The sequence below is a fragment of the Ctenopharyngodon idella genome, chromosome 14 (assembly GCF_019924925.1).
Source record: "Ctenopharyngodon idella isolate HZGC_01 chromosome 14, HZGC01, whole genome shotgun sequence".
Classification (NCBI taxonomy): domain Eukaryota; kingdom Metazoa; phylum Chordata; class Actinopteri; order Cypriniformes; family Xenocyprididae; genus Ctenopharyngodon; species Ctenopharyngodon idella.
The window spans coordinates 9250201-9378897 of NC_067233.1; the positions used below are offsets into that span (position 1 = coordinate 9250201).

The 128697-nt window shown below is 37.7% G+C and overlaps 3 protein-coding genes across 10 annotated transcripts; 2 read left to right on the forward strand and 1 right to left on the reverse strand.

The window, feature by feature from the left end:
• Positions 1–10914: 10914 nt before the first annotated feature.
• atp11c (ATPase phospholipid transporting 11C) lies at positions 10915–77928 on the forward strand. 5 transcript variants are annotated; one of them, XM_051918559.1, is made up of 31 exons: positions 10915–11469; positions 43436–43555; positions 47580–47669; positions 56038–56118; positions 56746–56853; positions 58209–58337; positions 58647–58735; positions 59525–59575; positions 59933–59997; positions 60087–60168; positions 60919–61069; positions 61356–61553; positions 61927–62088; positions 62885–63072; positions 63164–63235; positions 63416–63489; positions 64503–64606; positions 64807–64988; positions 65085–65351; positions 65938–66115; positions 66218–66320; positions 66826–66971; positions 67070–67129; positions 67518–67645; positions 67729–67864; positions 68329–68394; positions 68495–68598; positions 69255–69411; positions 71736–71826; positions 74721–74752; positions 75406–77928. In XM_051918559.1, exons 1-29 carry the CDS (start codon positions 11443–11445, stop codon positions 71823–71825), a joined length of 3408 nt encoding a protein of 1135 aa, XP_051774519.1. In that variant the 5' UTR covers positions 10915–11442; the 3' UTR covers position 71826; positions 74721–74752; positions 75406–77928. The 5 variants fall into 5 exon arrangements, 4 of the variants coding, with proteins under 4 accessions (XP_051774519.1, XP_051774518.1, XP_051774520.1 ...); XR_007933411.1 differs by lacking the exon at positions 71736–71826 and adding an exon at positions 69903–69947 and having other exon boundaries at positions 10916–11469; XM_051918558.1 differs by lacking the exon at positions 71736–71826 and adding an exon at positions 73115–73223 and having other exon boundaries at positions 10916–11469.
• A 2010-nt stretch (positions 77929–79938) lies between these two features.
• mcf2a (MCF.2 cell line derived transforming sequence a) lies at positions 79939–111910 on the forward strand. 4 transcript variants are annotated; one of them, XM_051860274.1, is made up of 30 exons: positions 79940–80519; positions 87481–87549; positions 87701–87815; positions 88241–88331; positions 91793–91912; positions 91995–92111; positions 92192–92341; positions 94614–94735; positions 94848–94962; positions 95098–95217; positions 95292–95483; positions 96479–96670; positions 96972–97143; positions 98337–98419; positions 99186–99268; positions 99348–99414; positions 99518–99633; positions 102579–102648; positions 102759–102851; positions 102941–103033; positions 104691–104816; positions 104904–105125; positions 105324–105416; positions 105642–105720; positions 105808–105871; positions 107501–107601; positions 108023–108135; positions 108234–108346; positions 109951–110070; positions 110174–111910. In XM_051860274.1, the coding sequence occupies exons 1-30, from the start codon at positions 80426–80428 to the stop codon at positions 110187–110189; spliced, it is 3321 nt and encodes a 1106-aa protein (XP_051716234.1). In that variant the 5' UTR covers positions 79940–80425; the 3' UTR covers positions 110190–111910. The 4 variants fall into 4 exon arrangements, with proteins under 4 accessions (XP_051716235.1, XP_051716234.1, XP_051716232.1 ...); XM_051860272.1 differs by having other exon boundaries at positions 79946–80519; positions 109967–110070; XM_051860275.1 differs by lacking the exons at positions 109951–110070; positions 110174–111910 and adding an exon at positions 108573–109190 and having other exon boundaries at positions 79939–80519.
• A 1777-nt stretch (positions 111911–113687) lies between these two features.
• On the reverse strand, positions 113688–118878 carry f9a (coagulation factor IXa). The gene is made up of 8 exons (XM_051860277.1): positions 118732–118878; positions 118382–118557; positions 118290–118314; positions 116908–117021; positions 116687–116821; positions 115992–116296; positions 115718–115844; positions 113688–114512 (listed from the first exon to the last, which is right to left on the reverse strand). The coding sequence occupies exons 1-8, from the start codon at positions 118784–118786 to the stop codon at positions 113932–113934; spliced, it is 1518 nt and encodes a 505-aa protein (XP_051716237.1). The 5' UTR covers positions 118787–118878; the 3' UTR covers positions 113688–113931.
• Between the last annotated feature and the right edge of the window lie 9819 nt (positions 118879–128697).

The following is a 128697-nucleotide window of genomic DNA, read 5'->3' on the forward strand; positions in this document are numbered from 1 at the left end:
AATTTAGACACATTATTTTTAATCCTGTGTTGTGGCGAGGACAGTCTAGATAATCTCAAACTTTGTTTGAGTTTTAGCACTTTTCTAAACAATTTCAGGTGATTGCCACAAATCACACTGAATGAAGAAATGGGTTATCATTTTAGAAGTTGACCCACTTCTTTGCCCCCCCTTCCCACCCCCCAGATGAGGCACCAACTAAATCTCCATGGCACACTGCAGAAAAATGGCATCAATTAATCAGCATTCATGAACCGTTTACTTGAGCCCCCCTTTGTTTGAAGCAGGGTTTAATCCAGACAGAGGCCTGGCTGTTTGGATCCCTGCAGACAGCAGCAGTCGGACCATTGTACGCTCACATCCACTGGCACTGCACAAATTTTCATTCCCTCACACTCTCATTTACTCATTTGTCATCGACGACAGCGCTCTCAGCGTTCTAGCAATGACAGCTATATTCTTTTTCGCGCCGATGTAAAGGTGAACTTAAAGCGAGCTAAAATCATCCAATGTAATTAGATTACATTTATGTGACCGATTACACTCAGACACAAGTATCCGTCTCATTTTCCAGTCGGAAGTCGTTGGTGCTGGTTTGCGGGGGCCAGAAAAGGCAGGAAGTTCTCTCTCGACGTATTTCTCTCCCTCCCTCTTACCGAATGCCAGCTTCACCAATTCACTCCGCCGCATGTGTGAAGACATCTGTCCATATTCCAAATCTCCCATTTTGGTGCAAATGATCCTCCTTGAAGGAAGCAATTTTTACAATGTGGCAATTCTCAGATTTCCATCAAGGCTCAGTGCCTTTGCCTTTCGCCTCACCGAAGAAGCAAGTTTAATTGGAAGACTGCATTTAAAGTCATTCCACAATTATACAATTATACTGAAGATGCATGTCTGCATGTTGCTCAGTTTGCACCAATTTACTGCACTTTCTGCACAGTTAAGACTAGCGCTCCTTTCAGTGGATGCAAATTCCCCTCATTTGGCTCCAAATGAAGCATAATTGCTCATATTCAAGCAAACACCTTGCTATGAGAGGTTCTTCCTAGTTCGTTCATATTAAATCTGAGGAGAATGAAAAAAAATCCCAAAATCCATTTGCGCACACGTGCCAGCTGGATCATTCTGTTTGGAGGAATGATGAGGAAATGGATGATGCAATTGAGCACATTGAACATTAAACATCCTGCTAGCACTTTTGATTCAGCAACCGCCGTCTCCAAACTTCCCTGTATGTTCCTAAATGCCAATTAAAGAAGTAAAAACTGAATTTATCCATCAAGTTGGTTTCATTTAGATTTTACTTAAAACATTCCAAAAAAGTGAATCAAAAGCGATTGTATTTTGCCATCACGGATGACACGGTGTCCCAATTAGTCCAAACGCAGACGTTCTGTTTCCCCTTTAGTCGTGAAACGCAATGGAATTATATCACCCAGACGTTCCATCATCAAAGTATACTCTAGCCTTTCCTCTCTTTTGTTTCGAATGCCGCAAGTTAGAGAGGGTCTCGTTATTCAAAAGACCCAAAGTGTCTGAAGTGGCAGCGCAAGCACACCGCCGACAATGGCTTACAAGAGTCTGTTTTAATTCATACCCTCTTTTTAAAAAAGGGGGACAGCACAACAAACCGTTGACCCACTGATATACAATTAAGAGTGATGCGGCAGTTAATGCTACAAGCAACTCTGTTTAACAGTCTGTCTTTGACCCACTGCCACTGAATAAATATAATGCAAAGAGCGAGAGACCGAACGAGAGAATGGGAGCCAGGGAGATTTTAAGCCACAGATAAGTAGTTAAAGACCTTTATAGAGTATAACACCATTATCCTTGCTGAATAAAAATAGGATTTAGTGTTTTTTCCACTTAATTTGAATCAAAAGAATCCCCACCTTACATATTGCACTGGTAATGTAATGGAGAGAGAATCACAAAAAGGCTTTGTGGTTCTGACACCTCCTATAGTGGGCCTGTGTTGTCCCGCGAGCAAAAGGGAGAGCAGGCTTTTTCTTCTTCGCCTTGCTATCTGCTAACACATTCTAATTGATGCCGCTGCATTCCTGCACTGGGCGCATTCAATGAATAACGAGTGACGGACTCAATGCCCATGAATTAGTCCCTTCTAAGAGAAGCAGTAAAACAGCCCCCCTGCCCCCCGGCCCTAGATCTCCCCCTTCTAGCCACCGAGCTCCCCTCAATCCCGGGCCAAAGCCTGCTCCAGCTTCACCGCCCATTAAAGTGCCACTATTGTGCACCGACGCAACCCACAAAAGCTGTCCATCTCTCCGAGGCCTCTAAAGCCCGGACTCACACAGACTGGAGTGACAATCTCTGCGACTCCCCCCGGCCTCCTTCCCACCCTCACTCTTCCCAATAAACCCCCTAATCCCACCCCTTGCACCAACGCGCGCACACACACACACGTGTGCGAGCAAGTTGCGCTCTCTCTCCCTCGGTTGCCTCTGCCGCGCACAAAGCATCAATCTGTCTTCGGTGTTGGCACCCTCGGCCCTTTGTCCAATCTGCAGGTGTCTATGAAAGCAGCTACGGTTGCCCTAGCCCCACGGCTCACCACGCCTCGTCCTAGGACAGGAACTGCTGACAAAGACCCAGTGTGGGAATGAGGGATGCGTACAAGGAGAGAAAGTGAGGGGACTTCCCTAAAATTGATGTCTTGCAACTTTTAGGAAGTCCTGTAAACAGAGAGCAACTTGTTAGTGTGACTAGAGCTCAGTGTCACTATGAGAAGAAGTAGTGATGGAATGCCAGATATAAATGCCATTTTTTCTTAAATACTCAAAAGACTGGAAAATCTGTATAAATTTTACTTCTTTATACCAACAAGTTTATTAAAATATATACATTATTTAATGACTTAACTAACAGATGCTACTGTTTCTTAATAATTTGTTAGTAATCTCTTTTTAATATATTCCCTATTCTCTAAAAAAATTCTCATCTCTCTCTCTCTCTCTCTTTATATATATATATATATATATATATATATATATATATACACTGTATATACTGAATATATATATATATATATATATATTATATATAAACAAATCAACAACAACAAAACGGTGACGAATAATGGTAATAAATGACACCATTATCAGCTGTCATTAACGAATAAATAAAGTGTGCATGTCTTTAGACAATTAACCTATATTAAGATTACAATAAAAACAGGTTTTTAAGTACAAAAACACATTAAATGCCTTTATAAATGATTGAATTACACAGCCTACAAAAAATTACTCACCATATTTCTTGTGCTATTTTGTAGCCCTAAATATTTATCTTTTTTTGTCACAGACAACTAGTGTGTAAAAGCCTCAAGGATGTGAAGTGTCTCCAGAATGAAGTCTGAACCTACAATCATAGAATTTGCATAATCAGCTGAACCGCCACTTACTGCATTAGTACGCCATCGTGTGGGTTTATTGCATATAGCAGATTCATTTTCTAAGCACGAGCTGCTTTTCTTAACGTCACCAGAAAAAACTTTTGAAAAATATTTTCATGCCACGATTATAGTTAACTAAAACCATAAAAAAATTAAACAAAATAATCGTTAACTTAAATAAAATAAACTTATTTTTTTAAGATGCCAAGGTAACATTTCTTATTTTCATTTAGTTTAACTTGATGTACTAAAAATAGTAAAAAATAAAGCTGAAAAAGGAATAAAATCTATATATTAAAAAAAATAAAATAAATAATAATAATAATAATAATAATAATAAACTTGACAAAACATCAAAATACTAAAACTTTAAAATTAAAACTAATTCAAAATATTAATAAAAACTATAATAGTATCTCAATTAGAAATAGCACTCATGGTAAATGAATGATGTATTGTTTATATATTGGCTGGCTTGACAAAGCTTAAATTTACTTTTGTAAATATGTATTTATAAGCTTTTTTTCTAATTTAAAGTTGCATAATAACATTTCTGTTCAGTCAAATGCTCTCTACAATGAAAATGTCCTCTTCCCTTCTTCAGCGGTTGGCAACTGTACAGTATGCCATAGCCCACTAGGGGGCCTCAGTAAACTTCCATGGAACTACCTTGCAACGTAACGTGCATCATATTCATATTCAGGAGAAAACTTAGGAGTTTTACATGAACTGAACTTTTTTTTTTTTTTTTTTTTTTTTTAACAGTGTGCTGCCCAAAAAAAAATAAAAATCAAATTTTAATTAGTCCCTTCAGCTGATATAAAAGCGTAACTGGCTAATTAGTTTGTAAATTAATTTTTGTTATAATTTCATGTGATTTCAGAGGAAATATCACAGTTTGTGCTTGGGAAGCCTTTAAATAGTGACTCTGACAATATAGGACTGAGTTACAAAGGCTGAGAATCACTTCCCTAATATCATTTCATTTGCACTGATGATGAAGTAGAAAATCACGTTAATGAAATAATAATTCTGGACAATCACCCTATTAAAGATCACAATTAAAACAGGTTTTTATGCATTAAATGCTCCAATGTTTATGACGTAGCCAAAGCCAGTGGCTAAGTTCTGAGTGGCTGTTAGGCAGTTTTATGTATTTTATGTATGTTTTTGAGTATTATGAGTGGTTACTAGGTGATCCCTAGGGTGCACTGAATGGTTAGTGGTTAGTTAGCTATGTAGCTAGCTATACAGACAGATAGATAGATAGGTAGATAGATAGCTCACACATTGCCCTATTTTGAGTAAAAATAGATAGATTAAAAAAACTGCTTTGTAAAGATTGTAGAAGTAAACATACGATAATCCAAAAGTATTTATCCGAATGAGCACACTTGGACTAAAAGCCCAGAGGGATGTAAATATAATCAAACACAGAAAGGCATCAGCAGTTAACAGGTTAATGTGACATTTTCTGTCTCGGGGGCAACTTACTATCTGTGGTCAAATCTACAAGATAACGGAGGCGGAGGTGGGTAAAATGGTTGGTGGTTGTGGTAAGCAGGGCGGAGCTGAGAGCGAGTCTCACGGAGGAGCTCGTAAAGAAAAAGGAGGAGTGACGAGAGTGAAGGACGAGAGAGGACCAGGCATGGACTATTTATGTTGGTGTTTTATTATTTTTATGCGGCTGTCTTCCGTGAGGGGCTGTCCCTTTACTTTCGTTTTGTTGTTTGTTCATTTTATGATTAAATTTTATGTTTAACGTTCACCGGTTCCCACCTCCTTCTTCCTTGTACTTTAAACATTGCTACAGTGGTTTTGACAAGGCTTAGGCCTATCCCAGACTAAAATGCATGTTTGAGATGTTTTAACTGAATGAAACTTGTACTGTCATATCTTAAAATATGTCAGTGCCATTGTTTTGTCTCAAGATGCACACCAGTAATGTTTTTTAAGGCACACTTATAAAAGTTACTTAGATGTCCTAATTAAACTAAGGCCTAATTCTGACTTAATCTAAGCCCTGACTGTAAAACCAGGCCTATATGAACTCAAAATTACAGTTTTTTACTTTCACTAATGGAAACTTTTTAATTTTGTATTGAGTTAGTTTAGAAAAATCATCTGCTGAAGTCTATTGCTGATATAGATATTCTTACATGTGTCTAACTGCGGTTGCAGATGCTCAGTCAGCTTGCTCTCAAATGTTCACTGTTCCAATATGGCACACGGCTTACGGCCCATAGAAACAGCTACTAATGAGGCATCTATATATATGTTTCTATACTCTGTAATTTCATAGCTGGATCACCAATCACAGAGCTGAAAGTGTAGAAAAATTCTATTAGGAAGAAGAGGCGTATTTCATTTAACCCTTCACATTCCAGCACAAACTGAACAGGCAGATTCGAAGGGTTTATTTCCTCAAAAAGGTTTAGATGTTTATTGTCAAATTATGAATTCCTAAAATAACAAATATTCAAATATTATTTTTTACAATAGTGTAGGCCCTCTCTTTGTGTTATAAATTACTAAAGAAATTATTGCAAACAAAAAAACAGCCATCATGGCATCCTCAAAAAGCAAATAAGACCTTAGTTAAAGTTTGATTAATATGGACATATCCTACATATAATAAAGAATTGACCATATGCACAGCTACTTCCTGGTTTTCGTTAAAAGTGCAGTGTGTAAATTTTAGCGGTATCTAGCGGTGAGGTTGCGAACTGCAACCAACGACAGCTCACCCCTCCCTTGCATGATTTGAGAATCTACATGCCGTCTGGCCGACACAAGTCAAAGATGTCGTCTGAGACAGTAGAGAGTACGTTAAACAGTCAAGCAATGAAGTTTCTTCTTCTAACAAAGAACGGTTTCTGCTTCTAATAAACCAGACGACTACTACTACTACTACTTCTTCTTCATGCGTATTCAACGTAGTGACGATGCAAGCTGCCTCTAAAAACACGAACGATTTAGAAGAAGAACAACATAGTGACGAAACGTGCTCTGTATAGTGTTTGTCCGTTTAGGGCTGCTGTAGAAAAATGCCGGCGCAAAATGACAACTTGATATGGATGGGGGACCCACGGTCTATGTAGATATAAATGGCTCATTCTAAGGTAATAAAAACATAACGGTTCATTATGTAAGGTCTTTATACACGACTGAAAACATAGTTATATATATTATATTGCATTTCTCTCAATAGATCCTCCCAAATTTTACACATTGCACCTTAAGCCAGCTTGGGCATTTCTGGTGAGCTGTTAGCTGTCATTCTGTAGGCTACTCGCTGTACATCGACACAAAACATCAATGGTTGACTTTTTAATGTTGTATTTATATTTTAATGCAGTTATCACACTTGCCTAATTTGCCAATAAACCAGTTTTATTGATTGCAATAAAGACAAAGCTAACAGAAACGTTTGAATAAGAAACGCCGTGTCTGTAATTAGACACGCACGCGCAACATTTCTCCAGCACTTCAAATGTTATTTTTAATGTGATGACCAAAAACATTATTTGTTCATTGTCCCCATTAGTAAAACTGAACGTTTCAAGGTGTAAGAAATCCAACATTCGATAGAAAATTTTTTTATTTAAAGATAAAAAAAAAGTAATTAATGATCACTATAATGAATATTAAATATTATAAAATCACTAGGTTTAAAAATACATTTTGTCAAGGTAACGTATGAAGTACTCACAAAATCTCATGAAAAACAATAACTTGTGAATGAATACACAGAAAGCGAGCACTGCGCTCTCCCTTTATAATCACAGAAGCTGTCAGTCAGTGCAAACTCACATTTTATTCAATGAATTTTGAAAACTTGGTGGGGCAGCATAATATTGTAGTGTTGGTCACATTTGATTCGATTTATGATTCCCCCCTCTCCCCCTTTTTTAAAATACTGAACTAATTAGGATTGTTTATTGCACCAAAAGTAATTTGAGAGGAACTTTAATTGTACAGTTCAAGTCACATTATGTTTGTTTACATATAGACCACAAGAAATTAATAAATTAAGAACTATAAATTAAGAAGCTAAGGAAGTATACTTTAAAATTGTAATATTTACCCATCCTTAGAACTTCTAGATATAGATTTAATATTGATCACAATAGTTTTACTTTCTGTGATTCTTAAATTGAAACAACAGTACATTTGTTTTTTGACTGTTTAGAGAGTTTTGGTCTGACATATACGAGTGGCTTAAAATTACAATTAATTTGATTTCTTAATTTTCTACAAATGACATAACTTTTGGTATAATAACGGAAGATGTACACATTCAATTTCAACTGAACAATATTTTGAGTTTGGGATAATTTTATATTCATAACTGTAAGTGCCTTAAAACAAAGCCATTGTTTTCTGTTTTTCTGAAAGAATTTTGGATTTATTCTAAATCTTGAGAAGCGATCAGATAAGGTGTGCAAATACCTCGGAAAACTGCTTAGAAAAAGGATGTGGATGAGGACATGAATGCATTTTACAAGTTGAAATCTAATTATGGTAATTCTAGCATGGTGTGAACACCTGAAGTGCTGAGCGTGTCTGTGAGGGAGAACTGTGATGCGGCACGCCAGAAAATTACAACCGCACAATGTTTCTAATTCGCGTATTTAACTAATTTAGTGTTGATATATTTTTACAATATTTCGTGCTATCACAAAAAACGAGTATCCTGGGGATGATGGAGGGGCACAAGAAGAATCTGGGCCCCCTAGACCCGGCCCTGATTTACAGTGTGCTGATGCTTTTTTCACACAAAAGTGTGAAAACTGATGGTCAAATTGAATTTTGCCGAGGGATTTTTTTAATGTCGTCTTACGTTTGAATAACTAAATTAACGCTAGATCTGACTATTTAAATTACTATATTCTGATTATAAACTAAGTATTACACTATGCTGTTAAAGCTACCTCAGTACAGACCCGACACACCAACAAGTGTCATTTCACCGTAGTTTTCCAGCTGCCTTATATTTTTGCGCAAGTTCTTAAAGGGTTAGTTCACCCAAAAATGAAAATATTGTCATTTATTACTCACCATCATGTCGTTTTACACCCGTAAGACCTTCGTTCATCTTCGAAACACAAATTAAGATATTGTTGATGAAATCCGATGGCTCAGTGAGGCCTCCATTGAGAGCAAAGCCATTGAAACTCTCAAGGTCCATAAAGGTAGGCTACTAACAGTGGCGGCGCTAGGCCGGGGCTTGCTGGGGCTATAACCCCACCAGAAATGTGCTTAGCAGACCCCCAAGGATTTCCTAATGATTTTCCTGTTTTTTACTCTGTCACTTAAAAAAAGTCATTAAACACCTAAAAATATAATAAAATAAGAGTTAATAAATGGGGGAGGAGTCATTGCACGTTCGGGTAAGGCGCGCGCGTTAGGAATAGCAATCAAGCGGCTCGTCAACAGCCATCATATTGGAGAGCAATGGAATATGAAGCAAAAGACCGCGGACTTTAGACACATCTCGGATTAGTTCAGAAGAAACAGAGATATTGTCCTCTTGTAATCTGCTATTGGTGAATAGATACCTTGATCTTTTTGAATATTCACTCACGTCATACGTCAAACGTCAAGTAGGCTAATACAGATTTTAATATAAATTCTTGCACTTGTTCGCCCTAGTAAGCCTAGTGGTGATGAAAAATTAAAGAGAAAATGTCGTTTCGATCTAAACATATAGATTAATGCGTTAAACAGGCGTCTTTGACCGTTACATCTAGCCTGCTTTTACAGTTTCTCGCGTCGCGTTTTAAAACGCCGTGTCAAGTTCAAAGTTCAACATCTGAAAACACATCTCGACACATGCGCTCTTTTCCATGTTGTTTGCATTTTAATTACAAGCGCGTTCCTTCATTTTGACAATTGAAGTACGTACACATAAGATATGGGACTGTAGTCGACAATTTTCAATAAACCATTGTTGATTCAAAGATCTGATAAAGTAATAATAAAGGTGTTAAGCAAAATTGATAGGCTACTGTGCTTAGTAAGGTGTACACTTTACATTGAGGCATTGTAAATGTATAGTTTAAGGTAAAATGGAAAATTAAAAAAGTAAAATGCAATAAATGCAGGGTATTGAAGTTATTGATGTATAGGCTACTTTTTTTTCTTAGCACCCCCTTTGAACTATTAATTGTATGTTCTTGGCAACAACAATAATAATAAAAAAAATAAAAATAAAATCCTCTCTAGTGGGCTCATGGGATAGTCAAGTGTCCATCGTATGCACACTTCAGAATCTCGCCAGAAGAAGTAGGTCATCCAGGTACTTTTTGCCTACTCTTTCATGAATACTGTGAATTTGGGCATACTTCTTTTGTCACATACTGTTTTTTGCCTTCTATATAGTAGGGAAGTATGCGATTTCAGATGCAGCCTTAGTCTAAAAGTGGAGTTAAATGCAGCCAAGAGATCTCAACCCAAAAATATTATTGCAATTATTATTGCCTCATTATTATATATGCATTTAAGTCATTTTTAAGGCTATCGTGTATTGTCTTGTCTTGTGAGCTAAGTGTATCGGTCACACCCCTAATAAACTTAATTTCCCAACAAAATTGTGGCCAGTGAAAATGGTAAATACTAGTAGCTAATAACTTTGGGAAAACCACTAGCCACAGTGGCTGGTGAGCAAAAAAAAAAAAAAAAGTCAAGCCCTGGACAGACAGACAGACAGACAGTGTGACTGCACTATTCATAGGAATTTATTTAGCAATTGCTTGACTAAGGATCAGTCTTCTTGTTGGGTAAATATATAACATGCTTGCAATCTGAACATGAACCACGTGGTGGTGGTATAACAAAATCTATCAACAAGCTAACAGTGTGAGTAAAGGGGTGAGAGAGGACGTCTATTCAGTACTTTTGGTAAAATACATTTTATCCCAGCCCAGAAGTGAACACGTAGTATTATTAATGCCAGTCAGTGTATTTGCAGTACTGACACAATGATTCACAACATCGACATTAAATTGGTTAGATATAGGTGTTTTTAATGCACGTAACAATCCCATGAAATAATACATATGACATTGTTTTATCCAAGAGTCTCACAGCATAAGCTAATCAACTTACAATATAAATGTCATTATTTATATATATATATATATATATATATATAACAATGACATTTATATACTTATATACTATATACATACATAGATATACTGTCAAATAAAGAAGACAAAAATATTGCTGCAGGAAATGAAACAAAAAGTATTTCCTTCCTTATAACCTTACTATTATGACAATGACTAAAGGTCAACATTTAAAATATTTTCCATGAAAAATATTTTCACGGCTACTACTACCAACGTTAATTTCAACTGAACAAGTTTCTCAGAAGTGACACGCTGTTTGTTCATGCAATAATAATAAAAAAAAGAATCGTTCTTGCCTAAAAACACATTTCCCAGAAACCTTGCGTCATGACGGCACCGAGGGGCGGGGCTTGTTGTCGTAGCGGCACTTGCGTTATGAGAGTAAAATGTGTTTGACAGGAATCTGAACGAGAGGAGGGGGCGGCGGCACACGAGTGGAAATCCGCACCTTCAAGAGATCGCCATCACTTTTTTCCTCTCATCAATCTCCAATCGCGTGCAGTCCATTAACCGTGGGGAGGCGAATGCGGTGAATTATTTGGAGGCTCAGCAACAGGGCACACAGAGTACAGGATGCCGCTGACTCTATCAACCCCGTGCGCGGGGAGCTCCCGCGACTAGCGCCGCGCAAAGTATCCAAAAAGGAGAATGCGAATGGTTAGAGATGACAGGATTCAATTAATATGGAAACGATGTAGCTTCACCGCCGCATTGCATATAGCTCGGGGAAACAGGTTAGAAAGTAGATAGCTAAATAGGGCGCATTTTGCCGTCATACATGCAAACTTACTCATCATTAAGCTCAACTAGCCTATAGTTGGCTGCAACAAAAGGAAAACAGCTGCTCGACACTGTCTTCAGATACCAAAGAAGACAGAAGAATTAAAGATGTTACGGAGGAGGCTCAACCGATTGGTATGTATGGCACTCCAGTTTCGTACACTTGCATGTTACTTTAAACGCAGCGAACGAAGATGTGATCGAGTGTGTAACTAATAATGATCAATCTGAGTCTGACAACAGGGCGCATGTCAATGAAACATCTCAAATGGTGCATAAGTGGAGCGTTTATTTAAAAACTAGGGAGCCACCCTGCTAAAAGCGCTGGTCTGGCTAACCTCAAAGAGTTTTTTTTTTTTAACACCACCAAAGCAGTAATTATTTGAGGCATGCAGTCAACTTCCTGGTAACATGGACCAGCTGTTGCTAAGAGAGTAGTGCCACGCATATTAGCGATTCAAAACATGAGTTTATGGGGTTTAGCAGCCGTAAAATCATTTTTTTGTGAAGTTGAAGGTTGTTTCAAATGCTTTGGCATTTTACTAGAGACTGACGACGCCTCAGCTGTGGTGAAGATAATCGTTTTAGGCAGCTCGTATAGATGTGTCCTGCCAATATTTTTTTTTTTTAAAGTTGAGCTGCATTCCTGATGTTAATCAAATAATACTGCTCAGTCTTGCAAGCTAAGCCCTTTACGTGTTGTACTTGAATCCAATAATTAATTTCCTAATGCCCTTCATTGCTGTCGCAACCTTTTTAGATGGGAACTTTATTTGGGCACGTGATGCAGTAATTCTGCTCTTACCACATAATTGCAGAGCATCAGGGCAATGCTGGAGGAGCTCTTGAAGTTTATTGCAGAGTTTAAGATGAAGCTTTTTTAGTCATAGCTGTTTTAGGCTGTGGTGGGAGTACTTGTAATCAAACCATTCTTTTTGTGCTTCAATTGTTGTTGTAATTCACCCTTACAAATGAATTTACTGTGCACTCCATATCCTTCAAGTCACCATGAAATCAAAACTGACAGTTCTTGTCTTTTAATTAAATATTGCAGAATTTATGATAAATGATTTATCCGTGCACATTATTATTTTGTTAAAATTCAAATGCAATAGCAAAACACAACCATCCAATCAATTCCCCATGGACAAAATCAAGTCCCACCCTACAATTCTTCTCGTTTGAGAAGGTGTTTCACTCAAGTATACGTCACAATAGGGAAGAAAGGTCTATAACAACTTCCATTTCATGCCGATTGCCAATTTTAAAGGGTCCACCCAAAACTAAAAATGTAGACACTCACACTCATGTCAGTCCAAACCCATATGACTTTTTCCTCTGTGGAACACAAAAGGAGATTTATTTCATTATATGAAGATTAAAAAAAATGCAATGAAAGTTTCCATGGATAAAAATAGAAATTCATCTAGGTTTGGAACAACATGAGGTTGATTAAATGATTACACTATTTTCATTTTGAGTGCACTGTCCCTTTAATATGGTTGTGTTAGAACCAATTTATTGTAATGTTTCAATTATATGAAATGTAAATTCTCTCAGTTGGGGTAATGTCTGGGTCATTCTGAACAAACCACATCCTCACTTGCTTAGTCTTTTTCTGTTTGCATAAGCCAGCCAGACCTTGGTCTCGGTTTACCCCTTAATTCCCGTCAAATGCTGATGTACCTGGAATTGTTTGTAAATTGCAGTCGAAGGGCAAAGCCTGGAAAGTATAGACAAGGACTATTGATATACAAAGACGGTGCACTCATTACTTATGAATGGGACAAAAAAGTGCAACGTGCAATATGGCGGAATAGTCCCACCTTCTAAATAAAAGATCCAATTGCTAATTAGTAAAGTCATCAATTCACTGCAGCTGGCATTAAAAGCTCTGGTTGCTATAGAAACATTCAATGCTCTGAGACGTGCGCTTGGGACTGCACATGCGCAATTGCGCATTGGCTTATCTTGCATTTTTTTAACACTATTTGTGCCTAAGAAACAAAATTTATGAGACAGATGTTGTCAGATTTCATTGGTGGTTTTAAATATTTAATTGTATGCTTGGTGAACAGCTTTGGAGATTTTGATGTTTCCCCATTCATAGAGATAGAAGCTGTACTTGCATGACTGAAATAGCTGCCTGAGAGGCGTTTCAAAGATGGCCGCCGAGTGAAATAACCAGCTTTAAAAGGACTATAGATCACGACTGTGACTAATAAACTAGCTGCCCAAAAGTACGCCCACATTTCAAAATCCAATCAATAACCGATGGAGGGAATCAAATCCTGCCCTACAATTTTTCTTTTTCAATAACTCATACAATCAGGTGTGCATCACAGTATGAAAGAAATGATCTGTTGCTACTTCCCTTTCAATGCTACTTATGCCTGCTACAGACTGTGCGATTTTTGGCAATCTTATAAGATCATTACAAATCACACTGTAGGACATGGATCTAATAAACATGGGTATGACATACATGTAGACTGTAAGATGATGACACCTATTGAATCGTGGGCTACAATACAAGATAGTATAGAAAAATAAAACGTCATCAGCATGTGCTAGTGGTAAACAAATAGAGCAAGATAAATCTCACTTTGGCATTGTGGTTTTTATGTGCGCTGAAAAAAAGAGGAGGAAGCAAAAGAGGGTAATATGGCTAGAGAAAAGAGGTGAACCTGGCATGGCAAACATGCAAATGAAGCTTGAGGTAAGTAGTTTTAAGTTTTATCGCCATGTCGCATTGATCAATATGCCATTTCATGTTGCATTTTTATTGGGTAATCAGTAGTCGTAGGTCATGGCAGCAAACAAACTATAAGATGATCATGCTAAATCTCTGAATTATCGCAAGGCATCTTTGGTTGCAAGACTGTGACAACGGCCGTCTTTGAACCTCTCTCACTGTATGACGTAGGACCACTTTTTAGGAGCCATGACCACAGAAATCGCCGCGATTGGTCATCTTTTGTCCGGGACTGTCCAAAATCGTACAGTGTGAACTGGGCATTAAAGGGATAGTTCACCCAAAAATGAAAATTGTCATTAGTTACTCACCCTCATGTTGTTCCAAACCCATAAGACTTTCGTTCATTCAGAACACAAATGAAGATCTTTTTGATGAAATCTGAGAGCTTTCTGTCCCTCCATAGACAACTACGTGACTACCACTTTGACGCTTCAAAAAGTTCATAAAGAGATCGTAAAACTAATCCATATGAATTGAGCGGTTTAGTCCAAATTTTCTGAAGAGACTCGATTGCTTTATACGATGAACAGATTTAATATAGGCTTTATTCACATATACTGTAAACATTGATCAGCGAACATAAACAGAAGCTCAAGCGAACCTGCTTGACACGCAAGAACAAACCTCTTGCGGAAGCTCAAACATGCTGCGTAACACAAGAATGAACCTCATTGGTTCTCTCATGCATCAAGCAAACATGCTTGAGCTTCCATTTACCACAACTGATGTTTGAGTTGATGAAAGTTTATATGTGAATACAAGCCTAAATTCAAAATGTTCATCATATAAAGCGATTGTATCTCTTTTAGAAAATTTGGACTGGATTAGTTTTATGATCTCTTTATGAATAAACTATGTAAATGATGACAGTTTTTTTTCATTTTTGGGTGAACTATCCCTTTAAGCAACCAGCAACAACAAACACATTCACATGGATGTCTTTGGTTGGTGCAAATTTTCTTTAGCGTCTTACCACAAGCAATTCGAGCATTGTGCTTATATGACAGTTTTTTTTGAGACCCCTTATTATTTCTTATTGTGACCCACCCAATCTGATTTTTGATTTAAGCAAACCCAAAACCAGCCTTATTATTCATGCCTCTTTTAAGACCAGTTAGTTGACTAGTCGATTTTTAAAAAATTTCACATAATTACTGGTCAGTAACATAGCTCTGGTGGCACTGACATTGAGTTCTTCTTTTATGATGAGCTGCTTTACTATCTTGTCTCTTTTTTTTATAGTGTAACTCTCCAATAACCTGTTGGTGCCATTAGGCTAAATCGTGCTGCTGGCAGTGTGAGCGCTGTAGATACCAGCAGTAATAGACCAATATAATGATAGCATGCTCTGATATTCCCACAGGTCTTGTAATATTACTCAAGTCAGCATATTCTCTGGCCCTGCTATACTGTTTGCTTCAGTATCTTTTTGTATGGCTCATAAATAATGTTTGCGTGGCCACCGTACCTGTAGTAGACAGTATTGTTATTGCAGTTTTCCAATAGTTTTTACTGGAAATCAAAGTTTGCATGAGGTGTGAATCTTCTAACTGCACTCCTGGGAAAGTCGTTAAAAATGCTGTTGGGGGGGGTGGTGTTGAGACCTGTTTTGGGAAAATCCTGTTGGTTGTAGTTCTCTGACAGGAATGCAAAATCTTGTTGCCTTTAATGTTTTCTTGAAGATTGTGGGCTGTTGTGTCTTAGCTGGTGGTCTGGAGGAAATGTGATAGCATTCAAGTCCGAATCTCTTTTGCAAAGATGTGAATACAATATGGACTCATACAGACGGTTGCATTGTTCTCGTGTTGAGTAATGGTGCGTTTTTGGCAGACTGTTTACTAGGGCTGCACAATAATGGTTAAACTGCTAAACGATTATTTTGCTCAGAAATTATAATTGTGATTATTAATCACAATTATTCTCATTTGAGAAATTTCTTTTTACATTTCATCAGAATTCTTACACGTCTTTAAGCACGGCATTTACAAACACTACAAAACGGTAAATAGAGGATGCCGTGATAACGGAGATGGAATGTAAACGCATAATCTTCGCGACTGAAAGAGCAAAAAGTGGGGCTAAGAGACAAAATCTCCTACAACTTTCAGTATTCCATGTCATGGAGGTGGAGAAAAGAACACAATCCTGCAGACAACATGTAAATCAACGTACACTTGCGTCACTGATAGTTCCTATAGAACTGGTTTAGACCCTACTCTGAAGTAGGAGCTAATTTAGCTCCCCCAAAAGGAGTTCCTAGAACTAAAATCGTGGGTGAGAGGCATTCAGGTACTTCAGCCAATAGTTCTTGGAACTATGAAAAGGTTCCTCCGGTGCGAAACCCCCATATGACGTAAGTGTAAACATATTTACTTCACGAACATGGAAAACAGCGATAACGGCATTTACCTGTTGTCTGCAGGGTTGTGTTCTTTTCTCCGCCTCGATACTGAAAGTTGTCATAAGAGATTTCGTCTCTTAAGGCAGGTGCACGCAGTGCGATTTTGGCCAGGATTTGGTCGTCTGAGACAAATTTTAAGAATCCTAAAAGATTCCTATAATCCTAGGCTAAAATCTGTAGTCTTTGATTGCTAGTTTGACATGTTCACAGACAGCCGATTAATGACCGTCGCGATCAAATTTTACCTCCTCTGAAATTCTGGCAGTGTCGGAAGATTTGGCACACAGTCCTGCAGTGTGACTTCTCCTACGACGAATGTCAAATTGTCTTCGTTTTTCAAGACAAGCCGTGATCAAAATTAATGATAGAGATTTCTTTGTTAGCCACCATTTCAGTCTCGCGTGTAATGCAGCTCACAGTCACCGAACGTGTATGGGTTGATGATGTAATATTCTGGACAAGTTTTCATGCGCGCATCCATTTTTAACGTGTCTTGACTGTCATACAGTCTGACATAAATGACAGCTGAGATCCCACAGTGTGACATGAGGATAATGAACGTACAGCCTGACAAGCAACAATCGTAAAGGACTATTATAAATTCCACAGTGTGCACCCAGCTTTAGCCCCACTTTTTGCTCTTTCAGCCGCATAGATTATTTGTTTACATTCCATCTCTGTTATCACGATCATGGCATCCTCCATTCACCATTTTTTAAGGTTTGTAAATGCCGCGCTTAAAGACGCCGCTGTCGGCCGCCTCAGAGTTCCTATTCGCAGTGTGAATGCAACCAGGGACATGGTCCGGTGGAGAAATTAGTTCCTGGGGAACTATCCTAGTGGCTAGTTCCTATAACGGAGTTCCTATAACTGTTCGGTGCGAAAGCCCCTATTGATAGTTCCTATAGTGCTGGTTTAGACCATACTCTGGAGCTAATTTAGTTCCCCCAAAAGGAGTTCATAGTTCCTGCGGTGTGAACACGGCAAAATCCGGGTACTTCAGCCAATAGTTCTAGGAACTATAAAAAGGTTCTCAGGTGCGAAAGCCCCTTAGGTCTAGGTTCATGTTTGAATTTATTACAGTTTGTCAAGGAGACGGTTTGCTTGCAGATTATAGCAAAGCAAGCAGCCTTGTGAAGGAACATAGTCTGGCTATATTACACTTTTATTTGAGCAGGATATCGCAGTGGAGATCACTAAACTCCAACATACATGTTTGTCTGTGTTTTCAGATCACCAGCATTTTTTTTTTTTTTTTTTTTGCAGTGCAGAGAGGGTGTGTTGCTCATGGTTGCCAGGTTGGAAATATTAATTAAAACACCAGGCAGAAAATATATCTGTTTGATTAAAAAAAGCTCTAATTGAGCCTTTATTGTTGTTTTGGCAGGTAAAATCTTAGGTAATTTTTTTTCTTTTAATTTTTGTATTTAATAAAAAGAATTTAGACTTATAGTACAACTCTAAACAATACTAATATTTACGTCTAAATTTCTTCATTTTTAAATGTTAAACCATCAAGCTTTTGTTTTGATGGTTTGCTGGCAAATGGATGTATGCTCTGATGGTTTCAGAGTGAAACTATGCCCTTTGCATGCGTCCAGTTCATGGTCCAGTGAAGCACTCTAAAATGGGCTGCATGTGTGTGGATTAACAGTGCTATTCTAGAGCTGATCTTTCATATATGTATTTAAACAATAAGCACTCTGCCTGATTGGACAATCACACTAAGCCATATCATGACACAATATCAATTTTATTTCTATATATTGTGCAGCCCTAGCTTGTTACCAATGCAAGATAGCAGAAATAACAATGAATAATCAGAGTTTATTTGTTTCAGTTAAACTTCAGAGTAGCTGTTGACACATCTACTATATGTCAGATCCTGTCTGACAGAATTTCTTTGTTGCACTGTCACTTCTGTATCGGAGCATTTATAGCAGGTCCTTCCTCTTCAGTAGTTAAAGGTGAAGTCAGAGAGCTTCCTTTGGTGCAAATGATGCTCTCTTAGGAAAGACTTTGCCTCTTTGAAGCAAACCCCTGAGGAGATCTGAAGATGGAGCTGTGTGGATGTTATTAACCGTGGCTTACCCAAAGAGCACTGCAAATGTTTGATGTGTGAGGGTCCCTTTTCTCTACTCTCTGAGGGTTTTCACTGTCTGCAATCATTTCTTTTTAATATTTTTTGCAATATTGTGAAAAATCCGTGAGATGTTTTTGTCTTCTCTTTATACTGTCTTTTTTATTTTATTGGGCTTTTTTTAATAGGAAACTGCAGCCGGAAACAACAAGAAAAGTGCGTGTGTGAGAATGTGCGCTACAGGGAAAAGACCTGAAACCGGATTCAAACTCCGGTGACTTGTACTGGCTGCATATTTTTTCCAGTTATCTTTTTTTTTTGCAAAGTTGTAGTGCTGTTTTCCTCCAGATTAAAGTTGTGAAGAAATAGAAGTAGCAACAGATACTTTGTACCAGTATGTGAAGTACATAAAAGTGAAACAAATTATCAAAAAAGAAAAAATTTAGGATGAGGGGTGGTCTTTAAGCAAACAAAATTACTAGAGAAGTTGTTGTCATTGGAAGATCAAGTTATGGGATTTTGATAACATTACAAGGTAAAAAAAACAAAACAAAAAAAAACCTATGTATGGATGAATTGTTCACAATAAGATCTATTACACACATTCACAAAATAAATAAGTTGAATTTATTTCATTTCACTTCACTTAAAAAACAACTAGTTTACCTTAGTCCTATTGCTGGCACAAGTCCCACAGAATCCTGGGATACTAAAAGCTTGCATGCGCATCATTTGCACACTGTGTTGACTAGCTTTTTTTCCTTTGTTTAAAGTAGGGATGCAACAATACGGTTATCCCACGATTCAATACATACCTCGTTTTTTTTAATCAGGGTTTTCGGTTTGGCTCGGCTCTGATGGCTTGGCACATCAGAGGATTTCTTTATTTTACTTAAAAGCAAAAAAAAAAAAAAAAAAAACTTGTACGCATACCTAGTGTATTGTGTAATATAAAATAAATATATATAAAGATTAACCCTGGCAGCTATCAGCTGTACAGTTTTTCAGTCAAGAGCAGCCAGTGAGTGATTTTCTCTGTCTTATTGTTTTTTTGTTTTTTTTTTACATTTAAAGGGATAATTCACCCCAAAATGAAAATTCGGTCATCATTTACTTACGCTCAGGTTGTTTTAAACCTGAACGAGGTTCTTTCTTTTGTTGAATGTGGGTAACCAAACAGTTGCTAGTCCACTTTGACTTCATTGATTGACTACCACTTTGACTACCACTTGTCCCTTTAAGGACAAGTGGTAGCATGTTTACTCTTAGGCTGCTGTCAATTTAAGACACTAATATAATATAAAATGTATCTAATATAGAGTCGGACTTGTAACCTGAAGGTCGCGGGTTCGAGACTCAGTACCGGCAGGAAATGTAGGTGGGGGTAGTGAATGAACAGTGCTCTCTTCCACTCTCTTTACCCACAACTGAGGTGCCCTTGAGCAAGGCACCTAACCCCCAATCGCTCCCTGGGCGTCGCAGCACAAAAAAAAGCGTGCTCCGGGTGTGTTCATTGCGTGTGTGCATTCACTAGAGTGTGTGTGCACTTGGATGGGTGAAATGCAGAGCACAATTACAGAGTATGGGACACCATAATTGGCCAAACGCCACGTCACTTTCACTTTCACGTGCATCTGATTTTCTCTCAACTGTTTACTTCAAAAGCACATTGTGGAGGCATTTTAATCGTCCACGCAAAACCGCAATCAAGCACATATTGAACCATGAATGTCGTACCGAACTGTTTAATATTATATTGAGAATTGTGGCATCACTAGTATAAAGCCAGACAATGTAGAGTACCTTTCATTTTAAGGATGTCCCATCACTGTAAGGAACTGCTGAGATGATTTGCTTAAATTTGTATGATGTTGTTTTCATTTTGCTGAGATTTTGAACCCAGCAAGGGCTTTCAGTTCACCTTGTGATTGGTTGTCTTGTCTCTGCTTTGTCTGAGTAGCCAGGCGTACTGTCACGCAAGGACCGCTCAGTCCTGCTCTACTCCTCTGCCTCCACTGTGGTGTGTCCTAGCTACTAATCAGTTGTACCGTCTGGCTGTGCCTACAAAGGATGTTTTTTGGGTGTTCAGTTGGTGCAGGAGCACGTCATTAACCCAAGTCGACGGCCTCAGGGAACCTGGTGTGCAGGCTTGTTGGAAACAGCCGTTGTCAGACGGCTCACTCAACACACCTCTGTGAGGCAATGCGGCTCAGTGTGTGAAGTGTCAAATGCCCATCTTGATGAGGTGTTACTGTAATCCCTGTTGACTGTCTTGAGTGGGTATCGAGAACTGGTTCCATTTTAGAACCAGTTCCAAATTTCCAAGAAATGTGGATTTGATGGGATGGGTGCAATTGATTCATGCACATGCAGTTGATTCAGTTGATTTTAATGTGATTTTTAAACCATTCAAGCACAAGAAGACGCGAAAGAGAATTCAATTTGGCACCTGCGCTTGGTTTTCTGTGCTGCACACACATCCAGAGCGTGCACACAAAAAGCTGACTTTCATATAGTGTGCAAATACTGAATTGAGTTCTCTTTCACGTCGTCTTCTGTTCTTGTTAGTACAGTGCGTTCTCTTAAAGGGTTAGTTCACCCAAAAATGAAAATAATGTAATTTATTATTCACCCTCATGTCATTCTACACCCATAAGACCTTCGTTTATTTTCGGAACACAAATTAAGATATTTTTGATGAAATCCGATGGCTCAGTGAGGCCTGCATAGACAGCAATGCCACCGAACTTCTCAAGATCCAGAAAGGTACTCAAAACATATTCAAAACAGTTCATGTGACTACAGTGGTTCTATCTTAACATTATAAAGCGACGAGAATACTTTTTGTGCGCCAAAAAAAACAAATAACGACTTTTCAACAATATCTAGTGATGGCCGATCTTTTGTTTCGATTCAGTGATTCGGAGCGCCAAAGTCTTTTAAAACAAATCTTACAGACTCCAAACTTTTGAACAGTAGTGTACAAAAGTAGTTAACACTTATTTTTTACATTGCTTCATAGAAGCCTATATTGCAAAAATGTACATGCTGTAGAAATGCACTCGGTGCTGAAACTACTTCTGCTGTTGTGAAGCACTGCTGCGTGCACAGTGTGAATGCTGTGAACTGCTGTTGTTCTTCCTTGATTCTTGCTTGTTTTTTTTAAATGAATATATGAATAAATGAATATCAATACTCATGGCATTACTTTAAATGCATTTGCTAATGTTTGTATTAAAATATACATAAAAAAAAAAAAATTGAGTTACATATCATAGTAGTAACATAGTATTTTCACTGGAATTGGCTCCAACTACTGAAATTTTAGTATCATGACAACCAGTAACCAGTGAAGCTTATGCATCAAACCATGTTAATTCCAGCCTCGTTGTATATTACGCTGTATTGAAGTACTTGAACAATCACAAACAATTATTTGTGTTTTTATGCTGATGCTTTGACAACACAGTTCACAGTCTTTTTAAAACAGATCAGTGCAATGTCCCTGGTATGTTCTTTGTGCTAGAATAGTGACCATGTACCTTCACCATCAGAAAGCCCTGTAGTATTATGGGCAGAAGGCCTGGCTCCAATTGTTCTGAAGCCACTTAATTGCTATAAATTTCACTCGGATAGATTCTAAAGCTCCGTCTCAGATCACCCGCCTGACCATCACAAACAGCCCCTAATCTTCACTGTCCACCTGTTGCAGGGGTAGTTAAACTGATGATAACCATGTTGATGGTGTCATGGGCTTTTTGGGCTTAGTGGCGGAGGGTGAGGGGCCCACATTGGCCTGCCTGGACCAGTGATTTATTGGCCTTGTTTCATCAGGAGAGCCATGTATTGATTAGAGTCCTGCTCCGTTTTGCTGCCATTTGTCTTGTCCCTCCCGAACTGGCTGGCAGACAGAAATGCTTATGCTGACTACTTCTTCTTTCCCTATCCCTCTTTCTTTTGCTCTCTCTCTCATTGCACTTCGGCACCCCATAATGAAAACGCAGCCAGCCGCACAAGGCTGAACAGCACATCCCATCAGAGTCAGGATGGGTGAGAGAAAACGGTGCAGAAAGCAGACAAGGCAATGGAAGTGCATGTGCAGATTTACCTGTTGTATCCCTCTGTTACCTTCAATGTATAATAGACAGGCTTTCAGAGGCTGATTGCCACAGCGAGAGGGTTGGAGATCAAGGAGCATCCCGGTCTATCTCTAAAAGCAAGGCTGAGTTCTCAGTTTGTCATTTTAAATAATTTACGTGGCTCGTTTTTAAAATTCTCCTCACAGCGTTCCCCTCTTTCCAGCTGTATATCGTCACCAGGCTTGTGGACTTGAAATGCATTCCTGTCATGATATATTTATAAAGCCTCATCCTGAGATTCCCTGTGTTGTGCCCTAGCTACCGGCAATACCCCAAGAGCACTCTCGCCACAGTGTGAAGAGAATAATGAAAAGTGGGAGTGTGTGAAAGGAAAACAGAAGATGTGAGTTAGTGTTTCTTGGTACTTCTGCTTCTACAGGCAAAAATGAGACATTTTCCACTTATACCAGCAAAAGCAAAAGGACCCATTACCCGGCCTTGGTGCACACCCGCACGCGCACACACACAGAGTTCCTGGTTAAATAACGGGCTCCAGTGAGAACCGGATGAGCCCACGCTGGAGCTTTCCCATCAGTCCGCTGCAGGGAAAGAAATGAATCTTTACTCAGCTCAACGTTGCCTGTGAGCAGAGCTGTGGCCCTGCAGCTCAAACCGTTTGCCGCCTCAGCAACTTGGATGCGCCATGGCGCACATTAGTTTCCTTTTGCTGTTACACTTTTCTGACAGAGCTAGTTTTTTCTCTGTTCCTTCAAACACAATTTGCTGTAATTAATTGAACAGTAATTACAGTCCGTGATGCTCAACGTATAGTAAAAGATAATGGTATCAGAGCCACAAGAGCTGAGATGCAGATTTTTTTTTCCACATGTCAGCATTTAAATGCAAATATCCAATGTTGAATGGTAGCTAGAACGAACTCCCTCTTTTACATCATTCCTTCCTCTGTCCCTCCCTCTCTTTTTCTTTCTCTGGGATGAAAGCCACAGTGCAGTCAAAATGATTAGTTTATCCAAAGATGCACCGTGCAAAGAAAGAGACATGTACCTAAATTAACACCATGGTGCTAATGTCCCTGCAACATGCTAGTTGGAGCGGTTGCTCAATTGTTTATATGCAGTCTCTTGTACTATAGACTTTATAGTAATCATTTTATAGTAGTCATTTTGTTTTAATTATTTTCTTTTCGATGCGGGCATTTAAAATGTTATCAATTGTGTAAACATTTCATAGCTTTTTTACGTGTCTTTAAAGAGAACATGAAGCAGTATTCACAGCCCCTTTAATTTCCGAATGAGGATTTTCAGAGAGAAATCGTGTAGAACAGGGCTTTTGATTGGATCAATATGGATATGCTGATACATGTATGGAATAATGCACGCTGTCGGGGTTTATTGTGTTAGTGATTGGCTGACTGTACATTTTTACTGCTTATTACATGACTACAAATATAGATTAGTAAACAGACATTAGATTGATTTGTTAAAATTTGTTATGTGAGAAGAAAGGATGTGAAGAATAAAACTAGCAGAGCTGTATAGCAAATCAGTTGTCTGATGCAATGAATTGAAGCAGTTAATCAAAAATATTTGACTGAAATATGACATGATTGACCAAGCAGATTCAAATATATTCGAAAGAGAAGAATATAAATAATGCCTAATAACATTTTCCCCCACATGTGAGACCTTATGAATTGTGTACAGCACGGGACAGTAAGAAAGTAAATCCTCATAGATTTTGCTTTTGTGTTGCCTTTAAGTGTCATAATATCTGTAATCATGATTAATGAATCTAACAATGCCTGTTATCACAGCAATGTTCATAAACAAGTTCCCAGCCTCACTGACAGCAAGCTGTCATCACAAGTCACATTCTCTCTGTGCAGACAACAGCACAGTGGCTTCCTGTTGTTTTCTTCCCCTCAGCTTTTCCTTAAACTTTCACCTCTCTCACATCCCTCTGTAATCTCACATGTCTCTGCAGAGTCCAGCTGAGAACTGGGATTGAGCCAAGCAAGCTCAGACCAGTTGCATTTTCACTTGCAGTTCAGAACAAGAACAGGCTTGTCTTCAGCAAGGTTTTGGGAACACATCTTTATATAGTTTCAGTTGGTGAAACAGAAGGAAAAAAAGATCTCAAACAAAAGGCATCAGCATTGACATCACTTGCCATGAAAACTGATCTCACACATAATTTGAGCGTGCAGTACCAAACATTCCCAGATGCAGTTTAGTTACTTTCTTTTTTCTGCTTCTATCCTTTTTCGTCTCTCTATCAGTGAGGCCATGTTAATATAGGGCAGGCCACAGTACAGAGTGTCTACTGCTGCACCGCTGCTCAGACTTCTCTCACTACCAGTCTTCACTTCACTGTGTCGTGGTGCTATTAATATCTTCCTTATGCCACCCTGTATTCTGCATGTGATGGAGAATAAAAGAGTCAGTACCACAAGGCATTGTGGGATCTGCTATACTCCATGGTGACTACTATCAGTATAAAATATGATGAATGAAGGTGGTTAAGCCTTTTATTCAGGTTTGTTATCAGGTAATGTGCAGAACGTAGAGAAGCAGCAGCTGAAGTCCTAATGTAAGGCTGATGATGTTAATATTACTTGATGTATTTCATTTTTTTCCCATGAAAGCACAATCTAAATCAGATCTAAATGATGTTCTGTGCCAGATAAGTTGATAATTAAATTTAGCTGTGTAAATGTAGTCTTGATGTCGAAATAATGTGGGTTTTGTTTCGATTTGTGGGAACCTCGGCACTCCCTTGCATAACTAGCTTGTTTTATTTGGCTTCAAGCTTGTTGAATGTTTTGCCTCCATTATAAAGCGCAGAGCTGGCACTTTGAGTGCTGGCCATAACATTCATAACAGTTCAGAGACACAGGGATCATAATTGGACGTGTTTACACACCTTTTTATACCTTTACTTTTGTTCTGTGTCAAAGAAGTGTGTAACTTTATTGTTTTGCATTGGTAAATGCAGGCTTACTCATTTGGTGCAAATGACTCTCGATAGTCTTGGTATTATCAGTGACAGTGGATTTATATTATATTATATTTGTGTGAAAACAAACAATTTAAACAAACCTGTTTAAATGTCCGATGCATTATCTTGTCCTTTTAACAGTTAAGGGGTTTTCCCGTGACTGACAGCGCTAGTCAAAGCATTTGTCAGTTGTGTCTTGTTCCGTGTTCACGACAATTCAGTCTTTTCAATGTAAAAGTCTACGCTACTGACTGACACACTCATAAAGACAGTCTTTGCCACCATCTAATGGCGTAATAATGTAACTTCTGTTGCTGTTCACGGACAGGGACTATTTTTTCTGGTGGAAGGAAGGCTTTTAGTGAAAGTTTATTTATGAAAGTTGCATTAGCCGCTTTTCCACTGTCGGGCCTAAGGCGGGCGTGCTAGTGCGTGCCAGGGCCAGTCACGTTTCCACTGTCACTTCCGGGGCTTGATCGTCCCTCGTCAGGGCTTCCCCGGGGCCAACGCCCAGGGTTTTTCAGGTCCGAGGCTATTAGCCTAGCATGGCCCACTGAAAGCCCTGGCTTGTACTGGCCCGACAGTGGAAAAGTGGCTATTGATACATATTTTTGGCTTTAATATTTGTATTGTGTGGTAACCGTTTTATAAAAGCAGTAAGGTACTCGAGGCTAGTGCCTAACAACACCCTTCAGCCATGACTTATTCATGATACAGCATTAGCCTTGAGTACCTTATTGCTTACGTATTATATTATATTATATTACATTATATTATATTGTGTTATATTTTTTAATAATATTAAATTGTTTTATATATTAACTGTATAATTTAAATCTTTAACATTTGATGTAAAAAATTTGTTTTTTATAATTAATATTTTCAAGAGGTTTTAAAATACATACTAAATGATATATAAAATTATACATATGAAATAATAAATGCACATACAATTATCGATTTAAATTTATTTACTGTTTTTTTGTAAAACTGCTTTGAAATGATGTATTATAAAGAGAGTTATACATTTGAAATTGGAATTGCAAAGCCAGTATTCATCCTTATGACTGATTTTGTTGATTTTAGGAGTTCACAAACTCATACGTTCCCGATGAGAGGTGTTTGGGTCTCTAAAAACATGCCCTTTTGGACTTGTTCAACTTTGTCCCGATGTTAGCATAAGGTTATGAGCTGAGAGCAGTGAGTGGGTGTTGAATGGTTTAATACAGCATTTACAAAGCAACTTACACTTTATTCCAAGTCTCTAAATCCGAGCAGTTATTTTAAGCGCTCAGTCCTTTTCTTTTTTCCCCATCAGTGCTCTTAATTGCTAGGTTCTTTTTGAGTGTAGCAACAGCCTTGTTCCTCTGGTAACCAGTGTCTCCCTCTGTCAATGTTCGACCGCACATGCAGACGAAGCATCCTTGCATATTCGAGTATGCAAATTAATATGCAAAGTCAGTTGTAGACCATTTGTTTAGCCATTTGTTTGTGGTTGTTCCTACAGAAGTGGGCCGGCATCTCATCAGCGCTGGGCCACGAGATCTCCTCTGACATCCACTTTCAGGAGTATTTAGAAGCTCATTGTTCACTCAGTCATTCACACTCAACTTGAGCCTGTTCTTCTGCTCTCTGGCTGTCACTGTCACTTTGATGCCCTTGTCTTCTTGCCCTGTTTTCTTACTATAGATTGCCTGCTGCTCTGAATGTCAGTGGTGCAATATCACTGTGGATATAAACCACTTTATTTGTTGCCGCTTTCATCTGCTTGTCTCGTGTTTTTGTGTAATGCAAAACTGGTTCTTATAAGAAACTGGTTCATATAGGCTTCCGGAAAGGTGAAGAGCCTTTGACATTGATGGACGATCAAGGGCTGTGCATTTTTACATGTCAGCTGAGCCTATTTGAAATGCAAAATATTCACTGACTAAAAAAAAGAGGAAGTGCATTAAATGGAAATCCCCTTTTCGGTGAACCAAATTCTTACCTTCTCACCATCTGTAGGACACAAAATTAAACGTGGTTTTTTTTATTGTTTACACTGCTTAGAGTATTCACAAGCCCTTCAGGGCCTTCTCACAAGAAGCCTTGACAGAGGGATGTTATGTGTGATGATGTGTTTGACACCAAAAAGTGCAGTGTTTAGCTAAAAACCTCAATTGTGGTTTCATCAGACCATAGAAACGTCTTCCAGCTGGTTTCAGATGTCCCATGTGCCTGTAGCTATGTCATATGACATGTGACTTGGGAAGCATCCACACTGCAGTTTTCTCTCCAATCTGAAGCTTGTAACTCGTTGGTCTCTTGGTTTCTTGCACGATCACTTTTCAAGGACGGCCTGCTCTCGGTAGATTTACAGCTGTGCTGTAGTCTTTCCGTTACTTAATTATTAATTTAACTCAGAGGGTGTCCAAACTGTGGCTTGCTGCCTGTTCTGATGCGGCCTGGGGGTTGCTTTAAAAATAGAACAGAATTTGGCCCGTTATTATGAAATTGTATGAAATTCTGAACATTGGGTTTATCTGTCTCATACAGCCAAATCACAACGCTTTCCTCCACTAGTACAGTTACTTTTCACAACAAGTGCCATCAGGCTTATCCACTGGTCGCTTTCTGAGCCCACTGTGTTTCTGTTCTGTAATAAAAACACATGAGGATGTGTTTTATTAAAAGCATTATGAAAACTGACTTTTAGAGTTGAACTTGGAAATATGAACCTGTTATTGATCCTTTGGAGTGATTTCGTTGGTTTTAGAAAAATTGAGATATGCCTAATGAGTCTCTTAGAAACATGTCCTTTTGGACTTCAGCAACTTTACCCAGTTGTTCCTCAAAACATGTCAAAGGTGTTTAATATTTTATATACAGTATGCACTGTAATGAGTGAAAACAGTTTTAGGGTGCTTTCACACTAGGACTATTGTTGCGTACCCGGGTTCGATTGATGTCAGAGTTCCGTTTGTTTGGATGATGTGAACACTGTTTTTAAAACTCGAACTGTATCTGTATAAAATTGTGTGTTCTCGTTCACTTTCCTGACAAGCGTGACTGACCCACTGCAAGCAGAGAGAATGTATATCTCATTTATGTTCGCCTTCAGCAGAAATGGACTCCCGCGTACTTTAGAACATTTGCAGTACATTAATGGCAGATAGATGCAAGTGCTGTTATGTGCTGATGCTTTGAAAACAAAACCAAAGGTTTGAAAACTAAAATATAAAAGTGAGGTGAGCAACGCTATGCATTTTGCCACCTTCTCCTGCATTGTCGTTACCAAGCAAAATGGGGTAAACGGCTGCTGCTTTGATGCAAACACACCGTGGTTCGGATCCAAATAATATAATGTGAACACAATCCAGCGGAGGTAGTGGGAGGGGGGAGCAATCAAACTAGGGTTCGGACCAGGCAATCGTACCAAATGTAAAAGCACCATTACTTGTGCTACTTTTCAAAAGTTTAGGGTTCGGTAAGATTTTAAGAATGTTTTTGAAAGAAGTCTTGCTCAAGTTATTCTCACCAAGGCTGCAATTATGTAACCAGAAATACAGTAAACTTAGTAATATTATGAAATATTATTACAATTTTATATAACTGTTTCTGTTTTTTTTTTTACTGTGATGGCAAAGCTGGATTTTCAGCATCATTACTCCAGGTGTCTTCAGTGTCACGTGATCTTTCAGAAATCATTCTAATATGCTGATTTGATGCTCAAGAAACAACAATTGAGAGAAAAAAAAATGTGGAAAAGTAATTTTTTTAGGATTCTCTGATGAATAGAAAGTTCAGTATTTACCCCACAGTATTTATTTAAAAAAAAAAAAAAAAAAAACTTTTGTAACAATGTAAACATCTTTACTGTTTATTTAAACTGTAACTGTAAAGTTGAACTGTACAGTTCACCAATTTATTGCGTCCTTGCTAAATACATTTTAATTACTTTCCAAAAATTAATATTACTGACTCAAAACTTCTGAACAGTAGTGTATATTACAGAGAGATGCAACGCTGATCAGTCTACTTGCTCAAATACAAAGGATTCAAACTTCAATTTTGCATTTTCTGCGAACATGTGAGTGTTGCCCCGTCACAATGATGTGGTGTAGTGGGTGGTCGCTAAGGTCTTCTGTGTGGCTATTAGCATGTTGCTATGCATTTTCGAGGATGTTCTGGATGGCTGCTGGGTAGTTGCTTACTGGCCCAAGTCGAGTAAATGTGGATTTTTTTTTTTTTTCCTTATTGTTTTATTATTCACCAGGCAAAAATCATAAATCCAGTCGCTTGGAAAAGTAATAGAACAGCCATGCAGTTCAAATCCATAAGTATTAGCAGTCGTAATAGTGGTGCTTGCCTTAGCAAACACCGCTAATTATAAATGTGACATGCCTTCCTGTCAAACACAAAGAGAAATTATATGACTTACAGCAATCAATTGTTAATTCAGCTGTTATTGCATGCACAGCAGTGTGGTGGATAGAGGTCACACTATCACACTTTCATCTTTCAAACCACTCTTTATTTACTGCCGAGAAACACTGAACGTGAGGTGCAACAGCTTAGGGTTCAGGAAGTGTATTTGTAAGTGATATATCATAGACCATTTCTCATCCCATTGCTCAACAGCGATGCAATCAATCATTTGCTGAGAGAGTTACTCCATCAGAAGCTGACTCTGTGTTTTTCTGCAACTTTAAAACGTTTCATCAGAATATTCATTACAGTTCCAGGTGCCTGGGCGGCAGGAGCAGCTCAGCTTGGCAATTTTGTCAGGAAGCCTCATTTATTTTACCCGAAAATAAAATATAAAGCCTTAAAAGCAAAAATAGGCATGGGGATCATGAGCCATGACTGTGCAATCTGTGGGTTGTCCATTTATCAAAGCTATTTAAAAAAAAAAACAAGAACAGGATGTTCTGGTACATTTTAATGTGACAAAGTGGTTAAATGTGGGCATATCAGATAAATCTTTTAACACATTCTCATGCGTTAAACTTTTTCCGCTAATTTAGCTGTTAAATGTTAAAGCTGCAGTCCGTAACTTTTTTTTTTTTTTTTTTTTTTTGGTTAAATATTATCCTATTAGTACATAACCAGCCAGTGTTCAAAACTATCTCATTACATTAGCCCAATTCACAACGGTAAGCTTGTAATAGTGTGTTCTAATTTGAGTGGTACTAGTGGGTTTCCTCAGAATATTCGAGGGTGCCGCCGTTCGTCTTTGCGTCATTACGTCACGTCTGTTTACATAAACAACGAGTCCCAGCTAGTAGGTTTTATCGCATGTGAGGATGTTGCAGGTGGCGGATCATTTATAGCCAAGCGATCGCTAGATTTAATCACCATTGGTAGTGTGATTTATTGTAATGCTTTTTTTCTCAGTTGGTCAGAGCAAAAGTGGCAGATTTGATGACATTTTCCGGTGAAAATTCTTATTTTGGTCACACTTCCAAGACTACAATCTGTGATTCTGAAGTACAGTATCCACCGGTGCGGTGACTGACAGCCATTCTCCTCAAAACTTTGGATTCATCCACGCTGAGGAACCGTGCCGATGCACAACCCACGTAAAGATAATTTTTTCGCAAATAATTGCAATTGCAGGTTTCAAACAGAGATGGCGACAAAGAGGCAAAACTTACGGACTGCAGCTTTAAGACATGTTTACTTTAAACACTTTTTTTGTTGTTTAGTCACCTGAATTGTCTTGCATCCTTTAATTAAAAAGGAATGTTCATCCAAAGTTACCCTTATGTCATTCCAATCCCGTTTTTTGTCAGTTTTTCTTTCTGTTGAACACATAACATGATTTTTTTTTAAATAATCTTTTGCTTGATGCCTTAGAACAGGGCTGCCCAGTCCTGTTCTGTGAATTTCAGCTGCATCCCTGCACCAACACTGTAATTATCAAGTGTTCCTGAAGATCTTAATTAGCTGCTTCAGGTGTTTTTATCAGCTAACTTTATAGGAAGGTAGATCTTCAGGAACTGGATTGGGCAGGGGTGCCAGGGGTAGGTCTTAGAATATAAAACATATGGACCACTTTTTTGTTTAGAGCTTAATTTTTCGTTTTTTGGAGCTTGACAGCCCGTGGTCACTATAAACTGTGTTACTGATAAAAATTTAAAGTTCAATTTTGTATGTTCAAAGGAGAAATGACAACAGTTGAGTTTGAAATGATGTGAAGCAGAGTAAATATGACCGAAATGACCGAATTTTCATTTCTTTGAGGAACTACTCTAAGTGGGCTTGGTGTTTTCCCTCAGTTATGGCGCACCTCTGCTTTCTTCTGATTTGAATGTCGATCTCAAACAAGAGGTGAGTTGTCTGCATCTGAGTAAGTGGTCGGCAGCTGTAACACTGGCACAGACTGAATGCTTCTTTATGTTTCCATTGAAATCACAGCACTCTGAGGCCTGGGACAACTGCTGTGCTTGTGCATTTATTTGAAACCGTGTAAACATGATGTCTTTAAAGTCTAATTTGATATAGTAATGATACGGTTTACTCAATTCCCCAACGTCATGTTTATTCAATGGCAGCTGTGTTGGGTCTCAGTTGAGCAAACAGTGTTTGTGTTATTGATCCTTCATTCCTTTAGACAGTTGGGGAGAGTGGGGTAAGCTGTGCCACATTTTACTGATATGACCTCTAGTCAAGGAGAAAAGAGTGCCTCAGATTCTTTAATGAAAACTACATTAACAAGACCAATGTAGTAGTATTTGGATGCAAAGTTTACTATTAGTTGAACCACTGGCATACTCTAAAAGATTAGTTTAAAAAGAAAATTACCCCAAGCTTTACTCACCCTCAAGCCATCCTAGGTGTATATGACTTTCTTCTTTCTGATGAACACAATCGGAGTTATATTAATAAATATCCTGATGGTAACGAGTTTGAATCTCAAGAAAAGTGCATCCGTCCAACATAAACGTACTCCACACGGCTCCGGGGGGTTGATAAAGACCTTCTGAAGTGATGCATTTGTGTAAGAAAAATATCCATATTTAACAAGTTATAAAGTAAAATATTGAGCTTACGCTACCTAGGTTGGATTGAGGGTGAGTAAATCTTGAGGTAATTTTCAGTTTAAAGTGATCTAATCCTTTAAACTTGGTTTGACAAAACTTATTTTATTTTAATTTAACATTTTAAAACAGTTTTCACGTTTTTCATTTTTCTCATGTTCATCTCACAATCATAGACAGCTGAATATGATAGGCCTTAATGAATGGTTGTGTGACAAAAGCTGTGTACATTATTTTAGATTAAATGGACCACACGGTTCACCCACTGACACATTTTACCCCACTCTTCCTTATAGGCTAATGCGTTCCTGGAAGCAAGAGTTTACTAAACTAGTGCACGTGCAGGGCTCGACAATAAGGACTGCCCGATGGCCCGGGGCCAGTGTGAACGATGCTCGGGACAGTAGACAGAACTGTCACTTGCCCGATCGGGCCAGTGCTGTAGGGTGTGCGATATATATCGTCTATGATATCGTAATTGTTGATTTAACGATCTGAAATTATCGAGTATGTCCCTCCCTTTACAAAACACCCATTGAGTGCACGCATGCACTATGTGACGTAGTGTAGTAGGTTAGATTAGTGCGAGCATATTTAGAGTGCACGATTTCACTGCGTGATTTAGTCTATTAAAATGCATTTAGAATGCATCAGAATTCAAGATAAGGGGCAAAAATGACCCTGTATATCTTTTTATATTTATATAATTTAATATAGTTAACCAATATTAAACAAAGAGCGCCGTTTTTCTCCAAATATCAGCACGATTACAAATGTGATATTGATTTTAATACAGTTTAATGAACAAGAACTTAATATCAAGTGACTTACATTTTAGACACTAAATCGCCTGTTTCGCTCTATTTCGCCTACGAAAATAGTTCCAAAGTCCACACAGCATTGTTTTGCGTCTCTGAGCAACACTTCCTGAATGAATCAGCCGTTTGAATGAATCATTGAATCTCAATGACTCGCTCATTAACAGTGATTCGCTGTCACCTACTGGTGGGTTTAATTTCACGTTTAAAGTGTCTTTTCATTTTTAAAATGATTTCAAATAACAGTATTTAACGTTTTATATTTTCAACATTTCAAAACATTATTTATGCATCTGTAACTGCTCTTGACTGATTAACTTTAATAAAGTTTAATCTATAGTTATATAGTTAGTTATACATTAGATTACAATTTCTGTACCTGAAAATCTCCTGTTTAAACCTATATGAAAAACTTGAAAAGCACCGTTTATTTCATTTAGTTTGTCCTGTTGTATTTATTTTTGCTATTACTCATAATTTGATTATTTGTTACTATTTTATTACTTACTGTTTATTTGTCTAACAATATTTAAAATTTAAGTTAGTTAATCTAGTAGCTTTTGGTGTCATAACCCTATTTTTTAAGGTTACATGTATCAAAAACAATAACTAGGCTTATTTTATAGGCCCATTTTCTTTTCTTTTACTTTATTTAATTTTTTGTTGTGGGGCAAGTGAAAATTTTGGCAGGGCAAGTAAAAATTTGAACCACTGGCCCGACCGGGCCAGTAGAAAAAATCCTTAGCGTTGAGCCCTGATGTGCGTTCAAACTATGCATTTGTTTCTTTTGCTCAGTCAGCAATTGTAGTGGCTCTTTGAGGTCTGTCCGAGGTCTCATTTCACATGTCGCTTTTCTTACATTAGCTTTTCCATTGTTTGGCCTTGAGTAAGCGTTTGTGTGTTCGAAAATGAAACGGGGCCCTATATTCTAACACTCATTATGTTTAACACTGAACTCCCTTCAAAATCAATGCTAGTTCAATGGCACTGTTCTTATCTCTCCTGTCCCCTGGCTTTTTTTCCTTCTTACACTGTCTTTCTTTGTGCACCATTCTGGGTTTTTTTTTTTTTTTGCCTGTCATTTGTTTTCTCTTAACTATCTCTGTCTGCTTTGACAGTGTTCCAGATTGATGTTGCTGTAGCATTCTGTCTGTTGTTGAGTAACTAAGATTTATACTGAGGTCTGTCAGTGATTGCTTACCGGGTAACCTTGAGACAGTGCTGTAACGTTGATCTTGTGGTTAATGACTCCCAATGAGAGAGACACGAGAGAAGATGAGCAAGATTAGTTTAAAACGCAGGTTCACTGACCTGGACTCTTAACCCTACATAGAAATCGAACTAAACTTTTACACATATTCCTCTGTAAAACAGTTTTCAGAAAATGTAATTATTTCTTTAGTGTTAAATAATTAATGCAAAATAATTAACTAATGCAAAATTTACACTGTAAACACTGTTTAAAGTGGCTCAAAGGTGGCATAAATGCTTTTACGTAGCAATTTTAATAGTATATTTTTATACTAGGAGCTAAGGTGGGTCAGAGCAGTCATAATTTAGTCTGGCTTTTATGCAGCATTATGTCTTTACACAGAATTTTGAGCAGGCACAGATCAGCCTTAAATTAGCTGTAGGCCTTAAAAGGCATTGTTGCTTGATTTGTCAAAGGTAGAGACTCTGAGGAGCCAGTTCACTCAACAGTTGTCTTTGTCTTATTCACATACCGTATGTGCTGTTAAAGTGTTACACCATGAATATTTAAAAAGTTATTGTCATTCTTTCCTGGAAAACACATCAACTTTGAGTGCAAATGAGGCTCATTGGATAAAATATAGAAGTGCATATTCATATTGTCAACGTTTGTCACTGTGTCCTTGGGGAAAGGCAGTCATATTTGCCGTGTACTGAAATTAATAGTTTTCATGATATTAAAGTTTCTTTCATTGAGAGAATGATGTAAAATACAACAAAAAAACTGACAACATCATCATTATAATGTGTTGTCTTCACAATTACCTGTTTAAGCCGGGCTCAGACTACAGGAGTTTTAGGCCGATTTATCCATGATTTATCCCTCCTGACAAACTTGAGAAAAAATCTTGTTCATGACAATGGTTTGTTTCGATGTTCGGTGTAGATTATCTGGTAATGTGAGGCATTTACAGATCAAATCTTAAACCTCCTGATCTGCTTGCAGACACATCGGGGGCTGCCCCGATTTTATCAAACATGTTTGATATTTAGGATTTTAAATCGGGATGATTACAACTATAATTACGTCAGTTCTTTCACAATAGCCAATGAGAGAAGTGAATAGGGATGCACCAATATGAATTTTTGCAGATATCGATAACAGATAATTCTTTATATTTGAAAGCCGATAACCGATATATTGGCCGAAAAATCTAAATTCATTTTTTTAATATAATTTTTGAGAGCTTGATTACAAAGACAAAAGTTTCACCATTGAAAGCCATGTCCCAAGCACACAATTATAATGTTCTCATTATAATTTTACATGGCCTATATGACAGACTTGCGCTGCACATTTTGCACTTAACTGTATTTTCCTTTTTGAAGTGACTCCAATCATATTTCAAGCAATTCAAAAACATCATGGTGAACAGAGCGCATCTGAAGTGTCTCAGCTGAAGGAAATAATCCATTATTTATCAACTTTATTATATCGGCCAATTTTCTTATTGGGCCAATAACGATAACATTAAAAATGAACATATATCGGCCGATACCAATATGATATGCATCCCTAGAAGTGAACGAGAGCACTTTTGAAATCACAACTGCAAAACAAGCTACTGCGTGGGTCTGTTGAACAGTGGAGATGGTGGAATGGCGTGTGTGTATATAAGTGTTGCAACAACACGACTGCTTGTATAATGTGTATTCGAAAACATGACAACCATATGGACAAAGAGAAGAGCTGGGGAGAAATCGCCTTGCTTTTGAACATACCGGGTGAGTGTAGAAAGCTGCTAGCAAATGTAAACATTACCTGTTGAGATGCCAATGACGATCTGCTACGTATGTTTACATCCGCTTCCCCATGAGATGACGTGAGGTGCTCCTCCTGTCATGATGATCTTAATATCTTGTAGTGTGTGATGTGCTACAATTTTCAAATCTTGTAGTGCGTGCATGTTTGAGATTTGAGTGAATTTCATAATTGGTTAGGATTTAAAAACCCCTGTAGTCTGACTTTTTTTTCCCCCAAAAGGTTCATTAATCTGTCTCAAACTCAAAGGTTATCCATGAGCTACTCATGAGTTTATGAGAACTGAAGCTCATAAGAGTCATAAAAGGGAGAGGTGGTTTTACTAATCATGAATACATAGAATATAGAAGTTGAGATTTGTGTCAGCGTTTGTCACCATGTGCTTGGATAAAGGCAGTTATATTTGCTGAATGTAATGAGAAAGAATAACTTGAAATAAGATTTATATAATGTGTCTTCTTCCCAATAACTTGACCAGTGTAGTCAGATTTTTTTTTTTTTTTTTTTAGTGTCCACTGAATAATAGTTATAACCTTTGATTTTAGTAATGTTATTAAACATTAACTAAGAAATTACCATTAACTAAGCTTAATAAATGCTTTATAAGTATTTTTGATTGTCAGATTGGTAATAATGAATTAACATGTTAACTAATGAAGCCGCATGTCTTAGTTTTACTGAACAATAACAAATATCAGAACATTTTCAAACATTATAGGGCATGGTGTAGTTCAGATTAAAATATAAAAATGTTTAAGTTTGAAAATAAATAGCCTATTAAATATTAAGTATGTGGTGTTGTGATGAACAACATTGCGAAAACAAAAAAACTGAATGGCTATTTGAAGAATTTTAAATCAGTAGCATAGCTGCTTTGTTTACGGGGATTCCGGGATAACCGCTGCACTTCTGCTGTTCCATCAACGTGCTTCTCATGCACGTTGGGCTTGTTTACATCAGTGCGCGTGTCCATTTGACGCAGCATACAGCGGTGTTGTGCATTTTATACGGTTGATGGGGAAAATATTTGTAAAATGCATTATGAAAATTGAATAATTCGTAATAAATAATTATTCACGCTATTTTGAAGTGCCCGCGATAACAATATTGTGCATATTCATTATCGTGATATATCATATTACGGAATATCGATACTTTCTAGTAAATGGAGGCTTATTCAAAAGGGATGTTAGTTTACATTTTCTAGTGATCATGGGTAGTTGTAGCTAGGAAAACATTTTTGGACTTTTTGTCTTTCAAAGTTCCCTGTCTCAATCTTTCCATGCGCTGTCTTTCAGCCATTGTCTGGCCATGTTTTTATGACGCCATTTACCTGAAATTGCCTCTTTTGTGCCATTACCATCTGCAAAATTCCTTCAGGTGCTAAACAATACAGATAGCATGAAAATAATCATTATCAGTAGAGTCATTCAAGGTGGATTCCATCCCAAAGGCCCTTTTTCCCCTCTTCCTAACCATTTGCCAGACTGTGGTTGATGTATAACTAATGAAATGAAGAGACTGTATCTGAGCAAGCATCTAACCTAAAGTGCCTCACTGAATCATTCACTTTTACGTAGCATTTTGACCTTTCTGTGAAACGCTGAAACGGCAGCCCTCACACACAAGTGTCGTCACAGCTCTGATAACCTTATAATTCTGTTTAGATGTTACACAGGTCCGTATCCGTTTGCTTTCTTTTCCGAGGCCCTGGGCTGTGTTCCTTTACACCGGGTGGCATTTGGAGGTGGATTCAATCCCCTGAGCTCTGGAACCTGTGCCATTTCCTCTCTCCTCACACCTGCCCCTCCCCTCTCTGTTTAGACCAGCCTGCTTCATCCGGGCTCGGTAACACACCGCATGCCACGCTGATGTGTGAAGAGCCGTCACGCTTCACAAAAACTTACGTAATCCCAGGCTCTTCCTGACCGGAGAGCCAGAATACACACATTGCGCTGCCACGTATGTTTTCAGAAGAAGCCGAATTGAGAGCAGATCCAGTGGGAGATAAGAAGATGATGCAGATGAAAGGGGAAGAAACAGTCTTTGACTGTTTTAAATAGCTGTGTCCTCTGACTCAGAGCGCGGATGTGGATGAGAGTGACTTGTATTCCGAAGATTTGCATCTAGTTTGCAGTAGATACGCACAAGCCTCTTGTTCCTCGAGGCCCTAATAGAGGGAAGTGAGTTATCGCTCACCACTGACGCATACTGATGTGCTGTGATTGAGTTCTCAGGTGATGAATACACTGATGTGAGCGATTCAGGCAGATATGCTAGAGTACGGGATTAGTGTGTTATCTGATACATGCCGTAAGTCCTGTCGCCGAGTTCCTGAACATGTCCGGAGAGGTTGTGACAGCATTTAGCCTATGGCCTGATGCCTACCATCGCTCTAACTGACGGGGCAAAGGTGTGGGACAGATGATCCGACCTTCACGATGTAGGGGAGCTCCACACACACGTTCTCAGCCTGTGGCTTGCATTAAACCCTCACATTCTTTCTCTCAATGCGTTCTGAATTATTCACACCAACAGTTATAGTGCTGCTGCTCGCACTGTCCCAGGGAACACTGGGAGGGAGGGAGGGGGGGGTGAGAAAGAGTGGGCGGTGGGTGGGGTTGAAGTGTATGCTGAAAGCCCGCTGAGATGTGATGACAGTGTGTATTGTCTTTATCGAAACACTTAGAGACAGAAATGGCAGTGTTGGAGCGTGACTAGCTAAATGTAGATTTTTAAATAGCAACGTCTCTCTCACATATAGGACTGGAAGTCCTGATTCAATCTGTCTGATTTGTTTTGGTTAATCTGTTCTTGCTTGTAGCACTGAATCTTCAAGATTCATTTTAGTGGGTCATTTTGTCCTAAACTGTCCTCTTTTTCATATTTATCACCGGAAAGTCCAGATTTATTTTAGTCAGTCGTTTTGTCCTGAACTGCTCTCTCTCTTTCTCTCGTGTTGTAGCACTGGAAAGCCATGATTCATTCTAGTAAAATGTTGGATCTGAAACGGTCCTCTCTCTCTCATTTGTTACAATGCAAAGTCTGATTCAATCTAGTGAATAGTTTTGTCCTAAACTGTTCCCTCTCATGTATAGCCCTGGTTTATTATAGTGAATAATTTTTTCATCTATATATGTAGAACTGGAAAGTCTAGATTTTTGGCTGCGTTCACACTGCAGGTAAATGTGGGCCAAATCTGAATTTTCTTTTTTTTTTTTCTTTTTTTTTTTTTGTGTGACTCATATCTGTTTTTCCCATGACCATGTGAACAGTACAAACCACATGGAATCTGATCTTTTCAATTCCAATCTGTGCCACTTCCATATGTGTTATTAAATCCGATACAGGTCAGGTGTTTTGTAATGCGACCGCAGTGTGAACAGTCATATCGGAATTCATGCAAATTTTACAAAACTTGAGATCAACATTAGTCACTATTCTGCGCTCATGGGAGTCTATTCAAAGATTTTACATACCCAACATTGTCAAGACAGTTGCGAAAGGTAGTCAGTAGAAGGGCATTGATGTGTCAGAACTTGTAAGTATAAAAGAGACCGCTCTATAATACAAGCAAATCATGAGGGCTTGTATCATAAAAGTTTCAAAACTTTGCTCTCTTTTGTTACATCATTGTTGTTATTTTTCACATTGCCTGCGCGTTATTTCGCTGGCTTCCGCGGCAGATCACACTTTAAATAAATGCGTAAACACTTACTTTAATTCCCTCCATGTTTACTTCCGTATGACAGCACGCTTTTTACCGGGATACCCCACCCCCACAGAACGTGATTGGGCTAGTTTTGGACTAGTTTTAAAAAGCAGTTGAGTGGATTTTGTGATGATAACCTGGCAACCCCATTTGTGCATACAGGTCAGTTCAGAACCATGATCTGTTCACATTTGACACATTGGCCACATTTAAAATAACAATGTGAACAGCTATACAAAAAATCAGATCTGAGCAAAAATCAGAATTGAGCACTACACTACGCCGGTGTTTTCGAACCTCGAAAACGGAGACTTTTGAAAACGCTGCAGACCCCGTTTTAGTTTGAAAACGCCAGGGTTGCATTTCAGTATAAACGAACCAAAACAGACTTTTGAAAACGATGGCGTGGCTGCCCATGTTTGCTCTGCGTATCCTTGGCGATCGTGTAAACAATAACATGGAGACTGAACTGCAGTCTTTGCTGGCTTTGTCGTAACTTTTAGCAGCCATTGTGCAGTTAAACTGCATTTTTTTTTTTTTTTAAAACACTGCAGCTACCTACATGCACAAGAGGCAACTGTTTACACTTGTACGCATATGCCTAGTGTGCATGAAAGGTCATGTGACATGAGTTTTCGGTCGTGTAGTATAAACTATTATAAGATCGTTTCTGAAACGCTGTGGAAACGCCAGTGTAGACTAGGATCGTTTTCATTTTAAAACTAGTGTAAACGGGGCCTTATATTAATGTCAAGTTTATGAGTAATTCACTTGAATGATGTCATGTGTTGATGTCACCCTTATTGAGATTTGTTCATTCGTTTGAACAACGCTCATTGTTTTTGTGCCAGAAAGATTAGCCTTTGATTAAATTAAACAACAACATCTGATATAAAAATGATATTGCCATGCGTGTACAGTTTTAGTGGGAGTAATCGTAACTGCCAGTTATCTCTTGCTCTTGAGGGAGATGTGAAATTCATGCACGCAGCAACCCCCACTCCTGTGACAAACCATAATCAAGCCAATGTTGACTTGTAGGCCACAAAAGGGAAAGCTTGCACAGACCTGGCTTCCTGGCTGTCAATCACCGTGTATGCTTTGTGCCAACGTTTCCTCCGGCAATCCAATGCTTACACAGCTCTGAGGCAAGTTGTTGTCCTTTTCACGCTACAAGAATGTCCCGGGTCACGGACTTGACCACAAGGGGAACACACAGACCTGTTTCCGTGTTTCCTTGGGAATTTATACAGTGGGAGGGCCCAAACCGCAAACCCTCTGCCACACACAATTGGGCCTGAGTACATACTAAACAAAACATACTATATTGTATAACACATTTTGATGTGTGTTGATATAAATGGGATATTACATTTAAAACAATAAAAAATAATCTTTAACTGTGTTCTTCCTGTCAGTGATAATTTAGTAGGTTTAACTAATTAGTTTTGTGAGACTGATTTATTAAAAGAAACAGCTTATAAGATTAGTTTGTTCATGACCAGTTTGGGTCTGCCTTGTTTGTTTTTTCTTTATTTTTCAGGGTGACACAAAAGAAAGACATGCTGTCTGTTTGTTATAGTTTTATTATTTTGCGGTACCCACTCTTTTTGTCTCATTACATTCAGCTCAGACTTCAAACTCCCAACTCAGGTAAAAATATGATTTCTTTTGCTGTGATGCTGTAGATTCAGCATCTTCGCATTGTCTCTGCTGAATAGCAGTGTGGGAAAAACTGTGTTCTGTTCATTAACTATTTCTGAATACTCACCCCAGCTACATCCTTTGTTTTTCACACAACAGTACCCAAACACTCCCAGTGCTGTGTGAGAATGACCACACATCCTCTGACCTCCATGTTACTATGTAGTAAAAAAACAAAACAAAAAAACCCCCTATAATTCATGTGATTGCATCCAACTCTAAGAGTGAGATCTTACAACTGTGAAGTAAAAAACTTGTCAATTCTCAGGAGCTTGATCACACTTTAGCTTGTGGGATTGACCCACCTCACCTTTGTTATACCTGGCTGCGTCTCTCAGTAAATTTGGAGCTGTGCTAAAGCATGCTCTTCAAAGCTTTATAAACATTTCAGACCTTTTGTTTGTTCTTTGATTGTAGTTAGGGGTTGTTTTTATTTTTTTTCCTCAGTTCTTTGCTAGTATTTTAATTGGCCCTGCCACAAAAACATGTTTGTATCAGAAAAATATTTATTAAATAATTTTTTTTAGTTAATAAACAATTTACGAACTAATAATTAAAATTGTAACGCAATAGGGCTTAACCATGTGGTAATCATCGTTCTAGACACCGCTTTTAACCCCAGGTAAAGGAACGTTTCACACTTGTAATTTAGAAGCGGGGTTAGCACTGCTTTTTACCCGGGTTATGAAACCCTACTCTGGAGTGTGGTGCCAAACTTGTACAGTGTGAAACAATGCGGTGTTAGAATGTTGCTTAGCATCAGACAACCAGTTGTGTACTCATATTTGCTTGCTTTGGACAGTCACGGAATCACTGTGCAATGTATATAAACAGTAAATTCAGCGTTTGAGAGGAAAAATGTCAAATGCTGACAGAAAACATGACAATTTGAATAATGAAGAGACTGTTTTATTCTTACCTTTTATAGTACGAAATGTCTAATTGGTATAAACTCGATGGTACAGTCGCGTGCTGAGTTTATCCAATCAATGACACTGACACCACAAATATGCAAATAAGAATGTTAACCCAAGGTTTAGGAATGTACAATGTGAAATGTCAGCTTATGAATACCCAGGATTAATTGTTAACCCCGTGTAAATTATGAGCAGTGTGAAACGTGAAGCAAGATAACCCAGGATTCCGTTTTCCCAAGGTTTAGAATCACCCAGGGTTAACTATTTTGAGTGTCAAAAGCCCTAATGAAAGCAATTAATTCTTGCTAACCATTTTTTGGAAGACTGTGGCATCCGGCGCATGTAGTATAACCAGCTACAGAATATTATCTTGGTGGCATTTTAAATTGGAAGATTTCACAACAACACTAGCGTCACCATACTGAATAGCAAAAATGACTGTTTACAAACATGTTACCCTGAATGCAACATTGGTCTTTTGCCATTGCTTCAGCTAATATTCCTGTGTCAGACTTGTCACTTTTAACTTTTCTTGTAATTGATCTCTCATTCTTCCTGTTTCCCCACTTGTCTCTGTAGTGTGGAGGAGATGAGAAGCGAGTGGACAGCAGGACAATCTATGTAGGACATCGGCCATGTCCGGACACAGAGGCCTTCATCCCCTCCAAATTCTGTGACAACAGGATCGTGTCCTCCAAGGTAACTTCTGGTGTTTGTTATACTACACCTAGTCACGAATCTGAAAGCATGAGCTGATTTTTACAGGATAACAGCATTAGGGGTTTAGCTCCCTAGAAGAGCCTGTTTGTAATTTTCTTTAGCTTGTAATTAACAAGTGTTGTTTAATGCCATAGCAACTGCACCACAACGTTAACACATAAGAGATGCGTGTTAGCAGCAGCATGTGGAGAGTATGGCTGCAGCATGCTTCTCTCAAGCCCTGGTGTTCAGCCACCTGTTCCTCCAGGTGTGAAGAGACTGTTGGAACCCCCTACTGTGTCTAGGACCAGAAATTCCATTCCATTTTCTCCTTTTTTCCACTACTCTTTCATCATTCGCTATTCACCAACTGCAGTAAATCTTACCATCCCCTGCCACCCAATGAAACACCCTAATTTGCCTGTCAGAGCAGTACTTGAGATCCGGCTGATAAATACATAGTTGCAATTAACGTTCAAATGTTCAGGGTGGTTAACTCTGCCCCCCTTAATCTTGTGGGACTTCCTGAATCTCCTCATTCAGTCGATAGATGAGGAGTGTTTTAAGATACGAAAGGAAGAAACGAGGGAGTAAGAAGTAATAGATTTATCAGACCTGTGGCCGTGCTGTGGTGTACGGTGATCAATTTTTCTCTGGCATGAGACTCTAAACACACTTTAATTACCTGCACTGCAATGTTTACACTTCTCTATGCATCTGCTTTGCATCTTCCCACTCAAACTCGCCGTAACCTTTTCTCCATGGTATCCCTTGGATCCAGTTTTTCCCTCTAAAAGAGGTCCAAACCTGCCACATCTTCTCGAGTTCACCTCAGTATAACATCTGCTCTGTTAGAAATTATGATGTATTCCCTTTTATCTTATGGATATGGATACCTATGCAGGTGCTCCAATCTGCACTCATTATTAGCAGTGATGGTTATATTTGGTGAAAATAGCTATCCGTATTCCAGTTATTTTTCTGTGTCTCTCTCCTTGTCTCCCCTTCCACATTATCCAGTCAGTATTTGCATTTATTCTCAGTTGTATTGCTGAGTATTTGTTGAAATTCCAGCAGTGACAGCAGTGTGACAGATACTGCATCGCAAAAAAAAGTAGTTTTAAATTTAGTAAAAATTTAGTATAGCTACACATACACACTGCCTGTCCAAAAAAAGTCGCTGTTTGGATTTAAATAGGCAAATGCTTAAGAGTCTATGATTGGATCATTATTGCAGTGATTATTATGTTTATAGCATGTTATATGTTTGGCAACAGTTCTTTTAACCCTAATTGATGGTGTAGCTTTTCATTTCTTAAAGTCCCCCTGTAGTCAATAATTTTATCCCTTAAAACTCATCTTTGATCACCAAAATTACATATTTAAATGTTTATTTTCCCTTAAAAAAGTTCATGTCTTAAAATTGCTTGAATGTAACTCTACACCCTTTCCTCATTTAGTATACGTGGTTCTATGAATATGTAAATTAGCCCCGCCTCCACTCACTCGCAGTGGTTCAGATATCCACTCGTTGACGATCACACATTGATGTGATTGATTACAAGGTAGTTTGTGACATCAAAAACACCAGTTTTAAGGAGAAAATACTCAGCAATGGTGTTGACGTATGAATTTGCACATGGTTTGTCTTAAAGCACATTAAAAACACCACACAGACATATAAACAACATTTAAAAACTTGATTTTCACCACAGGGGCCTTTAAATTACGAGGAAGACACATCTTGGGCATATTCCAGGATGACAATGTCATGATTTATCATGCTCAATCTGTGAAAGAATGGTTCAGAGAGCATGAAGAATCATTTTCACACATGAATTGGCACCTCTGAGTCCAGACCTTAAATTCATTGAGAGTCTTTGGGATGTGCTGGAGTAGACTTTACAGAGTGCCCAACTCTTGCATTGTCAATACAAGATCTTGACCAAAAATTGATGCATTTCAGGACGGATATAAATGTTGTGATGTTATTTCCATCAAGAGATGCATTTTAGGGTTAGAAGAAATTTTGCCAAACATATAACATGCTAAAAACATAATAATCACTGCAATAACGATCCAATCATAGACTCTTAAGCATTTGCCTATTTAAATCCAAACAGGGACTTTTTTTTGGCTGGGCAGTATATATATTTTTAGTGTATATAGTTTTCTTATTCATTTGCACATATTCACACAAAAAATGTATTTAAGTTTTATAATAAGTTTTATTTGAAATAAGTCACAGAATCAAAATATAAAACGCTTTCCTTTTATATGTTCGTATTAGATTCAGCCTTAACTATTAATGAGCTAGTGCACTTCTGCTGTTGTGTCTATTTCCAAAAAGAGAAGTGGAGAAATTGCGAGACACCATCAAACGGATCAGGTGGCAGGTTCCCCTTTCCGGGGAGACTCATCGCCGAACGAAGGCGATAAGTCTCTAATCCAAATCAATGTAATACCTGCTGGCCCAGAGAGCTGCTGCCTGGTCATACACATCAGAGAGCTCTGGAGCTATTGAAGTCATCTCAGCTCCCTCTCCCAGAAAAGCACAAACACAGGAGCTGATGAATATTGAATGCATTTAATCCTTCCTCCGGCTTTTCATCAGGATGTAGGTTTACAATCACATTGAAAAGGAATAGTTCACCTAAAAATAAAAATTCTTTATTATTTTTATTTTATTTTGCATTAGTTAGTGTTTATGCTGCATTTCCATATAATGAAAGTGAATGGGGACTGGGACTGATAAGTTAAAAAAAATTACATAAGAGCACCATAAAAGTAGTTCATACAACTTGTACACCAGGGCTTAAAAATGAAAAGAAAAAAAATTCAGTTGGTTTACTCAGAGCAGAATCAGTATTTTAACGTTTCTGTTCATGCGTTCCTTCTGTTAATACTTCCGAAAACAATTTGATTAGAAAAAATGCCAAATAATATTTTTTTTTTGTCTAAACTACCAGAGCTTGAATTGTACTGACAGCAAAACCTCAAACAGTAGCTCCGCTCGCCTCAATCGTGAATGAAGTCCTGCATGTATTTTGGAGACTCTCTGCTTGGTTTCAGTGCAAGGGTAAATAAAAAAAACTGGTTCTTTAAATAAGTAGTGTGATCTTTATTCAAACACAATGTGTGTAAAGGCTAATGTTTTATGTAATTGAGGAGCAGAGAAGCATGTCTGGTATTTGCCATCTAGTCATAGCCAGTACAGCCTGTGCGTAACACTTCGTCTTTTATAACAAAAGCTTTTTGTCAAAAGTGAGCGTCCACATAGTTAAAATAACCTTTATAACCTGTAAGCTGCTGATAACTTAATGTGACGCACTTACTGCCTCAGATGCGGCCCTTCTAATGACGGACAAAACACAAATCTCCAATATTCGCTGGTGAAAATCCTCGTAACTCCATTTGAGCTTGATTGTGGACACTTTTTATAATATAACGACACACGTAAGTGTCTGACGACCATAAATAAAGCCCCAATGCTAACTTTTTTTTTTTTTTAATTTCCTGAATAGTTTGTTCTACACACTAACCTTCATTTTTTTCTGGTTTCAAAACACACCACGCTGGATATAACCTGCTATGGTAACATATCCTCAGATAAACTCCTGAGATCCAACAGCTAATGCAGCACATTCCCTTTGTTTTACATAGGATGACTTGACAGCTGTGTGGGCATTTCACTCCCGTTGGATTTTTGTTTGTTCAAAAATTCGTTCATTTCTGGTTTTTGTTTTTGTTCCTTGAACTGGTTCGGAGCCCTGTTGTGCTCTATATTAAGAGTCTTCTGAAGCCACACAATAGCTTTGTGTGAAGATGAGCAAATGATGGCACAATTTTAATTTTCTGGAGTAGAAAACCCTTTACTTTTTTACTTTTATATTTATATATATATATATATATAATATATACAACTTTTAAATGATTTTTAGCAATTTTAAATGATTAACTGATTGACAGGTTGTTGGGTACTGTTTAATTTTTTTTTTTTTTTGTTTGTTTCTTACTTCCCCAGTACACAGTGTGGAACTTCCTGCCAAAGAACCTGTTTGAGCAGTTTAGAAGAATTGCTAATTTTTACTTCCTCATCATATTCTTGGTGCAGGTAAGTGAGCGCATTTGATCAGTCATAAGCATTTGCCATCCCTAGAGTAACAAACTGTGTGTGTGTGTGTGTGTGTGTGTTTGTGTTTGTGTGAGAGAGGATATGGGTGTGTTTATGTGTGACTCATAGCCTGTCTGATCTTATGTCACTGGACCTGTGAAAATGGCAGAGAGAGACAGTGAGACGGGGAAGCCTGTGCTCCTCCACTCCATAAAAGCACATGAAGATGACCTTAGTTAAACTAGAGAGTGAAACCATGTAAACAACTGATGCCATTTAGTGAAGTGTGTGTATTTAATAAAGGGTAATGGTGGATTGATGAAGAGCATATGCATAGGCGTAGCTTAACGTTTGAGCTTGTTGATATGGTCCGTCAATTTTTTAGATGCATTTTAGCTTTTCTATAGTAAACTTACAAATTCACACAATGTGTACCATTCAAGTGGTTTTACTGATTACATAGAGCAGCAGCAAGTGCGAGGTTGTCATGGCTACCAGATACCTCGCACATGAATTATTTGAGCTACGTCTATTTTTGCTGCGCTAGCAATAAACTTTAAAAATAATGCACTATAAACATGTTTGCCAACAGAATCTCAAAGCAGACTTTTATTAAACAAATCAAGGAGTGAATTACTCACCCACTGCTTTAAAACAGGTATCTGTTGGACATAATTCAAGTTAAATGCACAATTGCAGGCACACAAACACTTCATATGAGTAAATGGCCGATTATATTCTAAAATCTATGTTTAAGTTTTTTTCTATGTAAATTAAATAACATTTGAATGTAAAAGGTTCTCTTTCTGACATAAACACAAGAGCTGCTACAACAGAGCATCCTTCGGGTCACCTTTCTGAGATTGTCAGGGTCCGGAGTCAACAAGCACGGCATCAGTATCGGCATCTTCATCTGACTTTATTTTGGTTAGGTCCAAATTTCTCTGCAGTTGTTGTACGTTGTAACACAACCCTGCTGAATATCCATTCACGCCACACTACAGGCAAGCAGTATATACTACAGGCTATTATCTGCCAAAATGCAGATTCATCACGTGGCAACTTTTTACACAAATGAGATTGGGGGAGGCATTAGGAAGTTTGATTTGATTTATTATTTTATTTGTAAAATAACCATTTAAATTGAATGTATTAAAATAACTACATTATATGCATATTTACATTTGAGTTTAAATTTTATTAATTAAAAAAATATTTAGTAAAAGTCCCCCTGGCACCCCCACAAGCTACGCCCATGAGCATATGGTCTTGTTGCTGTCAGGTGCATGAGGAATGAAAAATGAAACGCACGATTTGACACCTGATTTGGCAGCTGATTTTGTGTGTGTGAGACTGAGGCTAATATGTGTTATATGTGGTAATGAATATATCCAAAACCTGCAAATGCTGTGACTCAGGCAGTATATTTTTTTTAATGCTTTTGAAAGAAATAACCAAGGCTGCATTTATTATCAAACATACAGTAATATTGGGAAATATTATTGCAATGTAAAATGTTTTCTATTCTAATATATTCAGTGTAATTTATTCTTGTGATGGCAAAGCTGAATTTTCAGCATCATTACTTCAGTCTTCACTCTTCAGTGTCACATGATCCTTCAGAAATCATTCTAATGATTTGATGCTCAAGAATAATTTCTTATTATTATCAATATTAAAAAGAGTTGTGAAGCTTAATATTTTTGTGGAAACCATGATACTTTTTTCATAATTCCTTGATGAATACAAAGTTAAAAAGAACAGCATGTATTTGAAATAGAAAATGTACATTTAAAATGTTCTTTACTGTCACTTTTGAGCAATTTAATGCATCCTTGCTGAATTTTTTCTTTTTTTTTCTTTTTTTTAATCTTACTGAGCCCAAATGTTTGAATGGTAGTGAAAGAAAACTAAAGAAAACATATATTACCTGAGTAAAACTGATTGATTAGATATGACTACTGTATATATTGCAAAATGGAAAAGGACAGGACTTTGTAAAAACAGATTCAACCATTATAGTCTTTCTCGTGAATGGATTAAGCTTATAAGCCAATTATTTTAATGAATCAAAATTAGTCTCATTAATTAGCAGTTTTTATGAAAATAAATAAAAAAAGTCTCTGACAGATCATTTGAAAGCAGCAAAGTCATATATAAATAAAAAACCTTTTGGTCCAATCTTATGAACCAGTTTCTCCCTTAAAGTAAGCATTGTATATCACATGAATTAAATTTTTTAGATCATCAGATTATGGTGCTTAATGTGACATCATGGTTTATAAAAGTTACCTTCTTACTAAAAGATTGACTAACTAAACAAGGGAGTTTCATGCCTCAGTATGTCTTATGTACATCCATGTTGTGATGTGATCTGTGTCCATGTGTGTGTGAGAGAGATATCCCCAGGTGTTTGCCTGGTTCTGGCATGCCTCAGCTAATCCTGCTTTTCTCTTGAGGGGCTCCTTATCCTCTCTGACTAGCTCTCCTCATGCAGCCCACTATTATAACAGCACGAGGGAGACACATACGCGCGCCTGTCACACAAGACCTGCTCTTAAATCACCAACCTCCAAATAGAACTGCACAATTCTCCTGAGGCCCATTGCAAACGCACTATTGCGATCTCACCGTCTTATGCCCATTTCTGTCTCCCCATCCTTTCACGTCTCTTCATCCTGCCATTTTTCTGCTCCACATCCCTTCTCTTTTCCTCATTTCTTTGTTCTCTCCCCCCCCCACCCTCTCTCTCTCTCTCCCTCTCTCCCTCTCTCCCTCTCTCTCTCTCTCTCTCTCTCTCTCTCTCTCTCTCTCTCTCTCTCTCTCTCTCTCTCTCTCTCCCTCTCTCCCTCTCCCTCTCCCGTACGCCTCTGCAGCACAGCACTGTTGACGTCAGCAGCTAGGAAGCCCTCTGTAGTTCTTTTGAGCCACAAATAGACACGGACTGATAAAAAAGCACCAGTATGCTAAAAATAGCACTGCGTGCCTTCGCCGGGGTCCTGATGGGAAAAGAAAGATGGGAGGAGAGGAGAACAGAAGGAGGGGAGGAGTCGAGGGGGATCTCTGTATTTCACACGCACATTTTGACACACATTCTGCTGGAATGTTCTAAATACCTGTGTGTGTGTGTGTGTGTGTGTGTGTGTGTGTGTGTGTGTGTGCGCGCGCCTGTCTGTGTGTGTGCGTGTGAATGCAGATGAGGATTTGCGCTAACAAGCAGTCATTGTTCAGCCGAGTGGAAGTGTGCATAACCGTTGAAGAGGAAATTAGCACATAATCTTGAGAAAACGTTATAAAGAGAGAGGGTGAAATGACATGGGTGTTTTTTTTTTTTTTGTGCATATATCTTAGAGTAGATCGATGTGTGGGTAGAAGTACAGCGTGTACAGTTTGATTTGCTGATTCTTTATCAAACTATTGTGGGTTGTTACACAAAAATTCTGATTTTTCATTTTAAATAAGTTCTTAATTAAAAGAATATGCAGGGGGAAACATGACGCACATAAGTGCCATGCCAGGCTGTAATGCTTTAAAAATGGAACAGGGGCGCATCTGCAGTGACATCTGTACCTTATTTTGCTTCAGGACCCAGATTATACATTAGACGTAAAGTGGCAGTCAGACAAGATATCAAAACCTTTTACCGTACGGGAGTAAACAGAAATAGCCTTAAAGCAACATTGACTTTTATTATTAAATAATACCCTCGTTGAATTTTATTATTTGCGTTTAGCATGTTTTTCCTTGCTGTTTGAGACCAGAACAGGCCAACAGAACAGATCTGTGACCCACCCGTTGAGAAACATTGGTTTACACCTGTTCAAACACACACAGGTGGGAGCCTGCAGATTTTACATTTTACAGCCAAAGACAAAAAGCCTGAATAAACGTTATTTTACATTTATTTTTGGGGAATCATTAAACAGGAGTCACACTTATGGTACACAACGTATCAAGCTCGAAAGTCCATTCATTCTTATGCACAGGCTTAGAAAAAAAGATCCATGCTGATTGACAACAGTATAGTTTAATGTTGTTTTGATGCATCTCATTGATGTGGAATAATGTTTTTGTTGGCAGATAAGAGGAGACATATTTAGTACAGCTTTTATGTAGACTGTTTATGCTGGATTTGGCAACAGGTCACTTTAACTTGTAAAAAATATGCTATTGTTAAAGGATAAGTTCACTTTAAAATAAAAAATTTCCTGATAATTTACTCACCCCCATGTCATCCAAGATGTTTATGTCTTTCTTTCTTCAGTCGAAAAGAAATTAAGGTTTTTGAGGAAAAAATTCCAGGATTTTTCTTCATATAGTGGACTTCAACAGCTAACAACGGGTTGAAGGTCCAAATTGCAGTTTCAGTGCAGCTTCAAAGTGCTCTACATGATCACAGCCGAGGAATAAGTGTCTTATCTAGCAAAACGATCAGTCATTTTCTAAAAAAATAAATACGTTTTAACCACAAATTCTCATCTTGCACTGCTCTGCGATGCACCTCGCATTACGTAATCACGTTGGAAGGGTCATGCGTGACGTAGGCGGAAGTACCGCGGGTGGGCGAAAAACTCATCTCATTTTCTCCTCCAACTTTAAAATTGTCTGTAATCGTCGTTTTACCCTTTTTTTTGTAAAGGGCGTTTGATTTAGTCTTTGCACATTCGCTTTGTAAACACTTGGTCGGTACTTCTTCCTACGTCACGCGTGACCTTTCCAACATGATTACGTAATGCGTGGCGCATCACAGAGCTAGTGCAAGACAAGCATTTGTGGTTAAAAAGTATATAATTTTTATTGTTTTTTAGAAAATGACTGATTGTTTCGTTAGATAAGACACTTATTCCTCGGCTGTGATCATGTAGAGCCCTTTGAAGCTGCACTGAAATGGCAATTTGGACCTTCAACCTGTTGGTAACTGTTGAAGTCCACTATATGGAGAAGAATCCTGGAATGTTTTCCTTAAAAACCTTAATTTCTTTTCGACTGCAACAAAGAAAGACATAAACATCTTGGATGACAACATCTTGGGGGTGAGTAAATTATCAGGAAATTTTAATTCTGAAGTGAACTAATCCTTTAAAAATTAAGATGCCACAAGAATCATATTCTGGAAGTGCAGTGCCTCTCAGCTTTTGGAAATATGGGCCCCACGCATTTATTTACGTAAGTTATTTTCTCTGGTATTTCTGCTGTAACTGACTTTTTTTTCTTTTTTTTTTTTAAAAAAGAACTGGTAGTGTTGATTACATTTAAATTATTATGTTATTAATGTATAGTTTATGTAATTTAATTAATATGTAATTAATATATAATTGAATACGTTCAAATAAATTAACCACAATTTATTTTGTGATTCCAGAATATTCTGTAAGTTTTTCAATAAAAACAGCAATTATTGAGGGGGAAAATTCTCAGTTTACATCTCGATTATTTATTTTTCTATAATAGCATTTTAAAGTCATAAAGGCATAAGGCATTAAGTCATTTAATTGTAAGTCATTCTGTGGCCCCTTTGGAAGTTTGCTGAGGCCCCCCCCGCCCCTCATTGAGAACTAGAAGTAGTGAAGTACCTAAAGATTTCTTCCTTTATATCGTCACCTGGGTGTCAAGTGTTTAACTTTGTGTCATTCCTTGAATTTCCCCAGAACATATGTTGGGGAAATTATCAATAATTCCAGGGATATTTGTCACATATTAGGGATATTTTATGTGCAGTATGCAAATAATACCTCTTTAAGACAGTAGGACATATTGGACAGATTGTATTGTGGTTTCTCACAGCCTCATTTTAATTTGCAACCAATTAAGTTGTGGCGTCTACTCTCGCTAAGATCTGTGTTGGTATTTAGTAACTCACACATTGCGTGTCTGCCTCCGTAAGGTGTTTCGGCGGTAACTGATGTGTTCAGCGTTAGCTTTGGGAATTGGCTCCCTCGAGGCGGCGGTTAAATGAATGGTGTTTGCGTCTACGTGGTGGAACTAGCGAGGTGGGTCTGGCAGTGATGGGTGGGGGTGTTTTGTGTGAGCGTAAAAACGATGAAGGGGCAGCACTTCATCAGAGAAGTGACTGTATTTCATTACAGTCGCTGATGAACTATATCAGTGGTGCTGTCTGTTACTAAGCGATCCAGGGGAATAAACTCCCACTACGTATGTACAGTATTTATTTATGTGTGTGTGTGTATTAAAAAACAGAAACCAAATGAAAGCACAGGACAGACTGTCCTCAGCACTTTAGGCCACATCTCTCTTAATATTTTTAATCGAGTGGGAAGCTGCTCTATCCAGATGGGCCTTTATCAATTTATTAAATCAAAAAAACGATGTGCGGGACCGCTGGCCCCAAAACAACATCCATCACTTGTAGGAACCACAAGCGCATTAGAGTGCTTTCTGCTGACCGAATCCCAGACTCAGCCTTGGCTCCCAAGGAGAAGGGTCAGAAAGACATGTGCCACAAGAGAAACCAAGTGTGGTATTTACAGGGGTCTCCTATAGTTTTTTGTGATTCATCATGTGGCTTTCTCTTCACCACTTGTGTTTTTTATGGTTGTCAGTACATTATATAGCTACAAACAGATTTTAGCACTTTTGTTATATTAACATCAGTTAATGAAATATGTTTTTTACTCAAAATTTCAAGTTCAGTCTGTAAAATATTATCTGTTTCTTCTATATTGTTTTGTGTTCTGCATAAGAGAGGAAGTCGGGTTTTTTTGAACGACGACATGGTGACAGAATGATGACAGAATTGACATTTTTGAGTAAACTATCCCTTTAATGTTGCTTTCTCCTGCATGGGTGGCGAGTTCACAGGAAAAGCCCCCTTTCTCTTCCTCTCTTTTTCTGTTCCTGATGGCAGTGCCACTAAACAGCTGTCAGCAGACACCTGGCAACTGAGAGATGTTTAACACTTAATGGGCCACTGTTGAAAGATCTGTTCTCCTGTGAACATGGATGCGCCCATACGGCGCTCGTTTCTCACGGTTTCATAATATTTAGCCGCAGGACAGGATTTAAAGACGCCTGAGTGTATTTGGGTTAGTCTGCGAGCTCTAACTTGTGGCTGTTAAGCAACGGCTTGTGTGTGGGATAAAGAGGGGGATGTTACGTGATTGGTCGAATCGCAAAGCGGTTTAGATGACGTCTAATGGCCGAGTCCAAAAGTAAAGTGTGTGTGTGGATGTTTCAGATGGGTTGTTTGGGATTATTTGGTCTTAGACTGGGTAAGGGCTGAAAGTACTTTGTGGGGTTTTTATGTTGAGAGTGTGTGTGTGTGATCAGGATGATGGGGATTATTAGCTCTGAGCTGGAGTGCTGCTGGTCTGAGATGGGCTTTCACCTTCTGAAGTCCTGCCGGCTTTACACACTCTGTCGCTACAGGAATTTGGCACCGATATGCCACACACGGCATCTTTGTGTTTGAACTGTTTACTGCAGCGAAGATGCCGTTCCTCACTGTGGTGTGTGGTTTTTGCACTTTCAGCCAGTCCCTGCAGGGTTCCTGTGTGTCTCTGAGAGGGAAATGCAGTGTTTTGGGTTTGGCCATTACTCATTGGACAGAACAAAATGCTCACACCTCTGTGGTTTTGACTTCATAGCCTACCCTATTTTTTCTCTTCCAAATAAACACAAACATAGAGCAAGTATAAATACACCAAGTGGTTGCAACATTGTTTTTTTTTTGTTTTATCTGAAAGAGGGATCTTTGTACTTCCTACTGCATGACAAACTGCTTAAGTTAAAGATAGACTGGTGTTTACTGTTCTCAGCAATTGGATCTTAGATGTTCAAACTCACGCTATCATGGTTATGATGTGACACATTTCCTGTCCGGCTGCATTTTTAAAATAGAAATGGTAATGAGTACATCTAGAAAATCTGAAAAACACCTGGACACCATAATGGATTTTTTCTATGATTCTTTGATTAATAGAAAGTTCAAAAGAACAGCATTTATTTGGCATGTTGTTGGCATGACTGACACTATCGCCTACTAACCTATCTGTGCAAAGTTCCTAAATTTCCAACTGCTGTCATGACCATGTAAAGCCAGTAAAAACATTTTTAACGATACTCACAAGGAAGAGACATGATGCAACTATCCACAAAATTTTGTTGATATAGAGACAAATACACCCACAGGAATAGTAGGTAACCAAAAACTAAATGTTCATCCACCTTGAATGGTAGCCCCACTACTGAGCAGACGTTTAAATCTTAAATTAAACGAAATTAAACGAAATGTCTTGCCCCATAGATTTCCGTTTGTGAATGTTAATGCAATGCATGAATGTTAATGCCACTTCAAAGTAAAATTATTCTGTAAATGTAAATAATGTTATATGTGTGTCCTTTCTTAAAGGTTATTGTTGATACCCCAACCAGCCCTGTGACCAGTGGTTTACCTCTGTTTTTTGTCATCACAGTGACGGCCATCAAACAGGTTAGTTGAATTATGTTCTGTTTATGCCCCTGCCTGCTCTCTTCATCCTTCTTTAACTCTTTTCTCATTTCTTTCTCTCTTTTTATTCACCTGCCACCTCAAATTTCTCTGACTATCGCTAAAGCTCTTGATGTTTTATAGCTGTGTGTCACTGCTTAAATAATGCCGACTCCAGCCAAGAGTCCAGCTGACCCCGGAGTCCATCTCTCACACACAAAACAAATGAACCGGGGGCTTGTCACAACACAGCGGTCCTCTCACAGCTTTAGATGTATTGTTTTAGGATCAACTTTTTCCACCGGCCTGCCGCGAGCTTTTTAGAAAAACACAATGGAAGGTGGACTTCCTTCCAGATCTCTGTGGCCTCACACTGAGAGGGGCTCAGGCCTTAATTGGGCTTTGAAATAAGATCCCAGGGGGCCTGTGTGACCCCAGCACACTTTAACTTCAAATGACTCAACTCCCTCAGCTCCATCGCAGTTTTCATTATTAATACAGGCCTGTTGTATACAGTGAAAACCACATCCATTATGTGTGAATTTCACAGAGAATTGTTTTATTTGTGCCTGTGAGAAATGTATTAGACTGGCTCAGTCCTCATTTGACTTTATTCTGTTTTCTCCTCAGGGTTATGAGGACTGGCTGCGGCACAAAGCAGACTACGAGGTGAATAAGTACCCGGTGACTGTGTTAGAGGACGGACGGTCAGTGAAGAAGGAGAGCGAGAAGATCAAGGTACCTTTCTATTGCTGCACCCTTGCCAAGTCTTTCAGGGTGTGGCAAGCTGCCATACTTCACGTGTGGAAAAGAAGTATGCCCACTAGGGGCGTTCACAGCTGGGAGTGTTTCATTACTGTATATGGAATGGAACAAATGAGCTGTACACTATCAAACCGTTAGGGTCACAAACATTTGGAAGTGTTTGCCAATAAAGCTAGCCAGTCTCGGCGCCAGGGAGGGGTTCAAAGTAAAAACTGACCAAGCTTTTGACATCTGACGCTGCATTAAGGTTGCATATTCTGTCACAAGCCCTCTTGACGTCGGGCCTGCAGCTAGCTAGCTAATTATTTGTGTTTTAAAGCCGATTTTTGTAAACATTTTTAAAACCATATACTACCGTTCAAAAGGTGTGTTTTTTTTTATTTATTTATTTTTTTAATAAATATAAAAGAACTTAATTCTAGATGCATTATTTATCAAAAGTGACAGTAAATACATTTTCTATTTCAAATAAATGCTGTAATTTTGAACTTTCTGTTTATCAAAGAATCCTGAAAAAATATATATATTATGGTTTTTCACAAAAATATGAAGCAGCACAACTGTTTTGACATTGATAATAAGAAATGTTTCTTGAGCACCAAATCAGCATATTAGAATAATTTCTGAAGGATCATGTGACACTGAAAACTGGAGTAATGATGCTTATAAATTTTGTAAATCATTTTAAATTATTCAAATAGGAAACACCTATTTTAAATTGTAATATTTCACAATATTACTGTTTTTGATACTTGATATTTTTAATCAAATAAATGCAACCCTGATGAGAAAATATACTTCTAAGATACATTAAACATTTTTGTTACTATTATCAATCATATAACAAAACACTCTCACATACTTTATTAATACTCTTACATATTAAGAACGGAAATATTCATTAAATGGTATTTTAAAATATCCCTAATATTACCCGTAAGGTCTTTAGCCCCGATTAGACATCGAGTGGTGGCCAGTATGGTACTAAAATTGTTATATAAACGTTTTTTCTAATCAGACATTGAAATGTATTAATATTACCAATAACTGCATAAGCTCTGAAATATGCAAACTTATTAACATGACATTTTTATTTTTATTAACATGAGAAAAAACACTTACAAATCAAAGGACACTTATGGATGTAGCCGTATTTTATTATTTGAATTACATTTTAAGATTCTTTATTTTCAATTATCTGCATGTATTATTGCATTTTGAATCTGAACAGACCTGCAACACACCAGTTAAGAAGCAATGATATGGTTGTGTGTAAGACTGAGTATTGTGTGTGTGTGACTGAGTAATGTCGAAGTGTTTCTGCTCAGGTGGGTGATGTGGTTGAAGTGGTAGAGGACGAGACCTTTCCCTGTGACCTGATTCTTTTGCAGTCCAGTCGAGAAGACGGCACTTGTTTTGTCACCACAGCCAGCCTGGATGGAGAATCCAACCATAAAGTGAGCTTTTGCACCTCTCACTCAGTAATCACTTGGGCACAAATATGATTGTCTTGATATGGCTATAGGTGTTATTTTTAAAAAAGAAACTTTTTGCTTTCCTTACTCTTTTAAATAGGAATCACCTGGTGTGATTTATGTTCAAGTATAAACAGAATATGAAATATGGATTCCTTTACTGTGCTTTAGTCAAACTCTTTAAATAGGTGGCCCAGATCTCGTCTTCATCATCCTTCTGCTCTTCATCTTTCTCCCTCTTCCATCCGTGTGCAATTTTGTGGAATACTAATTCGCCTGTCTTTCCCACAGACACACTACACGGTGCCAGACACAGAGAAGGACCTGCAGTCTCTCTATGCCACCATTGAGTGTGAACAACCCCAGCCTGACCTCTACAAGTATGAACACAAACCTAACAGAAATATCTTTCACTGCCACCTGATAGTTCATTGAAACATGAGATATTGTGAACAAGCATACTGGGAGAAACCATATTTTTTTATTTTGTAACGTCTTTTGAGCTCATTTAACATGGTTTCTGGTGGTCTTGTGATTTTTAGATCAGCAGCTAACAGTGTGATTCATGGAAGAGTCGAACGCTATCTGGCCTCTCCGCTTGAGTAATAAGAACAAACAGACCTTGAAACAAACACAATCTGCACGTTTAGAGAGGCAGTCCAACTGTAATTGCAGTTTTTTTGACTGTAGCGCCCCCTATCGCTAAGCGCATCTCTTTAAAGCCTCTTTAAGTGGAAAAACATTTGCATTTCAGATTTCTAGAGCACCAGATGTCGCCTGCTAAAAGTCGGTCCCTAAAAAAACTTCAAAGGGCTGTTGCCAATATGCCAGACTGTTGGGTCATCACCAATGAGCATCTTCCTTGTAATTGGTTCATTTCGTACAAGGCTCATTTACATAGTGTACTGTACTGGAATACAGATATTACCATCAAGCTTCTTTAATGGGGAAGGAGTCTATATAAAACAAACGAAACGCTAATGCATGTGCATGATGGCGTCAGTACTTTGCCTCAGTGGCTGATGAATGTTTTCAGGTTGACCTCATCAAGTATTCTGATAACGTTCATGGGACGTCTGCGTGTTCATTCAACCTTTTTACGTATGTTTATTTTGTTTGAGAGAACATATATGAGCGTGCTTAACTGGAGCTTGTTTGTTCTTCTGCAGGTTTGTGGGCCGAATGCACATTTACAAGCAGGAGCAGGAGCCAGCAGTAAGGTGAGGCCGTCTTTGGTTTGATCCCATGGGTCCACTATATCCTACAGTACCTCCTAGTCTCTCCAGCTCTGTCTTTTCCCCTTGCATTAGCCTCTGATCATTATTCCATCGACCCGTAACGCCATAGCAGCATTAAAGTAAAGCCAGCCTGGCAGCTTTTCAAGCCCTGCACGTTCTTCCATTTGTCACTGGGTCGTTTGAAATATTTTTATGAGTCTCTACGCCGTGTCCTTCACCAGGCCAAACCGGCCTACATGCTTCCAGCAATGCTGCTCATTAGGAGCCACTTTAACGTGGGTTTGGGTGCCAAAATGTGTCTTTATTGACATAATTGTTTGTTTTTATGGTTTAATTTAGATCTTTGGGCCCAGAGAACCTTCTACTAAAAGGTGCTACATTGAAAAACACCAAGAAGATTAATGGTAGGTTCTGGCACCTTTTAATTGGAGGAATCTTTTGATGTTGAGGAATTATATTCAGCCGAATCACTCCTCATTGCCTTTCCTTAAAGGTGTCGCAGTATACACAGGCATGGAGACGAAGATGGCACTCAACTACCAGGGCAAATCTCAGAAACGATCGGCTGTTGAAAAGTGAGTGATGAGAGCAGTATTATACCCCAGTGTGCAGTAAGGTTTAAAATATTGATTTTCGGATTATTAGCAATGTTCATTTTAACGATCCGATATTGATTGCAAATCCCAAGATCGATCTTTTAAACTATGTCTGTTTTTGGTTTATGTGAAAATAGTGTCTCCAATCTTAAACATCAAAGGGTTAGTTCACCCAAAAATGAAGATTCTGTCATTAATTACTCACTCCCATGTCATTCCAAGACCTTCGTTCATCTTCGGAACACAAATGAAGATATTTTTGATGAAATCCGAGAGGTATTTGACTCGTCCATAGACAGCAATTTAACTACCACTTTCAAGGTCCAGAAAGGTACTAAAGACATCTTTAAAACAGTCGACGTGACTGCAGTGGTTCAACTTTAATTTTATAAAGCGATGAGAATACTTTGTGCGCAAAAACAAAACAAAAATAACGACTTTATTCAACAATATCTTCTGTTCTGTGTCATTCTCATACGTGGTTTACGTTCAGCGCTTCCAGGTTCTACGTCAGAACGCGGGCTCAGTATTGGCCGAAGCTGTTCACGTGAGCAGCACGATGCATTCATGCGATGCTGACACAGGAGCCGGCCAATAATGAGCCGGCGTTACACTGAACGAAGGTCTTCATACAAAATAATAATACAAAAAAAATCTTGGCATCTTATTTTGGTGTGTTACTTGATTAAGTATGTGTGATCACATCTATGTGTTTCCTGTTTTTTCCAGATCCATCAATGCCTTTCTGTTGGTGTATCTATGTATCCTCATCAGTAAAGCTGTAGTGTGCACTACACTAAAGTACATATGGCAGAGTAAAGAAGGTCAGGATGAGCCCTGGTACAACCAGAAAACACAGAAGGAGAAAGACACTAATATGGTGAGCAGTCTGTGGATTTCACATCTGACTGATTTGAACACGATTACATGAATCAATTAGCAATTTCCTCTATATCATTAGTCATTCTTTATGCAATTAATATAAATTACAAGCTAATCTGGTCTCTGGTGGCTGTGGTCAGCTCTTACACAAATCATACTTAATAAATCTTAATTAGGGATTAGCTTTATGTTTAACCTCCGTGTTTCTTTGCTGTTCCAGCCATGATATTGTGTCCGAGGGACTTTGAAGAGACTGAATGCAGGTGTTCTGTCTTTTTTTTCAGTATTTGAAGATGTTTACAGACTTCCTCTCCTTCATGGTCCTTTTCAACTTTATAATCCCCGTGTCCATGTACGTCACTGTGGAGATGCAGAAATTCCTGGGCTCTTTCTTTATCACTTGGGATAAAGACTTCTTTGACCCGGAGATCCAAGAGGGCGCGCTCGTCAACACTTCAGACCTCAATGAGGAACTTGGCCAGGTTAGACACTGGATTACTTTGGCATATCTGACTCAAATATGACTGTGTTATACTCCTAATAATCATTCATATGGGTGGGGGGGGGATGTTTTTAGTCTGAACGGTCAAATGAAAGTAAATCATGACATGAACTTAATCTGAGCTGTCCCTGGCTCTTCCATGGGCAGTGAGGTCATAGATCACTTATGGCTGGTTATTCAGATGATTACTCTAAATTACAGGCCATGCTTCGTTAAACTGATTTGTGCAAGCAGACGGGTTTTGTCACAAATTAATTGTCCGTCCTTATCGTTGGACTCTGTTAATGTGGGAAGGAGTGCTTTATTGCCTGGGTTTATAGTTGGTAAGGTCAACATTTGTCTGCACCTTGCAGGTGGAATATGTATTCACAGACAAGACGGGCACACTGACCCAGAACAACATGGAGTTCATCGAGTGCTGTATAGACGGCTTCCAGTACAAACACCGAGACGAGCTGGACGGCTTCACTGTGACGGACGGGCCTGTGAGTAAACTGCAGCAGAGGGCTGGACAGGTGAGTTACACTCATTCTGAGACCCAAAGGACCTCAGATGGGATTGATTTTACACTTACGGATTGTGTTGTTGGATGTGTACACCTCAATATGTAAACTGACTGCAGACCTTTTGAATTATAAGTCCTCTGAGGCTGAGATATAAATACAAAGGCAGTAAACGTCTAATGTTTGTGTTGGCAGGCTTTGAAGGACTAAAGTTATATGAATTAACTCCCTTTTTTTTATAATACACTCATATGTACCATAAATGGATGGTCCTTTGAGAGCACTTCCTCTTTCTGAGTGCCCTTGTCAGTGTATAGTGCACATGATCTGTATACTAGGGTTTTCACAATACCAAAATTAATTTTTGATAAATTAAATTAAACTAAAATTTCACTGTTTTCTATAAATTTTGATAAGCTAATATGTTATTGAACTACCTTTACTTAAAAAGTTATATTATATTATATTATCATTTACACTACCGTTCAAAAGTTTGGGGTCAGTAAGATTTTTTTTTTTTTTTTTTTTTTGTCTCTTGTGCTCACCAAGGTCAATCCTAAACTTTTGAATGGTATAATGATATTATAATAAATAATATATTATTATATTATTTATTATAATATATTAATATTATAATAAAATAAAAACAATTCAACAAAATTATTCAATTATTTATCAATTATTTTTCATGTTTAAAGGTACTTTAAGTTTTTCCAAGTATTAAAGTAAACAAGCACTAATATGCACAAATATGCATGTTTTTAAGCAGCATGTGTTATTTTTTTCCCTTTTCATTTCTGTCTGCTAGGAGAAAGAGGAGTTGTTTCTGCGGGCCCTGTGTCTGTGCCACACGGTGCAGGTCAAGGAGGATGGAGCAGAGCAAACTCCTAGGGACCAAGTTGATGGTATTGACGGGATGTTCCCCCAGCCAGAGGAGGAAAGAGGCTTTATCGCATCTTCCCCTGATGAGATCGCACTGGTCAAAGGAGCCATGAGGTGGGACCATGATATGCGTCTCTTATTTCCTCTTGTGTCTGATAATGCTGGGAACACTGGCACTTACTGACATAACTTTTTCTCTGTTTAGATACGGCTTCACCTTCCTTGGTTTGGAGAGTAAGAACATGAAGATCAAGAACAGGCAAAATGATGTAGAAGAGTAAGTCATGATCCTTGACGTCTCATCAAACACAATATTCTTGTTAATATGCTTCTTCAGAACTTACACCCCTGAATGTTTATAAACCTGGAGTGATATATAATTAGCTGTATGGAAGTTTTGCCTAGCTACATATTATTATTAGTTTTGCTTATTTCTACATATTATCTAACTTTTTAGATATAAATTGCTCCATGTCCTAAACTTTGACCCAGTCCGACGGAGAATGAGTGTCATCGTGCAAACCAGATCAGGTGAGCTAGAGATCATTAGTGATACTTTCTAAGGCTTATGCCATTACTTATATGTTGACATGAATGATAACTTAAACCATGTGACTTGTTGAGGAGAGGTGACCTTTTAAGCGATCGGACTTGGTGGATGGACTTGGCAGGAAAATGCCATAGGTTTTCATTGAAGCAGGGACCAGAGTATGAGTCTTTCTTTCTTTCTTTCTTTCTTTCTTTCTTTCTTTCTTTCTTTCTTTCAACAATCAGTAGCTACAAAAAATTGTTTTAATTCTTATTTTAATTTTAATTTATTTCTGCATTTTGACACAAAAATAAGTGTCTTTGTTTTGGGTGATATCTATCTGTTAAAGTTAAAATGCTACATATTATCACTTCAGAACGAATAGTTGTTAAGTAAAAAAATAAAAATAATTTCTGCAAACTGTCTCTGACCGCTCAGAACACAGCAACCACTTAGCAACACAGAACATCTTAGCATTGTGGTTGTGAGTTTTGCAGATGTTGCAAGAAGCAAGTTTATGTTTTACTCTGTACCTCTGAAAGTCCCTTTCAAGAAAAGTCTGTTCACTCAGCAGCCATATTTGCAACGCCTCTGGGCAGCTATTTCAGACAAAGTCCTATCTATTTGAATGGGGGAATCCTGAAATTTCAAAAACTGTTTGGCGAACTCGCAATTAAATAACATATTTCAAATCGGCAACAAAAGCTGACATAAATTGTCCTATAAATGTTGTTTCTTATGCTCAAATAGTGTTAAAAAAGCATATTTGTCAGGCTAGATGAGCCAAAGCGCATGTGCAGTCCTAAGCGCGAGTCTCAGGTTTCTTTGGGAACTGAAGCCTCTAACGGCAGCTGCAATGACTTCATCAATCAGCGATTGGCTCTTTTACTTAGAAGGCGGGACATATTCCACCATATTGCCCGTTGCAGTTTCTCCCATTCATAACTAATAGGAGTGAACCATCTTTCTATATCTATAGTCTTTGTCTCTCACCTATCTTCTACTGTTTATTTAGGTGAGACGCTGCTTTTCTGTAAGGGAGCCGATTCCTCTATCTTCCCAAGAGTCAAACCAGAGGAGGTGGAAAATATTCGGTTGCACGTTGAGCGAAATGCAACGGTATTACAATAGATTGCAGAATGTTAATGTATTGCAACATCATTAATTTCCAAGGATGTTATGACAGTTTTGACCTTTTATGCTGGAATAAAGCATAAACATCATTCATTATATCTGTCTTGAAATAGATGTCCTGTAGAGACTTTAAATATTGAAAAAGACAGTAAATTCCGGCCTAATTGTGTGTTTTCGCTCACCAGGAGGGTTACCGTACACTGTGTGTGGCCTATAAGCAGCTGAGTGCTGAGGAGTACGCCATGGCAGACACTGGGCTAAGAGAGGCTAGACTGGCTCTTCAGGACAGGGAGGAGAAACTCATGGCCATGTATAACCAAGTGGAGACGGGAATGAGTTTGATTGGAGCGACTGCTGTGGAGGACCGGTTGGTGACCCAAATTGCTATTTACACCACATTGTTATCTCGTAGAGAAGCTCTGAATAGTTTAACATCTTAGCATCTCAACATCTTGTGAAACAGACTACAGGAAGAGGCAGCAGAGACCATGGAGGCCTTGCAGGGTGCAGGGATGAAAATTTGGGTGCTGACGGGGGACAAAATGGAGACGGCCAAGTCCACCTGCTATGCCTGTCGCCTGTTCCAGCGGGGTACAGAACTACTGGAGCTGACAGTGCGGACACTGGATGATGAGAGGTTAAAGCGCGAGGAAAAACTTATTGAGTTGTTAAAGGACTACCATAGAAGAGCAGTGCAGGATGCCCCGCCTGTCAAAGCAGGGGTCACCAGGTCAGACCCTTGACCTCTTACTGGCTTTGTAGTGAATTTTGGTACAGTTTAGTAATAGACAATGTAATAGTACCATGTAGAGTTTATTTTATTTATTTATTTTTTTAATATTGAATATATCTGTCAATATGGAATTTTTAATTGTGTGTGCTCATTTCCCGTTTTTACATTTTACGTTTTTGACCTTTGTGTCACTTAATGATCATATAAGTTAATCTTTAAAAACATGAATAATAACAAATAAGATATTGAACTAACTACCTTTGTTTAAAAGTTTAAAAAAATCTAAAAAAAAAAAAAAATATATATATATATATATATATATATATATATATATATATATATAAATTATAAAGTTGTGATGCCTAAATTCACTTGTAGCATTTAAGATAACAGATTTTAGTTTTGTAGTTTTTAATTTTTTAATTTATTTAGACAAAATTGTATTGAGTTTTAGTATCTGACATTTATCATTTATCAGTCGTAACATAAAAATAAAGGCCAATATTTCAATATGGGTGCAACCTTAGTTCAAAGGTCAAGTGTATTTAATGACCCCTAATTTAGTGTCATTTTTGCACCACAGGAGTTGGTCTAAAGCAAATCAGGAGTACGGCTTCATCATAGATGGTGCTACGCTGTCGTTGTTGATGAACCCTCCCCGTGATGCAGATGCCACTATGTACAGGAGCCTCTTTCTGCAGATCTGCCAGAACTGCACTGCCGTTCTCTGCTGCCGCATGGCCCCCCTGCAGAAAGCTCAGGTCACACCTGCAGGCTTCCACTTTGGCATCTCTTTATGGTATAATAACATGCACTTATACTTTATGAATTAGTTGGCTAAAGTTCTCTTTTACTCTCTTTAGATAGTGAAGATGGTGAAGAACTCCAAAGGTTCTCCAATCACTCTCTCCATTGGCGATGGGGCCAATGATGTTAGCATGATTCTTGAGGCACACGTGGGCATTGGTGAGATCTCATCATGCGTCCTCATGTAAACTACTGTTGAAAAGTTTTGGGCTTAGTAAGATTATTATTTTATTTATTTATTTTGAAAGAATACTTTTATTCAGCATGACACATTAAATTGATCAAAAGTGACAGACATTTATTGTTACAAAAGATTTGTACTGTATGTTCAATAAATGCTGTTTTTTTTTAAAGCTTTACAACTGTTTTCAACTTTGAAAATTATAAGAAATGTTTCTTGAGCACCAAATCAGCATATTAGAATGATTTCTGAAGTAATGATGCTGAAAATTCAGCTTTGCCAGTTATCTTAAATTGTTGTACTATTTTACAAAATTACTGTTTACTGTATTTTTGATCAAATAAACGCAGCTTTAATGAGTATAAGAGACATCTTACCGACCCTAAACTTTTCTGAATAGTAGTGTACATGGTTAAAGTGAACATATTTTGCTCAGCATTTTTTCTGAGATGGAATGTGATGATGTTACTATTGTGTGTTCAGGTATTAAAGGTAAGGAGGGACGTCAAGCTGTGAGGAACAGTGATTATGCCATCCCTAAACTCAAGCACCTAAAGAAGCTTTTGCTGGCTCATGGGCATCTCTACTATGTGCGCATTGCTCATCTTGTCCAGTACTTCTTTTATAAGGTACGTCTGGCATCCAGTGGTCCCTGTTTCAGTCTGTAAATATAAAGGTAGTTATTTTAGTGACTCTTTTAAACCTGTTTTTTTCTTCTCTCCCTTAGAATCTTTGCTTCATATTACCTCAGTTCCTTTACCAGTTTTTCTGTGGATACTCTCAGCAGGTATGTGCAAATAAAGGGCCTGTTAGAAGACTACATCCCAGCAGGTTCCTCTCCTCTGCCTCTGCTCTTTATTTGCATCTTTCCTCTGTATTTCTCTCTGCCCTTCTTTGAACTGATATATATATCAGTTGTGTCCAATCTCTTTCCTTTTTTCTCCTCTAATAGTGTCCTGTCACTTCTGCCATCAATAAAAAAAAAAAGAAAGAAAATAAAACGGCTCAAAAGTCTCAGCTGAGATTTCCTATAATTGGTCTTGACATCACATTTTCCGACCATTGCATGTGGCCTCAGTCAGTTTCCCTCTTTTTGTTGTGTGCATATGTGTGATGTCCTTAAAGTGGTATTAACCTCCCCGGTGCCCCGTCCTTTCCCTCGCTCCCCTTCCCAGCCCCTGTACGACGCAGCCTATCTGACGATGTACAACATCTGCTTCACCTCCATGCCCATTCTGGCCTACAGCCTGCTGGAGCAGCACATATCCATCGAGATTCTGCTGGTCAACGCCTCCCTCTACAGGTACCAGTCTGCACTGCACTCTTCTGCTTATTTAATTTGTACCATGCTGTTGCTGATGTACTGTGTTTTAATCCTCCTTACAGAGAAATAGCCAAGAATGCCATGTTACGCTGGCGCCCCTTCCTCTACTGGACAGTGTTAGGACTTTTTCAGGGTCTCCTGTTCTTCTTTGGTGTCCGTTTCCTGTTCAGCAATCCAGCTCTGCAAGATAATGGGCAGGTTAGAGCTGTTTTTCTTTTTAAAGGCAGCATGAAACGGAAGTCGCGATAGTCTTGTCTTCCCTATTGTGACGTATCTGGGTGAAATGGCTTCTTGAACAAACAAAAGTTGGGTGGGACTTGATTTTGTCTATCGGGAATTGATTGGCTTGTTCGATTGATGTAGTTTGCTATTGCTGTGAGTGACAGGTTGTCCTGCCCTTGTGCCAGTAAACATATCGTCAGAGTAGAGAAGAGATGTTAAAAGAGGAAGGGGAAGTTATTTTAATTAAAGGTTACGAGGGGACCTGATTAAAAAAAAAAAAAAAATGTTCAAAGATCATTTTTATATATATATATATATAATATGTGTGTATATACATATATATATAAAAATATAAGAATTGTCAATTTTGATTTCATGGTGACTAAACTGTATGAATGAAAAATTGGGAACTGCATTTGATTTACTCTTTCCTTTTACAGGTCTTCGGAAACTGGTCTTATGGAACAATTGTCTTTACCGTCCTTGTTTTCACTGTCACATTGAAGGTTGGTGGCTTGATTGGTTTGTCTCAAACATCTAAACTATAAAAAAAAAATGTATCTTAGATATTAATTTGTCAGAGACTGACTGATTTCCCTCTCCCAGCTGGCTTTAGACACACGGCATTGGACGTGGATCAATCATTTTGTGATCTGGGGCTCATTGGCCTTTTATGTTTTCTTCAGTTTCTTCTGGGGAGGCATCATATGGTGAGGAAACGTTAAAGTCTGAAAAGTCTTTTCTTCTCTGTTGTGATGTATATCTGAAAAGAAAAATGTATAATATATAAAATATATCCGAAACTAGAAAAAATGAAGGGCGCGCTTGATTTCGTCCATCAGGAATTGATTGGATCGTTGTTGTTTGCTAATTGCTGCTATTTCATAATTTATAATAAACTGAAATATACCATAAAAAATAAGAATTGTACATTTTGTACATTGTATATTTTATGGTGACTTAAAATTCAGATATTGCTGTCAACTAATATATTTAATTGTGATTAATCACTTTTTAATATTTAATTTTTCACTTTTTAAGCTGATATTATATTTGTAGTTAAAAAGAATGCAAATAACTTCAACATTCCATCTGAGTTTGATTTTTATATATATATATATATATAAATATATATAATATATAATATTGAATGGTTAAAGAGTGGGTTTGTTTACTGATAATTCAGACTACAAATTAACATCCGGTCCACTAGGGACTTTTTTTTGTGCTGCAGCTCTGATTGTACAATATAGTTATCAGTAAAGATAAATTAAAAATAAATAAATGAACCCATGTTTAATCGCATGAGTTAACTTGTCTTACTCTCTTGTTTTCTCTTTCCTTCCTTCTCTCTCTTATTTTCTAGGCCATTTTTGAAGCAGCAGCGTTTGTACTTTGTGTTTGCTAACATGCTGAGTTCAGTGTCTGCCTGGCTGGTTATCATCATCCTCATTCTCCTCAGTCTGCTGCCAGAGATCCTTTTGGTGGTCCTCCGCAAGCCCAGAGGCCCCCATTCACGACAGGTAATCCTCTCTGACTTTCTCAATTCGTAATTTCTACCATATCCATCCTGTTCTCTCTTATTCTCCCTGATTTACCTACTCTTCTGTTCTTCTTTCATCTTACACTGTGTCCTAACCAGGCATGACTTGACGCAGTCACGGCCAATTAGAAGATATTTGATGTTCAATTTACAGTTATGTTGACCAGGATTTTAGAACCAGTGTAGGCAGGCAAAAATGCACTGTTGCTTGGTGTAGTCATGGCCGGTTAGCACATAAACTCTGATTTACATGGTAGAGAGATAGCTTTTATCGTTTGTTGCTTTATCACGTCACACCTGGTTAGGACACGGAGTTACATTTCTCTTTGAACCGTTCAATACTCCCCAGCCTTATTTTACCTTTTAGGACCTTACACTTTTCATTCTTAATCTCTGTCACTTCTCAGGTGTCTCTTTTCCTTACTTCCCCTGACTGTCATGAATTACACCCCTGACTTTTTTTCCAAACAGAACTCTTGCTTTGTTTCAAGGCTCTGAACAGTTTGGATTGTTGAGGTTGGTCAAACAGACAGGAAGTCAATCGGTCTAATTGTTACAATCACTCTTCTTCGATGTCCTATCCTTCTCTCCTGTAGCTTTTTGTCCCATGTATTGCTCTGATTAAAATGACCTTTATTCCGTTAGTCAAGCACAAATGCTTTCATCACTTTGTGCTGCTGTCAGTGGCTACCCAACCAGTTAACATATACCACAGTTAGAGTCAATAAACAATAATTAGACCCCTCCAGTCATTTGAATTATTTAAAGGAAGTGAGCACACACGCTGTAGGCAGTCGCTAATGTTTGTGACAGTAGTTAAGCAGCCTTTCAGGCCAGAGATGAGCATACGGTGCTAATCTGCCCCCTGCTTCCTCACAGGTAGGTGCCGCATCCCTTCCAAGAATGCCACATGTCAATTAAAACTGCCAATGGGGAGAAAAGAGAATGTATGGTCACGTCTAAAGTACTTCATGTAATAATGATGTGATTTATTCAATTGACAACTTTAATAATCGTTTTATAATTATAGCCTAATGAACTCCAGTAGATGAGAAACATGGTCTTTATTGCATAATGTAACTTGTAAAATGTAAAATGATACATTGTGAGCAGAGGTTATATCACAAGCTAATTTGTATTACAGGTCCCTAGAAAAAAGAAAAAACATAATTACTCTATTACACTCTAATACATTTTTTAAAGCAATTTTTATTAATGACTGCAAAAATGCTATTTGCAGTTCAGACTTTAAGCCAGCACCATTTACATAAAGTCAAGCTCTGCTGAACTTAGTCATATTGTTGGCTGTTATTGAAAATTAATGAAAATTAAACAACTAGGCTCATTAATATAGAACACACGGTCACAGGTGTGTGTTTATTAGCATTTTACTCGGATAAAATTGCAGCTCATCAGAATTCAAAACACCATTCAAAAGTTTGGGGTCAGTCAGATTTTTTTGAAAGAAGTTAATACTTTATTTAGACATTAAATTGATCAAAAAGTGACCATAATAACATTTTTAATGTTACAAAAGGTTTCTATTTAAAATAAAGGCTGTTCATTTTAACTTTATATTCATCAAATAACCGTGAAAAAAATGTATCACGGTTGTCACAAAAATATTAGGCAGCACAACTGTTTTCAACATTGATAACAATAAGAAATATTTAATGAGCAGCAAATCAGCATATTAGAATGATTTCTGAAGGATCATGTGACACTGAAGACTAGAGTAATGATGCTGAAAATTCAGCTTTGTCATCACAGGAATAAATTACATTTTAAAATATATTCAACTAGAAAACAATTATTTGAAATTGTAGTAATATTTCACAATATTACTGTTTTAACTTTATTTTTGATCATATAAATGCAGCCTTGCTGAGCATAAGAGACTTCTTTCGAAAACATTAATCTTACTAACCCCAGACTTTTGAATGGTAGTGTATGAGTTTTTAAAAATGTATCAAAATTCCTTAGAGTTTAATATTCTATTCTGCAGACCATAAATGTCTTATGTGATTTATGTGGCAAGCAATTTCTACCAGGAGAGTTAGTCTGTTTTATAACTCAAAGAAAGCCCAGTTACTTATCTATGCTGAGCTGAACTTTCAAACAGCTCATGGTCAGGGTTCTAGTTACTGGAGCTTTTCACTTTAATATTTAATTGTGTTTCTGCCACATTTCTCTTGTTTCTCTATCCCTACCCCATAACTTTATTCCAACCCTTTCTTACCCTTGATCTTCTTTTAATTTTCCTGTGCTCTTTGGTCTCTTGCCCACCTATGTGCTGTGCCGTAGATGAAACGACGTCTTCCTTCCTCTGGGACATCCACTATCTTCATGCTGTCGCAGACTGCTAGCACTCACAGCTTTTCCTGGAGTGACTGAGGTCTCTCTGCCTGCTCCTCTTTTGCTTTTTGTCTCACTGTCCCTCCTCCTTTGGGTTGCCTGTCTGTATCTTGAGTGTCCTGCCTGCTGTCTCTCCACCCATTTGTCTCTCCTCCCTCTTTGTGAGGAGTTGTTCTTTGCTAGCTCATATGTGTTTGTCACGGGCTCTGGGTTTGGATTGTCAGTCAAACGGTGTACCGGGGTGGCATTTTTATGAGTGGGTGTTTGTCTTGAGGCATTGCGCAAGAATTGTCCCCAAAAGCTGAGCTGTGGTGGTGGTGGGTGGTCCTCAGTGTGCGTCTGTAAGGGCTGCAGGGTATGGTGGGGATTCCTTTGGCTGCCTGTTCCAGGTGCCTGCTGTCTCTGCATGCCCAGCCAGGAGAATGCAGCACACAAACACAGGGTTTCCTGCATGCGTGCTCGGTCCAGCCTATCGCTCCCCACCCAAACCACTTTGACTTTATGGGTGTATTTGTGCGGGTTGATTTAGAGTGAGATTTTGTGTGTTTGTGAGAGAGAGTGCTTGTCTTCTTAGTGTTGGGGATCAGAAAAAAGGTGAAAGAACAAGGAAGAAAGGGGCATTTTATTATTTTTAAAATAATAATGTGATATGCAATTATTAAATATATAAATACATATAAATAATGTGATATGCAATTTAAAATGCAATTTAAATTAAGTAAAATTTAAAATATTTTCATGATTAAACATACACCAAAAATGCGATCGTTCTTTTTTATTTTTATGATTTCAAATCAGGAGCTAAACACAATAGTACTCTGGGTTCCAAATAGAATGTTACCCAAATGTTGTATTAAATATAATATACACTGTTATAATATACACTTCCTGTTCAAAAGTTTGTAGTTAGGATCAATTATTTGGCACTACTTCAAAAGTAGCAAAATTATTGTTAACTGAATCATTAGGGAACTGGAATCAGTAAGTGGAATCGGAACCCATCCCTGTTCTTTGTGGGTTTATATTGTGAGTTTGTCTGAGTGTTGGCTGACTTTTGTTTGGGTCATATTCACAATCTAGCACAACTGAGAGAGGGATTATGTTAGAAAAATGGCCATTATGATTTCTTCCATGGAAGCTAATCCGTATGGAAACTCTAAACTCGTTATTGTGCCCTCAAATATGAAATCTCTTAATTATAAACATCCTTCACTGTGTTTTGTCTTATTTTTAAAGAAGGATTTACTGTACAGCAGTTGTGTGTTTGAGTGGGTGTGCATGTGTGTCTGATCCATCGTGTTTAAGTGTCTTTCACCACCCCCTTTCAGAAAAAGCCGGGTCAGTCGAATGTTGTGGGCAGCCAGTCCTCTCAGTCTTCAGCCAGACCCCTGCTCATGAGAACCTTTTCAGACGAGTCCAATACTGTCATATGAACAGGTACCAGACCCAAGACTTTACAATCAGAGCCCCAATTGAGTGCCTGACCCTAGTCATCCGCAAGGGATTTGCCTCGTAGTCGGTGCAGTTCCTCCCCTTGGGTTCGGTCGGGCCCCCTCTGTGGGATGCTTTTAATTTTTTTTTTTTAATTTCCTCTGAATTCTGCTGTGGAAATTCTCCCTACCTCAGGATGAACTCACATCGGTTGGCTGAAAAGACATTTAGTCTTTGACGTATCAAATAAAAACAGTGCACTACAGCTCAACAGTTACTGCCCACTTTTTGTTCCACAAGTATTTTCCTATTGATTTTCTCCATAGAGATTTAAAATTTTGCGTCTTAGAGATTTAAAATTTCTTGAACCATACTATCCAGCTCTGAGATTGACAATCACAATTACAACATTTGATTTGAAGCAAAAAGTGTCTGAAAACAGTGGAGGCGTAATGTAAACGTAGCGTTGGCATATTCTATCCTAATTTCAACTTGACTCTGTCATGGCAGTATCGCGAGACAGCTTTTCACCTCGAAATCTCATCACATTTTAATCTCGGTAGGTCTGGTGGCACGAGATCTCGTCACACCCCTACCAACTAGAATTAAAAAGCTAGGTAGATAGCTTGCATTACTTTGCTAGCCTCCACAAGACTGAAAGGAACCCTGTTCCTATTTCCTAATAGACTTTCCTGATTTGGGATTGCTTCAGGATTGTGTATAGTGTCATACCTTACCAGGAATTTTGCAATGAAACAAGTTATCGTAATATTTTCTCTATGGAGATTTTTAATGGGATTTCTGCTTTATATAAAAAAGGATCAAGAGTTACAGGAGATATTACCCTGTAGTATTTTATATACCTAATTATATATTTAATATGTGATGCTACTATAATAATAGACCACATTGCAGTACTGTTGGCTGTAAGGAATTCAAAAACATGCCGAAGGGGAAAAAAAATGATTGAATGAAGGAATGAATATTAAATGATCCTTTCAGCCTGCCAGGGGAAGCTCCGCCCCTCATTATGCCTTGCATGTGCTCCTCAAGTAACTTGTGATTGGGTCCTTATTAACTGACTAAACCAGTTATCTGTCGTGTTGTTGTGGTTAATCTCATTTATTTGTGTGTGAATGACAACATGAGTGTGGTTGTTTTGTGTAATACTTTAATACCGCAGTGTCATGTTGGTCTTATTGTGTCTTTTGTTGTGGTGGGTATTTTGTGTGGTGTGGTAGTTTGTAATTTGGAATCATTTTATTTTGATTTTTTTGTGACTATCGAAGTTGGCTGTCTAACCTTTCTATGAGATTATTTTGGTTCCAGTGATTGTTCCCTTGCATTAATGCTTCGCATTTTGCATGCTGACATGCGTGTTTTGCATGTTTGCCTGTGCCTGGAGCTTTTGGGGTCAATTGGTGATGGTTGTAATAAATTATTAGTGACGCTGTATATAGGAAGTGCTCACCAGCATTAAACTTGCTCTTCTGTTCTTCTCAGCTGTCAGAGGAATCCTCAACTGATACAGACAGGTAAAGTGCTCAATATGATCTAAGGAATGTTCTGGGTTCAACACAAAATGATCTTGTATAGCATCTGTGTGTAAATCCACCCAAAGGAATTACAGACCGAAGTTAATCAAACAATTCACTGGTAGTTGCTAATGCATTTTTAAGTGCAAAATTACGGGTGTTACACGCCACAGCCCTTTTTCTCTATTTTTTTTCTCTAGTCATGTAGCACTGATTTCAGAAATTGTTTTGTCCTTCTACTGCATAGACAACCCAGTTTTATTAAAAGCCCATTTTGAATTACCTCTTTATTATCTGTGGCATTTGACAGCATCTGAGACATAGAGTACTTGTTTTAAATCCAGAACATTCCGTAAACCAGGATTCACATCAGCGTTTTATTTGGACTAATATTACAAGCGATGACCAGATCCTCCTGTGATTAGGATGGTTCTTCGGTGCAGATCAGTTTAATTTAGGGTTGGTGTTGTGTACAGAATTGTCTGGGTTTATGTGTTTTGGTTTGGTTAGTTTTGATGAATCAATCAAATAAGAGTTTAACACTATTCAAACTTTAATCAGATCTATCCTCTTCAGCTGTTAAATATATTTTTTTTCATGTATGCTAAACAGTTTTGTGTGGTGATTTGATTTATTTTTTTTGTACACCATAGATGGCTGCTGTCACACCCATCTCCTACAAGCATCTAAAGGAGCGTTATTGATGGGCACGGACAGCCTTGGGTTAAGACTACTGATGGGACCCTCAGATCTTTCAGGGTCACTGCCCTTCCTCCTGCCTGTTTAAATGAAACATGACAATGGAACCACCTTAAACTGCTCTGTCATGTACTTCTTTCAGAGCCTCTCATCCAAGAACGATTCCACAGGAACTACGTTTTCACAACATTTTTCGCCCTGCCCTACTGCCATACATACACATAAATGTGTCGCTGGATAAGTCGTCCGTAGCACTCAACCGCTGCAGAATGTACCGACATCCCTGCTCCACCTGGTTCTTCCTTATTGGTTCTCTTGCATGATTCCCCCCCCCCCCCAAAAAAAAAAAAAGTCCTATAAATTTTCACCGTCAACATGCTCTCTAGTTGTCTTTACTTTGTTGGCAGACAGTTGGACCCTTTTGTGATTGGTTAGCAGGTATGATCACAATCCCAAATCGTAGTTTAGAGTTTTGTGATATGTAGCTGTTCGAGATCCCTAAATGTGAGCTCTCTCTAAGATGCTGCACTGAGGGCACTGACCCTATGGGTATAAAAGCTGCCTTTCAACAACTTGCTGTTTGTTCGACCACATGGAGTTCTGGGATATCCCACGGTGCCCAACAACTCTGTACATGTACGTGTTTGTGTGAGAAATCGAAAATCACTTACAGATTTTCTTCAGATATTTCTTATAACGTACTGTCACAGTTTTCAATGTTACTCTTTGTTGAAACGGGGATCAGTTTACAGTTGGATTATAAATTTAAGAAATGTACTAGTGAAAAAGTGTGGAAATTGTTGCGTGATGCCAAAAAAAAAAAAAAAAAGTGGGAGACCGTCTCTCCAGTTTTTTCTTGAAGGTGAATTATCCGTGGTAACGGCACATGCTAAGATTAGTTCTTGATGCAAAGTTAATTGCGTATTTCAGAGCGAGCTTCACTATTGAGCTGTTAATGACGTTTATATTGAATGTGTCGGCTCTACATACCAGGCCAGTGCTCAAAAACGCACTTTCACGTCCACATGCATGCATTTCACTTTTTTGAGGTAACTGAATGAATCACTTAAATGTGGTAGAGCTTAGGTCGTTGAAATAGGAGTTGTAGGTCCAATGCCTGTTGAAACCTATGTCTGCCCTCTAGTGGTTAGGAGGGAATGGATCTTCATTCTACTTTTTTCACTTATGAATACATTCCATTTCTATGTGCCATGATTTCAATCACCTTTTAGAGTATAATTGAATTATTTTGTTCTTTACTATGTGATTCTTTTTGACATATTTATTGTACCTTGTAATTATATTCACAAATGTTATATTTTTGTCAGAGGTATTTCCTTTCTTTTCTTAAATTGTTAATCATTATCAGCTTGTGCCAATTGTTTTTTCTTTGCCTGTGCAATCCGCTGTTGAACAGATTGGGTTTTTATATCCTGTAAGCCTGAGCAGACCCTGTAGACCAGCAGCTCTGGGCTCTTTCTTTGATCAGAGATCAGTCTGATAGATCCTCCGCTAATATATGGTGTGAATGCAACTGAAATCTCTGTGTCCCTTTAATATGAACGATCTATTCCGTTCTTCTCTCTGCTTGTAACCCAAAATGGGTGTTAAAAGAGCCACTGTCTTTCTTGGTAATGTTTCTCCTAAAACAATGCCATATGAAAAATGCCCCATTCCAGCTTCAACTATCTTCAAGTGTGCGTGTGTGGATTATCCAAGGGAAAGTGGTGTGTTTTTAGACCTCTGACTGTGTCATGATGCTAAGCATCTTAAGCTCAGCTCCAAATCTTGGGCCAGGCTTAATTCAGCTGTATCACAGCCCTGCATAACCACCAGGCCTTCTTTTCATTTCTGATTACATCATGAATCAGCTTTTCAGAGAAAATATATCAGAGCTCTATTTACATTTGCTTTTCAGCTAGACTGGTAAGGCCAGTTTTTTTTTTCTCTTTGTGCATGTATGACCACTAATGCCACCACTGGACTGAACCCTGGTGAGCACATACACACTCACCAAGATGAAGACATTTGTGTGTTTGTTCAGCTCAGTTTAAGAGGGGTAAAAGGAACTTGCCTGCAATGTTTGAAATTTCCAAACATACCTTTAAATTACTTCAGAGATGCTATTTTCAAAGCTTATGATAATTCTTGGATTCTCATGTTGCCTGAATATATATATATATATATATAAATATGAAATTATTTGATTGTATTTTTAATGAAACTTTTTGAGCCAATTTTGTAATAAAAAGAAAATATCAAAAAAAAAAAAAAAAAAAAAAAAACAGCCGAGAAAGGCAGCCTGATTGTGGAGTGTGAGACATGGCTGAGGTGTGTTGCTCTGAAATGAATCAGGCACTAACTTGGTCAGCCATGCTCTCTCCATCATGTCCCTCAGGCTCCAGCTGATCTGAATGTACCTCTCAAGACCAGTCTGTTTCAAACTTTTCTTTAATAAAAGCTGTTTTGAAAGAAGACATTTGTGTCTAACGCTACCTTTTTTGCGGTGTCTCTTAGATGATGAGTTCAAGTGTTGTTACTGTTTTTACTTGTTTTTTTTGTTGTTGTTGTTTGTTTGTAATTGCTATACATGCAATTTATAGGGCTTCAAAGTAATTAAAACCACATTAAATTATTTGTTTAAAAGTTTGTCATGCCATAGAGACAAGCTAAAAAATATTTAAATTAAAATTTAAAAGAAATTGTAACCAGTTGCAGGACCTGAAGTAGTGATGATGATGTTGTTATTTTTTTTACATTTTTTTTATTATATTATATTATATGAATATGAATAAGTATATCTTAAAGGGTTAGTTCACCCAAAAATGAAAATTCTATCATTAATTACTCACCCTCATGTCATTCCATACCTGTAAGACCTTCGTTCATTTTCCGAACACAAATTAAGATATTTTTGATAAAATCCAATGGCTCAGTGAGGCCTCCATTGCCAGCAAGATAATTAACACTTTCAGCTACTAAAGACATATTAAAACAGTTCATGTGACTACAGTGGTTCAACCTTAAGCTTAATTTATACTCAACGCGTCCGCAAGTGTAAATCCAGCTTTAATGTTATGAAATGATGAGAATACTTTTTGTGCGCCAAAAAACAAAATAACGACTTTATTCAACAATATCTAATGATGAGCGATTTCAAAACACTGCTTCGTGAAGCTTCGAAGCTTTACAAATCTTTTGTTTCAAATCAGTGGTTCAGAGCAGGTATCAAACTGCCAAAGTTACGCCCCCCAGTGGTGAACCTTTGAAATTTCGAAACGCTTATGATGTAACAAAGCCTCGTTTACTGAAATCACTTGACTTTGGCAGTTTGATACACGCTCCGAACTACCGATTTGAAACAAAAGATTCGTAACACTTTGAAGCTTCATGAAGCAGTGTTTTGAAATCGCCCATCACTAGATATTGTTGCATAAAGTTGCTATTTTGGCACACAAAAAGTATTCTCGTCGCTTCATAACATTAAGGTTGAACCACTGTAGTCACATAAACTGTTTTAAATATGTCTTTAGTAGCTTTCTGGGCATCTGAAAGTGTTAATTATGTTGCTCTCAATGCAGGCCTCACTGAGCCATCGGATTTTATCAAAAATATCAAAATTAATTTTTGTTCCGAAGATGAACGAAGGTCTTATGGGTGTGGAATGACATGAGGGTGAGTAATTAATGACAGAATTTTCATTTTTGGGTGAACTAACCCTTTAATAAATAATAATAATAGTGTTATTATTACTTTTTATTGTGAATTTCAACTTTTATTCATGAACATTGTTTTATGTAAAGTGTACATGAACATATACCTATATATAAATAATAATAATAATATATAACAATAATAAATATTTACATATTCATATATTTCTACTTAAATTCCTAAAAATGTAATGAATAAAACTTCATAATAATAAAAAACTTTAACTTTATATTAATGATGATAACTCTTGATAAAGTTCTTGTCCATGTTATTTATGTGGTATTGTCCTTTATTTTTCTTCAAATGTTAGTTAATCTCTCTTTTCTCCATCAGTTGCAGAGGATGTGCGATATAAATAAAGATTGTAATGCCATATGCTATTTCAAACCAACAGTCTCTCATGGATAGAAGATGTGGTTGTAGAAGCATAAATAGTGTGTTCATTGATAACAATGCCTCTTATTCATGTAGCTGTTTATCTGCAATTTTCCCACACGTCATACTTTTCTGTATTCTGAACAATGAAACTCCTTAGTCTCAGAAGAAAAAATAGTTTTGCTGTCAATAGTGATATTCAGAACAGCCTGCCTCTTTGTGTGTGTTTGTAAGGCTGAGAATGGGTACAATACAGCATGCAGAGATCCTTTACAGCAGCGAGGAAGCCACTGCCTATAAGGGAAAACTGACCAATGAGGAGGGTGGAGATCAACAGGGGGCGGAGTCTAAACTCTACAGCGGAGAAAGTCAATGGGGAGGGAGTTGGCAGAGTGTCAAGAGTCTAACAGCGATGCAGATCTGACGCACTCTAACTCACAGGAGTTTGCAGCCAGATGGAGTGTGTGTGGTATGTTTTAAGAAGGCAGACCATCAGCGCTGTGGACAGGAAACCCTTTTAATCCGATTCACTTTTGAGACAGGACCTCATCCTCTCTGCCCCTCCCTTATGTGTGTGTGTGTGTGTGTGTGGTTTTTGTAAGCTGAGATGTGATATTGCAGTGCCACTATCAGCTGCAGCAGGCTGTTTGCCATAGGTAAACCTCCAGCGGGGGGTCTGTCTGTGCTCCTGGAGTTTGCGGATGCAATTCCTCCTGCTCAAGGTGACTTGTGGAGTTCATAGGTGTGTGTGGCAGCACGGAACTGAAGTGAAGCCTCAGCTGGGATCTGATCTGTGGAGGTAGTGAAATGAATCCTTGGTGGAGTGGGATGTGAGGGCCTGACGGGCCCAGAGTCAAGTCACTCCTCTCCGGGAACAGCCAGGGAATGGGCTCGGCCTCTCCTCAAGAGCCCCTGAAAGACATGGAGGGCTATTACAACCTTTTGCAGGCAGGCTCGGAGCTGCAGAGCACGCTGCAACGTGAGTATATTTCTTTCCATAAAGTTATCAGGATGTTCACTGGTGTTTTATGTAGTGGATTATGTATGCTATTTATAGGTTTGGCCATAACCTAGATTTGATATTTGATAATCTGCTTGAAAGATGAACAAGACTCAATCTTTCTATAATGAAAAGCATTTGGAATTCCAGAACCATATGTTGGAATTCTGCATGGATAAACATTTTTCTTTTGAAAAGCATAACGTTTTCCTGAAATCTCAAATGTTTTGATGGGCTGATACAGTAAGCTATCAGTTTATAATCATGCAATATGAATTTGGGCCAGTAGTGAGATTGAAGGATGAAAATAGAAGTTGTACTGTCCATTTTACAAACAGGGCCCGTTGAGACACAGGAAGTGGAGCACCAGTATTATTAACCCCCTGCCCTGCTCTCTGGCTCTCAATTCGGCTTTAAACCCAGAGAATGATCTTCAGACAGTGACTCAGCATCTTCATTTTTAGCCTCTGTGTCTTTCCTCAGGCGTCACTTAAATGCATTTAAAGGTCCAAGTCTGAATTACTCAATTCTGTTGTGTGTTATGCAATATTTACTTTCTAATGCTTCAGATTCATCAAAGTGATTGTAGCAGGATTAGCATTGGCAGTGTGGCTCGGGTCATTGGCATCTGTCTCCATGTTGGTGTTGTTTTTATGTGAGTGTGAGCGTCAAGTCTGTGTTAAAGTAATGCTGTGGAAAGGTGTTTATTATGTTGTAATGATGCAGTGTAATACAAGACAGTAGTCCCTTTCAGGCCGAGACAGGTTCACAACAACATTCTGACACAGAGCCATTGTGAACACCTGTCTGCTCTTGGGTAACATCCATGCTAATGCATGCCAGAATCTCACCACTTCATTCAACACAACCACATTACATTAGATCTGGCTTTGAATTTTAAGATAAGATTAATCATTTATGATACTCCCATGTTTATACCAAACATAATTGCCCCAAAATGTATTTGGACATTTAAGCCACACTTAATAATTGATGAATATCATAGATAAAATATTAAGCCAAGTGGCGTCTGTGAACTGATGATGTTTGAGCTTTTCTCACTAAATTCACTGAGTCAAGGTGATTTTTATTGAATGTACAGTATAATTTTTAGTGAAGTCAGGTGTAGTTCATCAGATTAAAGGGATAGTCATCATTTACTCACCCTCAAGTTCCAAACCTGTATAAATTTCTTTGTTCTGTTGAACACAAAGGAAGATATTTAAAGAATGTTTGTATTCAAACAGTTGTGGGGCACCATTGACTTCCATAGTATTTTTTTCTCCATGCTATGGAAGTCAGTGGTGCCCCACAACTGTTTGGTTACCCAATATCTTCCTTTGTGTTCAGCAGAAGAAAGAATTGTTTTCAGGTTTAGGACAACTTGAGGGTGAGTAAATGATGACAGAATTTTCATGGGTATCTATCCCTTTAACCACTAACATTTGATAACCAATACATTTGCCTTCTTTTTAAACAGCAACTTTTTGTGTAATGTTTTACTTGTAATATTTCCACTTGACTTGATATGTAATGCATTGATGTCCAAACAACTGTAAGTGTAACTAAAATACTTTTGGGTTTAGTGAATCTAAAAAACATGTTTATCTAAACTTGTCACTGTCTGTGGTTTGGTGCTTTTCTAAATTTACAGTATAAAAGCTCAGGCAAATAATCCTCTTAACAATCAAGCCCATTTAGTAATATCCATGATGATGTTTGTGAAACATTCAGAAATTGTTATTATTTACTCATCAGGTCATTTTATTGTGTTTTTGGAACAGCACAGTTTGAATTAAAGGGATAGTTCACCCAGAAATGAAAAATTTCCTAAGATTTACTCACCCTCAAGCCATCCTAGGTGTATATGACTATCTTTCAGAACACAGTCGGAGATATATTTAAAAATATCCTTAATCCTCCAAGGTTTATAATGGTTGTCAATGGGGGCCCAAATTCTGAAGAAAAAAAAATGCACCCATCCATAAAAAAATGAGTCCATACGACTCCAGGGGGTACGCTACGCCATGACATACGACGTGTAGAATGTCATGGCATTGTGTACTACGTTGCAGAAGTTAACGCTTTTTGGACGTAAGCGAATGCATATGGCTGTTATGCCGGAAGCTTGTTATTTTACTTTATAAAGTTTTAAATAAGGATAATTGTCTTACACAAACGCATCGATTCACTTCAGAAGGCCGTTATTAACCCCCTGGAGTCATATGGATTCATCTTTTTATGGATGGATGCATTTTTTTTTTTTTGTCTTCAGAAATTGGGTCCCCATTCACAACCATTATAAACCTTGGTGGACTAAGGATATTTTTAAATATATCTACGATTGTGTTCGTCTGAAAGAAGATATTCATATACACCTAGGATGGCCTGAAGGTGAGTAAATCATGGAATAATTTTCATTTCCAGGCTCCAACACCAACCAAACCATTTCTTGTCCACTCCAGTGGACATTCCAGTGCCCCGTGGAAAGATTTATCCGCTCTCTATCCCTGAGCAGACAGCCATGGAGGAGCACATCAAGGAGGCTTTACAATAAGGCTACATCCACCCTTCGACACCCCTTGCTGCTTCTAGTTTCTTCTTCGTGGCCAAGAAGGACGGAGGCTTGCGGCCTTGTATTGACTATTGTGCCCTCAACAAGAAAACTGTGAAGTTTCGATACCCACTTCCCCTCGTCCCAGTGGCATTGAAACAACTTTGCGGGGCTACCATTTTCACCAAGTTGGAACTCTGCAGTGCCTACAGCCTCATCTGTATTTGTGAGGGGGACAGGTGGAAGACAGCCTTTGTGAGCCCTACTGGCCCCTATGAGTATCTTATGCTGTATGGATTGGTCAACACCCCCTCCGCATTCCAGGACTTTATGCATGAGGTGCTCCAGGATTCTCTACCACTGGGGTAGGAATAGTGCTGTCTCAGCAGCAGGGGAATCCAGCCAGACTCCATCGGTAACAGAGAACTCTTGGCCTTCAAGTTCACACTTGAGGTGTGGAGGCATTGGCTGGAGGGTACACAACAGCCATTTATAGTACTGACTGATCACAAGAATCTAGAATATCTAAGAGATGCTAAGAGGTTAACTCCACGACAGGCAAGATGGGCATTATTTTTTACCCATTTCAATTTCTCCATTTCTTATTGTCCAGGTACCAAAAACGTCAAAGCAGATGCTATCTTCTGTCTTCATGCCCCAGAGGAGATCACAGACGAATTTGAGCCCATCTTGCCTTCCAAATTGATTATGAGTCCTATTCAGTGGTAATGGGAATAGACCACCTCCTCCAATGCCACTGAGCCAGCTCTGCCAGGGTGTCCACCAGGACTTCAGTATGTTCCCAGATCACAGCGCACAACTATCATTCACTCTGTTCACACATTTCTGGGCACTGGCCACCCAGGGGCCAATCGTACCCTCTCACTGCTGAAGGATCACTTCTGGTGGCCCAACATGGTCAGGATGCGAGAAGGTTTGTTCAAGGCTGCTCTGACTGTGCCGTCTCAAAGAGCCCACGCCACCTACCAGCAGGCGAAATCCATCCGCTGACTGTTCCCAATCGCCCGTGTCCACACCTAGGAGTAGATTTCATTACTGACCTGCCCCCTTCAGATGGTAATACATTGGGGCAGTCATGGCCTAATGGATAGAGAGTCGGACTTATAACCCAAACCCGAGTCTCAGGTCCGGCAGGGATTGTCGGTGAGGGGAGTGAATTGTCGGTGAGGGGAGTGAATGTCCAGTGCTCTCTCCACCCTCAATACCACGACTGAGGTGAGACCCTTGAGCAAGGCACCGTACCCCCACCTGCTCCCCGGGTGCCACAGTATTGGCTGCCCACTGCTCCGGTTGTGTGTTCACGGTGTGTGTGTGTGTGTGTTTACTGCTGTGTGTGCACTTGGATGGGTTAAATGCAGAGCATAAATTCCGAGTATGGTTCACCATACTTGGCCACATGTCACTTCACTTTCACTTTCACATGAATTCTAGTTGTTATTGACCGGTTTTCCTGGGTTAGGTACTGTCACGGATTTGCCAGACTCCAACACCAACCAGTCACAGTGCACACCCTCACCCGAGTACTGATCACACGCACCTGCAAGCCATCACCACTCATCAGGACTGCTATGTATGCACACACCTCGTCTACCTTCATTGTCCAGTCTTGTTCTTATGAATTGGACTGCTTACCTGTACATATTTTTTGGCTAGTTTACTTTAGTTTTTATAATACACCATACTTTAACCCAAACTGAATAATTAAAAACAAGTTTAAATTAGATTTGTAAAGCAGTGCAGGTTTATTTAGTGAGAAGCCTTAAAGACTGAACTACTTTAAAGGGTCGTTCACACCAAGAAAGATAACAATAATGGCAACTATATTGGCGTCAACACCAGCAGACAATGACGTTCTGTTCATTCTAAGCGCGCGCTGCAGTTTTGTCGCCTGTCACTTTAAATGCATGAGCTCTTTAAAGCAGGATGGATTCTGATTGGCTGTCAATGGTTTTTATCATTCATCAGCTGGAAAAAAAATCATCCTGAAAGTGATTCCGATGGTGTTGTTTCTCTGTTCTGTTATTGTAATAGTTGTGGTGTGAATGGGCCTTTAGACATGCTCACATGGACAGAACTGGAATGTGTTTATTTTGCACGTCTCTGAACACACCCTCAAGGGAGTGTAAGTTGTGGTTTTCTATCCATGTTGTTTTAGAAGGGTGATGCTGCCTAAAGTTAGCAGTGTCAAGCCAGCATTGCGGTTACTTATAAAGACACATTGAACAACAAACAGACAACGATGAGCAAATACTCCAGTTACGTATTAGTGCCTTAACAGAAAATGCCTTAAAGGGTTAGTTCACCCAAAAATGAAAATAATGTCATTTATTACTCACCCTCATGTCATTCTACACCCGTAAGACCTTTGTTCATCTTCGGAACACAAATTAAGATATTGTTGATGAAATCTGATGGCTCAGTGAGGCCTCCGTTGGCAGCAAAGCTATTGAAAAACTAAAGGTCCATAAAGGTACTAAAAACATATTTGTTCATGTGAGTTCAATGGTTCTATCTTAATATTATAAAGCGACAATAATACTTTTTGTGTGCCAAAAAAAAAAAAAAAAAATACGACTTTTCAACAATATCTAGTGGTTGGCCGATTTCAAAACACTGCTTCAGAGCTTTATAAATCAAATCAGTGGATCGGAGCACCAAAGTCACGTGACTTCAGCAGTTTAGTCGTTTGATCTTCATGAAGCAGTGTTTTGAAATCAGCCCATCTGGATATTGTTAAAAAGTCGTTATTTTGGGGGGTTTTTGGCGCACAAAAAGTATTCTTGTCACTTTATAATATTAAGATAGAACCACTGAACTCACATGAACTGTTTTAAATATGTTTTTAGTACCTTTATGGATCTTGAGAGTTTTAATGGCTTTGCTCTCAATGGAGGCCTCACTGAGCCATCGGATTTCATCAAAAATATCTTAATTTGTGTTCCGAAGATGAACGAAGGTCTTACGGTGTAGAACGACATGAGGGTGAGTAATAAATGACATTATTTTTGGGTGAACTAACCCTTTAATACATTAACGGAATTAATTATATTAATTATTAATCTTTTCACAGACTTTAAACTCTATTTTTCTTATTATAAACATACTATTATTGTTGTATCATGACACTTCACATTTGCATCCTTCACAAAATTAATTTGCAAATAAGTGGAAGGCTGAAACATTTAATGCTGCTTTCTAGTTTAGACCATCTTGTTTAAATACATCTCACTAAAATTGACTAAAATGTTTATCTATCTCATAAAAGGGTGCACAAATTGTCTCATTAATTTAGATTTTGAGGTGTGTAGCCTATATACTGCACAGTACAGTATTGTTTTATACTATCGAAACGGTCTCGAGTGCCATTAAATATTAAGTCGGCACTTCATTCACATTCATCTCAGCCCCACCAACATTGTACCTGTTGGAAACACATTAAACTTTAACGTCAGCATTCATTTTTTATTGTAATAGGTTAACAGTTATATAGCTAGCAGTTCTTTTTACACATTAGCTACAACATGTTTGTTAGCATTCTGCTAGACATGATGCTATATTTAAGAACAATATCATGTTTAACCACCCCACACCCTTAAACCAATGCACTTACAAACACACACACACACATTTTTCTCTGAATTTTTTTCTCTCTTTTCTAGTTTATTAGTCTTACTAATATAGTTGTCAAATAAACCTGACATTGTGTATTATGACTATACCATGACAAATTGCTTTGTTCCTCTCTTGTAAGTTGCTTTGGGGGGAAAAAGTCTGAATACATAAATGTTAATTTTTTATTTATTTATTTATTTTTTATCAATCATGGTTAGCGTATAAAAAATAGGGAGCCTTATAATAGGAAAAATAAGCTGGATTTCTATGTAATTTGATAAAGACCTAAAATAATCAATCTCCTCTCCCTTTTGTTTGCCACAGACACAGGAAGTGAGTTAATGGTGAAGTCATTGGAGACCAGTGTTGTTGTATGTGTAATTTGAACACATCCTCTATTGTCAACCTCCACTTTCGGTGGATTGTAGCATGAGACGAGGCTCAAAGGAAACCGAACCACCATCTCTGACTTCAGTTGATCCTGATGGCTCTGCAGACATAAATGCTTTAGACTCTTTCCTACTAACTACTAATGTTGTCAATATTACTGAGGAGTCCATTAACAGACCATAACTCATGCATTTTATATAGCAGTGAATTACAGCTGTAGTTTGTACATATGAACACTAGGTGGTGCTGTTCCTGAAATTTCGCATAACTGTGACAAAGCCACACAAACTCACAGAAACATGACCTAAAAGCTTTCTGCTGTTATATTTATGTGTGTGTGGCACATCTTCATTGTCTCCTCAGAGGTCACGGTGCCTGTGAGTCTACAGGAAGTGGCAGGCTACATTGAGAAACAAGTGGCTTATTTATCAGGTGGGGTTTTCAGTTTCTGTTTACTAGTTTTTGGAGACATAAAGTACTTTATACATGTGCACTAATGGCTTGTCTTAACATATCAGATAAACTGCATTAGGATGAAATGTTGTCCTTGACTGATAATTTAATATGTTTATTTGAATTCCAGGGGGACGTGGTGAGGACTCTAGTGTCATCATCACTCTCCCAGAATGCTCTGCTTTCAGTGACATTCCTGAAGAAGCTCTGGCCAAAGTTCTTTCATACCTCACACTGATCCCAAGGTCCGTGTCTAATATTTACAAGCCTCTCCATCTCACTGCATTGCAGTACAGCAATAGTCCCTTATGTATTCTCTTCACATAAAGCCTTGCAACAGCCCTTAGACAAATTGAGCTGTTCAAATGAATGTATTCACTATGTGCAATGCAGAACTGTTTGAATTCTAAATATGCAGAGATCTGTGCAGTCACATTGTAGACACAATACAGTCAGGACCAGGACCTACAGTCAGATTGTGTGTGTGTGTGTGTGTGTGTATATATATATATATATATATATATATATATATATATATATATATATATATATATACACACACAGTACACTGATCCCTCCATACAATGCAAACAAATACATTTATAATGTCTTGTCATTGTTCTTAACAAAGAAGTTACTGTGATACATGATACATTTAACATGTTTCCAGAGCACGACAACCTGGTGTAAAATTTATCATCATTTTAGACCGAAGATTGGATACTTGGACCTCAATCAAAACAGCACTGGCAAGGATAGCGGTGAGAGATTACAATGTTTTATAATAATTTATTTATTGAAGCAAAAGAGTATGAAGTGTTCTGTCATTTTGAATGATTTTTTTTTTTGTGTGTGTGTTATAATTTATTTTAAATTATTAATGGGTCAAAGAGAAATACGTTAATAATTTGATACTAATTTGATACTATTTCTAATATATATATATGTGTGTGTGTGTGTGTATACATACACACACACACACACACATTTATATATATATATATATATATATATATATATATATATATATATATATATATATTATATATATAATATATATATAAAACTTGGACACAATCTTTATTTTCAAAAAAACATTTGGTAGCCCTTTACTTAAATGGCATTCATAATGTACATTATAATGCATTATATCTTATCATAAATAATTGTAACCAAGGTTAAAATACATTATAATATTTGCAGATTCCTCATTACATTGGAAATTAGTTGTTTGTAATGCGTTTTAATCCATTATACTTTCTAAAGAAGTGTTTAGTGAATATATATATATATATATATATATATATATATATATATATATATATATATATTATAATGTATTGTAACTTTGGTTATAATTATTTATGAAACCATACAATGCATTATAAGGTCCATTAAAAGGCATAATTAGTGCATTAAAAATACTTGCAGAGTAAATGTTCAAGTCATATTTTTGCATGAATTGCATCTATATTGTATTTTTGAAAAGCTTAATAGAGCAAGGCAATAAATAAATAAATGAGCATCATTGACCCTTATATGTCCTCTGGGGACTGAATGCATCACATGTCTGTATTTACTGTGCGCTCTGAACTGGTCTTGTCGCTGTCCTCGGTGCTGAAGTGCATCAGCGCAGTTACAGTACAGTATGTGCTTACAGCCCATTTCTCTGAGCTCTAGCCTGAATAAATAACTAAATGCGGCAGCTCTGACTGAAGTTTGCGTTTAAAAACAGCTTACAGAACAGTGTGTGAAATCCGAGCTCACTGCCAGGCAAAGGGAATGCATGAGTTAGCACAAACCATGCGCAGGTTTTTACATGATGACGCTCTTGGGGCAAGGGAGAGGTGAGGAGACCGCAGGAGAGACGGTGCTGCCACCCTCCCGACGCTGCGGCGATGAATCCTGCAGACCGTCCACTGCACCGGGCGCCGGTCTGCCACAGCAGGATGGGCGAGGTCTTAAAACATCCTCATAAAACATCGATAACTATGAGTGAGCGAAACTACAGGCGAGGACTTCCGAGGATCCGTCGCTCCACGGTAATGTGTCTGGAGGAGTTTCAGTAAAGAGTTGGACTGAAGTTTAGATGAGCTCAATGCGGCAGCGCGAGCTCATAGCGGTACACTGCGGCGCGACGGATGCCTTTAGCTTAGTCATTCGTCCTGGGTATATGCTAGCGAAGACGTTATTTATTAATGTAAGCTATAAACAAATGTATTATTATCAATATAAGCGATATCCGAGTGAATATTGTCGCAGATGATGCTGTTGTTTACAAATACGTAAGGACGAGTCAATGTCAAGTAGTCCTTTCTGTGAACTGTGTGCTAAGATAAACTATCGCGATGTCCTTCTGTTTGTCAAACAGATTTGTTTCAAATACTTGTGTATTGTCATTCAGGTCGCGTCTTTGATTATCAATAATCTGTGCAGTTACAGTAGATGTCATTGAGAGCAACTAAACAGGCTGGTGATCTTACCGCGTTAACTAGTTTTAGTGTTGTCTCGTCAGTTTGATTGACAGCTTGTTGTTGTCACTCCAGACTTATTGTCAGTTGTCGATGTGACTGATGTGTGCTGTTGAGTCTATGTCTCTACAGGACATGGATTAACTTCAGATTCAATTCAATGAGTAATATTTGAACTTTAGAATTTAATATTTTTGAGGGGGGTTTTTTTTTCATGTACTGTATACATCCCATATACAGTGGGGTCCAAAAGCCTGAGACTACATTGAAAATCTGGGATTTAAACCTGGAAATAAACAGAAAATATGAAGAATTAAAACAAAGAGGCATTGTGATTTAAAGTGAATTAGAAATACGATTCTGCACCATTACTAAGTGTCTAATCAGGTAATTAAATTTTTTGACATTTGATCATGTGAACTCATTTTCACAGACTGTCAGATGTTCTTACAGCATACAGCAGTAGTCTCAGGTCAAATAACACGTTTTTGTAAGGAAATCGAAAAGGGTAATAAGTTTCGCATGTCCACTTTTAACTCCTAATGTTGAAAATTATATTTATTTATTTATAATACAATCGCAGACATGCTGAGGCTAAATTCATATATAGGTAGCATTTGCAATAACCTTTATTTGGCAATTGAATTTATTGTAGTGGAAAGAATTTAAGTTAATATTGAATTAATAATTTAAATGGTTTATGCATATTTAATTCTGTGCCTATCATAGTTTTAAACAGTGTTGGGAAAAGTTACTTTTAAAAGTAATGCATTACAATATTGCGTTACTCCCTAACAAAGTAACTAATTGCATTATAAAAAAAGTTCTAATTTTTTGGCAAATGTTAAGGCCCTTTCACACCAAAAGTTAAATGAATAAGCCTCAGGCTGAAGGAAATGCATATTTATGCCTGTACAGTAGAGGGTGCAGCTCAACCTTTCAGCTGTGCTGCCATTCTGAATTAAAGAATAGGACACAGGAGATGGAAGTTCAACACTTTTATTTCTAAATTTAATTTTAAAGTAATTTTTCTTATTCAAATGGTTGAATTAGATCATTGAAGGTCAACAGCAAACACATTGGTTAATAAAGTGAGATTAAATACATAAAGTACATTTGTGTAATTTAATATAGTTAATTATTACAGGTTTGCATACAATTCTGAGATTGCATTTCACTGTTTTTATTCATTTTGAGGAATACTGAATGTTATTGTGCAAGTGAGATGATTAAATGCATGTTCACATTTAGTGTAGAACTACAATAACCATCATGTTTACACAGCGAACACAACACCTCCTCACTTTATTTCTCTCATCATGGGGACAGGAGAGCTGTCAGTCAATAAATGTTTAATAAATAACTTGCGTTACTTATTTAAAAAAGTAACAGATATTTTGTTGTAAATTGAAAATGTAATGCATTACTTTACTAGTTACTTGAAAAAGTAATCTGATTATGTAACTCGAATGCGTTACCCCAACACTAGTTTTCAACATGTAAACATGGGATGAAGGTAAAACAATAAAATCTGAACATTAAAGGCAATTGAATAATAGTAAATGTAAACAATTAATGAAGGGAAAAAGTTTCCATGCAAGTCAGCATTTCTTAAACATGTAAACCATCTTTTCTGTTTTTTCCTTATATCCTCACATTTTAAGGGTCAAGCATGCCTTTATGCTTCTTTAAGATGGTCTGTCTATGTGTGTCTGCCAGGCTGATTTCATCTCGCTCTCTCTCTGTCTCAGGCCTCATTCCCTGGAAACCTGCACCTGGTGTTGGTGCTGAGACCGACCAGCTTCTTCCAGCGTACCGTCACAGATCTCGGTTTCCGCTTTAGTCAAGAGGACTTCATGCTTAAAATGCCTGTATGACTCATTACAACCTCGATTCTTTGCAATCTTTGTGAACTGCAGCACCACCCTGACCTCTTGTGTGTCTGTTATTAAGGTGGTGATGCTCAGCTCTGTCACAGATCTGCTGCGGTACATTGATGAGAACCAGCTGACCTCAGAGTTTGGAGGAACTCTTGACTACTGCCACAGCGACTGGATCGTCTTGAGAACAGTAAAGAATGATGGAATAGATACATTGCTAAATACACAGCAATATCTTGTTAAACAAGACCGTCTTTTTGCTCATTACAGGCCATTGAGAGTTTTGCGGTTATGGTTAAAGACATAGCTCAGATGCTGCAGGCGTTTGGTACAGAGCTGGCTGAGACACATCTGTCAGAGGAGTGCAGTGCTATTGAGTTCCTCCTGCTGTCACACACCGAGAAATACAGGAGACTTAAGGTACAGCTCAATGAAGCGCTCGTGTAGGGAAGGATCTCACTTTTCCCCTTAATGATTATTATCTGTCTGTATTAGCAACATCAAAACTTTAGCCTAGCATATACACATATGACTACTGTTCAAAAGTTTGTGGTCAGTAAGATTTTTTTAAAATGCCTTTGAAAGTCTCTTATAGTCATCAAGGCTGCATTTATTTGATAAAAATAGAGTAAAATATTGCTACAATTTAGAATAACTTTTTTTCTATTTTAATGTTTTAAAATGTAATTTACTCCTGTGATGACAAAGCTGAATTTTCAGCATCAGTCTTCAGTGTCACATGATCCTTCAGAAATCATTAATGTGCTGATTTGCCACATTTAATTTATTATTATCAATGTTGAAAACTGTTCAGTACTTTTGTGAAAACCATGATGTATTTGTCTTCATATGTGCGGTGGAATCGGGTGAATCACAGGGAAAGCAGTACGAGCTTTGACTTGTTCATGTTGCCAGATTTTGCTAGAAAAATCAGCGAACAAGAACAAGCCCATGATAAACCGAAATAAATCCACATGCTTTATGCTGAAAATAAGAACAAAATATCGCGACTCGTGTCTGCTCACTTTATTAACACCATAAACCTGATCGCTTTATGAGCCGAGCTTAAGCAACAAGCCCAAAAACGCTTATAATAAGCGATCATGGCAACACATAAAGAGCGCGCTCTGTGTGAAACAGGCTGTACAAGCATAAACAAAACACGACGCCTCCGTCGACTGTGCTTTAGTTAAATTGCTGAAAATAATGAGTGTTTTGTCACTGTAATATTATGTTGGTCACAATAACAGAACGTCGCTATGGTTTCCAAGCTGTCAATCATCGCAGTTTCAAGAGTAATGCTGCCTTCACGTGCTATCGGAAATTTGATAGCTCCCACTTCCCACTTCTGATGTCGTGATTACGAGCTCATTGCATTTCTAAATGGGAGGGCGTTCATGTGTAATTTTTACCTAGGAAAATCGTATTTACGATAATTCCGAGAGCACGTGAAGGTAGCATGTAAACACATGTAACGATAATTTAGGGGATTCACTCCCGCAGGTTTTTGAGCCCGTAAGTCACGACTTCAAACCACGACTCACGACTTTGTAGCGTTCCAGGCAAGACACGCCAAACTGCCTAAGTGTAAACAAACCAGCATGGTGGACCATACGGGGCTTATGCTCATTTACAATTATTTCTATCGCCAAAGATACTTACTCCTTGCTTATTTGAGGGAAACGGAGGAGGAAAACCGGCGCATAACGCAAGAGAAGCTGTTATACCTTTTATTTTACGTTATTTTACCGTGCACTTGCATAAACACCGCATCCGTATGGGCTGCCATTGTTGTTTCGCGGGCTATTTGACGTCAGAGCGCGGAACTGGGAGTACATCGATCTAGTACGAGTTCAAGGGTGGGAAGACACGGGTTTGACTGCCGTTCCAGTGCACTTTCACGGGTAGAAGGTTGGAAAAACACGGGTTACGGGTTGCCTGGAACGCGGCATAAATCCGTTGTCACTCCTGAAACTTACAGTGTGTATGTGGCCAAATGATGAATAGAAAGTGCAAAAGAACAGCATTTATTTGAAATAGAAATCTTTTGTAACATGTATTTTCTGTCACTTTTGATCAATTTAATGCATCCTTGTTTAATAAAAGTATTAATTTCTTTCAAAACATAATCCTACTGACCCCAAACCTTTGAACGGTAGGGTACAAAGCACAGTGTTTATTTTTTTTATTAAATAATATATATATATTTTAAATTGTCTATTTTGTTTTAAATGGTTGCACCAGTCTCTCAATTAATATAAGGTTAGTCGAGAGGCATACAAAATAATTCTAAAATAATTTGCAAAATTCTAAAATAATTAGTATGTCAGAAAAGGACAAAAAACTCATATGTATGTATAATGTACTGGGAATATTAGAAGTGACTTTTTTGCATCAGATTAAACATGGTGTCTACCCTAACTAAGGTCCTTTGTTTATACCACTTGCTTTTGCCAAGGAAAACATAAAAAATATTTGATGTACCAAACCTAGAGGAATAAACTAAAATTAGAGTACACAGAGCTTGAGAGCACAAAAGGTCTATTTCACCCCAGTCTGCAGTCACTTTTAGCTCCTGTCTAGTCTTTTCTTGCCCCTCTGGGCTCTGGCTGTTGTTTTGTTCCATGATTCTGTGATGTTAGTGAAAGCAGAGCACGGTGCTAAGTGTTGTTGTTACTATTCATGGGTGAAGGATGCCATCAGATCTGTGATGAGGGAGGGGCGGCAGCTGCTCTCTAACCTGGAGACTTCAAGGAAGGAGGGGGACGCTGACACACGCTGGGACATGACACAGGACTGGGATACCATGCAGAGGTATAGAGTTTGATCCTGAAATAGTCTGCGTCACAAATACACTTTACATGTTCCTTTCCAAAATGATGTGAACTTATTGAATTTCCTAACTTAGCTGTATGTGTTCCCGCAGGCTGCTGGCTCAGCTCACAGATATGGAGATGGCTTTTGATGGCTTCTTTGATAAGCACCACCTCAAACTGCAGCAGTATTTACAGCTGCTGAGATATGAGCACAGTTTTCAGGAGGTGAACTACCATAATGGCTTGTTTTAAGCATAATCACAGTATACTGATATACAACCAGGCTCGCAAACAAATGCTTTATACAATGAGTCAATGAAAGTATTTTAACTACTTTTCCTAATATTCTCTTTCTGTCAGATGGAGCGCTCTTTAGAGAAATTAAGAGCACAGGAAAGGAAGATGAGCGTCACAGGAGAATCCCTGGCCCAAACAGAGCAGACCAACAAAGAGTTAGACAGTCTGGAAAAACGTGCGCAGGTAGCTGCATCATGCCACCCTGTTCATGTTGTACATGCAGTCACAAATGTTTGTGACAGCAGTGTGTGTTTTAGGAGGAGATGAGTCGGGCTCAGGTTCTCATCCTGCATGGGCATCAGCTGGCTGCTGGCCACCACTATGCCATGGCTCTGATTATCCAGCGGTGTAATGAACTCAGACATCAGTGTGACACCCTGACCTCTGCCCTCAGTACTAAACGCAGTTCGCTGACACAAGCACAGACCCTACTGCGCCGCCTCGAAGAGGTGGGCTTACACATTCACTCTTTATTTTTTATAGTATCTCATTTACTATTATGAAAAAATTTTTGGGTCGCAAAGATTTTTTTTAATGATTTTGAAAGAATTCTCTTATGCTCAACTGTTTGCATTTATTTGATAAAAATACAGTAAAAACAGTAATATAGTGAAATATTATTACAATTTAAAATAACTGTTTTCTGTTTAAATATATTTTAAAATGTAATTTATTCCTGTAATGCCAAAGCTGATTTTCAGCATCATAACTCCAGTCTTCAGTGTCACATGATCCTTCAGAAATCATTCTAATAGGCTGCTTTGCTGCACAAGCAATTATTATCAATGTTATAAATAGTTGTGCTGCTTAATATCTTTGTGGAAACCATGATACATTATTTTCAGGATTCTTTAATGTATAGAAAGTAAAAAAATAAAAAAATAAATAGCATTTGAAATGGAAATCTTTTGTGACATTGGAATCACTTTCAGAACAATGTTTTTCAGCTGATGAAGGAAAAAAATTTTTGACAGCCAATCAGAATTCATCCTGGTTTAAGGAGCTTGAGCATTTAAATCATCAGACAACAACCGCTTAGAATAAACAGAATATTATTGTGCTTTAGTTTGGATGATAATATAGTTATTGTTATAGTTACATTCATAGTTTTCATTCTTGATGTGAACAGGTCATTAAAAAAAACAGGCCTTTTTTCGCAGCAATACCAGATGAACCATTTTGGGTTTCCCAAAGAACCTTTTAGTGATGAGTTCTTAAAACCTGAACCATTTTTTTTCTTAGTGTGAAGAGCATTTTAATAATCTAACAAACCTTTTTTTCACAATAAAGAACCTTTTATCTAATTAAAAGGTTCCATAGATGTTAAAGGTTCTTTATGGAACCATAGATGCCAATAAAGAAGCTTTATTTTAAAGGCTGTATATATTTGACAGTATTCCAGTGTCTTGATCTTTATGGTTCGATTATATCTTTTGTTTTGCAGGCACAGCGATGGTGTGATGATGGCGCTTATCTCTTGGCCAATCAGCAGGTGGATAAATTCCAGTCTAAAGAAGGTGCACAGACAGCTCTTCGAGATATCGAGAAGTTCCATGAGGCGGCGCCACCTCTCCTCAGTGCAGGCACTGATGTGCTCTTTCTGGAGTTTGAATCTGTGCTCACTCCTTATCTACAGGTAAATACTGACAGACTACAAAAAAGACTAGACACAGATTCAATAGCTGTTTGATGTAAATTCTTAGGCATCATTTTTTAGACTGTAATTACAGAAATGTTAGCTTTTGATGGAAGGTGAAAGTTTTGCTTGTTCTGTATTCGCTTTGTTTTTATGACTGAGTTGGCTGATATTCATTGTTACAGATAGTTTTCCAATTCTGAATTGGTTAAGCAACAAGAACTATTTGGCCCGATGGTGGAACAGCAGCTTTTGGCTACATTTTAGGCTGAATATATTTTGTGTGTCTGTGCTGTTTCAGGCCCATATAGAGAAGACATTTCAAAAGCACAGCTCTGTGCAGGCTCTAATTCAGTCCAGACAGAATTGCCTGAGGAAACTGGCAGACAAACACGTCCGGCCAATACAACTGGTGGCCCCTCGACCGGAGAACCCACCGCGCTCAAAATCCCCCCTTTTCTCCCCCAAACATGGTATGTGCCAGTACAAGACCTTGAAAAATGCTACTTTTATAATAAATACTTTAATTTAGGTCCACTTATCCTCAATATGTTTTCAGACATGAGTTCTCACAATCTTATAAATAGTTAATTCTTCTTCACAAGACTCTGTATTAAATGTTTCATATCTGAGAGATGAAGCTAGACATCATGTACAAAACTTGGTACAGTATGAAATGTATACTGTCACACACATTAATAAAGCTGTCAAGATGCCTGATTAGAGCTTCACTTGAATTGTGTCATGGAAACAGCAATAAATCTATGGAAACAATCTACTATCTACATTTACAAATGCACAGCTGTTCCTAATAAATCCCTGTGGATAATGCAGACTTCCTGGGGAGCTGTGAAATAGGGCGCATCTTCAATTCACATAAAAGCTCTTTTGATCATTATTAACTCCAGGGACTCACAACAAAGGCTTTTTTATGACCTATAGTCAAACGAATGCCTTTATGTAAATTAGGAAGCATTACTTTTTGTTTACCACAGAATGCAAACCTTTATTACATTTTATTAATTCTGATTGGTCAATAGTGGTCAAATCTCAGCTCTTAAGATCTTTATGTATAATGACCATTAAACTGTTTATATTATTACTGACCGTTGCAACTGCTTCTGCTAAATATGTTAGCTAACCAGTCCAGAGAAAAAGTAAGTTGGATTGCAGAATAATAATATAGATTAAAATTATGAATGAGTTAATTGTGAAGGAGATGATAAAGGAGAGAGATTTTTGGCACTCAGTATTCTTGAGAGAGCTGAAGCACTTTAAGATGGAGAGATCAAGGGAAGAAGCGATAGAGATGTGCAGAGCTCACCTGACACACTGCGATCTTCAGCACAGCTGGATAACAGCCCATCAAATGTGATCTGATAGGAGCGCAATGTAAAGATGGATCTGTAGTGCTTTAGGGAGTATTTTGGTCACTTACAGAGGTCATGAACTGGGATGACTTCCAAAGTCAGATCAGACTGATATTGGATGCATTTATTATGTTATGTCCAGTGCTGTCTGAATGTCTTTTTGATATAAATTGATTGCCCATAGTGCTGTGGATGTTAATGTTTTGTGCTACAGTCACTGGTCTATTTTAGTAATGCAGCCTACATATTAGTGTTTATTCTGTGTTGTATCCACCTGCTCTTCTTGTTTAAAACAGACTTTAATTCCAGTTTAAAGTTCACCTTTGACCTCCCACTGCCAGGCAAAAGACAATCAAGGAAAAGCCCAAACTCCAGGAAGGTAAACAGTACGATTTTATTTGGTCTTTATTAATGCATTTGTGAGATTATTTTACTACCAATGGTCCTAATTTACTGCCATGTTATAATACAGTATATGGATGTTTCTTAAACTGTAGAAAACCTGTAGAAAATAAACTGTCACTAGTTTAATTTTGAATTCTTTAAATTTGGTCTGAAACTCATTTCCATCACATCTCAAATTATTTTTTGAATTATTGTGATTTATTGTAATGGCTCTATAGTGGAAATTACGGTGACATTTTAAACAAAAATATTTTAAACATTTTTGAAATAAAATTGCTAAAATTATTAAAATAAAATTTGCTTTTGCTTTGCTATGGATAATTAATTTTACATAAAAAAACAAAAAAACAAACAAATTTAAATCAGATTTTCACACGTTTCACAATTGACTATCAAAAAAAAAATATTTGTGAATATGTCTGAAAATGGGATTTAATTGTGATTTTTATTTGTGTTTAGGAAACTTAAAAAGTAAATATATTTTCCACATTTGTGAACTGTGAAATGTTCACTGAAAAGTGATTTTAATTTTTCCTCACACATCAGTTTCCAAGACCATTTGAATGTGATCTTCATATGCCAGTTTTAGTGTTTTATGTATTTTGGTTGTTATATACAAAGAAAGATGTATAAAGATCGGAAAATATAGAAATGACAAGTGCAGTATGTGTGTTTTGATTAAATCAACATCATGTGCTGGTCTCTAAAGGAAATCATTTAGTGTTTTCTGTGTGGGTCAGATTGAGGTGATTCATGATTATCAGATGGCCAGCTCTCTCCCCTACAGTATAGATGGAGAAGACAGCACTGACCTGCTCAAACGGTGAGTCTGCTGTCTGACACGGTCTGTTTAAATGACACTGTGGCGTGTCTGATGACCCTGTGAATGTGTGTGACTCCAGACATGTGATGAAGGAGCTGATAGAGACCGAGAGGATCTATGTGGAGGAGCTGCTGGCGGTGCTCCTAGTAAGATGACCTTCATTTTTCTGAATGTGGCACTGAAGATATGAGGTGTTATTGCTCTGGTTTTGTTTATGATCTCTCTCACTTTATTTGTCTGGATTTGCAGGGCTACAGGGCTGAAATGGACAATCCGTCTCTTGCTTCGCTCCTGCCAACAAGTCTTCGCAACAAGAGAGATGTGCTGTTTGGAAACTTGCCTGATATCTACAACTTCCATAGCAGGCAAGGCCACACACAGTCACACACAGAGAACTTCATAACGCTGCTAACGGCAGGAGCAAAATGTAAACAATTACTTCAGACTGAAAATATGATTCTGTTTCCTGTGAGATAAAGAAAATCAGACACAACTGCACACTCACAGTTTTGACTTCAAGACACCTTCATAAAACATCTTATTTTAAATAAAACTTATCGGTTTATGCAGCTGTGTTTGTCAGTGGCTTTGAAACCTGTCTTGCCTGCTGGGTCTTCATCTCCGGGTGAGGCAAATTGCCAAATTGGTTGACTGCAGGAAGCTGTTACGCCAATTAAAGCACTTTAATTACAGCTAAATGGCTGTTGGTCAAATAAGGATTTGATTAAGCCAATGAGAGCTCAGCTGGAAGGGAGTGCATCAGCAGAGCAGGGGCTCTGATAGACAACTGTGACCCCTCACTGTCAGTCAGTCTTATCTACTACAGAGACAGAACCAGGCATAGTGCGACTGGAAAATAAGGAACTGAAATAGTTGTTAAATTATTTATGCATACTAGATATTGTGCATACTACATTTGAAGTGCATACTAAGTGGAATACACACTACATTTGTAGTGCATATTACATTTAATACATACTAATTGTTGTAAGTGCATACTATGTGTATATATACGCATTTTATACTGTATGTATACATTTATGGTGTAAATTAGATTTAATACATACTAATTGTTGTGCATACTTAATGTAATGTGCACTAGTTGTAGAACATATCGGATTTGTACATACAGATCAGCATCTTTCAAAAGTTTGGAGTCGGTATATGTAGCAAAAATTAATTTCTTAGTCAATATTTTTTCCTTTTTTTACAGTAAAAAATCTAAACATCCTTACAACACGATAAATTTACTTAAGAAGCTAAATTTTTTAAGATAAAGAGCTTTTAGTGAATATATTTTGAATTAAGTGTCTCTTACTTTTTTGTTAGATTTATGTTTAAAACAAGAAAACATTTTTTGATAAGAAAAACATAATAATAAGATATTAAAGGGTTAGTTCACCCAAAAATAAAAATTCTGTCAATAATTACTCACCCTCGTGTCGTTCCACACCCCTAAAACTTTTGTTCATCTTCGGAACACAAATTAAGATATTTTTGATAAAATATGAGATTTTTTTTTTATATCCCCCATAGAAAGCAATGAAATTACCACATTCAAAGTCCAGAAAAGTAGTAAAAACATCATTAGTTAACGTTAACGTAACGTGATAATCAACGTGACTACAGTGGTTCAACCTTAATGTTATGAAGCGACGAGAATACTTTTTGTGCACAAAAACAAAACAGAAATAATGACTTTATCCAGCAAGTTTATCTCTACCCTGTCATTCTCCTACGCTATTTACGTTGCAGCGCTTCCAGGTTCTACTTCACTGGGGAAAAAATTATTCATTCATATTATTACTTTTGATCGTATAAATGCAGACTTGGTGAGCTCGAAAACGAAAAACCAGCCCCAAACTTTTGAATGGTAGGTATTACAGTGTAGCGAATTAACTCAAAGGGGAAATATTAATAATTATTCATAACTCATTATGATTATTAATTATGATTAATTATGAATATGTAAATCAGTTAATCAGATTAACTGGATGTAGCTACATTAATATTACAATCAATCAACCTGTTCGTCCAGTGAACACTCAGTGTTGATTGTTTATTAATTCTAAGAAATGTTCATTTCCAGGTTATGGAAAAACAACATTCGTATTGTACAGTACTACTCAGAGCATGTAGTCAGGATCTAAATCACTTAAGAGGCAATTTATTAGCAGACGGAGTCAGAACCAAACATGTATTGTGCACAATCTTTATTAACTAACTCACAAACACATAACTAAACTAACAGACACATAACATACACGAAGGTCACACACACATACATTGGTAAGAATGAGCAATGATATGATAATGAGAGTTGAACCGGAAGTGGAACTGTTGATAGAGCTATAGGAAAAAGTCATAGACAATCTGGAAAAGAATCATCAGTTTCCTCAGTAATAAAACACCTTTGCTGACAAAGGTAAGTTTTACAAATCAATACTAAATCGCTGTTTAGTGTTCAAATGTACGATATTTGCAAGATGCCTTTAGGCTGAGGAGCATCGGATCTGCCGGCTGGGTTGTAATCTTGATGGTTTGGTCCGAAGTTGTTGCCAGTATCTTCTGCGTTAGATGAAGTACTATGAAAACTTATAGATGAGCACATGGCTGGGTTGTAGGCCGAGGCCTGCAGGCCTAGGCCTACAGGCCTGCAGCAAGAAGGGGGTCTCTTCAGTCGTCCAAGAAGCAAGGAAAGAGAGGGAGTGGCATTGTTCACTGGCTTTTAACCTCTGGTCAAAGTCACACCTCTTAGTTGTTGACCGGACCAATGAAGATGTTGTATTTCCGGGTGATAACGCGCCTCCTGTCGGGGCTTTTATGATCGAGCAAGATTTACTGGCTGAGTTTTGAAGAAGAACTATTAAAGATTCTTGTAATACTGATGTGTTGCACCATTTCCTAGGGATGTGCATGTTCATTTATAGAACGGTCTGTCTATAAACTAATGCAGGAAAGTCTGTGTTCTGTGGGGAAAATGCAGGAAAGATGCACGTTTCTGTGTCTCTTCTCTGCTCTTCCATGTGGCAACCACATTCTTTAGCGCAATAAAACTTGTAACTGAGAACTTCTCGGGGGATGGGGGACAGGCCCCAGAGTGCTTTAAACAATTATTGGTTACCTATAACAAATAATTGTGTCTGATTTGTCTCAGTCGTTACAACAGTAAATTATGAAACCGCTTAAAACTTATTACAGCTTAGTATTACGTTAAATAATGAACAGCTTAGTTTGACAAGCTATATTTTCAAAGGAGCTTCTGCAACACTGTTGCCAAAGTGTGTGACTTGTGTCTTTTGTTCTCCAGTGTCTTCCTACAGGATTTGGAAAGCTGTCTGGAGAGCCCAGAGGCAGTAGGGGCATGTTTTCTGGAACGGGTGAGGAAGTTTAAAACACCATATGAGAATAATTTAAGGTTAGTTTTCAATGTCTTTCTTTTTTTGTTTTCACAAAACAGATCTAACATAAAATATCTGTCTATTTTCAGAAAGACCATTTCCATTTATATGAATGTTACTGTCAGAACAAGCCTCGATCGGAGTCCTTATGGAGGCAGTTCTCTGACTGTCCATTCTTCCAGGTATTAAAAACCATCTGCATCTATAAAATCACTTGCAGCTCACTGGCATGCATCTAGAAAAAGTCTGAGATTTGTGCTTTGTGTTTCAGGAGTGCCAAAAGAAGCTGGAACACAAACTTGCTCTTGACTCGTACCTGCTGAAACCAGTCCAGCGCCTTACAAAGTATCAACTCCTGTTAAAGGTGCGAACTTCAGATAAATACAAATATGCATTTGGGATGTTTTCATACTATATTTTGACAGAAAATTGCTCCTCGGTATGCTTGAAAAGGTGGTCTGGGATATGGTTCATGTGAACTGTAATTGGTATCATATCACCCTGCAATCTTGTGTCATTTTAGTCCACCAAGAAATACACTCACTAGCCACTTTATTAGGTACACCTGTTCAACTGCTTAAGTTTAGCATAAACAACATGAAAGCATGGATCCATCCTGCCTTGCATCAACGGTTCAGGCTGTTGCTGGTGGTGTAATGGTGTGGGGGATATTTTCTTGGCACACTTTAGGCCCCTTAGTACCAATTGAGCATCTTTTAAAAGCATCTTTTATTGTTGCTGACCATATCCGTCCCTTTATGACCACAGTTTACTCATCTTCTGATGGCTCCTTCCAGCAGGATAACGCACCATGTCACAAAGTTTAAATCATCTCAAACTGGTTTCTTGAACATGACAATGAGTTCACTATACTAAATTGGCCTCCACAGTCACTAGATCTCAATCCAGTAGAGCACCTTTGGGATGTGATGGAACGGAAGATTCGCATCATGAACAAGCAGCTGACAAATCTGCAACTGCGTGATGCTATCATGTCAATATGGACCAAAATCTGAGAAATGTTTCCAGCACCTTGAATCGATGCCACAAAGACATAAGGCAAAAGGGGGCCAACCGGTACTAGCAAGGTGTACCCAATAAAGTGGCCAGTGAGTGTAGTTTTTATGATGTAAGAATAAGGGTTATTATCATTAACCAAAGATAAAACTATTAAAAACATTTCTGTTAATTGAAATAAAGCTGAAATAAAACAAAATATTAGTTGGAAAACGTAAACTAAACAAAAATTAGAAATGTTGCCTTGGCAATAAACTGAAATAACTTTAAGCTGAAGCACTAAATTTAAAAATCATAACCGTAAATAAAATCAAATTAAAACTGAACTAAAATTAAATGAAACCTAAATAGTAATATTTAAAAATAATAATAATAATAATAAAATGACAATTATTAAACTAAAATAAAAACTACAAATATAAAAATAAAAGCTCATTCAAAATATTAAAAGGTTAGTTGACCTAAAAATAAAATTTCTGTCATTAATTACACGTCTTTCTACATCCGTAACCTTTGTTCATCTTCAGAATACAAATTAAGATATTTTTGATGAAATCTGAGTTTTGGACGAAAACAAGGCGTTCGGACGTAAACAAGGAGGCGCTGCACTGTATCCACTGCGTAGGAGACTGACATGGTAGAAGGAAATTGTTGAATAAAGTTGTTATTTTTGTTTTGTTTTTGCACATAAAAGTATTCTCGGCGCTTCATAACATTAAGGTTGAATCACTGCAGTCACGTTGACTATTTTAACGATGTCTTTACTACCTTTCTGGACCTTAAATTCGTTGCTTTCTAGATAAAAAAAAACTTCTCTGATTTCATCAAAAATATCATAATTTTGTGGAACGACATGAGGGTGAGTAATTAATGACAGAATTTTCATTTTTGGGTGAACTAACCCTTTAAGAAAACTATAATAAAACTAAAATAAAGCCTAAAATAACACTAGCAAGCATCTTTTTGTCCATTAAATCAGGAATTGTATGTGTGTCTGATAATAGGAGCTTCTGAAGTACAGCTCAGGCTGTAAGAGAGTTTCTGAACTGCAGGGGGCGCTAGCAGCCATGCTGGACCTGTTGAAGTCAGTCAATGACTCGATGCACCAGATTGCAATCACTGGATATGAGGTGACATTTTTGGCAACTTAAAGTGAGCGTGTGTGAGGATGAGTGTCTGTGTGTGTAAATGCGTGGTTAACATGTTGTTCGTTGCAGGGTGATCTCAGCGATCTGGGCCGTGTGCTAATGCAGGGCTCCTTTAGTGTGTGGATTAGTCATAAGAAGGGTCCGACCCGTGTGAAGGAACTGGCCCGCTTTAAGCCCATGCAGCGACACCTGTTCCTGCATGAGCACGCGCTTCTCTTCTGCAAGCGGCGGGAGGAACACGGAGAGAACGCTGACAAAACGCCCTCCTACAGCTTCAAGCACTGTCTTAAGGTACGGCGCACTTCCTGCTGTGAGCACATATACAATCCCAGAAATCCCTGGTTAGCATCACATGTGCATGCATCGCTGTCTGTCAGCCTGTTTGCTTATCCTTTCCATGTTTTTAAAATGTTATTCTACTGTATATCACAGGATGTTATAGGATATGAACTGTATCTGTGAATATAAAATGGCGTGTTTATGATGCAGATGAGTGCAGTAGGAATTACGGAGAACGTCAAAGGAGATGTGAAAAAGTTTGAGATCTGGTACAGTGGCAGAGAGGAAGTCTATGTGATACAGGTAAGAATGTTTAAAGTGACAGTTAATCCAAAAATGAATGGAATTTCAGTCTGATCATATTAAATTAATCAATTTGTAAATGTGAAGTATTATCCCAGCTGCTCTTTTCTGTACAATTAAAGTGAATGAGATGGCTCCAAAAACATTAAAATGTATTATTTAATGGACAGTAACCATGATTACTATTATATACATGTACCATTGATATGCAAAAACTTCTCATAGGCACCCACAGTGGAGGTGAAGATCACCTGGCTGAACGAGATCAGAAAGATCCTGACCAACCAGCAGAAACAACTCAAAGGTTTCAACACATTTCCCATGATAAAATGCCACTACTATTCCTCCACAAGTACTCTGAGTAATCTGTCATCTTCTCTCATTGGTCCAGAGGAGTTGTGTCACTCCGCTGCAGTCTCGGAGCAGATGCAGATGTCTCCGCCCCTCTCAGTGAGGTAAGAATCCACTAGTGTGCAAAACAGTAGATTGAACCCTCATATTCAACACTCACCAATCACTCTCTCTCCTTGATCCTTTGGCTTAGACCAGCTTTTTTGCTGCTTTTAGCTGTTAGATCTCTCACATGACACTTCCTTCCCAGAATCCCGCCAATAGCTTTTACAGTATCCTCCCCGCTTTAGCAATTCAAATGATGTGTAAGCAGGGTCCAAAATTAACTACTACTTCTTTTTAATTATATGTAGCTTTTGTGAATTGAGAAAGTTTGCCTGCCATAAATATACAGGGCCATGGAATTGTATTGTTTGTATATATCATATTCATATTACATTGTTATATTACTTAAATTATATTAAATTTCATATTTATTATATATATGTTTGTATATACACTACTATTCAAAAGTTTGAGGTCATTAAGTTTTTTTAATATTATTATTTTGAAAGAAATTAATACTTTAATTCAGCAAGGACACAGTATGAACAAACGTGACAGTAAAAACATTTATAATGTTACATAAGTGACTGTAATGGAGTAATTGCCATCACAGGAATAAATTGCATATTTAGAAAACCGTTATTTTAAATTGTGTATATATATCTACGGATGTTTTTTTAGTAGTTTTGAATCGCTCGTCGTCACTAACATCAGTGAAGGTCAGATTATCATAATTAAAATTTGACTTAAATCATAAAATGTTGCAGTTTCTAAAAAAGTTACTGGCCAACTATTTACTCACCAATGCCATTTTTACTCTAATTTGGTGTTTGGCCAGTGTTAATTTTGGACCTTGTGTGTAAGCCTGACATATTTCTTGTATTTGTATATACGAAACCCATACACATTCAGATTGTTTCATTTGAACAAATCCTAAGTAAAAGTGTTTGAAAAAATTTCTGATGATGATGATGGGATGAAGCCGCTGTGTGTGGTTGCCTGTCCTCCCACAGGGCCGTGCGGCCTTCCCGTGGCGTTCTTAAGGGCTGTCTGCCCCGCCTGGACCTTGTGTCCCTGTCGGGGGGTGTGTGTGTGTGCCTTCGCGCTCGGAGCCCACGCCTCACTCGCCCCTCCCAGCGACAGTGACGCTCAGTGGTAAAGCAGGCGGGAGGGGGGGCTGATCCGATCTGTGCTCCGTCACTTACAGGGCTGCTACGGCCACATTTTAACCACCATCGCCGTCCCTTCCATACATACCTCACCAGCAGTACCCTGCTCATCAATATAACAGGCAGATGCTTTGCCAGCTCATCTCTGCATCTGTTTTGCATGACATGCAAACAAAGGAGAACACCAGAAGAGCTTGGTTTGACTCTATCGTTTTGGCTGTTGAACAACGCTTTGAAGACAGGCCTTTTTTTGAGATCAAGACAGATATGCTAACAAACTCAGCCTGTTGAGTCGTATCTCGACAAATCAAGACCGTATCTCTTTATTTTCGCTCCATTTTCTTGTCAGCATGTCTGTTCTGAAAGAATCACGAAATTACTGCCATCTGTCCATATCTGCCAGCTTCTTTTATGGTTTGTGCTGAGCTGATGGCTGGTTTGGCTCCTGTTTCATGTATAAGAGATGGTGTATGTGTGAATGATTGTTTATTTACTTCATGCTCTGCTCTTGTCCCACAGCAAACAGCAAAGAGCGTCAGTCAGCTCAGAGGGGACTGAGTCAGGCCACAGCAGTCCAGATCCGTTCAGTAGCTCTAGCCAGCACCAGCGCAACAGACGCAGTGAGTATTACTTAAACATCTTCACATACACACTTAAGTATGCCGTTTAAGTATACAAATGCAGATGTGAATGTGTTAGGCCAACACAATGCATGTGTAGTCTCATTGTACAAACTTAATTTTAAGCACTTACCAACATATACTTATAAACACTTAAAAATCAGCATAAAGTGTAATTCTTACTGTTTTACTTGATCCTAGACATCACTCTCAATGTAAATCCCCATCACCACAAACTTCACACACAAACACTAAACATGAACGAGCATGTGATTTCTTCACCCACATACATTCTCTCTAAGCTGGCACAGGGTGTCGCCATCAGTTGGGTTAATCAGACACTATATATTGAATTCTGAGTATTTCATGAATCAGAATGCAAGGGTTTACACTGAAGCATGTATGCGGTGTGTTTGTGTAGGCTGGCCGGGTGCACCTTATTCTGTAGATATCTGTGAAGGTCTGGAGGACTGGAGTGCAGCAAACAGCCTCTCTAACCCGTCTGACACTGAGGAGGAGGACGCCTCCCATCTGGTGAGACATCCCACGCTCACTTATTTCAGATTGGGTAACTCAAGTAGGGTGACGCATGTTTTTTTTAAAGGCTTAACTTGTTCATCTGTTTGTTTTAGGTTCCAGGCAGATACAGGGCCTTTGTCGACTGGAGGAAAACCGGGCTGGATAACTTGATCATTAAGTGTGGTGATGTCATACAACTACAGCATGAGGAAAATGATGGCCAGTGGTGAGTGATGTGAGGGGTGAAATGCAACTTAAAGGGATAGTTCATCCAAAATTGAAATTTCTGTCATCCTCATGTTATTCCAAATATGTACAACTTACTTTCTTATGCAGAAAACAAAAGAAGATACTTTGAGAAATGCCTCAATGTTTGTTTGTCCAAATCAATAGTCACCAAAACTGTTTGGTTCCCAACACTGATTAAAAACATCATCTTTTGTGCTCCACAGAAGAAGCATGGTTTAATACAGGTTTAAACAACATGAGGGTGAGTAAATGATGACAGAATTTTCATTTCAGGGTGAACTATCACTTTAAACTCAACAGAATCATGAATTTGATTCTTTCAATGTGTTAAAAAAAGTGTTTAGATGTGAAGTGTTGAGAAATGTAGTCCCATTATCAAAAAGAACAATTTCAACAAGGTTTGGGCAAAGAGTTTGTGGCAAAATTCAGAATTAAAGAATTAGATTTGACACAAGTTGTGTTACTAGTTAAAAAAATTGCAGTTACTATATATGAAATTTATTTTAATTCTACTCGTTAACATTCAAATTCAAAATGTGATTCTACAACCTGTTTGTTACCTCAGTTTAAATTCAGGAATTGAATTGGAATTCAAAAGGCAAGTTCAATTGTGAATGATGCAAAACCCTGAACTTTACAGGGCAAATAACACATGTATTACTGAATAATTCATGCAAGCGCTTTAACAAAAAAATGAGATTCACATTTCTGCTTTTAAACACTGTATAAGCTTCGTATTAAGTATCTGTATTAACTCTAGATCCTAACAAGATTATTTCATTAAAGGGTTAGTTCACCCAAAAATGAAAATTATCCCATGATTTACTCACCTTCAAGCCATCTTAGGTGTATATGTATCTTCTTTCAGACAAACACAATCAGAGATATATTTAAAAATATCCTTGCTCCTCCAAGGTTTATAATGGTTGTGAAGGGAAGGCCACATTTTGAACCAAAAAAAATGCATCCATCCATCATGAAAGTAATCCATACGGCTCCAGGGTGTTAATAAAGGCTTTCTGAAGTGAAGCGAAGCATTTTTGTAAGAAAAATATCCATATTTAAAACTTTATTATGAATAATAACTGGCTTCCGGCAGACAACTGTACACTTCGACGAAAGAGTAACCTCTAACTCAACGCATGACATAATGACGAACGTGGAGGCGCAGAGGAGAGAGCAAAACAAAACACCGGTCACGAATTAGTCTAAAATGATAATTTTTAAAGAGAAATGTCATAGGATTTTGATACAAGAGAAGAGGAGCTTGAGTATGTTGTACAGCCTTATTTGTTTAAACCGCAGGAGGTGCATTGCTTCAGAAGGAGCCATATGGATTATTTTTTATAATGCATGGATGAATTTTTTGGGGCTTCAAAATCTTTTTATATATATCTCCGATTGTGTTCGTCTGAAAGAAGATAGTCATATACACCTAGGATGGCTTGAGGGCAAGTAAATCATGGGATAATTTTCATTTTTGTGTGAACTATCCCTTTGAAATGCTTACGGTAGTTCAATAAAAAAATGTTTACAACATTAAAGTGGCTTAAAATGTTAGTTTGGTGTGAATCAGTTTAGTTGTGAACTGTCTCAGGCTGGTGAAGAATCTGAGTCGCAGACAAGAAGGCCGTATCCCTACTGCCAACCTGCAGGGCATTCTGGGAGACAGCATCAAGAATCACTCCAACCGGCTTGGAGGTGAGAGTCTATTTGGACATCCGCTGCCTGATTAGTGTAGTTCCCTGAAGAAACAAAAGCTTCCTTGTTGCATATAACCCATGCTGCCCTATCTTCTCTGCAGACCCAGGGAACCGTAAAGCGCGGAAGCTCAGCTCGCCGTGAACAAATCATCCAGTGCTATATTGGACCTTCACATTCACACTTTGATTGGATGTGACTACATGGATTCAGACTTGACCAGCAGGATTGTATTCCAGCGTTCTTGTTCTGATCGTCATTGCGATCAGACACTACTAAAATGCAAAATACATCGGTTTTTTTACATCTTGCAAAAGATCTGCACCATTTCAGAAAACCCAGAGAGCGCTCTTAAAGATCTGTCCTCTGCCGAAACACTTCAGTCCTCCTGACTACATAAATAGAACATTCTGACTCTGCGATTGTCCCAGTAGACTTGACAGTTTTTTTTAATGAATCAAGGCCCATGAAAAACACTTCTGATCTGGCTTTGTCGCTGTCTTCATGATTACCCCTCCTGAAAAAGACCACTGAAAACATCCTGTTCATACTGGACCTGGATTTTTAAACTGTGTGCGTTTGTGCTGTTATTTATTGTGTACTGTTACTATTGTTGTATTTATCCTCTTTGAACAAACAGAGCTCTCTACCTGAGAGCTTCAATGCCAAATCATGTAGTGCCATAATGCCTGTTTCCCCTCTTTATTTAATGTAGTTACCTCAAAAAATATTTCAAAGCACTTTATTCAGGTCACACAAATTTGTGGTCTTTTGTGTCTCTCTACAGCTTTAAACCAGTTGAATTTTGCATGCCGTCAATTCTTACCCCTCTTATTTAGTAAAATTCTCTTGTCAGGCACTTTACATGCAGAATCTATTCCACCAGCTTGAAGACCTGGGGGCTGTCATGTAAATGTTGACTTTATAGCCACAAATATGAGTCATAAGGGGGCGAGCAGAGCTCATGTGTGTTTCTTGTCACAATCGTGGCGCCATGTGCGGCTGCAAAATCAGAGCCATGTTAATGGTGGTTCTTCATTAAGTGAGATCATACAGCAAACATTAAATATACCCACTGTTTTGAATAATTAATTAAATATTAATTGCAGCCTTATATGAATTTACTACACAAAATCAGGCCAACAGTTGGAGGGCTGACTTTGATATACCAGCGTTTGAAGTGCAAATGAGCTGTGTGTAGCAGCAGGAGACGCTGTGGAGTACATATCTCTTATGTTATTAATTTTGCTATCAAGTTGTTCCCTTCCAGCGTGGAGCTTCAGCCACACATCAAAAATCAAGCCACGTAAAGAATATATATGTGTTGTATTAAGGCCCTTTCACACCAAGAATGATAACTATAACAATAATTATATCAGTGTCCACACCAGCGGATGATGTCGTTCTGTTTATTTTAGCGTGCGTTGCAGTTTTTTCGTCTGCCGCTTTAAATGCTCGAGCTCTTTAAAGCAGGATGGATTCTGATTGGCTGTCATTGTTTTTAATCGTTCATCAGCTGGAAAAAAAAATCATTCTGAAAGTAATTCCAACGATATCGTTTCTCTGTGTTGTTATCTTTATAGTTGTGGTGTGGACTGCTATTCTTATCTTCAGAACGGATTTTAGAAGTATACTATAGCTTTCGTCCTTGGTGTGAACGGGCCTTTAGCCATATGTACTGTAAGTTTTTCGTATTTACATGCTTATTCATGTCCTAATGTCTGAGGCTTCTAAATTATTCTTTTTGAGGGAATGTACCTGTATTGACTCTATTTCTATGTTCTATTTAAATTTGTACAGCCTATTGAAAATTAAGAAATACATTTTTTTTTTTAATCAACTTGGGTTAGGTAAGATTTTTTGAAGTCCCCCTGTCAATAATTTTATCTTTGATCACCAAAATTACATATTTAAACGTTTTTTTCCTGTGAAAAAAAAAAAAACATTCTTAATGCCTTAAAATATTCTGAATGTAACTCTACACCCTTGCCTCATTCAATATACACTGATCTATGAATAAGATAATTAGCCCCGCCCCCATTCACTCGCATGAGCTCAGACGAGATCCACTCGGTCAGCTTACTGAGGTAAACGCTGTACAATGGTATCGCTTTCTACAACGTCAAACACGTAACGGTAATTAATATAATTAGCGTTTTGCTTGACTACGTTATCAAACAGCTAATAATGTGTTGCAAATGTTACACAAACCATGTTCACATTCACGAGTCAGACAGCTGCCTTCTAACAATCAGCATCCTTACAAACGCTTTGAACAACAACTCAAAACATAAGTGGAGAAAGGCATATAGTTCATCATAACATCGTATTATGCATCATACACCCGCCATATTGCTAAATCTACCCAATTTTTCATATCAACAGAAAAATATAGCGGGATAACCTTCGTTTGAGACTCCCTTGCGCGGTCAGTTAATGAAATGCTAAAGCCCACCGGCACATTGACGTGATTGGTTACAAGGTAGTTTGTGACGTCAGAAACACCAGCGATTTCAAACGGCGGGTTTGAGACTGTCTTTGGTTCACTGCAGTTACCAAAAATACTCAGCAATGGTGTTGACATATGAATTTGCACATGGTTTGTCTTAAAGAACGTTAAAAACACCACACAGACATATGAACAACATTAAAAACTCGATTTTCACCACAGGGGGACTTTAACATTTTTGAAAGAGGTCTCTCATGCTCACCAAGGCAACATTTTTGATCAAAACTAAAGTAAAATATAAATCTAGTAATGTGAAATATTACAATATTCAATATTACACACTCCAGTCTTCAGTGTCACATGATCCTTCAGAAATCATTTTAATATGCTGATTTGCTGCTGAAGAAACATTTCTTATGATCAGTGTTGAAAACAGTTGTTTTTTTTTTGTGCACATCATGATACACTTTTTTTTCAGGATTATTTGATGAATAGGAAGTTTAAAAAGCATTAATTTAAAATAGAAATCTTTTGTAACATTATAAATGCCTTTACTGTCACTTTTGATCAATTTATTGTGTCCTTGCTGAATAAAATAATTTCTTAAAAAAAAAAAAAAAAAATCATACTAACCCCAAACTTTTGAATGGTAGTGTATATAATAATAATAATAATAGTTTGATTTACAACAACAAGATGTAAAGTCAAAGGCACATATACATCATAAACATTAACTTTATCTCCCAGAGATTGGCCTGAAATGATGAAAGGATCTTTCACAGGTGAGAAGTGAGTGATCCGATGCCTCCGGTGTTTATGGGAAATATCCAGTGATTTTCAGAACTAGGGCACAAATCTTTTCAAGAACGCTGTTGAAATCTTAAGTAGGTTTCTAGTGTCAGATATTTTCAGTTATCCCTCCCTCATGTTCCTCTAGTTTTCTCTCTTAATGCAGTGGCAGTTCAAAGCTTGAGAGGCTACATTTTGTTTCCTTTGCTGTCTGAATGAGAGGTTCTAACCATGTAGCAAGACAGTACACTGCTTAATAACATACTTCCTTTCATTAGACCACAGGAGAAAACAGTGCTACTGGGCATGTGTCTACTGAGTATAATTATCGATTATTAAATGTCCTTATGGGAAAGTGAAGATACTAAGTAATGCATAATTGATGCATAATTGCTGCACAGGCTTTAATGATGAAATCTCATTAGCCAGCCAGCTCTTGAGGGGTGGAGCATGATTACAATCTATTACAATGGGATCAATGGATTAGGAACAATGTATTTTTTTTTTTTTTTATTTGACTTGATTAGGCAAACATCAACTTAAATATCAATCAAAACCTTCTCTCAAGGTTTGAGCACTGCTTTTACCATGTCTGAGATGACATTTTTAAATGAGACTCAAGATTATTGGTCCACATTTGTAAGCAGTACTCCTTTAGTAACGCCCACCACATGCTGTATCCAACGATAATAGTTGCCAACCTGTGTGTACACACCATACTTCCCTTTCTTGGCACATTCTTCTCCCCAACTGACAATGCCTGTGAGGAACCAGGTGTTGTGGTAGCGCATGGCATGAGGTCCTCCGCTGTCCCCCTGACAGGCGTCTTTAGCAGAATCCGAGTAGCCCGCACAGAACATGAAGTATGTGATTTGGTCACCGCTGCTTTCCTTACACACTGTTCTGTCCACATAAGGCAATTCGACCTTCTGTAAAGTCACTGCACTTCGTCCTTGGAAGCGCAGACGGCCCCAGCCGCTGACAGTGGCCAGAGATCCAGACTGCAGCAGTGAGTTGGAGAAGAGCATGGGTCCCAGACAGATGGGACGTATTGTTGGAGTGAACCGGATGGGGGTGCGCAGTCGCAACAAAGCAATGTCATGATTGTAGAGGCTTGATTTGGAGTCATAACGAGGATGAGAGATGAAACGGGTGACATCCAGATTCTGTTCTGTGTCTTCAGTCTTTGAGATGTCATGCTCCCCTGTGAAACATGGTTGTTAATAATATTATTAATAACTGGTCTTTGATCGGTAAAAATATCTAAAGATTCGTAAAACATTCAATTTACTTGATAAGCAAAGCTGCATAAGATAATGTTTTTGGAATGAATCTCTTATGGTCTCCAAGGTTATATTTATTTGATCAAAAATACAGTAAAAACAGTAATATTGTGGAAATTTAAAATAAGTTTAAATAATTTTTGGTTTCACTTTATTTTAAGGTGTCCCTATTACAATGTAATTATACTAAGTACTGATTATCTACATGTACTTATTATAGGGTTAGGCTTTGGTTTAGGGTCAGTTGCATGTAATTATGGATAATTTATAGTTATTACTATAGTAACTACATGTAACGTGTAACAAGGACCATGTAAAATAAAGTGTTACCTAATTTTTCTATTTTAATGTATTTTAAAATGTATATTATTCCTGTGATGGAATTTCCTGTCATTTTTAGTGTCTCATGATTCTTCAGAAATCATTTTAATATGCTGATAATTTTTTTTTCACGATTCTTTGATGAATAGAAAGTTCAAATGAACAGCATTTATTTGGAATAGAAATCTTCTGTAACATTATAAATGACTTTACTGTCATTTTTTGCCTGTCTTAAGTAGTAATTTATTTTTATATATATAATCTTAATGACTTTTTTTAAATGGTAGTGTATATATTTTAAAATATTTTTATATATTTAACTATTTTAATATATAATATCTTATTATTCTGTTTTTATTGCCCTATCTAGCCATATATATATATATATATATATATATATATATAATGCATGTATGTATGTATGTATGTATTTTCTAAACAAAATCTTTATCTTGATTTTGTTCTTATGTAATTTTATCTTGTTGTAAGGATTTAGATACTTTTACTGGAATACAAAAATAAGTAATTTTGAAATGTATAGGACTTACTAGAGAGTTGTGGTTAGGGTTAGAGTTTGGTTTAGGGTTAGTTAATTTATTATTATAGTTATTACTATAGTAAGTACATGTAGTAACGTGTAACTATGTCACCTTAAAATAAAGTGTTACCTTTTTTTTGTTGTTAAATTTTTACATTTTTTATAATTAATATATATATTAAATGTACTTGGCGCCATATATCAGTTTATTTGAATCTGTTTCATTGGCTGTAAAAATTCTGCTGTTGTTCTGTTGTATGGTCTTACCAACTCTGATGAAGAAGGATCCATTCTGGCTCCCTACCAGACAGTGCGCTGCAGTAATGACCCATAAAGGGCTCAGAATGGAGCCTCCACAGAACACCTGCTGTGTTGAGCGAGTCACCAGCGCCACCTAGGGATCAGCAGTCAAGTGGGATAAATGACATGATTTTGGGTGCATAAACAGTTTATATATACAAGTAACTCATAATTTACTCCTAGATGATTTGATCAAAGACATTTTTTGACTGTTAAAACACTTAAAATTTACAGTGTTTACCTGCCAAGGGATTTCTCCAGGTAAGGCTGAATTGCCACCAACAATACGGCTTTTTATAGCACTTGCTGTAGGCAACGTCAAATACTCAGCAAATGTCCATTCAGGCAGTTTAACACGAGGTGATGAGATTTTCGCTTCTTTCTGTTTAGAATCTGTAGGGATTGTCCGATTGTCCGTTTTGAGTATGTTGGATGTTGATTTGATTGTACTATTGGAAGACTGTGTAGATGTGTTTGTTACAGAGGTGGGGCCACTGGCAATTATTCTCACAGCTGTTTTAATAGTTCTGCCACATGGGAACTTCACTGATAATACATAAAAAAAAAAACACATTTTGGTTACACTTTATTTTAAGGTGACGTAGTTACATTGTACTTAATTAATATTACTCAGTACTTATTTGATTAACTTCATGTACTTACTATAGAGTTATGGTTAGGGTTTGGTTTAGGGTTAGTTACTTGTAATTATGCATAATTTACTGTTATTACTATAGTAAATACACCTTAAAATAAAGTGTTACCCATTTTTTTCTAAAATGTTTTGCATTAAATTGTGCTTGCAGTGTCTTTCTAAATGACATTTCTGATATTTTGTCATATAATACTGTATATGAGAAGCTTTAAGAATGAAAGTAGCTCTTTGAGATGTTTTTGGAGAAATCAGGACAGGAATTTAAGAAGTAAATAAATCACCTATAGGCTCACACGTGAATCCGTCGTCTTTGAGCTTGTATCCGGATGCACACTGACACTCTGTCCCACGAGACTCCAGCAGAACACAGAAATGCTCACAGCCACCATTATCAACATCACACTTTTTGGCAGTCACTGAGAAACAGCACAGAACATCTTTTAACATTGTAAACACAGTGCGCTCAAACTGTGCGTTTGAGGAAAGAGAGATCCTGTCTCACCTATTTCGCAGTTTTTTCCAACAAAGCCTGGCAGACAGTTACAGGTGTATGTGCCCATCTGGTCCTCACATGTGCCTCGGTTCTGACAGGGTGATGATTTACACTGGTCCCCATCTAACAAACAGGATCTTTTTTTTAAAAAAAATTGCAAGTTGATATTTATCGAATTTGCACTTAAATCTACTTTATTTGTCTAATAGGGCTGGGTACTGACACAAATTTCACGATTCAATTCGATTTCGATTCACAAGCTTGCAATTTGATTTGATTCAACATCGATTATTTTGGATATATCAGGTACATGGCAGATTTTGTCAAGGAAAAAAAAATGTCTCAACTAATGCTGTAAACTATATATGAGAGTCAGTTGGTAGCTACTTTATTATAATATTGAAGGTTAAAATTAACTGATTTGTTTACATTATACTCAAGGAAGTTTTTATAAAAAAGTTATAATGCTAACTTTACAATCACATAATTATATTACTACTGCAGTTTTTTGAAATATAAACATTTAAATGGTGGATGTTATAAAAACTTGACGGATTTATTCAAACATGCATTAGCTAAATATGGAAGAACATTAAGAATTAATGAAAATGTAATATGGTGCATATATATCCTCTCTAGAGTTCATTTTCTAGCTGACTAGAGTTAATGGTCACTGAATATGGTTTTTCTGAGGTAAATTTGACGTTAAGTGACATAAGCTGTTTTATTGACGTCTTTCAGCAGTTAAAACACTGAGCGATTACATGAGACATGATACAGATTTCGGTAAGTCGTAGGCCTACTGTATCTTTTAAAATACCTTCAGATGTTCATTCATATTTATTTTGCGCTGTAAACGGTAGGCTATTAAAGTGGAGTAGATGATGACTTCACGTGCTCTTCGCGTTACCGCTTAGCTTGAACCTGTCACGTCACATTAAACAGCGCCAAAACGGTATTTATTTTTTGAATTTCGTAATAAAATGGACAGAATTTGAAAGCTGAGACTTTGTTTCATATCATAATTAACAATGCACAAAGATTACTGCGATTTATTGAATGGGAGGCGCACTAATGTTCTGTTCATTCATCAACTGCAAACAGTAAAGACCAATCGATTCTTGAAATTTAAGAATCGATATCGGTTCGTAAAAATGAGAATCGGGAAATCGATATATTTTACCCAGCCCTATTGTCCAATAATTAGGCCTAAAACTTTGTATAAATTGTTTCCTTAATTTCTGAGTTAAAGAAAGTACGGTATTAATATCCATTTCAAATATTATCCTATAATTTATTTGTCTTTAGGTGGAACAGAAACCAACACACATTTCCACTGCCTCCCTGTTTAGTGTAGGTAAATATAAAAGTTAATGATCTAACAGACTTACCAATATATCTCGCCCAAAACTCCATCTGAAAAACACACATTTGCTGTTACACAATACAATGACAAATGACGAACCACAACTTTTCTACTCACTGTCTTTTCATCATTTTCAAAGGCTTCTCGGGCCTCCTCCAGGACACACTTCTCCTCCATACACTCCCTTTCCACATTCCCCTTCTGAAACTCCTCGAATAGTCCTGTGTTTGCTCGTCTGTGTCTCCTTAAAATTTCATCAGCTTTCTCCCCATCTAGGAACACTGAACCTGGGGCTGTTACAGAGTTTGAGAGTTTCTAATCTTTACTAGAGAGGAACTACTGAAAGCTTCCTTTTGAATTTGATTAACCCTCAGAATGTCATAAGGCAAATGCCAGGTCTGTCTGTTATGTTTTCCGTCAGCTTTCAGAAGTGTGATTTATGAGGTAAATGGTTTTGTAGGTCTTACCTGCGAAGGCCTGCAGCCAAATATATGGGAAAAGAACAAGAATAAATGAAGCCATGTCAAACCAAATTCAGTCCCTTATTATTCCACAGTGAGCTGACAGATAACTTGATCCTACGCTCCAAAGTACACACTGACTGGCACAGGACATTGTCGAGAGACAGAAATAAAAGTACAACAAAATAAAATTGATTTTACTAAACATTCCACAATCACGATTAAAGTGAATAATATTAATTAAAATTAATACTATTTCACTATATTTTCTTATTCAGGGTACTTTCAAACTGGTGGTCCTGTTAAGTTTAATGTTAGATATTAGGTTATTTAAATGTTGTAAATAATTATTATTTGTTTGTTTGTTTTTTTTTACATTCACATACTTTTTTTACTTTGCTTTATCAAGACTGGTGTAATATGTAAATCTCAGATATGCTGTTGACTTAAAATCAATTTTTAAAAAAATGTATTTTAGTAATGGCAATGCGAATATTTAAATTTAATAACATGTATTTACTTTGTAGTATTTATAATATTAGGCTACATTTAATATTTTCCCACACAATATAGATAGATTTTTGTACATTGCTTCTATATTTTAGGAAGAGTGTCCATCGCAAACAGATCGTCATGTTCGGGAGTCCTTGGCATGAAAAAGTTTCAAAATCAAATCTCCACTAGATGGTGCTGCTGCTCCAATGACTAGATCAATAATGAAACTGATAGATAGTTTTTACCTCTTCTTGACACAGTTTAGCATTCACTGGTTTCCTTTTTCACTAATAGAGAAAAGAGATGACACTATAATGCATTATTGTATGCGATACCTTGTACATATTTTCTCCACAGATGGGCTCTGTATTGGGGACTGTGGGAGGGGCTCAATCGGCATGTTGGAGATCAGCCCAGTTCGCTTCAGTTCACTGTAAGTGCTCCTGATGTCTTCTCTCCCCATGGGAATCGGTTATCTTCTCAGATGGAGCTTTTTTATTGACTGTGGGCTTTTCGTCTTCATCCATCCATTACGAGGCTGAATTATTCATTTCTAAGTAATTAACACTGGTCATCAATCCCACTGTATGAGTGCCAATCAATCTGTAACTGAGATTTTTCATTGCTGAAATGGGCTTTGGCTCACAGCCTCTCAAGAAGCAATCAACAGACTGTTATTGCAGCTATAAGAAAGAACATGAGTAAAAAAAAAATGACTACATCACTCAAAACTTTTTCATTACTTGGGAAAGCTTTACCCCAAGTTAGCCTTGAATTCACAGCCATTTTTAAAAACCAACAACACCACCAGTCAGTGAAGCTGAAGTCTCTAAACGCAGAAATATATAGATACATTCAGACAATAAGGCTACCATGGCGTTCTGGAATACTTGATTGTGATTGGTCCATCGCGGACTGGCCCCCTGTCCAAGGTGTTTTCCCGCCTGCGGCCCGAGATGCTGGGATAGATTCCAGCCTCCTTCGACTCTAGAGAGGACATGCGGTATGGAAAATGGATGGACAATCGCGTCATCCCTGATGTCCATCCAGGTGCGCCACGCTCATGGAACTCGCTCGTTCCATTTCATACAACGCAGCTGCCGCCATCTTGCGTCAATTATCGATTATAGTGAAAGTTACCTCAGATGATTGTATAACTGTAATATTGTTGAACTGTTCGTTTTGTTGCTAGGTTGTTTTGGACGTTGTAGTGGACTATTTTTTGAAAGTTGTAGGTCCTTTTTGCCTGCTGTTTTATGAACACTATGAATTCAGGCATAGTAGCCTACTACTTGGCTCACATACTGTTTTTCGCCTACTATATAGTAGGGAAGTAGGCATAGTCAGACACAGGGACGGTCATTGCCCTTGACTTGATCACTTGTCTACTTACTCTAGCCTACATCTTCTTGTATTTGATGTTTAAGTAGGCATGAAGACCGCAAGTTGTGAAAAACTTTTCGTTACACGAGACACACTTGCAGGCTGCGTCCAAAATCGCATATTCCTAGATATTTATTTATTTTAAATAAGTAATTACTTCACGACTACTAAAGAAGTATGTTCTAAATAATATTAATGTGTGTAGAATGAATGTAATCTGGACGTACTACATCCGCCATGTTGTCATTTTCATGTGACCTACAAGCATCATTTGCGTCGCTTCACTGCCATTCACAAATTCTCTCCTGTGGTAAAGTGTCCATCGTATGTACACTTCACAGTCTTGCCGGAAGTAGTAGGTCATCTGGGTACTTTTTGCCTACTCTTTTATGAGTAGGCTACTGTGAATTCGGACATAGCCTACTTCTTTTGTCACATACTGTTTTTCGCCTACTAGGGAAGTATGCGATTTCAGATGCGATTTCAGTATTGTATAAATGCAAGTTAAGCTTTATTTACACATTTTATTTTCAATACTTAGTTTGCAATTTAAAATAAACTTCTAAATATCTGTTCAGTAGTCCCTACTGTATGTAACAGACAACACAATTTAATTGTGATGCTTCTAATGAAGTGATAAAAAGCCGTTGTAAATGTTTTACAAATACACATAATCATCTCTACCAATAAAATATATAATATAACATATTATGTTTTACTAAGAAATAAAGTAATAGCTTATCTAACACTGTAAAGTTTTACTCTAAATCTCGCAGTTTCAGGGCACATAAGTTCCTGAATGTGATGAATAATGGGATACACTTAGCTTTACAGACTAACAGCTTTCGCTTGATACCAAGCATGTGGGATGATAGCAGGGCAGGTTGATGTGGTTATGTGGAGCATGTGGGAACTGCAGCTGATTTATAACACAGCACCATTGATTTCAGCAGTGATGTGCGTCTGTCTGCCTGCCCTCTGCTGCTGGGAATTGGTGCCGTCTCCAATTAGATTAGAGGCTATTGCAAAGGATCAGCCCAGTGCAGTAGATAATAAAAATGTAACGCCTGTTCAGTGCAATCGATTATGGAGAGCATCTTCAATCTGGGTAGGTAAGCAGATCGCAGGGGTCATAGGCCTTGTGAACTCTTCATAAGTCCAGTGTAGCTCATTAGAGTCCCCAAGCCATTTGTACAAACTTATTTTTGGCCTCGAAAAGCACCTGACTGGGTGTATCGTAATGTGCAGATAGAAGGGATAAAGATAGATGTAAAGGTGTGAATTTTGCGGCGTTAACAGTATCAGGAAATAATAACAGGTACAAGACTGCGCTGTTTTCAGATGTTTCATGTTCCCATGATCCACACTACATTATTAAAGGAATAGTTTCATCATTATTTTCTAACTCATGTTGTTTCAAACCTAGTTACTATTTTGAACACAAAAGGAGATGTTAGGCATAATGCTACTCTTTTCATGCAATGATAGCGAGGGACTATTGAGCTCCAAAAATAGACCTAAAGCACTATACTGTAAAAGTGGTACATACGACTCATGTATTATATTGGCAGTCTACTGAAGTCGTATAATAGCTTTGTGTGAGAAAAAACCTGAAATTAAAGTTTTGTTGAAAAACTCCTCTACCTTATCTCAAAAATCTTGCTGGTTTGCATATATTTAAACACTGTACATCAAGAAATGCTAAACATTATTGGTTCTTGTGTGTCTTGTAACCAATCTAGGTGCATCATATTTAAATATGTGCATATTTAAGTTGCATAAATGAGATTTGTGAGATACAGCACCAGGAAATATTATCTGGAGATAATAGGGAATAATTGTAGCCTGTTCCTCTCATAAAGCTATTGTTTGACTTCAGAAGACTTGGAATATAATGTATAAGTGAATATCTTGCTTTCTGATATGTTATGACTATTGCTGGCAATTACATTTAATGTTCCTTATTTAGAAGTTGCTTTGGATAAAAGCATCTGGTAAATGAATAAATGTACAGATCATTTATATGGTATTTTAATGAAGTAGGGTTTTTTTTTTCCTTTCATTTTTGGAGCTTGACATGCCCTGCTTTCATTTGTAAGGAAAAGAGCAGCGTGAATATCCTTCTTAACATCTTTTGTGTTCACTGTAAACTCTAATGCTCAAAATAATTAATTGGCTAGAGTAGGACAAACATAAATTAAAAGAATTAGTTCAGTAAATTAACTTTTATAAGTAGGGGAGAGTGGGGTAAGATGAGCCAGTGAGTAAGTTGACCCACCCCCTGTATCTTGGCAACCGTACCCTTTTATTGCCATGTGACCATATATTTTGGAACTACCCATTATTTCTGCCAGACTGTGTAAAGGAGAAGCACATGGGAGGAGTGGAAGGCACCAGTTTACTTTAAAAACTGTTTTTGGCTTGTCAAAGTAAAATTCTAGCATAACAGATGTAATGGCTGTTACATCAAAGCAAATTTGTCCAAGTCTAAAAATATTTATGAATCATATTGGTGATTTAACAATGTATAAAACCATGCAAATCATTTAGCTAAATATTATCCTGAATTGGTAAGCTAGCTTGTTTTTCCCAAAATGGCAGCTATGGGGCAAAGTGAGCAAAATGCTGTGGGGTAAAGGGACAGTGTATAAGTCCACCAAATCCTTCTCTGATATGAACCAGATGATGTTTCATCATATATATCTTTCCACCAGTAGTCCTTAATGGCCTAACATGGTCAACGTTGCAGAAAAACTACCAGAACAAGAACATTTGACTAAAATATTTATTAGTTTCAGTAACATTTATTCATTCTAATTCAGTTTTTATTAAATTTTACTCAAATCTCTGTTTAGTCTGTTTTTGGGAAGGTTACAACTCTGGTGTTCAACATATTGTTTCAGAAATGCAAACAATTAAAGATATTGAAATTTCAACTTCATTTGGTTGGTTTTATGTTGTTTAAGGTAGCTTTGAGAAAAGAAATATAAATATTAGTAGATATTTGATTATTAAATTAGTTTTCAAAAGTGATAATTTTTTAAAAAGAGGTTATCTTTACAATTTCACATGGGTTTGATTCAGATTTAGTTAGATGGTCAGTTTACACCCACCTACTGACTCGGCTCAACTTACCCCTAACCTGGGGCAAATTGAGCCACAGGAACACTTTTTTTATAAGAAGCCATATTTTTAGAGCCCTTTGTCATAGAACTATTCTGATCATTTAAAATAATAGGAAACATCCTAAAATTACTTTAAATACTTTCATTGTACTTCTGCCTCATTTTCCCTTATCGTGAGGACCACATAAGTAAAAATGGCTCATCTTACCCCACTCTCCCCTATTTAGCACTTTCTTTTTCTTTCGAGTTCACAGAACTGACATATTTTAAGTAAACTGAACTGTTTCATTTTTTTGAGTTTTATGAACTTATTTTTTTAATTTAGATGAACTTAAGTTTAACTGAAACTGGGTTGGAATTTATATTTCCCAGAATGCTTTGCCCATGGCACTCAAAAGCGAGAGTAAATGGTAAATTAAGTGTAATATCATGTTTTTTTGTGCAAGATTAATGTTAAGAGGGAGATTTAGTAGTGACTAATGTTTTATGCTAATTTAGAAGAGTTTCTGTTAATGTGGATTTTTGGAAAGTTATCATCATGTGACTAGTGGTGCATGCGGCTTGGTTTGAGAGCAGGTATATTAAAGTTTTATATTGCTGTACTCATTCAGCAAATGCTATAACATGCTATGCAAACCATGTTAGCAAATTATCAAGTTAGCATTTTCTGAATTAGCTTGTTATAGCCAGCTAAGTTTCCACTAATAAAAATGTTTACATTGAGAATACATGATAATTTTAAGTTAAATGTATGAGTTAGTTTACTCAAATATTTCAATTTAATAACAATTAAAACGTATGAATACAAAATAAAAATCTGCCAGTTCTGCTTACTTAAGCTTTGAATTTCTTAACTTAAAAAGTTTAATGTAACTGAGTTTTGCCAACCAATTTTTTTGAGTTTTGCCAACTTATTCGGGTTTACAGTGTTCCATGGAAGAAAGAAAGCACAGGTTTGAAACTATTTTAGTAAATAATTTTTCCTATAAAAAAGCATTGGAACAAAGGTACTTGTTTGTAGCATTATGTGTCCATTTAGTATCATGTACATTTAGTATCCAGAACATGTAGAGTAAGTATATTGTATATTGAAGTTGTTTTAGATGATGTACTTAATAAAACCACAAACTGAGGTTGAGTTTCACATGAATTTCTTCCTTTAGTGAGATTGATTATTCTCCAGAGACGGCGAGGCAGCAGGCCAGACCACAGATATATAGCAGCGAACATCACAGTGAACAGCGAGAACAGAGAAACATCACACCAAAAGGAAACGGCACAGAGAAGACTAAGAAAGGTTGCAATTACTTCACTCTCCTTTGTACGTTTTTGGAAGAAAGAGAGAAAAATAAACTTTGCACCATTTCAGACGAATGCAGACAGACTAAGAATAGCAGGCTGTCTGAGAATAACCTTCACATCACGCACGCACCACAATATCTGCCTCTGTTTCTGCGGTTACAGGGATTAGCAGTGACTCACCATGTAAGTCCTTACTGTTTCCCTCCCTCTCTGAGAGCGCAATACGGACATCAGTCATTCCTCACCTTGTGTTTACCCTGCTGCGGGATCATGGGAGCGTGTGTGGGTGTGTTTTCAATCACAGTGGCATAATGAACCAAAGCTATTATTTATGCAAATTATATATAATTTAATTGAAGAACCACTTCACTTGCAGAACTTTGCCCTCCTTTGGGTCATGTGCTGGGCTACAAGTCTTGATTTCTGCTTCTGAAGTAGTCACTTTATCAAAGCAATCTTAAGATTATAAAATTAGGAACTGTGAAATAACAATAAATTAAATGAAGAATTTACTAGTAGAATTTTTAGTACTTTTAGTAGTTAAACTTAAATTTATTTCAGTTAGTTGTCAAGGCAGCATTTCAAAGTTTCCTTTTTTTTTAAGTTTAAGGTTTCATCTAATAGTTATATTTTATATTATTTCAGCTTTATTTCATTTAACAAAAAGCTTTAGTTTAATCATGTAGTTTAATAAGAGTTATCAACAACAACACTGTTTGTTGCTGGGGTTATATCAAAGTAACTATAAGGTTTTAGATTAGAACCACAACTGTAGGTAGACAGGCAGATTTTAACAGAAAATGTGAACTGTGTTCTCATTACAAGTATATTATTGTCAGGGCAGGTTGTCACATTTTTGATGGGAAAGTCATTTTTTTAATTACCATTTTTTAATGAAAATGAAAATGAATAAATTAAAATATAATATATTTTTGCTCAAATCTTCTTTTCATTTTTTGCTTTTTCATCAATTGTTTTGTGTTTCATTAAGCTGGTAATAAGCCGTTAAATGGCAGGTTTCCATTGAGACAACCATAGTAACTGGGTAACCATGTAGTGTCAAAAATAAACCTTAAAGAGATAGTTTACCCAAAAATGAAAATTCTGTCATTAATTACTCACCCTCATGTCGTTCCACACACGTAAGACTTTCGTTCATCTTCTGAACACAAATGAAGATCTTTTTGATGAAATCTGAGAGCTTTCTGTCCCTCCATAGACAGCTATGTGACTACCACTTTGACACTTCAAAAGTGGTAGTTGCATAACTGTCTGTCATAATCTGTTCATCATATAAAGCGAATGGAGTCCTTTCAGAAAATTTGCACTAAACCACTCAATTCATATGGATTAGTTTTATGATATCTTTATGAACTTTTTGAAGCATCAAAGTGGTAATCACTTTGCCATCTATGGAGGGGCAGAAAGATTTCAACAAAAAGATCTGCATTTGTGTTCCAAAGATGAACTAAAGTCTTACAGGTTTGGAACGACATGAGGATGAGTCATTTTCATTTTTGGGTGACTTTTTCCCTTTAAGAGATGTTGAAAATAGTGGCATAAATAGTGGTTGAAAAAAGTGTGACTAGCTCATATCTCCCCTTTATTCTTTGACCTGAGAATCAGGGGTTGCCTAATATATTAAGGTACAGTAGCACTGGTTGTTCATATGACAAAAAAAGTGAAAAGAAAAAAGGAGTATCTGTCCCCTTATTAGATATTTAATCATGTCAATGACATGTTAAGATACGTGTTTCAGTGTGTTTAATCAGTTTGGATCGTGACTGACGACTGCTTGTCTAATCTCTCATACTAGACATGTGTCATGACATGGAAGCATCCCATTTATTTTCTAAAGGTGAGTATGGGGGCATTTACTGCTGCTGGCTCTGACATCTGTCTCCGTTTCCACCATTAAATCACACGGAGCGCTCAGACTCCCTTCCTGTGGGTGCAGTACTGCAGTTATAAATGGAACGACTGCAGGCTTGAAGAATCTGCCCATGCCTTATATAGTTTCCTGGATGTGGCCATTGACATTAATCTGGTATTTGTTCGAGTGCACCTCTGTTAATTAGCACAGTCATTCTGTGAGTCTGAAAGGGTAATGTTTCACACCCACAGCCCCTGTACACCACTCCAGTCCGGCCCAATCTAAGCAGCTGACATTTAAACAATCTGCTTGATATTTAGTGGGAGGATGAAAAGAAATAGCCACTTTACATGTGCTCAAAACCGTAAACATACATATTTCGACTCTCTCTCTTTCTCAATCTACAGACTAGCAGTGCTCCATCATATTGGATGGGTCTTAACTGAGGAGCTGTGAAGAGCTGTTGCAGTGGAGATGTCCTTTACTCTAGAAATGTATCTGTCTGAATTTGACGCTGAGTCTGACAGTAAGTGAAAATCCCACTGACTTTGAGAAATTATTTTAAGTCTACTCTATGGATGATCAACAGTTAAGATTGTAAATGAACTGCTAAGTTAAAATATAAGCCATGTCTAACTTGTAACTTTTGTGGTATCTGCAACAGTTTAATGGGCATTCAAATTTTTGTCAAAAATGTACTTTTAAGACCTCTAAAACTTTTGTTGGGACTCTAGTTTCCTACTAATTAATTCCTCCAGTTCATTTGTCGACCCTGTCTGAATAATAATAATAATAAAAAAACCCTAATTAAGACCAGTATCATTGGCATTAAATACCATTACCATTATCATTATCAGTAGCTGGTGATTAAAGCGGAAGCACAAATGCCTAAAAACAGTGCCAGTGCTCCCATGTAACTCTCCGATGACCCAATTCACAAGTTTCCAAACATTTTTAAATGCAGGACTAATTTTTAGATTGCAGTGGGCAACTGCAGATAATGTTCTTACCACAGAACACATAAAATCGTTCTCCCCACATTTAAGAAGATATTCTGCTAAGCTGTTAACATTTTAGAACATTCTCAGACCTCCGGGATTCATCAAATGCCAAAACAAGACAATCGCACATACTTTGTTCATTCATTATCATGAAGAAAAGTTCACATTGTGCCTAACAAAATATCACAACACTTCCAGCTCTATAACAGATTCTTTTTCTTCCTCTAGTTTATTCCTGAGTGTGTTTTTCCAGCCCTCTGTAGCTTCGCTGTTTGGACTTGTCTTCTGGGGATCAGTCAGGCCGGAGCTCCTCAGCTCCGAACCCTCCAGGACAGACCTACAACAAAGCCTAATGTTTACCCATGGAATGTTAAACAAAACTCTGCTCAAGGCTCTGCAGCAGAGATGGAGGACTACAGAGGAAGAGACAAGAGGGAGATAGAGAGAGGTAGGGAGTCATGCCTGTTCATTCTGGGGGATATTCCATGTGTCAAGCTCAGGTTAACTAATTGACAGGAAAACAAAAAGTGTTTCTGCCCTGGCCTTTCCTTATCTCTTAAGCCTCGTTCAGACTGTCAGTCCAAATCTGATTTTTGTGCATATGCGATTGAAATCCGATCAGATTTAGCAAGTGTGAACCGCAAAAAATCACATGAAAAATTTGATTTTTCAAATCCACTTAGCTACATTCATATGTTGTTTGAAATCCTATTCAAATCACACTTCTGGAAATCTGGAAATTTCAGTCTGACTGCTCTGATCGGATATGCACAAAAATTGAATTTGGACTTAC

Bases quoted from the DNA above. Each gene is read 5' to 3' on its own strand.
- atp11c (XM_051918558.1), top strand. From the start codon at position 11,443: ATGTTACGGAGGAGGCTCAACCGATTG. The intron at 56,119-56,745 runs GTTAGTTGAATT...TTTTCTCCTCAG, and splicing joins CAGTGACGGCCATCAAACAG to GGTTATGAGGACTGGCTGCG. The intron at 66,321-66,825 runs GTGAGATCTCAT...TTGTGTGTTCAG, and splicing joins TGAGGCACACGTGGGCATTG to GTATTAAAGGTAAGGAGGGA.
- mcf2a (XM_051860272.1), top strand. From the start codon at position 80,426: ATGGGCTCGGCCTCTCCTCAAGAGCCCCTGAAAGACATGGAGGGCTAT. The intron at 94,736-94,847 runs GTATAGAGTTTG...GTGTTCCCGCAG, and splicing joins GACTGGGATACCATGCAGAG to GCTGCTGGCTCAGCTCACAG. The intron at 95,218-95,291 runs GTAGCTGCATCA...TGTGTGTTTTAG, and splicing joins GTCTGGAAAAACGTGCGCAG to GAGGAGATGAGTCGGGCTCA.
- f9a (XM_051860277.1), bottom strand. From the start codon at position 118,786: ATGGCTTCATTTATTCTTGTTCTTTTCCCATATATTTGGCTGCAGGCC. The intron at 118,315-118,381 runs GTGAGTAGAAAA...TGTGTTTTTCAG, and splicing joins TTGAAAATGATGAAAAGACA to ATGGAGTTTTGGGCGAGATA. The intron at 117,022-118,289 runs GTAAGTCTGTTA...CCTGTTTGTTAG, and splicing joins GTTTTGGGCGAGATATATTG to ATGGGGACCAGTGTAAATCA.